General features: G+C 46.0%; 33 protein-coding genes across 33 annotated transcripts; 16 read left to right on the top strand and 17 right to left on the bottom strand.

Annotated features, from left to right (window-relative positions):
• Nucleotides 1-3,695: 3,695 nt before the first annotated feature.
• On the top strand, nucleotides 3,696-5,224 carry ATNIH1004_005231 (FAD-dependent oxidoreductase; the record flags this gene model as incomplete). The annotated part of the gene is made up of 4 exons (XM_033569885.1): nucleotides 3,696-4,003; nucleotides 4,063-4,331; nucleotides 4,395-4,762; nucleotides 4,814-5,224. 4 exons carry the CDS (start codon nucleotides 3,696-3,698, stop codon nucleotides 5,222-5,224), a joined length of 1,356 nt encoding a protein of 451 aa, XP_033428691.1.
• Nucleotides 5,225-8,446: 3,222 nt separating this feature from the next.
• ATNIH1004_005230 (GFA family protein) lies at nucleotides 8,447-8,990 on the top strand (the record flags this gene model as incomplete). Its single annotated transcript, XM_033569884.1, has 3 exons — nucleotides 8,447-8,512; nucleotides 8,576-8,738; nucleotides 8,791-8,990. 3 exons carry the CDS (start codon nucleotides 8,447-8,449, stop codon nucleotides 8,988-8,990), a joined length of 429 nt encoding a protein of 142 aa, XP_033428690.1.
• Nucleotides 8,991-17,904: 8,914 nt separating this feature from the next.
• On the top strand, nucleotides 17,905-19,105 carry ATNIH1004_005229 (uncharacterized protein; the record flags this gene model as incomplete). Its single annotated transcript, XM_033569883.1, has 5 exons — nucleotides 17,905-18,051; nucleotides 18,113-18,446; nucleotides 18,500-18,617; nucleotides 18,668-18,732; nucleotides 18,795-19,105. The coding sequence occupies 5 exons, from the start codon at nucleotides 17,905-17,907 to the stop codon at nucleotides 19,103-19,105; spliced, it is 975 nt and encodes a 324-aa protein (XP_033428689.1).
• Nucleotides 19,106-21,195: 2,090 nt separating this feature from the next.
• On the top strand, nucleotides 21,196-21,687 carry ATNIH1004_005228 (uncharacterized protein; the record flags this gene model as incomplete). Its single annotated transcript, XM_033569882.1, has 2 exons — nucleotides 21,196-21,347; nucleotides 21,564-21,687. 2 exons carry the CDS (start codon nucleotides 21,196-21,198, stop codon nucleotides 21,685-21,687), a joined length of 276 nt encoding a protein of 91 aa, XP_033428688.1.
• An 8,253-nt stretch (nucleotides 21,688-29,940) lies between these two features.
• On the top strand, nucleotides 29,941-31,676 carry ATNIH1004_005227 (uncharacterized protein; the record flags this gene model as incomplete). Its single annotated transcript, XM_033569881.1, has 2 exons — nucleotides 29,941-30,054; nucleotides 30,099-31,676. 2 exons carry the CDS (start codon nucleotides 29,941-29,943, stop codon nucleotides 31,674-31,676), a joined length of 1,692 nt encoding a protein of 563 aa, XP_033428687.1.
• A 1,573-nt stretch (nucleotides 31,677-33,249) lies between these two features.
• ATNIH1004_005226 (uncharacterized protein) lies at nucleotides 33,250-36,211 on the top strand (the record flags this gene model as incomplete). Its single annotated transcript, XM_033569880.1, has 4 exons — nucleotides 33,250-33,330; nucleotides 33,406-34,139; nucleotides 34,256-34,404; nucleotides 34,461-36,211. 4 exons carry the CDS (start codon nucleotides 33,250-33,252, stop codon nucleotides 36,209-36,211), a joined length of 2,715 nt encoding a protein of 904 aa, XP_033428686.1.
• Nucleotides 36,212-36,288: 77 nt separating this feature from the next.
• Nucleotides 36,289-37,163, bottom strand: ATNIH1004_005225 (Fig1 domain-containing protein; the record flags this gene model as incomplete). The annotated part of the gene is made up of 2 exons (XM_033569879.1): nucleotides 36,289-36,667; nucleotides 36,787-37,163. 2 exons carry the CDS (start codon nucleotides 37,161-37,163, stop codon nucleotides 36,289-36,291), a joined length of 756 nt encoding a protein of 251 aa, XP_033428685.1.
• A 2,831-nt stretch (nucleotides 37,164-39,994) lies between these two features.
• On the bottom strand, nucleotides 39,995-43,548 carry ATNIH1004_005224 (uncharacterized protein; the record flags this gene model as incomplete). The annotated part of the gene is made up of 9 exons (XM_033569878.1): nucleotides 39,995-40,234; nucleotides 40,333-40,499; nucleotides 40,576-40,700; nucleotides 40,761-40,807; nucleotides 41,073-41,329; nucleotides 41,397-41,654; nucleotides 41,737-42,003; nucleotides 43,199-43,337; nucleotides 43,540-43,548. 9 exons carry the CDS (start codon nucleotides 43,546-43,548, stop codon nucleotides 39,995-39,997), a joined length of 1,509 nt encoding a protein of 502 aa, XP_033428684.1.
• Nucleotides 43,549-44,612: 1,064 nt separating this feature from the next.
• ATNIH1004_005223 (sugar porter family MFS transporter) lies at nucleotides 44,613-46,334 on the bottom strand (the record flags this gene model as incomplete). The annotated part of the gene is made up of 3 exons (XM_033569877.1): nucleotides 44,613-45,471; nucleotides 45,529-46,177; nucleotides 46,235-46,334. The coding sequence occupies 3 exons, from the start codon at nucleotides 46,332-46,334 to the stop codon at nucleotides 44,613-44,615; spliced, it is 1,608 nt and encodes a 535-aa protein (XP_033428683.1).
• A 2,379-nt stretch (nucleotides 46,335-48,713) lies between these two features.
• On the bottom strand, nucleotides 48,714-50,521 carry ATNIH1004_005222 (uncharacterized protein; the record flags this gene model as incomplete). Its single annotated transcript, XM_033569876.1, has 10 exons — nucleotides 48,714-48,797; nucleotides 48,846-48,961; nucleotides 49,013-49,040; nucleotides 49,089-49,286; nucleotides 49,341-49,555; nucleotides 49,606-49,749; nucleotides 49,795-50,126; nucleotides 50,203-50,275; nucleotides 50,321-50,334; nucleotides 50,421-50,521. The coding sequence occupies 10 exons, from the start codon at nucleotides 50,519-50,521 to the stop codon at nucleotides 48,714-48,716; spliced, it is 1,305 nt and encodes a 434-aa protein (XP_033428682.1).
• Nucleotides 50,522-54,707: 4,186 nt separating this feature from the next.
• On the bottom strand, nucleotides 54,708-55,202 carry ATNIH1004_005221 (uncharacterized protein; the record flags this gene model as incomplete). Its single annotated transcript, XM_033569875.1, has 2 exons — nucleotides 54,708-54,842; nucleotides 54,906-55,202. The coding sequence occupies 2 exons, from the start codon at nucleotides 55,200-55,202 to the stop codon at nucleotides 54,708-54,710; spliced, it is 432 nt and encodes a 143-aa protein (XP_033428681.1).
• Nucleotides 55,203-58,490: 3,288 nt separating this feature from the next.
• ATNIH1004_005220 (uncharacterized protein) lies at nucleotides 58,491-59,093 on the bottom strand (the record flags this gene model as incomplete). The annotated part of the gene is made up of 1 exon (XM_033569874.1): nucleotides 58,491-59,093. The coding sequence occupies one exon, from the start codon at nucleotides 59,091-59,093 to the stop codon at nucleotides 58,491-58,493; it is 603 nt and encodes a 200-aa protein (XP_033428680.1).
• Nucleotides 59,094-60,819: 1,726 nt separating this feature from the next.
• NIK1_1 (histidine kinase osmosensor) lies at nucleotides 60,820-62,126 on the bottom strand (the record flags this gene model as incomplete). The annotated part of the gene is made up of 2 exons (XM_033569873.1): nucleotides 60,820-61,517; nucleotides 62,111-62,126. 2 exons carry the CDS (start codon nucleotides 62,124-62,126, stop codon nucleotides 60,820-60,822), a joined length of 714 nt encoding a protein of 237 aa, XP_033428679.1.
• A 5-nt stretch (nucleotides 62,127-62,131) lies between these two features.
• ATNIH1004_005218 (5'/3'-nucleotidase SurE) lies at nucleotides 62,132-65,191 on the bottom strand (the record flags this gene model as incomplete). The annotated part of the gene is made up of 5 exons (XM_033569872.1): nucleotides 62,132-62,403; nucleotides 62,571-62,751; nucleotides 62,815-62,822; nucleotides 64,280-64,966; nucleotides 65,026-65,191. 5 exons carry the CDS (start codon nucleotides 65,189-65,191, stop codon nucleotides 62,132-62,134), a joined length of 1,314 nt encoding a protein of 437 aa, XP_033428678.1.
• Nucleotides 65,192-65,734: 543 nt separating this feature from the next.
• ATNIH1004_005217 (uncharacterized protein) lies at nucleotides 65,735-66,553 on the top strand (the record flags this gene model as incomplete). Its single annotated transcript, XM_033569871.1, has 1 exon — nucleotides 65,735-66,553. One exon carries the CDS (start codon nucleotides 65,735-65,737, stop codon nucleotides 66,551-66,553), a length of 819 nt encoding a protein of 272 aa, XP_033428677.1.
• Nucleotides 66,554-67,022: 469 nt separating this feature from the next.
• chsC (chitin synthase C) lies at nucleotides 67,023-70,066 on the bottom strand (the record flags this gene model as incomplete). The annotated part of the gene is made up of 7 exons (XM_033569870.1): nucleotides 67,023-67,160; nucleotides 67,215-67,860; nucleotides 67,969-68,095; nucleotides 68,147-68,993; nucleotides 69,093-69,454; nucleotides 69,503-69,929; nucleotides 69,986-70,066. 7 exons carry the CDS (start codon nucleotides 70,064-70,066, stop codon nucleotides 67,023-67,025), a joined length of 2,628 nt encoding a protein of 875 aa, XP_033428676.1.
• A 9,627-nt stretch (nucleotides 70,067-79,693) lies between these two features.
• Nucleotides 79,694-80,972, top strand: ATNIH1004_005215 (uncharacterized protein; the record flags this gene model as incomplete). Its single annotated transcript, XM_033569869.1, has 2 exons — nucleotides 79,694-80,756; nucleotides 80,812-80,972. 2 exons carry the CDS (start codon nucleotides 79,694-79,696, stop codon nucleotides 80,970-80,972), a joined length of 1,224 nt encoding a protein of 407 aa, XP_033428675.1.
• Nucleotides 80,973-81,720: 748 nt separating this feature from the next.
• Nucleotides 81,721-83,702, top strand: ATNIH1004_005214 (GMC family oxidoreductase; the record flags this gene model as incomplete). The annotated part of the gene is made up of 4 exons (XM_033569868.1): nucleotides 81,721-82,103; nucleotides 82,161-82,738; nucleotides 82,785-83,420; nucleotides 83,488-83,702. 4 exons carry the CDS (start codon nucleotides 81,721-81,723, stop codon nucleotides 83,700-83,702), a joined length of 1,812 nt encoding a protein of 603 aa, XP_033428674.1.
• Nucleotides 83,703-84,650: 948 nt separating this feature from the next.
• On the top strand, nucleotides 84,651-86,162 carry ergS (the record flags this gene model as incomplete). The annotated part of the gene is made up of 1 exon (XM_033569867.1): nucleotides 84,651-86,162. The coding sequence occupies one exon, from the start codon at nucleotides 84,651-84,653 to the stop codon at nucleotides 86,160-86,162; it is 1,512 nt and encodes a 503-aa protein (XP_033428673.1).
• Nucleotides 86,163-87,815: 1,653 nt separating this feature from the next.
• Nucleotides 87,816-90,011, bottom strand: ATNIH1004_005212 (fungal specific transcription factor domain-containing protein; the record flags this gene model as incomplete). The annotated part of the gene is made up of 5 exons (XM_033569866.1): nucleotides 87,816-88,359; nucleotides 88,405-88,743; nucleotides 88,794-88,964; nucleotides 89,011-89,162; nucleotides 89,226-90,011. 5 exons carry the CDS (start codon nucleotides 90,009-90,011, stop codon nucleotides 87,816-87,818), a joined length of 1,992 nt encoding a protein of 663 aa, XP_033428672.1.
• A 3,621-nt stretch (nucleotides 90,012-93,632) lies between these two features.
• ATNIH1004_005211 (uncharacterized protein) lies at nucleotides 93,633-94,429 on the bottom strand (the record flags this gene model as incomplete). The annotated part of the gene is made up of 3 exons (XM_033569865.1): nucleotides 93,633-93,825; nucleotides 93,877-94,258; nucleotides 94,309-94,429. The coding sequence occupies 3 exons, from the start codon at nucleotides 94,427-94,429 to the stop codon at nucleotides 93,633-93,635; spliced, it is 696 nt and encodes a 231-aa protein (XP_033428671.1).
• Nucleotides 94,430-95,345: 916 nt separating this feature from the next.
• ATNIH1004_005210 (uncharacterized protein) lies at nucleotides 95,346-96,912 on the top strand (the record flags this gene model as incomplete). Its single annotated transcript, XM_033569864.1, has 4 exons — nucleotides 95,346-95,352; nucleotides 96,104-96,264; nucleotides 96,458-96,477; nucleotides 96,672-96,912. The coding sequence occupies 4 exons, from the start codon at nucleotides 95,346-95,348 to the stop codon at nucleotides 96,910-96,912; spliced, it is 429 nt and encodes a 142-aa protein (XP_033428670.1).
• Nucleotides 96,913-97,723: 811 nt separating this feature from the next.
• Nucleotides 97,724-100,329, top strand: ATNIH1004_005209 (uncharacterized protein; the record flags this gene model as incomplete). Its single annotated transcript, XM_033569863.1, has 10 exons — nucleotides 97,724-97,900; nucleotides 98,369-98,469; nucleotides 98,529-98,715; nucleotides 98,760-99,028; nucleotides 99,078-99,214; nucleotides 99,262-99,514; nucleotides 99,561-99,707; nucleotides 99,881-99,951; nucleotides 100,118-100,152; nucleotides 100,219-100,329. The coding sequence occupies 10 exons, from the start codon at nucleotides 97,724-97,726 to the stop codon at nucleotides 100,327-100,329; spliced, it is 1,488 nt and encodes a 495-aa protein (XP_033428669.1).
• A 4,248-nt stretch (nucleotides 100,330-104,577) lies between these two features.
• ATNIH1004_005208 (uncharacterized protein) lies at nucleotides 104,578-106,992 on the bottom strand (the record flags this gene model as incomplete). The annotated part of the gene is made up of 4 exons (XM_033569862.1): nucleotides 104,578-105,111; nucleotides 105,259-106,257; nucleotides 106,318-106,359; nucleotides 106,546-106,992. 4 exons carry the CDS (start codon nucleotides 106,990-106,992, stop codon nucleotides 104,578-104,580), a joined length of 2,022 nt encoding a protein of 673 aa, XP_033428668.1.
• Nucleotides 106,993-110,738: 3,746 nt separating this feature from the next.
• Nucleotides 110,739-111,143, bottom strand: ATNIH1004_005207 (uncharacterized protein; the record flags this gene model as incomplete). Its single annotated transcript, XM_033569861.1, has 1 exon — nucleotides 110,739-111,143. The coding sequence occupies one exon, from the start codon at nucleotides 111,141-111,143 to the stop codon at nucleotides 110,739-110,741; it is 405 nt and encodes a 134-aa protein (XP_033428667.1).
• Nucleotides 111,144-114,535: 3,392 nt separating this feature from the next.
• ATNIH1004_005206 (Kelch repeat protein) lies at nucleotides 114,536-115,617 on the top strand (the record flags this gene model as incomplete). The annotated part of the gene is made up of 2 exons (XM_033569860.1): nucleotides 114,536-114,695; nucleotides 114,749-115,617. 2 exons carry the CDS (start codon nucleotides 114,536-114,538, stop codon nucleotides 115,615-115,617), a joined length of 1,029 nt encoding a protein of 342 aa, XP_033428666.1.
• Nucleotides 115,618-115,895: 278 nt separating this feature from the next.
• Nucleotides 115,896-117,260, bottom strand: ATNIH1004_005205 (uncharacterized protein; the record flags this gene model as incomplete). Its single annotated transcript, XM_033569859.1, has 1 exon — nucleotides 115,896-117,260. The coding sequence occupies one exon, from the start codon at nucleotides 117,258-117,260 to the stop codon at nucleotides 115,896-115,898; it is 1,365 nt and encodes a 454-aa protein (XP_033428665.1).
• A 1,168-nt stretch (nucleotides 117,261-118,428) lies between these two features.
• ATNIH1004_005204 (uncharacterized protein) lies at nucleotides 118,429-120,704 on the top strand (the record flags this gene model as incomplete). Its single annotated transcript, XM_033569858.1, has 4 exons — nucleotides 118,429-118,566; nucleotides 119,448-120,228; nucleotides 120,286-120,350; nucleotides 120,417-120,704. 4 exons carry the CDS (start codon nucleotides 118,429-118,431, stop codon nucleotides 120,702-120,704), a joined length of 1,272 nt encoding a protein of 423 aa, XP_033428664.1.
• A 1,052-nt stretch (nucleotides 120,705-121,756) lies between these two features.
• On the bottom strand, nucleotides 121,757-122,505 carry ATNIH1004_005203 (carbonic anhydrase; the record flags this gene model as incomplete). Its single annotated transcript, XM_033569857.1, has 3 exons — nucleotides 121,757-121,949; nucleotides 122,045-122,305; nucleotides 122,360-122,505. The coding sequence occupies 3 exons, from the start codon at nucleotides 122,503-122,505 to the stop codon at nucleotides 121,757-121,759; spliced, it is 600 nt and encodes a 199-aa protein (XP_033428663.1).
• A 3,478-nt stretch (nucleotides 122,506-125,983) lies between these two features.
• ATNIH1004_005202 (MFS transporter) lies at nucleotides 125,984-127,660 on the bottom strand (the record flags this gene model as incomplete). Its single annotated transcript, XM_033569856.1, has 2 exons — nucleotides 125,984-127,202; nucleotides 127,317-127,660. 2 exons carry the CDS (start codon nucleotides 127,658-127,660, stop codon nucleotides 125,984-125,986), a joined length of 1,563 nt encoding a protein of 520 aa, XP_033428662.1.
• A 312-nt stretch (nucleotides 127,661-127,972) lies between these two features.
• On the top strand, nucleotides 127,973-130,365 carry ATNIH1004_005201 (putative transcription factor; the record flags this gene model as incomplete). Its single annotated transcript, XM_033569855.1, has 5 exons — nucleotides 127,973-128,113; nucleotides 128,169-128,217; nucleotides 128,308-129,226; nucleotides 129,275-129,646; nucleotides 129,771-130,365. 5 exons carry the CDS (start codon nucleotides 127,973-127,975, stop codon nucleotides 130,363-130,365), a joined length of 2,076 nt encoding a protein of 691 aa, XP_033428661.1.
• Nucleotides 130,366-132,199: 1,834 nt separating this feature from the next.
• On the top strand, nucleotides 132,200-133,983 carry ATNIH1004_005200 (alpha/beta hydrolase; the record flags this gene model as incomplete). The annotated part of the gene is made up of 4 exons (XM_033569854.1): nucleotides 132,200-132,296; nucleotides 132,719-132,999; nucleotides 133,047-133,274; nucleotides 133,333-133,983. 4 exons carry the CDS (start codon nucleotides 132,200-132,202, stop codon nucleotides 133,981-133,983), a joined length of 1,257 nt encoding a protein of 418 aa, XP_033428660.1.
• Nucleotides 133,984-134,196: 213 nt separating this feature from the next.
• On the bottom strand, nucleotides 134,197-136,861 carry ATNIH1004_005199 (uncharacterized protein; the record flags this gene model as incomplete). The annotated part of the gene is made up of 5 exons (XM_033569853.1): nucleotides 134,197-134,291; nucleotides 134,349-134,513; nucleotides 134,589-136,104; nucleotides 136,163-136,281; nucleotides 136,375-136,861. The coding sequence occupies 5 exons, from the start codon at nucleotides 136,859-136,861 to the stop codon at nucleotides 134,197-134,199; spliced, it is 2,382 nt and encodes a 793-aa protein (XP_033428659.1).
• Nucleotides 136,862-139,145: the final 2,284 nt, after the last annotated feature.

Raw genomic sequence — 139,145 nt, 5'->3', positions numbered from 1 at the left:
GCATGCCTCCAAATGCGCATACAAATTTAAATAATACAGATACGAAAGAGAAGAGTGTCCAGCATGGTGAATTAGAATGTATATTGAGTTTTACACATATTACTTATAGTCTACAGTCTAGCTACTCCGCGTCTTGGATTATCCATTAAGTTAGCGGACTGTGATTGCTTCACTTTGGACTGTTATGTCCATAGCTGTAGTAATGTCTATTATAATCTGAGACTAGAAGTAATCCAATTCTAGTAAGAGATAAGATGCCGGTAGATGAGAGTAGATCATTCGGGCTTCGACAATGTTGAACCATTTACTGAGCAGAGGAAGAGCATTTATCATTGGTCATGAAAAAGTGTACCCGCTTCCCAAATCAATATTCATGGGTATCTGTACCAGTCACGGGCATAAAACCGATAATTCCTTCTTCATTCGGCAGTAATTATGCTACATATGTATAGCCCGGTAGCTTGGGAGTCAGTTTCGCGGTCCTGATTCGAAAAAAAGTGTCACCGGCAGTCTGTGAGCGGAAGGGGATGAAATCTAAGTTCTTTAGTTGTCAGGTTGCTTTGGTTCCCTGAAGCGATTGTCACCTAGTTGCTGTTTAGCAAATAATATCGTTTTGGCGACTAGTGCTGCCTCGATATCATCTCTATTGACCGACCTATCAGTGACGTGATTGGACAGAAGAGAGATGTAAGAGACATACAATAGCGGACGTTTGCTCGAATTCTCAAGTAGATCCATATCTCCATTCTTTAAACAGTTCCAGTTCCAGCTTGTATTTTTCTCCGCCGACATTGGTGAGGCTATGCAACTTGGAAATTCCTGGCTGTAGATATTCTTTGAGACATATAGATTGGATTAATATTTTAAAGAAGCAATGGGATACCTCTTATCCAAACTTGCCTAATAAGCTACCTGATCAGCGGCGCAAACGCCTCGTTTGCCAGTGGCTGAATCTTGGGGCAATGGGCAGAGAGGTTAGTTCCTGTCTGCCATCTCAATCGCTCCCTACTCTATTATAGTTCCTTTAATCCCAAATCCTAGCCTTACTATAACCGCACTAGAGAGGAGTTGCAGACTTATGCGCCCTCCCAGCCCACAAGCAACAAATTGATGCTATTCTCCGGGCACTGCGCCTGGAATCCCTTCCCCGCTATGCTGCCGGCTATAAAGCATGGACAGGTGCCGAGGGCATGTGGATCCGCCCGAGCTACAACGCGGACAACGAAGAAGCTCACCAAGCGCTCTGGAATAAATAAGTGGAAACTTCTCAAGTTATCGGTCCCGACTCGCTAGTCCTCGAGGACAAAGGGTGCAAACAGGTTGCCGAGCGGACCAGTGGAAATAGCGATTTTCTCCTAGTGACATGACATTATTACTGTACCCTTCAACAGAACTTTCATATATTATCCTTGTCGATACAAAAGTACTTTGGTATTGCTTATTGGCCATGGTCCATGGAGATGTTTCACTGGCACAATATCTGTAGAGTTATGTAAAACACGTTTGCGTATGCTAATAGTAGGTCCCTACAGGACTACTGTGTTCTTGAGCTATTCCCAGAGCGCGTGACAAATTATTCGGCGCCAGAGGATGTCGAGTGGTGTGAGAAGGAACTTGAAGATGCAGGCGTACGTGAACAGGAATTGTCATTAAGCTCTGAGTATTTGTGTGAGAAGCACTAGATGTATCATGCTGCTTGCGTGGTGACTCATGCATTTATCGAGGACGCGGAGGCTCAGGGTGGTGAAGCGGTTTTACATGTGTTTTTGGACAACTGTGGGAATGTGGTTAGGCAGATGAGGGAGGATTCGACTGAAGCTGATAAATTCGATGGGCTTGGATTGAAGGGATTTGGAAGGCTGGAATAATCCTGGAGCTGGAGAGCTTGGGGCGGCCTATCTCCCTGGGGGGATGAGAGGACCTCCCAATAGGTGAAATCCACACAATTGACTATGCCTAGCTATCTACTATACTATCACAGCTTCTTCACCAAATCTTCAGGAATTAGATAGTCTGGAATCATAATGTCTGAACGGATTGACACCTAGTATTTCTGATGATTGCAGCCGACTGCTTGTGGCGCTACTCTGGTCGTGCACTACTCGGTCAAACTCAACTTGGCTTTTTCGCTCACTGTCCGCTTCAGGTAGCCCCATCTATTTCTCAGGTTTCTGAGCTTCCAAGTATTCTTCTATACTTTTAGCTCTATTTTCCACCTGCGGGATAATGATAAGTATCTTTCAGCTAGTCTACATATCAAGAACGATGTTTTTCTTGGGGTGTTCGGAGCATCACGCAATACGTCGTCTAAAATAGTAATAAGATACAGAGTAGAAGATAGGTCAATGGTAAAGTATGAATAGAAATTAATAATTAAATAATCTATAAGCTTGCACTTAAGTTTTATCCCTTCCTTTCAGATCTCGAGAATAATCATCAGGGTTTATCGCCCCGAATATCGCTGGCTCCTTATCAGACCATAGTTACGCTTTTCAATTGACTGGGCTTTATAATTCCCGGGTACGAATAACCCTTTCAGCGTAGTTTGTTTGGTTCTTGTCAGGAGTTACCATTAAATTTTCCATGTCATCTACTTAGTCCGTTCGCACCATTCTTTTATAGTCTGTATGTCTATATTGTCAAAGGGCTATTAATGAGTCACAGCTGCTGAACACAAACAATATTAGTTTTATCCTTCTCATCCTAGGTTGACATATACTGCATGAACGACTGCAAATATGTTTTGGCAAAGTTTCTACAACACAAGAATTTTATTCAATAATGACAGATAAGCTAAATATAAACATGTATTTAGAAAGCTTGGTAATATTTAAAGTTGGATATCCACTGAATATATTATTCGAAAAACAATACTGGTAAGAAAATCGGGGAAAAAATAGAAAATTTTAGTTATGTAAACTCTACTATACTGGTAACCTGTCGACAATTATGGTAATATTGAATTATTGATTATTCGGCACCTTTCTCGGTCAAATGTTGATTATACAACATCATCAGATCGCTTATATTTCTTATATTAGTTAGTTTACATTCTTCGTTTGTTTACCTCGCCTTAAACGCGAGATGTTTTGGTAGTTGAATCAGAGACCTAATTCTACGGAGGATCGACACTTGCGAATACGCATATTTTTATAGTCGACAATGCCTTAATTAAGTTCCTTTTTTGATCGAATTACAATTAAGCTGCTTGTGTGATGGTTTGGTTGTCTCTGAGCTAGTAGAGATAAAACCACTTGACCATATAAAAAGGTACACGACGACTGATCTTTCGATCAGTCGCATCTAGCTCACTATATAGTAGCGAAGGCTTAGTCTGAGCACCATACTGGGTATAACGCGTGACAGCCTGCCCTGCAATTGCCAGCCTCTAGGGGTAAACATCCCAGGGTTAAATATTTAGACGGGGGGAAGAGCTAGTGAAATACTCTAATACATATACATTAACTGTTTTAATTAGGCCTAGGGCAGATTACTGTAAGTTTAGAACACCAACTGTATTTTCCACTAATGCTAGCTGCTATGCAACAGGACTGAGGCTTGTGTTGGCCCCAAGAAGACCCACTCAAACGGACCCCACGGCCACCATTCTTAACCACTGCCTAAGATATAATAATCTGATGAATCCACTCTCTTCGTCGTATCAACTTTTACCTTCCACCCTCTCCAGTCTGCTCATGGACTCTTTACACCATCCCTTCAAAGTCCTCATTGTCGGAGGTGGTATATGCGGTCTATCTCTAGCACTTATGCTCCAAGAAGCGGGCATTGATTTCCAGCTCTTCGAAGCATACCCTGAAGTCACACCAGCGGTGGGCGCTGGCATCGCGCTGTTACCGAATGGAAATCGCATTCTCGACCAACTTGGTTGCTACGAGGAGATGCTGCGGAACGCAGGTCATGCCATTAACGCTGTGTGTATCCGAGGGCCGGACGGCGGCCCACTGTGGACTTTTGAGAAAGCTGATCAGCGATCGATTGAGAGGTGGGACATTACTACCAATTCCAACTTTATAAGCATAAATGTCGTTGACTGTAATTTAGACATGGATATCCTATGTTTTTTTGCGACCGACAGAGGGTTCTGGATGTTTTGTATAGCCGTCTTCGGGATCTGTCCAAGGTTCTCACTAAGAAGCGAGTGGTGAGAATAGAGCAAACGGAGGATGAAGCTCATATTATAGTAAAAGATGGATCTGTGTATACCGGTGATGTTGTCATTGGGGCAGATGGGGTAAACTCTGTCGTACGACACGAGTTGAGACGACATGCAGTCGAAAAGGGCTTGGGTAGTGACTATGACGATGATAACGGTAAGTACCTATACTCGATATTCTTGCGAGTTTTCGGACAAGCAATACTCATCAAGATTCAAGCCATGCCCGCCAACTACGCATGTATGTTTGGTATATCGACCGGCGTCCCGAGGCTCGCAGTAGGACCGATGCATTTTGTGTGTAACGAAGGGTTCTCCTACGTCATAGGAACTGGTTCGAACCGACAGTATTGGTTTCTCATAGAGAACCTGGGTAAGACTTATCGTGGCCAAGATATACCGAAGTTCGGCTCGGACGATCTGGAGCAAATGGTTCGGAAACACTGGAATGACCGCCTCACCACTGAGGTATGTTTTGGAGAACTGTACGAAAGCAGAAATACTATCGTGTATACTCCACTACGAGAAGGCGTCCTGAAGAATTGGCATTTTGGGAGGGTATTGACAATAGGTGATGCAAGCCATAAGGTATGTAGATGCTACAACCCGGTGATGGTTGTCAAATTAATATGCGGCCAGTTACTACCGCTCCTTGCACAAGGAGGTAACTCAGCTATAGAGTCTGCTGCCTGTCTCACAAACTGCTTGTTCGAAGTCTTGAAATGTTCCAGATCTGATCGACTGCCCCTAGAACAGATCACCGCGGCATTTAGGAAGTTGCAAAACATCCGCATTCCAAGAGTAACCGCCCTTGCCAAATTGGCCAGTGGCCAGCAGAGACTTGATGCAATGATAACACCAGAGATAAAGGCTCTTGTCATGGAGCGAGTCCCAAAATTGGTGCCAGAGAATTTTTACGAAAAATGGCATGGCATCTATGACTCTGCTGTATCACTAAGTATGCTTCCTATGCCGGCACGACCAAGAAAATCTCTCTACTATGACGAGATAAGTCACCCAGGTGTAGATTTGGGGCGCCCCAAACTGTAGAGAGCTTTGTCCTTACATAGCTCCCAATCTAAACTTTGTAATTATCGCTTGAAACTGTATCACATGCGGTGGCGCAGTAAAGAGAAGTCATTAAAAGATCAGCTCACTGGAGTATGCTAGATGAGTGGATGTCTCCATCTATTTTCCGTTATCGTCTTAGTAGTTGAATATCACTGTATAAGTAAGGCTAGTGTTAACGAATAGTATTCTATCTGTAAGTTGTATTTCTAGACATCGCTATAAGAGGATGCCCATATTCCCCTAACTATAAAGCCATCAATTAAATTGCATTAGCTTACTATTGTCCTTATGTTGCAGATCTTGCTACAGGCTTTAATTTCTTTATTAACCAGCCGGCTACAGGAACCACTAGTACAAGCCCATGCTGTTGGGCCCTTTCTTCTGGCTCCTATACATATGCACTATGTTGAATACACTTCTCTCCTTATTTAATAAGTGCGTATCTCACAGCAGTCCCGAAAAGGAACGAAGACCCACCCTTAGGAAGTACAAGGCTACTCAAAAAACAAGATGATTTGTCCGATATCGAATCTACATCATCTACAAGGGACTCCAACATAACATCGTATCCAAACGACAACCTGTCTATAATAAAGCTCATCGCCTCTCGTCTTGAAGAAAGAACCCTTATCTACATATTTGTGAATAGTTTTATTTCCAGGATCGAAGCAAGCATCAATATTAGTATCAGGGCTTTATTGATTTAGAAACTTTTTTTAAGATATTTTGGGCGGCATGGCTGGGAGTCAAGCGGCTTCAATATTTCTAGCACTCAAATTTTGTTGAGGTGATAGGATCGGTCGGGGGTCGCCCAGGAATTACGTTATTATCACCTTAACTAATTAAGTTACATGTCAACAATCAACTAGTTAACGTAACCGGTAAGCGAGCCGGACACGTAAGCGAGCCGGACACCTCTTCCGATCTGTCAAAAGGAAGCCACTCAAAACACTCAAAAATCTGCATTTCTATATAAAGGCTAATTACTACTTCGATTAGGACAATGAGTCCTTTTATGTCCCAGAATATTGCAATCACTGCAGCGTGGTGGCGCCCGTACACGTCGCTCAACCGTAGATAGCCCTTCTTCTACTGGTATTAGTACCTTGTAGCTTCTTGAACCCTATTTCGATGCTGAACATACTCCTGTGCCTCCTTTGTAGAAAATCCTTCTGTAGAATTCATCTGTCCCTTAGGTAGCTTTTTTTTTCGACGCCTCTTTTCATTTCCAGTCCGTAAATCCTGATTCTCTTTAAGAAGAAGAGCTGTTTTATGTAGGTTTTTTGCATATCCTTTTGCAAGCTTGTCCAACCGTATTCTTGTAGCAGAGGTAGGACTTTTAATATGCTCTCCAAGCAGCTGTTTTATTATAGATACCTCTTTATCCAATTGCTTTGTATTGTATGGTGTTTTGGGTGCAGAATTGGTTGATCGACTCCCTGGAGGTGTAGGAGTGCGGAGTTGAATATTAAGATGCTCAAGCACTTTATCTGGATTAAAAGGCACTAAACCAGCTGATAAAAAGCCACTCTTAATATTCTCCTCCTTTAAGGCCTCCGTCCGGGCTTTGGGGTAGGCCTCAAGAAAGTCAAGTTTGTTAATATGGTTAAAACCATGCCGTGCCTTGTCTTCAACCAGCTTTCCATACGCGCGCTTCAACGGCCCAAAACAACCAACATCAAGCGGTTGAAGGAGATGTGATGAGTGTGCTGGCATGCAAATTGGTATAATATTATTTTCACCGCAGATTTGATCAAATTGAGGAGTTAATTGACTTCCATGGCCATCAAGAATTAGCAGCCGATATTGCCCAACAGTACGGCTTGTTGTCGCAGGAATAAATAGTTTTTGAAGCCACCGTAAGCTAATCTGATCTGTAGTCCATCCATTCTCACTAACTTCAATCCTCCAGCTAGCTGGTAAGTCCTTAAACCAGCTTTCTTTATAGACTTTCCCCTTAAAAATAATACAAGGTGGAAGTGCCCATCCAGTAGAGCTAACACATTCAATAGAGGTAACCCATTCTTGATTACCTGGTTGTACAAGAAATGGCTTTCCATGCATACTAGCTCTAGTAACTACTTTAGCAGTAGCTACCAAGCCCATTGCAAAGCCAGTTTCGTCAAAATTATAAATATCTTCTTGTGCAATTCCATGTTGTATTATAGTGATTTGTATGCGCTCAAACCACTCTTTAAGAATCTTAGGATCCTCACACTTGGCACGCTGGTGATTATAGCGCCTAGAATATCTTGATTTAAGCTCATCGCGCCGTTTAATAAAGTTGTATACCCATTTATCACCAACAGTTTGAATAGGTGTGGTACCACGCTTAGCAAGAAGAATATTAGCCATTTCTTGGACATGGGACGGTCGGGGAGCAGCTCCACGTCGGTCCAAGGATAATATCCACTGTACAAGCGATTCCTCTTCATTTTGAGTCATTTTATGACTATTTGCGCGTGATTCATGGCGAAACACGCTGCCTTTGAATCGGTCATGCAATGTTGAGCGTGGAACATTATATACCCGAGCAGCTTCGCGAATATTGCAGATTTCTTTCTTTTTTAAAGCTGATAATGCTAATAAGATCCTACCCTCCTGTTCAACTAAATTTCTTGAATTCTGACGCGCTTTTGGAGGCATGGTAGGTGTTTGAATTAATTGATTATTTTGAAGGCAGCCGAAACGGAAGAGGTGTCCGGCTCGCTTACGTGTCCGGCTCGCTTACCGGTTACGTTAACTAAAGTTATGGTAATATTGATTATTCAGCACCTTTCTCGGTCAACTGTTGTTGATGATACAACATCATCAGATCGCGTATATTTCCTATATGAGTTAGTTTACATTCTTTGATTATTTACCTCGCCTTTATAAACGCGAGACGTTTTGATAGTTTAGTTGAATGGGAGACTAATTCAATGAAGGATCGATACTTGCGAATACGCGTAATTTTATGGTTGACATTACCTAACTATTCTATAATAGTAATAATTAGTGGATAACCCCCAACACGCTGACGTTGGGGCCAATGGTAACAAACTAACTCACGTTGGGATTAGCCTTGTAAGCTGTTCTAAGTTTGGCGTTGCGGTTAAGGTAAATAAATATTTTGCCAGGCCCGAGTAAAGGAGATATGGTTGAATATTCCTCATGAAACCATTGTGCAGCATCATAACATCAGACACTTGCTCTTTAAAAATGGTTGTTGGCGGCTGCTTTTGCGGAAAGATCCGAGTCCAATACAATGGCCAGCCTATCACTTCGGTTAGTATACCTCCTCCAGGAAGTTAATTATTCTTTGAGTTGATACTATTCCTTTTTCAACAGGGCCTATGCCACTGTTCCGATTGTCGTAAACTTTCTGGGACTCTCTACACCTACAATTTTGTCGTCAAGAGTGCAGACCTAAAAATCACTGGGAGCCCGAAGGAAGTTGCAAAAACATCGGACAGTGGAAACCATATCAAGAACTATTTCTGTTCAGATTGTGGTGTGTCATATTATATCTGGGATTCGAAAGGGTAAATTAACAATATCCCTAGGCACACCGCTCTATGGGCTAAGAATGAAGTCCTCCGGAGTTCCTGACGAGATAACAATCGTCCGGGCAGGAATCTTTGATGACATTGGAGTCCTGAATCAATACAAGCCTGAGGCAGAGATATACATTAACGGGCGCGTAAGGTGGATCGATTCTGTCGAAGGGGCTGATCAGTTCATCGGCATGCCCCCGCTACCATAATCCAATGATCGAGCTTATGAGGGTAAAGCTGGGTGGGATACACCTCGGAGGTTAAATAATATACAATACAGATATCCGTGTTTTAGCAATTTGCATACTTATTGGGACAAGATGTATGAGGGGAAAAAAATGAGTACTGGATTGCTGTAAAGGATAACGGCTTATTTCAATTCTTCTCAGTATACTTCAGCACTGCAATGGACGACCCTTCTTCATCTCCACGATCTTCAGGGATGTGGATTACCTAGAACGAGACCCGCGATGCCCAGAGTACGATTTTGACCATTATTCGGAGGACTTGTAGATCCCACCACATATGGATGAGGCACCACAGGATGAAATTTCCCGGCGACCATCGCACTGCGCCATCACCGATTCTAAATACTGCAGCTGCGTATGCTGCTGCGCGACATGCTGAAATTGGAAACAATGTTTCTTGTCGGGCAGGTCCAAGGGAAGGTTGAATGGCCCACTAAGGCATGACATTCTCCAGTGCGAGATAAAGCATGAATTTGACTACAAAAGAGAACAGCTCTGGGTGAGCCGGGTGGGTTCGTCTGAGTTTCCACTTTCCTCAGATACCCGGGAGGCTTGGGATTAACGGCGAACACACATGGTCATTCTGATTTAATTGTTGAAGTAATACAATTCGCTCTGATTTTACTGCTGTGAACTAACAGCTTTATAGAGTATTGTCAAGAACGACTCCATACTCCCTACCATCCAACCAAACAATGAATAAAGTATAGTGTGGCTTTAACTACCTATTCCTGTTACAATGTAGATTCTATCTTGCCCGGAGTACGGCTACTTCCTATGTTAAACAAAACATTCTTGCGATCTTTTAATCATCCTGTCTTCTAGACGTTAGTAGTGATCTTTGAGTTAGAACAACTCCATTAATACTGGAGAGCCCCCTCTGAGAGGGATTTAGATTCATCTCTAGTTCTAGATACTTGGTTTAAGCTTCTACAGCTTCCGGATTGTAGATGTCTTATGTTGGCCTAAAAGCCTGCATTGCTAAATGCAAGAACTCAGTCATATACACTTACAAAAGAGCTACTAAATAGTGAGGTAAATCTTGCTCTATTACTAGCAGTACGAGGCACAGCAAGCTTATTACTCGAAAAATCCGCAGCCACATACCCTGGACCTACTAGTCAAGACACGGTTGGTAAGCAGGAGAAATAAAGTGCTTTATTATGTATTCAATCTTGAAGTCTTTCCAAAGCCTTTTCAAATAGAACACGCTTTGCGGACTTTAACGGAAATAAGGTCAAGGCGGAGATAGGGCCAAAATAAAGAATTTGGAGTCGGTCTTTTCCCCGATGTTTTAATCTGCTGAGTAACTCGCATTCAAAATAGTACGATGCCAGGCGTGGGCTGACCACTGATATCTTTGTTTGTACCTATAATATACCAGAGGAAAAGGAACCCATCGCTGACTGGGATATGAGCTTATTAAGTGTGGGATGTGACCGATCACATCCCACTGTTCTAGGACGGTTCCTGGCATGGGTTAAATGAGGCTTACAAGATGGATACCAGAGCAAGATGCAACTGTCGCCTATGTCTGGACGAAGTGATGAAGATGCGAAAGTCTCTAAGAGGACAAAAACGGCGAACAAACAAAGTTTGCAATACATATAGCGATCTGGCCTGGTCGGGGGACTTGCGGGATGTTCTATAAGGCCAATTCTCCCAACTATATTTGTAAAGAACTAGATAGAGCCCGTTTGACCTCTCGGGACAATTGACTCCGTTGACCCTATTATCCCTTCTGTCCCTACTGCCCCTATTGTCCCTATTGTCCCTGTTGTCCCTACTAGCCCCATTGGCCCTCGAGGACCCACAACACGTGGCTTTTCCCCCTTTTCCTCTTTCTTTCCTTTAATGATTCCTTTTTGTACATAGCGTATTATATAAATTCTACGGGTTCAGCCCCTGGCAGTATTCTTGTTTTCCCGAGTCACCTTCAAGCCAAACTCTGGAGGCACTGTTAGATCGAGTTAAAATAGTTATTCAGTCGCGCAATCTGTTATTCGTTAAGTACACAGGATCTTGGTCTGGTCTCAGCCGCGCATTCAGAGAGATATATCAGGATGGGCTTACCGCATTCTTCCGCGGGCATTCGGCCACAATCATAAGGATTTGCCCATGAATTTTATGCAGACATATAATTATTCCTAGACAGTACAGAATGATGCATAAGGCTACCATGGCAAAAGCTCCTCTTATCAGTTAGGGCCATTTTGTTAGAGTTAGCCATTACGTCTGCTTTTTGTGACGGCGCTGGCAACTATTATATAAGAGAGAGCGACTCTAGGACTGCGCCCGAGAACACTAGTCTTCTGCTCCTGGCGCAGCAGTTTAGCCTCTGGAACGCTCCTATAGATTAGGTCATGAATTTTCCAGTATGTTTTCCAAGTATAAATAATTCCTTGACTAAGCGGCTAGTATTTGGCGGTTGAATTAGCTGGAAGCCATATGATTAAAGTTTTTTGAAGCCGCATTTCAATTTTTTCAACAGCTGATTCACGTGCAGAAAAATTATCAAGTCAAAGAACCACTAGTCTACCAGCCATCCTTGTATCAAACAAGCGAAGAAATTCTTCAAAGATACTGGTAGTCATCCATGCCACTTTATTATGCCTCTAAATACAACCTAAGTTCTCAATTTTTATACCAGATACAGCAAAATATTTAGGCCCTTTTGCGGTGCTAATAATCATAAGAGGAAGCCGTTCAGATTTATTAGACCTGTCCCATGCTAATGCACTTATCCGTACTTTATTCTTTTTCCTTCCTGGAAGACTTCGCGTTGTAAGGCTGGTATCCGGAAGCAATCTCCAATAGAAGCCAGTTTCATCGGCATTGTAGATATCACTTGGAAGTGCTTGCCAAATTTTAACAATTTGTGACTCTGCATCAGTCGAAACGCTGGCCAATTCTTCTTGTTTTTTATTTAAACAATATTACGACAACCTTGAAAGCTATTGACCCAGCTATTACTAACTTAAGGCATTTTTGCTTTGGGATAGAAAAAAGGCTAAACTGGTGAGCTTTATATATATATATATTCCCATATAATCTTTTGTGATATAGCAATCTGGTATTCTGCACGCTTAATCCACTCGTAAAGCTCCTTTCTTAGCTCCGGCCAGTATTCTATTTGAGTCCGTTTATTGTCTCGCCTGTGATCTTCGATTTTGTGGTCAACGAAGGCAAATTTTAGGGAGAGCGTTTAAGAGATACTGGAAGGATTAACCTGGTGTTAATATATCTCTTTAAGTCGCTTTGCAGTGCTAAATTATTTAAACATGGCTTCAATTTCTGTTGACGTAGAGAAGCGCGCTGGCTGTTGGTCATTGATAGCTTTAGCATTGTGGAGAAATGTCTGACGGCAGGCAGATCAGATTAATAAATCATATTGTGCACTATATCAAGAATACTAAAGATAGGGAGGAAAGGAAGAAGGTGGAAGTGCGTTGTCATGGTGAGCGAGAATATGGTGGGTAGCTTCCCAGCCCTAGCCCTGTGCTGTCAGCCGGTCTTCATCCCAATACATTCCGCTTGCAAACCACATAAATATCACGTCACTGCGTTGAGCTGAACGCGATGTCCAAGGTAAGGTCATCACAAAAGGGACGAAGTCGAAATTGATAAAGCCAGTTTTTATTACTAAATTATTCCCAAGCATAAGACTTATGGTTTGAACTACGAGTGTAGATGTTTGTGGCGGTAAGGTAAATCTCTTGTAGATATACCAAGCTCCTGTGACATATCCCTACAGTGGAATGTTTGGGCATCTTAAGTGGTCTGCTTATTCTATGATAATAGGAACCTCTACAGGTAGAACATAGACTGTCAGGGGGCTGAACCTATAGAATCTATAAAAAAAAAAAAAAATAGGCTATATATAAAAAGGAATCGTTGAAGGAAGGAAAGAGAGAATGGGGCAGGTAAACGAGAAGGGAGAGCCACTTATTGTAGGTCATCGATGACCAATAGGGCCAATAGGGACAAGTAGGCTCAAGAAGTTAAATAGGAACCCTCTAGGCTTCCTAATTTAGCTTAAACTGTATTTACTGGTAAATTACCAATTCTCTTATTTCACAGTTCGCATGAACCTATAAAAATACGGTAAATTGCCATCCTTACCTCTACACCTGGTGTTACATAAAAGATATCTCGAAGGCGAACATTGATATGAAGTGAAAGTGTGATTGCAGAGAGACTGTGTATAGTACGTATGTCGGAGCTGGCAATGCGCTCACTAAGAGTTTCTTAACTGTAGGGATTTCTTTGAAAGTCATAGCGTATCTTGTCAATCTTTTAACTATTTGAGAAATAGTTGCCTGGTACCACTCTTGTATCAGCCTTAATACACCTACACGACAACATCAGGGACTTGGATCGACGCCCGTTTCACCTTCATCCTGACAGAGCATACTAATAGCAATATCAAGGACATTTATGAAGTACTCCGAATAAACCCACAACCATGGACGGTTGCCTTATCATCCAATGTCTGCCAAGACGGTATATATCACAGCCAGGAAGCCCCTGCATCAGCTCCTACGCTAGAGACAGCGCCAACGCAAAGGCCTTAGACAGTTCCTTGGCAATCCAATGGCTTCCTTGCCGATGCTCCACTTCTCATAGCAGGCATCCGAGTGGTCCGTCTACAGGTTACAGGTGAAGTGGGAAAATACGTGTCGGGCGGAACCACCCGCCGACATTCTTACTACAGGAATAATTGCCCCACAGTTGTGATGGTAGGCCTCGCCTATCGGTGGCATTTCCGAAGGCCCAGACTTTTTGTACTCAAGCCCAGTACATATTGGTGGTGCGGGTGTTGAGTCTGGCTAGTTTGTGGACGGGAAGTTCTAGCGCCACCAAAATGATATTATTGTACGAACTCTGGGTGACAATGGAAAAGACGCGGTTGTGCGTGGTGTTTGGAGTACGGAGTAGAAACTGTCGCCTTTTCGCCATAGTAATCGCCGCTTTAACAACCCCTTCGCAAAAGGTACTTGACTAGCCCTAATCCGAAGTTTCGGGCGATAAACAGAAGTACAGATATGCGCTGCGGAGCCTGGCGCATACATGATTAGTAGGAGATACCTAAAGTGGTGGCCCTCGTCTACGCTTGTGTCTTTGCTTAAATGTTAGATATCACTCAATTCGAAAAATCTAAGCTTAGGGGGAGAAGAAGCTGAGAAGGAAAGGCACTGATCCTTGTTTCGGCAATAATATTGAGGATTTGTGGGCCGGTCCTGGGTCAATATTTCTCCCTGTAATAAAAACCCACTCCGTCTCAGTTTAGAAAAGCAGAAGGGCCTGCGAACCGGTTGTTCTTATGGTCCAACTGTAGCAGCTTTGAAAAATTGTCTTTAAAAACGGCACACTATAGTTTTGGCTCTGGATGCTCTATAATAATATAAATCAAGGTGTAAAATCAAGCACGGAGCAAGGTTACATGCCAGGCGCTGGGTAAGAAGTTGCACAGTTAATAATGATCCAATCCTCGAGCTTACCAGCTCTAATCCATGAATAATATCTACCACCCTCCTTAAATCGATCAGTTTATCAACTCTCTTGTGATGCCTGAGTAGCTCAATCTCCCACTTTTTTATGGTACCCAGAAGTCAACTCGACCATTACTCGCCCGGGATAATTTACTGGAGATTTGCACAACCCGGCCTGCTACTACGTTAAATGCACTATAAAATTCGTCTTGGTATTGGGCCTCTGTTGGTCGCTGTTGCCCTGAAGTTGACAATTTACTATCTGTGCAATGCTAAAGGTCCTGCTTTAAGAAGTGTTGCAGGATCTCCTGGTACAAGCTTTAAATAGTAGGGAACGTTTTATTAGGGAACTTTCTTTCTCTTTGGCCAACTTGGTACTCCATATACCTAAAACAGTTAGAACAGAATAAATAACGCTGAAGGGAATATTACTTTTATATAAGTGTAATTATATAGAATACTAATACATTGACTACTCCCTCTATCTCCTGAACTACCCTGTGAATCCCGCGGTTTTTATAGCAGAACTTGAGGCCATCTATAGACTCATTATACTTAATATATCCATCCTCTAGTACTTTGCATAGGGTTCTCTTGTGCTTCAGTTGTAAGTCTTTCACAATAAGGAAAAGACCGCCAGACAGGTTCTGGAAGATTCTTAAAGGCTTTATTATTATCTACTAAGGCTTCGACCACAAAGCTTTCTGTTATTTTAGTAGTAGCTTCATTGTATCTCAGAGCGGAGCACCTAAAAATTAGAGTTAGTTATTGAAAGGCACATATAACTGTCAGGATGCAAGCGCTATGCCTATAACAGGTATGTTATATACCTCGAAAAGATAGCCCACTAACAAATCCACAGCCCCGGGGTGGCCGCTTGTCTGCTTAAACAGATAGTTTCGAGCATCTGTATTAATAGTGTACTTTTCAACTTCAGATCTGCTTAGTTTTGTCACGACCATGATAACTCATTTTCGCTGTAGAATAGACCTATTGGTGGTGAATTTGGTTCGTGTGATGGAGTTTATAACATGCGCTACGTGGGAAAGAAGGTAATGGTGTCTGATTGTCCCTTATATTATATAGCAAGCCCACTGACGGGCTTCCATATAAATAGAAGAGACATAGTTTTATCTTTCACCTAAAAGGACCCGAGATATATTTATCAATGTAGTCTCAGAATGCAGTGTTTTTATATAACCATTATGCTTCGTCCACAATAATCACAGTGCCGGCGGTAAAGATATTTTGTTTCTTTCCCAATATTGTGTATTTACGCCTACCAACCTGAGCAAAATTAACGCAAGGATCTTCGGTCGGAAGATTATCATGTCTTTATTCCCAAACCCAAGCCAAAATACTGTCCTTCCTTGCTGGCTTAAATAATCACTTAACAGCTGTGCGAGTGTTGCCTTTCCACTTGCTAGTGTGCCATGTGTATGGACGATACCTTGCAAATTAATAATTTCTTCAAACTTTAATAACGTTCCATCCCGAGTGTATGTCCCTTGTTTGTTGAGTTGTAGAGATCCTGCTGGCATTATTGCAAACTATGGCTATGACATAATAGTTCACGACGCAGGATTTTAACTAGCTCGGGAAAACATAGATTTACTTTCTGTATCAACTATTATCTGGGCCAATGTGCAAGTTCAGAGCTAGGACGAACTGGAACGCCAGCTCTTTCAAAGAATTCCCTCTGACCGGCATTAATTAAAAATTAATTCCCGTTAATCTTAGCATTCAATAATTTCTTAGTATCATCGTCGTCGAGCGGCACATGCAGCTTCTTCTAGATCCACCCAAGAAGTACAGTCGTCTTCAACGATTTGATTTCTTGGCTAGAGGAGTAACCAGAATTCGATGGTTGCCTTGACGACTTGTCTGAGACGGCGATCCAGAGACTGACCATGGCGTTGGAAGTAACTGCGAACACACTGGCAGTCCAAGAAAACCAGGTGCGTGTAGACTGCTGGCAGGCGCCGACTATCGGTCGAGACGGAGGGCTTGGAGCGAATCGTAAAGGAGGGGTATTGGCGGGCGCAGGGGTTAGATGGGGATTTAGGGAATGGGCTGGTCACTGTATTGTCGTGAGGCTCGAGATGGCAAACGGGTGCGGATGCGAGGATGCTGGCCACAACGAGGGTGGGGAATAGGAAGAGGAGGGAAGAGGGAATTTGAAGGTAGATCTGACATGATGTCGCGCATGGCGGCGCCAAGCAGCAAGAAGACGCTTTTCCCATTTTCCGTAACTCAACATCACCTGTGACTACGGAGTGCTTCATAGTGTTAGGATAATTATTGATTTCTGCTCGATGGGCTGATGAAGGAGGATTAATCTGGGAGAACAAGAAAGCCAACCTGATTTCATGGTGGTAATCCCAACAGATGAAAGGAGGGAGGCATCCAGTCTCTCAAGTAGACGGTGTATGACGGAAATACAGACTTCCCGCAGGGCTGAATTGTCCGCATAGATACGAGGAATTTATTGTAGCCTCGTGCGGGACAGATCAGGTTGACTGAGGCGTTGATTGCATTAGTCGAGTGATACATCGATCCTGATCGGTGAGAGATTTCCTGCGGCCAATCTGAAAGAAGATAGAATTTAAGAGATTGAGGTGAATCAGAGATCGATCAAGCAGTGTATACAGTCTTATGTACAGTTGTCAGTCCCAGAAGTAGGTTCATTTCTAACCGATCCGATGTTATCTAGTAAAGCATCGATTTGTCAGATTCGAGGCATGACAGTCAACTTTTTCCGAGCATAACATTGGATAGCGTGGGGATGTCAATTCACTGGTCAACCCGGCGTGTCCCACGGGCGATCCCCGGAGCAAACGTACTTCTTGATGCTGTTTCCAGCATCACCATTGGTGCCAGCAGCTCGGTTCCGTATGATCCGGTCGATACTTAACTGGTTTGGGCAGGACTAATGCAAGACGGACCTAGTCGAAAGCGTCTATATTCTACCAGACATTCTCAGTATCGGACCAGTCCACTAATCTAGGCTACCGATGACCCGGCGAATTTCCTGGCCCAAATATGATCTGTATCCAGGAATCCAAAATTCCGACAAGGCCAAAGCCATAAGTATGACATAATGGAATGATCAGGGGTGCATTTGATGTCGCACAGTCCCTTTTCCGACTTTCACCTGAAACAAGTGATCGATAGCTCACAGGCACGGAACAGCCTGTGGTGCTTTACAAGTGCCGTACAAAGAAACATAACTAAACTATTTCTACTCTCGTAAATGTCCATCCCCCTTTCAATCGCGGAATGGATTTCGGTGAGGATAGTCAATTTCGCCCTTTCCAACCATCGCTGGCTCGCACCGACCGCCAAGCTCTTGTTCCTAGATCCTGTATCTCCGCGTTGTCAACATGGGCGATGACCAGCGTCTGAAGGCCATCGCAGTACTATGGGTGATGACCGGACTATCGTTCATTCTCGTTCCTCTCCGTCTATATACGAGAATCTATCTTCTCAGAGGATTGGGACTCGATGATCATGTTTTCAACTTGGGTTGGGTGCGTCAGTGCTCGTCGATCATCTGCGGCGCCTGAAGGACATGGCTGACGCCGAATACAGGTCTTCATGTTGTTGCATACCATCTTCTACACGGTTGCCGACACCATCCCATCGGACGACCCTCGGGCCATGTACATGGGAATGATCGGACAGACGTTTGCAATTCTCGGTCTGGCGATTGCGAACATTTCGCTGGGGATCTTCTTGCTTCGGATTGTCGTCAAAGCATGGCATCGACTGTCAATTTATATTGCCACGGTGAGCGTCTCACTGGTGTCTGTCTTGATGGTCGTCGTCTTCTGGGTGCAACGCTCGCCCACTGAGAGTATCTACGACCCGACCGTCGCTGGTCGGACGCTCATACCTGTTCGACCGTTTTCCACGCTTCTGGGGTGTATGTTCTGTCAATAGCCGGTTTTCAATTCTGTACTAATATTACTCACCCAGCATGGTGTACCGTGGTGGACTTCTTTTTTGCCATTATTCCGTGGATTTTCATCTGGGAGCTGAACATGAGGTTCAAGGAAAAATTGACCATCACCATGAGTTTCAGCCTCGGCTTTATGTACGTCTGACTATGAGCACGATGCACCAGATGCTAATATTTCCTGATAGAGCAGGTATTTGCGGAATAATTCGAACGGTTGAGTTGAGCAAGCTATCGGAGACCAATTACACCGGTAGGATCCCACATCATAATTCCACAGATACATGGCTGATCATATATCGTTGGCGGATTCAGAGGGAACCGTCACGTTGATTATTTGGTCGGCCATCGAGCTGGCCGTGACGCTCATCTGTGTCGGGATTCCCACCGTCCGACCTCTGTATCTTAAGATCGTCCACCGATCGAACTCAAAATACACGCCAGACTACAACAAAGAGACCGACAATGGCGAGAACCTACCGCGGTTTGAGATGCCGATGAGGAAATTCAACCACATGAGGTATCATGATGGGTCGTTGGACGGGGACGTGACAGACGCGAGCATCGAGAATCAGTATCCGGATTGCATCCAGATTCACCATGAGGTGAAAGTTGAAGCTCACTAACGTACGCCATAAAGCTTCTTATCCAATATCATTATCTCCGAGTTTTTGGTTTTAACGTTTTCCATTCATTGATGAGTTCTTGTCATGTTATATATATATTTCCTGCATCCTCCAAATGTTCCAGCAAGGCAGGGGCGAGGGCTGCAGCATAGCACTAAGTATATTGATTTCCCATGCAGGCTATTTTTTTGGAATTGAATACGATATATATAGCCATTCTTCTCTCTAAATTGTGTATATATAGGACAAATGCTGCCTACTTGCTATCAAGTGTCAATACCAGACACTTCTCGACAGGATGGAGTAGATTGAATTATCAAATTAACCCAGTGGCAAGTATACTTAGTCGTCGAGTTCATTAATCGATAGCTTTCTTAGCCTATAATATAGTCAACGCAGGATCTGTTGATCTATGGATCTGGTTTAGAAACAGAACCGATTCAGATATCTCGCTGTCTAGATGCATTCCTGCCAAATAACCTCCCCGTAGATCGATGATCCTTCCGTTTTCCGCGGTAGATTGGACGACTCTGTCTCAACCGATGATCGTCTTTGTATCTACTAAGTAATTCCCGATCAAAGAGACGGACTCCTTGCATACGTCCGATCATATTATCTGGCCAATGCGATATCCATTTAGCAGCTCAGACAGTGGAATATGTGTTCGAAGGGCTAGAGTATGGTACTTCAGCTAGCGAAATCCTATCCAATTCAGTCTATTCTTATAGCACTATATGTCAGCATAAGCATACTATAACCAGATTTGATAGTGATTTGAGCTCATCTACGGACGGCAGTAACCGGCCGTATCTCAAAAGCTGAGGCTTGCTCATCAATCATCCATAAACATAACAATTTACAGGCCTCATTAATCCGCTCCTCGAAAGATCCTCAATATTTGAATCTACCCACCAGATACCACCGTCCCAAACGATCTCTCGTCCATGTTGACACATCTCCCTCCGTCCTCGAACTAGTCATTTATCTTTTCCTCTAATGACGCGTCCGCCACGACGAACAGCACGTCCGGTCGAACATTCACCACCGTGTAAACATCTCCAGGAGCATTTCAGTCTCGCACCATAGCATCGTCTCAGGGATTGCCAGATGCGTCAGGATAAGATCCGTACTGGCTACGGTATCGCTCTGGAGATCCGGTTCAGCCGGTCAATCACACGGGGATATAATAAACTTGCTCAACTTATTCAGAGCGAGATACATAACGTCCTGCGAAGTGTTGAACGGACGTACGAAGACATGACATCGTCGATATGCGCAGTATCATATCCTCATCCCCTGCCGTCGTATCCAGTCTAGGGCTAGTTCCACTCCTTCGCGATTTGTGATGACTAGTGGGACCACACTACGTGGACGTCGAAGAGGTGAAAACAGAACTCTAGGATTAGATTGTCACTGATATTCAATGGAAGTTGGATTGTTTGCGGGGCTCTTAGCGTGTTAATGAAGAGTCATTTTATGCCACTCGGTGCTCTAATTGGTGTTGCCTACATTCTGATCTTTTCACGTCAGTCCAGGATCTACGGAGTCAGACTCTCGCTCACATTAGTTCAACCGAGATATCGCCATGGGCTCGATCCATCGTCCTAATAGGAGCTAAAGACAGCGGTTCGATCAGGACCACAGCATCTTTTGATCAGCATCAGTTGGCTGATGCTGCGAATTAAATACCGCTCATGATTACATACAGAATAGATGTCTGGTCTGACAACAAAGCCAGAAAAATGCGTAGTCTAGAATATCGAGATAAAATAATTCGACTGCTAAAAGCCCAGGGGCCTTAGTAAGTTGTATTAGTGTGTTATGGAAGCCGGGAGAATTCTATCTTAATAGAATCCGTAGCTGAGTGTAAACTGGAGTGCTAAAGACTTACTGCATGTCAGCGGCCCTTAGTCTGTACTCAGTACTATACTGACCCATTCCTAGATCCATCGTAGCACTTCATAATATCTCCCTTCATCCTCATACAGTCGATTGAACAGCCCGGTGCGCTCTGCCCATCCATTTCCCTCCCTCCATACTTCCTCCATTCTCCATTCATTCCATGCACTACTCTATCGATCCGTCACACAATGGCATATGCACCTAGAATTCTATCGAGACACCACAGAGGATACATGGAATACACTCTGGGCCAAGCCCGTCGCTCCCCTCCTGCACCGACTAAGTTCTGCGTGGGCACCGTTCTCGTCGACGCTGACCGGAATGAGATCCTATCCACGGGGTATTCAATGGAGCTACCTGGCGATTGACTGGGAGACCTAGGAACGCCCATACCGAACAATGCTGCTTGACTAAACTCGCTAACCGGACCGTATACCGGAAGATTAGCTGGGGATAGTGCTACTCAAGCGTAACATTCTCTACACGGCCATGGAACCATGCGCCAAACACTTGAGCGGTAATACAACCTGCGTGGAATGGATCTGAAGACTGGCAGACTCCACCAAAGTCATATGTGGGAAGCACCAGAGACAATCATTGCGGACAACACTGGAAGAAAAACCCTGGAGGCGGGCGCCCAGGACATGGAAGATTGCATCCTTGCCGTGTCGACTGCATGATTTTATTAGAAATAGATCGAAATGCTCCCCGGACGCTTACTAGGCATCACCTCTATGCTATGAACCCCTTCTCTTTCATCCAGTTATAATCAACCAGAAACGTTCCAGATAAACTACTGTTGATAACGTACAGCCGTAATCTTGGAGTATGAAGAGGGACAATCTATAGGCGCAGAAGCGAACATTGTGTTGATGCCAATGTTGTTTGCCAGTAGGTGTCCATCACTGCCAACATTCCCAGCTGATAAGCGTAGAACTGCCCAAAGGGTGCCGTGTTCTATCGACAGAGAACCATGCGTGGCGCATCAAAGTTGAGTCGGCCGACGGAACCCCTCTGTTCTTTAAAAAAGGATTGCCCGGGGAGCGAGGCAAGAATATGGTCCATAGAGAATCCAGAGTCAATGAAGGCGATCCATGTGGTGCCACTCGACTTCGTCTCCAAGCGGATAGCATGGGGAACATACTCCACTACATCAGACAAACACTTTTTCCTATGCTAATATCGAGAAATGAGTGATACCATGCCCGATCCAACAAAGTCTTCCACTCAATTGGCGACGTTCCATCAGAATAGTCAATCACCGATAGAAATTTCGGGTTTCACATGACGACGTATAACGGCAGTCTGCCTCAAGCGACCAATTGGAAAGACAGCTGGGAGTGTTCTTCAAAACGTTTGAGGCAAGCATTGGGCCTTGAATTAAAGGCAAAGTGTCCGAACTCCACGAACGCTGAGCTTCAGAACCCAGTCAATGAGCACTAGGATGACTAGCTAAAGTGTTATGCTTGTGAACTGATTTGTAATCTAGTTACACTGATGGCTATAGACTCTGATAGATTAGCGATGACTACAGATCTCAATTTCTGATAGTTAGCGTATTGTATTCCTGGACTTAAGCCAATAGCATCTGGCCCTAGAACTGTAACATTACTGAATATTATATAAAATATGATCCTGCATCAGTTGTCCCAAATTGTATCCCATGTTGTCTCGACTCTTTTAACAAAGTTGAAAGGGCTGGTCGCTTTTCACCGAGCCAAGAGTGCCGCCAGGTGTCAACATTCACACAAGCACTTCAGAATCTGTACAGTTTTTTTTGGGACTCTCCTAAATCTTCCAAGTGTCGCCGTATATCAAACACATACGACCACAGGGTGTGGAAAACAGGGCTTCCCGTCCGCTCAGCCGTACTTAAGCCACACGCCGGCCGGTTAGTAGTTGGGTGGGTGACCACCAGCGAATCCCGGCTGTTGTATGTTTTTTCGTGAGATTTTTGTGTTTTATGTATGTAGTTGGTTTGCTCTATTTTAGTTCTGGACAACGGAGGGTAGGTAGTTCCATAGCTGAAGTGATCTGCGGAAGGGGGCTTATGTGACATGCGTCATTGGTAAATTCTGATCCTGGTCAGGGCTAGTCCATTAGCGTGTATTTATTCTCTGTTGGTAGAGATAAAATGGCCGTAAATATGCCAGCTGGTATTACTACAAGAGCATAAATGGTTACTTAGGTTCCCTCCGATTTTTATTTACCCATTCTCCCAAATATAAGATTCCCAGGAAGTTGGATACCTGGCTGGGTTAATAGTTATCGTGTCGAGATCTAGTCTAACCAACCGGCCTAGCACATCATGGAATAGTGCAAGAATAACTTCCTTGCCTGAATTATCAAAGCTAAAGCTATACACACCGTGTTGATCCCTGAGCTTGTTAAAGGTGACTAGGGCCCTACATCTTACCTACTGCTCCCTGATCAGGCTATCCAACCACGCCAAAAGCTGAACAGGATCCGACGAATGCCCCCAGCTCGAGATCCTAGAATAGGAAGATTTATAATCCATGAGAATACAGAAGACTTGCCCAGCCGAGTCATAATTTTGGTTGTCAATAGTGAATACATACTCTGCTGTACTATCAACCCGGCCGGGTATCCAACTTTCTGCGAACCTGATGTTTTGGAGAATGAGTAAATAAAAATCGGAGGGAATCTAAGTAACCATTTATGCCCACACAGTAATACCAGTTGGCATGTTTACGGCCACTTCATCTCTACCAACGGAGAATAAATACACGTTAATGAACAAGCCCTGACCAGGATCAACATTTACCAATAAGACGTGTCACGTAAGGCTTTCTATCAAGCCCCCCTTACTTCCGCAGATCATTTCAGCCATGGAATTACCCTCGTTGTCCAGAACTAAAATAGAGCCAGCCAAGTACTAGCCGACCAGTGTGTGGTTTCAGTACAGCTGAGCGGACTAGAAACTTTATTTCCCACATCTTATGGTTGTACAGTCCTCAGCATTAGTTTGAATAATTGGTTGCCGCGAAATCCAGCTATGGAGCTATTGGTCGACGTCCTCCTACCGACAATTCGGAGTCTGTAAGAAGCCATCTCCCATTACGAGTCTTATGGAGGTAACAAGCCCCGGTGAATGGTTTCTTAACCCTTCCCCCTCTCCCTCCCGAGCTAACAAGCTCCGCTACCTTGCCCGGGAAGTGCCACCATCTTTATCAATGATAATCTGCAATAATTCCAAATATCGCGATATATTGCGTAGTTGGTGTGAGAGTGGCTGTTTTTCTTAACTTTGTTATATCACATGACCACATAGCATTGTTATATATAGGCTGCTGATTTCTATATCTTTTATTCTTAAACCACAGTTCTCAAGACATTGTTTTGGTTATAAATGTGTTTTTGCTGAATAACTTAATTCTTTAGCTATTTTCCTAAGCTTAATATGCAACTCTTTTTCTTCAGTTTACTGCTAACTTTTTCAATTACTATTGCTGCTGAACAAGAAAAAGCTACTAGGTTGTTCTCTGTATGTGAAAGTGCCTCTTAATTTAACCTGAATACTTTCTACAAAGCTAAAAAAATGTGGAATACGTAGTTTGGTGCACGCGGAACTGGGGAGTGTATGAAAAAAGAAGAGTGTGATGAAAAAGGTGGACATATGGGGTATTTTATATGCCCCTTTTTTTAGGTAGCAAATTTTGTCTCTTGAGGGTACAGGCCTGAGAAAATATTACATTAGTGTTGTATAAACATGAAAAACTGAACTGTCTGAAAAAAAGGAAAATGTGAATGTGTGGAATGGAGCATCTGGGAATTCTAAACAGCTTAATATGTGTGGCTAGAACTGAGAGTAAGCTTTTATCAACTACGGCGTAGCGCTGATATACCTATATTGTATGTCTAATTAAAAACAATGAATGTCTGATTAAAGGCTATATTTATTAATAGCCCATGTATTCGAGTTGTAATCTTTAAAGTCTGATTAGGCATATTGCCGTAGATAATATACTATGAAGCAAATCAAACCAGTACAAAAAAAGCCTATTGTGTGACGATGCGAAGAGAAAGTTGAAATTCTTTACTAATTTATGGCTCCGAGATACCTTTATGTGGTGTTCCTGTTATATCCACTGTTTTTATACTGCTCGTTCTTGTCATCCCTTAAATGTACCAGGAAATGTTGAATGTAAAGCACGAAAAAATAGCTGCCAGGCAACAGGCGATTATAATGCAGGGATAAACTTGTAGGCTGACCATCGAGACGGGATTCGGGATCCCGGACGAGTTTCAGTCCCGTCCCATAGTCCCATGGGAATTGCATTTTGATTCCCACCCCGTGCCAAGCCTTTCGGGAAGGGATTCCCATTATTAGAAGGGATTCGAGATGGGATATCTGCCGTATTCAAGAATTGGGGCAGTTGATTTAGCGCCAACGCGTAAATTCGCGCAAGTTTGGAACAACTCCCGCCCGAGCTTAAATATTCGAAATTCATACTTCTTGACCATGAAATACGTGTTTTAATTGCCAAATTCGTCGAAATTGAGGCTATTCAAACATCGGAAATGCCTCCTAAATGTTCATACTGACGAGGGGCTGACAACTCGCTCGATGCCGTCTGATCTTCGCCGTACTCGCATTCCTCGCGTCGAGCCACCCCCTGCAGCTGGTTAAAAGCGTCAGGATAATTATACACCCCACAATGCAGCTACAGAGATCGCTCGGATTAGAAATAAAGCCCAGAAAAGGGGCCATCCCATCCAAAGAAGGAAACCAGGAACCCCTCCACGTGATACAAAGCCAGGACCATCAAACCTTATAGTGGGAAACCAATCTCGCTCAGGATCCGGCCCAGTTTCTCGTGGAGGAAAATAAAGCCGCAAATATACTATATATAGGCCACCTGCGCCTAATACTTCAACCGATGCTGATACTACAGAGGATAAGAGAGAACTCTTTGCTCAACGCCTCTTTACCACTAAGGAACGATATAAGCAGCTTGTATCAGCCCGGAAAATTGCTGAAGCGCGGCGAGAGTACGCAGAGGCGAAGGCTCACTATGGCGGTTCTATTACAACCTCGGAGCTAGGAGAGGAGCTTGGTAAGGCTATGGTAAACGGGGATTTTGACATAAAGCTTGGTTTTACAGTCCGTATTAACGGTAAACTTGCACTTAGGAAGGTCCTGCCCGACACTACGTGTAGAACATTTGATATTACAGATTTTAAAGAGCAGTTAATGGAGCAGATCGATAAATCTGTTAATAGCTTGTAATTCGAAGTCCTCACGCGTACGGCCGTTATAAAACACGAGAGTGGCCGCGGAGTGAAACAACATAATCTTAAAGACTTCTCAATTGCAGCTGCAGAGGTGATGATACTGCTAGAAAGGCAACGGTCTTATTTCGCAAGGGTCAGATGGTCCTTTTATTTTGAGATAACTGTTAAAACACTGCCGAGGCAGGTTCTAATGCCGAATTCAACACATACAAGGGGAGAAGGGTTTATACCGTCAAGCCCGCGCAGAGTACGCCTTTAACTACACCAAATGCAGCTGCCCGGGTGCCTCCGAGCGCGTGTACAGTTCGGTTGCAGGAGCAACACAATGCCCGAGTTAAAGCTATTCGCACTGCAGGAGATTTCAACTGCAGCTTATGGAGAGATGGCGGTGCCACGAGGAGAACTATACGAACCGAAATAATTATTGCTGGATTAGCCCAGCGGATAGGACAAAGCATTTTAATATTACTCGCGCTCAACATGAGACCTGGGCCGACGCGATGTCACGAGGAGAGGCAACACTACTAAGCCCCCGCCTTTATTAGTATTATATTTTCACAGCCAGCAAGGCGCGATATCGCGGTTATCTCGACAACCAATTAGACACTCTGCGGCACAGGAGAACCGTATGATTATGGACCGAATGATTAAAATGCAGCAATAGATGCAGGAATATTTAATATAGAGCCGTATGATGGAACAGATGGAGCTAATAAAAAAGAAACAGGAACAACGAGAGCATCGAATTAAGCAGCGGCAATTTCAGCGAGAACAGCAAGAAAAAGAGCGAGATTGAAAACTTATATTAAATTCTCTACGCCATAAAGCTTCCATAAAGCCTTATGCAATGCCTCCGCTTCCCTACAGCCCTGCTGCCTCTATACAGACTGTCCCTGCAGCTCCGGTAACACCTACACCGTTGAATCGAGCCTCTAGCTCGATTGATATAAATAAAGATGATGGTGACATCCTGTACCAATTTTTCGAGTGGAAGATAGTAAATACACGGATTGCTGAGCGGAAAGCTAAGTGGGAGCGTGCTCGCGATATTATACTGGAAAACGACTGGTCGATAAAGGATCTTCAGGCTATGGAAAATGGTGTTAGCGCGATATATAATCGTGCAATGAAAGCAGGCATCTCTCATAGGCTTGCACGAGGATTTAAGGATAAGTTACTGTCCTTTAAAGTTGTGTATAAGCGCCTTAAGGACCTTAAAGATCCAGATATGTTGGCTGCTTATACCCTGGGAGAAATAAGTACTATTCCTAGTTAAATACACCTGTAAGAGATGCCTCTAGGGCCTCCCGCGACTCCAACAACTCTATATAGCGTGTAAATCGAATAAATTACTCCTTTTCTATATAAACACCCCGGGCGCCAGAATGCCTAAAATGCTGCCTCGCGAAGCGATCACAGCGACTCTCCCGAATTGCAACTTCTAGGAACTCTCCGAACGATCCACAGGCTTGCTATAAGAATGCCCAGTTTAGCTTTATCCAGGCCTTTAACACCGATAATATCAGCTGAATTGGGTTATAATCTGGTGAATAGGGAGGTAGAAACTGTATTAAATAACCTGCTACTTCAACTGCTTGTGTAACGCACTCGCTAATCTGTATAGACACATTATTAATTATTATAACCATTAGTCGTTGTTACTCACGTAGTGCAGGGATCAGGCGATCCTAAAGCCATTTAAAAAAGTTGTTGCCATTAAAATAATATTGTTTAATGTCTGTGCAGGATAACTAGCCATTAAGTGTCATCGCGCTGCAGATACTCCATGTATTACCTCGCCGGATATCTGCAGAGTATCTAGCTTCTTCGCCTATCGGTGCGTAGCCGTGATGTCTCCAACCGATTTTCTCATTAAATACTAATTCGTCAAGGAGTACTAAGTCCTCTGCAGTGAAACGGCGGATATCGTCAAGATACGAGCGCCGTAGGGCCTTATTACAGTTTCTAGAGATCCACTTCAGCGCCTCTTTGACCAGTTACGGCGCCGTAGGGTTCTTGAAACCGTGAGCTGGCTTACAATAATACCTCGTTCGTGGTATAACCACCACACCAACTCTGCTTGTTGCCTCCAGCCTTCCTGCAGAAGATACTCAAAAAGTGCATCCTCATCAGCCTTAGATAGCTTCTGCGAGCGACCTAGGGCGCGGAATCCTGGCTTCTTGACACTGCCATATCGGAGGAGATTATGTTGCAGGCGATACACGGTTCTCTCGCCGACCTGTAGCTCTTTTGCAATCTCCGCAGCCCTCCAACCAAGGAGAAGAAGTTAAAATATTGAAGCTATTCAATCCGGAGGAAGTCCACGAGCGTGTGTAACAGCTGCTCGCTCGCCAGAGGAAATATTAATAGTAGAGTCAGTGGCGGGTTCAGGATTAATTTCTGCCCTGTTACACGCTCAGTAAACTAATCTCGCAATCCAACAATTCTATAGCTTACATTACCACTTTAGAAATTACATTAACTTCAAAAAGGGAATTTTTCGACGTGGAAATGCGATATCGCCCTTTTATGGGCTGGGTGTTCCAAACTTGCGCGAATTTACGCGTTGGCGCTAACTCGACTGCCCCAATTTTTGAATACGGCAGATTCCCTTTCCCGAATTTTTCAAAAAAATTGTCCAGATTTTACAGGAAGGGAATCGCGCCCCGATTTCCTATGGGAAGACCTGAACAATAGTCGGTGCAGACGGCGGGAGGCAACATGGGTTCCATTGCAAGTATAAAGACCGAGAAAACAGCATCGCAGGGGTTGGTCTAATAGACCAGTCAAAGTGTATGCGTTTGAGGCCCCGAGATATTTGCCTTGCCTCGACACAAAAGAGATACAATGAGATTCCTTCTTAGACGATCAATCCGTGACCTTAGCAGTTGATGTCCTAGGTTCCTCAAGCCGACCGGCTATATATCATTAAGATACCTTCGTCTACAGAGTAATACAAGTTACTCTGCTGATGTCTAATCTTGCTTACCCCTTCAGACGGTGATATTCAAGTCTTTTCGCCTAGTTTTAGTCAGTCATATGCTATATATAATATGCATATATTATAGGCAATACATATATTCCGTCCGAATGATCTGTCCTGAAAGAAGACAGGATAGGTGCATGCTATCTCTCTGTCCTTTTCTTGTGTACTTTTCATCTTGATTTTTATGTTTTATTTAAGTATTTATTTATTTCATTTCTCCGCTGACATTGAACGAATCTTTGGTGTTCCTTAATGCCTCAGGCCCTCAGGCACCGCCAGGTATGTTCCGAAATTACCTAGTCGGGTAATCTACCTGGGGAGCGCAATTACACTCTCCCGAGTCATGTGCAAGCTGGGGATTGTTTTACCCAGAAGTTCCCCGCTGCCACAAAAGTCCAGCGGGAATGGTGCAAGGTAGTCACACGATTGGAGAATGTGTGTCGATGATGCGTATGTCTGTCAGTGGCTGGATGGGAACCGCGGATATATAATTAGTCAAATGTATTGTGGCTTCGTATCTCCATCGGTCGTTGGCCGGGTTTCTTGTCGAACTGTCCGACGCGCAGGGTCGACCTTACCGATGGTCTAGACGCCCAGCGGAGATGGAGGTCTGGCCTCTCTATTGTCCTGTCGATTAAATGTTATAAAAGGCGGATAGGCCGTACATGTGTTGCTGAGGACACAAACTATCATGCCTGCTCATAGTGACGATCCCCGATCCACCTTAATGTACCACATCCAGGATGCGCCCACTGTACCAGTCGCGTTGGCAATCACGGCTGTGCTGGTCTATGCAATATATCGAGTATGTCGTTTCCTGATAGAAAGACATGACGGCTAATCAGGCAGGCCACCATGGTCACCGACATCCCCCCTATTATAGGCCTGCCTGAAATCCCGGGTGCGGTGCCTCTCTTTGGCCATCTGCTCAAGCTGGGAGACGACCACGCCAGTACCTGCGAGAAATGGTGGCGCCAGTACGGACACTCAGTCTTTCAGATCCGACTGGGCAACACTCGGGCGGTCGTAGTGAATTCCTTTGAGGACTGCCGGAACATGCTGCTCGGACGCCAGAATGCACTAATCGACCGACCCACGCTGTACACCTTCCACGGCCTCATCAGCAGCACGCAGGGATACACCATCGGGTCATCACCCTGGAACGACTCGTGCCGGAGGAAACGCAAGGCTGCAGGCACGGCTCTGGGACGGCCAGCGATTCGCAATTACCATCCAATGTTCGATCTGGAGAGCTACTGCATCATCCGGGACCTGCATCGTGACAGCCAGGACGGCGCCATCGAGGTGGACGTTCGTCCGTATCTCCAGCGGTACGCGCTGAACACGACTCTGACTCTCTGCTACGGCATCCGCATGGACGCGGTGTACGATGAGCTCCTACGCGAGATTCTGCACGTGGGATCGGCCATCTCGTTGCTACGCAGCACGTCAGAGAACCTGCAAGACTACGTGCCGCTCCTGCGGTATGTGCCCCACAACGAAAAGAAAATGCGCTCGAAAGAGCTACGCGAGCGTCGCGACGTGTATCTTAACCTGCTTCTCGACAAGGTGCGTGACATGATCCGGAAGGGGACCGACAAGCCATGCATCTCGGCAGCGATTCTCAAGGATGAGGAGACAAAGCTGACGGGGGTGGAGGTCTCCTCAGTCTGTATATCGCTGGTTTCAGGCGGGTTTGAGACAGTCCCCGCCACGTTGACTTCGGCAATTGGGTCGCTGTCGACGGCGGAGGGACAGGTGTGGCAGGATCGCGCCTACGAGGATATCAGACGGTACTATCCAGACATGAAAGACGCGTGGACGGGCTGTTTTCAGGACGAGAAAGTCCCCTATGTAAATGCGATCGTCAAGGAAGCGGGCCGGTTCTACACCGTCAGCTCTATGAATCTGCCGCGGAAGACCATGACGGAGGTGAACTGGGACAGCGCGGTGATCCCCCCGGGGACAATGGTCCTGATCAATGCACAAGCCGGCAACCACGGTAAACCCCCCATTTTAATTCTACGTTGTGATGATTCTGACCCTGTAGATGTCGACCATTTCGGGCCCAATGCGGCAACCTTCGACCCTGAACGATGGCTGAAAAGCGTCGATCCCCCCGCTGAGAAGGAAGCCGCAGGTTTAGCCCACCTGAGTTTTGGGGCGGGCTCTCGTGCATGCTCGGGACAGTTCATTGCATCGCGACTGCTGTACACGGCGCTCGCGCGACTCATCTTGTCCTACAAGATTGTAGCCAGCGAGACGGAGCCTCCGAACACAGACTATGTGGAGTACAACCAGCTCAAGCCAGCACTGGTGGCGCTTCCGCGGGAGTTCAAGGTGCGGTTGATTCCGAGGGAAGGGACGATGACGAATGAGTGTCTGCGACTGGCGGAGATGCGAACAAGGGAGCATTATCGGGAGTAGCGCAGGCAACTGAGATGGCCTGACAGGTGAAGGCTCTGTCATGGAATTCCTTGGGTCGATATGATGTTATGTCCGATCGTCCGATAGCGAGCCAATAAATATGACCGTTATGCTTTCCCTCCAAACATAGGTAGAAGCCATACCTAGAATGTCCCTTTATATCTCTTCTCTCTTCGATGTTCGTGCAGCGGTGGTGGCGGGCGGCAGCAGCGAATTAGGGCTTAAGATAAGTCGTGTACGCAGATCTCATCCAGTATGACAGTGTCAAATAGACGCAGGGACTGGTTACCAATGGTGCTAAAGTATACATAATTTCTCTAAAGCAGCTATGGGCAGTGAGCGGCATTTGGCGGCAGTAGTGAAATAAGCTGCTATGGGGTGATGTCATCGCAGCTTACCCAAGGTGCTGCAGGTTAGTCGAGCGGAAGACTAAAATGGAGAGCTGGTAAAACTCATAATACTTACACTGAAATGTGCTTCCATGAAGGTGAGGAGATAATACTATGGTACAGTATTGTTTACCATGTGCTGAATTGAATCCCATACTCTAATAGGGCCCACCCGTAACTTGGAACCGTGGAAAAGCCATCATAAGTGACAAATAAGAGTTGGTTTGAACCATGGAAGGTGGGGGAAGGGAGCACGGTGCCAGGGACTAAGGTTCAGATAATAGTGCTGCCAAAATTTAGCCGTAACAGAGAAAGCGTACGGCTCACCTTTAACAGAGTGGATGGGGTGAGCTACTTCACCAGAATGGACTCTGCAGAAGAACCTTGAATCTACATCCCTTTGGAACGTGGCCAATTCCATCTTCAGTTTTCTTGCCCACTCTCAGTTATTCACCTATACAGAACCCAAAAGTTGATGGACGGCTAGATCTGTTAAAAGTGTTCTTTGTTAAGCCAAATATTACCACTATTGTACAGGTAATATGAAGCCCTCCATCCACATAATAATAACCATATAAATCATTCATAGTCTTCAAGTACATAAGCGAGGCATTTAGATGTTATTCAATCTTTATACACACTAAGTTGAGATAGGGCCCTAGGTTAAGATAGGACCACAGTTGCAAACAGGCCTGCGGTCGCAGTCCCCTCCTGAACTGGATACTTTGAACTAATCGATCTCCGATTCAACTTAACTGTGGGGAATATCTTCGGTGTCTTACTCTATTAGAGGACACTTCGATAGCAGACGATTATAGCCAACAGGGCCTTGGTCGTCTACAATGCTTCACTGAGACATGACTTCTTATGATGTTTTAAGCTGATGTATGTGAAAGGAGAAGTGAAATAAGTTGCCACGTCACTAAGAGCTAACTGTTACGGGTAGGTACCGCGAACTTCTCCCAATATTATACACACGAGGAACACTTTCATCGTCGTCCTCTACTAGCTTATTCGAATATCATCATTGTTGATACGCCATTATCATTATTAGTAATTTTGCATGATAATTGGAATTCATTTTTGCTTTTCCCTTCAATGTTTCCCATGATTAACGCGTCTTGACCACTGTCCAATACAAAGCTGAGCACCCCTGCAACTAGCCTCACCATATTACATTAGCCATGCACCTCCACTTCGCGTTCGAATTGTCAGCTCTGACCAAGTCAATGCACCCCGAAAACAGTTTAATAACAGCACATAATGTACGCACTGGGGCTTTAATCTGAGTGAGGGCAAAATAATCACTGCATGCCATAACGCAATCCAATCCTGCTCAGCAACCATCCCGTCGCGTCCTGGAATGGATCAAGCAGCAACACGCCGAAGCGGGGGAAGCTTCACGAAAAGCGCGTAAACCAAGGATAAAACCTCGAAACTCGCTGGAAGACGCCCTGCAAAATGATCCAGCCGCATCCGGCAGAATCCCGGAGCAGATTCCACTGCCTGAATCTCGCGATGGGTTGTCCACGGCCAGTGACCCTGGAGAACGAGATAGAAATGCAACGAAGCCTTCGCTGGAGGTAATTGATCGTGACGACACTTTCGTACTGCCTTCGTCTATTCCATTGCCGCCGTCACCAAAACAACAGCCAGCACAACGGCAGGCGGCCAAAGAACCGAGAAGGGAACCCCCGCCGCGCCAACCCTACAGTCGGATTCTGGACCGCGCAGCGGACGCATTCGACCACATCAAATACGGCAATGTCCGCAAGACTCCTCGCGTGGAGAAAACCTCCATCACGCTCTACGAGTACTACGACGATAGCACGGCGTCGAGGGTGGAGATCGAGAACGCCGAATTGATTTCCCTCTACCGCGACACGCCGGAGGGATTGAACGGGCGTGTTTTTATCGTCGAAGACCTGTCAGAGGGTACTATCCACGCCTTGGGGGAGGCGTTCGGACTCACTCCCGAGTTCTTCGAGGAGCATCTGTTGAACTCTGGGTACGGCGGCGCGCAGTATGATGATCCGCCGAGGCGGTCATGGAAGACAGCTGGTTTGAACAAGTCGTATGTGTCGATCCAGTGGTTTCGGCCCATGTATCGTCGTCCACCATTATTTCAAATCGGGACCGGGAAGACCTGCTTGATTTAGATGCTGATGGGTTGGAATGCATATATGGCAGCTCGAGTATTAGTCTCAAAGCAGAGACGAATATATTTCGCTCCGAGTGGGATCTGCGCGTTGATCCGCGCGGGACGGCGAAGGAGTGTGGGTTAGTGGAACGGGCGTCGATTTGGAGGAAGAATGCTGAGAATATGGACTATGAAAATGGTGAGTGATTACCTCCCATGGAAAATGATTTCTGGAAAGACTGACCGGAATTGTAGTTATCGTGCTGCTTGATCCTCTACCGACGATTAGCATCAGCCATGATTGGACGCTTCAAATCCCAAGGATCGCTGTTGACGCTCATGGTGATCGCGATGATCATGATACTGGAAATAATGACAGAACGGGAACTCAACCGATCCTGGTAATCGAGGGCGATGATGCCGTCGAGGAGTTTGCGATTCCCATCGAGAACCCACGGCGAGAGACGAGAACACGTTCGGTGTTGGACTGGCTGCTCAAGCGACGCAGACCAGAAGTTGATAAGAGGAATGTGAACGTGAAGACAAACTTCCAGGTTTTAGTCAAGCAGATGGCTCCTCGAAAGACCATTACTACCGTTCTCGAGGAGGCTTTTTTGACAGGAGATTCCCTGGACACTTTCCAGGATGAACTCAACGAGACTAGGTGTACCCGTCAGGAAATTCATGATATAGTAGACAGACAGACCACACCCGTCAGTCTACTCGATACGTTGTTTGAGATCATCCGCCAAGACACCTCGACTTTGCTCCGGGTGCTCAACCAGATCTTAAGCGACATGGAGCTCGATATTCTTGACGACACGAAGATGGAAGATCGACTGGCATTGTGGCGTCAACTCATCAGTAAAGCTGAGCGAGAGCTCTTGGAACTCAAAACCTCTATTATGAGCTTTCTGGCTTTTTCTGGTATCACACACCCAGCCGATACATCTCCAGAAACCGCAGACAACATCCCAGATATCATAAGAAACGTATCAGATCTCTTCGAGGAAATCCACCGGATGCTCGCCAGGCTCCGGCGTGCGTCTTCATCCTTGACATCCAATATGGGTCTCCTGGACAGTCGACGCTCCATCGACGAGCCGCGCGCCGTGACGCGACTCACCGAGCTGGTGTTCATCTTCATTCCGCTATCGTTTTCATCATCTGTTTTTGGGATGCAAATCGAGCCATTCAAAGACTCGGCTCCGCTGTGGAATTTTTTCGTTGTCGCAATCACCGTAACGACTTTCGCGTACCTGATGCGGCTCACAATACGCAGCCAATGGCTAGGAAATCTGAACCAGAGTGTGAAGCTGGATGTCAGACGGTACGCGGAGCAACACAGCCTTCCAGTGCAGGTCCGGTCACTGTCGATGTTGCTACTCTTACAATGGTTCGGAAGCACACTCAAACGGAGCATCAAAGCAACCTGGGCATGGATAGACAGGAATGGTCGCAAGGCTGGGACCGAGTTATGGAAGGTGGTCGGATTCCCCATCAGTTTCATCCTGGTTATCGGCATTGTTGCAGTAGCACCTATCGCCGTACTCTGGACTCGGAATATGGACCGAGGTGTGAAGGGCACAGTTACCCTCGTGATCATGCTTGCCCTCCTAGGCCTTGTGGGCATACCATACTGGCGAAATTCCGATCCCGACTTTCGCTATGCATTCCCGAGGCTCGTTATGCGCTTGCCCAAGCGTATTCCCCCAACAACCCGCTTGTTACTTCTTTTGGCCCTTGGGATAGTGGCCTTCGTTGCAATTCCGCTAGCGTTGATATGGACACGTCCACTGGCGTCGGGTATTAAAGCCGGCTTGACTGCGGCCATCCTGGTGATTTTGGTCACCGGTGTCGTGTTTCTTGGGATGATGGGGCTCTTTTATTCTAGGGTTATAGATTTTTCGCGGAGAAGTGTCCCTTCGGAGGGGACACCCGTCTCTGCAGAGGCGGTCGTACAGCCTACGAGCATGCGCCCTTTGCGTGCTTATAATCTTCGATAACTTGGGAAACATCTCGTATTATATAGTGCTCTTGTCCTAAATCCCCTCAAATCAAACACATATCAAAGTATACACTATCAAAAAAAACCCAACTCTTCATCCATCAACTGACGAATAAGGCTAACACTCATGACCATAACCAGCAACGCCAGAGCAACAATCGCCATGCAGACCACCGCAGCCCATCCGAGAACCATCGCCGCCATCCCAACATGGCTCTCGATGGCCCCATACGTGAGTCTCTCAGACATGGTTCCTGCAGCACTGCTATTGACATGCTGCCAGAGAATTGAGTCCAATCCGAATATGAACCCCAGTGCACCCAACCCCAGTGCAGCCCGGAAAAGGAAGGGCTTGACTTCGCGCTCTGACCCGTCCTCCCCGATTTCTTCATGCCATCCAGGAAAAGTTGATAATAGAATAAAGCAAAGGAAGGTCAGGACGACAGCTATAAATCTAGTTCCTCATGTTAGGATTATCCTCCCGCTTCTCGTCATACTGTCTAGCTCTATAAAATATATGTACGTGTATATAAGGCGATGGGGATAAAATAATACGAAATCCTAGGAACTTACATCAAACCATCAAAAACAATCGTGTCTTTGAAATTCTTCGCAATCCAAATCAGATTCAGTGGATTGGCAGTGTCATTGCTGCCCTGTATTCTCTCTGCCTTGACCATGCTGGCCAGCGCCGCAGCACTGCTGGAACAGAATCGCGCACCGTCACTCCGGGTCAGACAGAGACCCATGTACCCCGCCCGCACTTCCAGAATTGTGTCATTGCGGGGCTGCGATACATTATAGACTTTTTCTACAATGCCGGGGTTTACCAACACGGGGTCGCTTGGGCTCGAAGTGCTGGCATTCCTGTATTGAAGGGAGACCAGATAGACATTGCTCAGGCCGTTGGAGGAGGTGCATCCGGCGAGAAGAACAGCTGGTGGATTCATTAGCGCTTCGCGTACGGAAAGGGGAAAATAAAATAGAATAAAAATCAAGATCAAGCACACTGTCTACGATATCTTATATAAAAGGATAATCGCAATTGAACTGACAATCATTATAACATGGTGGTACCCGATCATGGGAATAAACCCTGTGGACGCCAACTGTCAACTGAACCCCGCTCGGCAGGATAACATTGAAGGGGGGGAATCAGTCTCATACTGGCGAGGCCGCTTTGAATTCTCATATTGTCGGGGAACGTTCAATTGACTGGGTACAGCAGATAAGTATATATATACTTAACCAATGGGCGACTCATAGACACGAGTTAGGGCTCATTTGATCATTTGCAGAATACAAGATAAAGGGACAAAGTGGAAGGGCGAGGTAGGAACGCGTGAATTCTTAATCTGGGTATATTTGCTCTTTACTTTTGGTACACGATATTTCTTCTTCTTCTTCTTAATTCATTCTCGCCGACCCGGCCGCCCCCAACGGCGAACATGCGGCACGGATCTGTTGGGGCCACTGCCCGGCTCAGCAGCCTCTAACTAGCTATCTATTCTCTATTTCCTTCCGGGTGATGTCTGTTGTTATGTTGCTAGTATACATAATTCCACGAATGTGGATATGACCAGTTACGTGACTAAAGGCAGTCACGGACCATCTGGCTAGGTTACTGGCAGCCAAGTTAAACGGTTTATGTGCGTGGTATGGGAATGAACCCAGGGTGTATCTATCCTCACTTTCTCCCTTTTTCCCTTAGTTATTACAGGAATGAGAAAGCCATGGACTCGGAGATATCTTTCCAAGGCAGCAGAGTTACCACCGCTAACCACGGGTGAGAGGGCCCTTAACTCCTTCGGGGCGATTTCTGGATACCACAGCCGGAAAATTTGCCTTTCGGCCAATTTTTTTGGCTGTAAGTCGGATGCCAGAGAGTGCGTCGGCTGTTGGACTACTGAAACACCATCCATACAATGTGAACAAGGCTTTTCAGTATTAGTTCCAGCTTCTTTGTACTGCTGAACGCCCGGAAACCAGTCTGTTCGCGGTCGAGAGTTTCTGGTTTCCAGCATCCAGGCATTCAGGCATCCAGGATTGTTTCCATTGCTCGATTTTCCTTTTTTCGCTAAGTGTATTCTGGATATTGTATATAAACGACTTTAGATCATGGAGTAGAACCTGGAGAAAAGCAGACTTCAGAGCTCCATATAGTCTATTGCCTATTCAGCAAAGTTCCACTTGATACCTAGTAACTATTTACCATGCCTCGAGGAGACAACTTCATTATCTTTTTCCAACCGCGAATCTCCAATGCCTATTTTACCTGAAGCTTTTGACAACGTGTTGTGCAAGCTTACACCAGGCATCTGTTGAAAGAAGAGAGAGTAATAATCTAGGATAAACCTGCAAGTGACGTGTATTATTGAGCGCCAGTCCCAACGGTTGAAAAGGCCATGGCACCTCAGGATAATTACATCCAGCCGATCTCCGCGCTATTTTTGTTTCGATAATTTTCTGGACCAGCCAGAACTTCGATTCCTGAAGTTTACGAAACTTAATATAGTGAAGATGCTAGTTAATTTCCTTGAGAATCATCTGGTGGTTTTTAAAAGGGCACTCTTTTCAATCTGTGCTCGCTGTGCGGCGGCTTATTAGGGCAAATTTGGGGATGGCCAAATAGGCAGCGGGGATGGCCATCTAGGTTGTTCCCCACCTTATGGGGGAAGAATTACGACTTTTGGCTGCGCTTTTTATTATACCTTTGTACGCAATATAACTTTCTTGGCACTAAATTCATTGTAGATTTACACCGAAAGTCACCGATTGCAGGTACCCGAACCGCAGACCTAGTTTATAATGCCTTCCGGGAATTCTTCTTTCGACCATTTACTAGTCGCCATTCGATTAGCCATTACTCCCGAAAATGTTAGTTATTTCCTAAGGTATTTCATTTGGAACATTCGTATATGCCGGCGGCAAAGAGATGACTGAATATGGTGCTAGCAATCTACTGTATGAACATGCATGCCATTTGGGTCTGCTAAGCGCCAACGCCACGTAGTTCCCTGAAAAGCCGGATTTGCACGTGCGAAATAGAAAACGTCTTTCTACCCACCAAATCCGAAAGTATGTCATCTGAAAGAAGAATCGTGGCCCTCAACGCTAATATAATGGATCTTTGGTCTTTTGCACATATGTAGGCTTCTCAACTTTTTCCAATATAAATACCGATATCCTATTATGTTCTGATAGTCTCCTAACGTCGAGATTTTGAGAGTTAGTATACCTAGATCCGACGACGTCACCACTTGCTAAATCAACTCTGCGACTACTGGCGATTCACCCGTCTCTATCATCAGCTATCATGTCATTAATGGAATGAAGAACAGATCCTATTGTCAAGAAGAATACATTGATCTCGCGGGACGAGGATCGTATATAGCACAAATAGGGATGGAGCGCCTGTAGCCTTGCCTCACGGTAGAATACCAGCTCTGTATCAATGCTGAGATTCGGCACCCTTCCAGGGGTTGCACTTTCTACCAGGAAATCAAAGGTTCGTTGCGGAGCCCCACATTCTGCAGGGCCATTTCCCCCGACTCTTGTACGAGACATGGAGAAAATAATAGGTGGGGGGAAATGACAAGTGTAGTAACTTCCTGTCTGCTCCAAATTTCAGCGTCATTTGTGGCCGAAAATGGCATGCCGCTTGGAACCAAATGGAAATACACAAACCAGTAAATATTGGGTTCGTGGAGTCCAGAATTCCCCATTATAGATGGAATTGGTTGAAATGGGAAAAGAGACTTACGGTAGCAAATTGAGCTGCCTAGTGTTGGGCGGCGCTAGGAAGGCAGTCTAACCTCCGCTGTCGTCTGAACATTTTTGCCTTTAATTTCACTAGCAGTCTCACTACCACCTCATGCCCGTTCTCAATTGCCAATAAGATCTGTCTGGTTGGTATTGCTTTAGATTCAATATTGGCATTATTGGCAAGCAACAGCTTTACCACTTTACGGCCCTCCCAAGCTGCCCACGAGAGTGGTGTAAAGCCATTTTTGCTTTTAGCCTAACTCTAGTAAAATCCAAGGTGCTAGGGGGCCAAAAAAAAAAAAAAAAAAAAAAAAAAAAATTCATGGATAGAATATATTTGACTTTACTACACACCCAATTGCCCGCGACGGCGCCCGGCCGTAGGCGAACCAATGAGCCGACACTTTGTCCATATCGCGTGTCCGGAACGGAGAGGACATACACCTCGGAGACGTAGGGGAGTTCACAGATCTGTGATTCGACTTCGTATGCTGGGATCCTCAACCCGCTGAAACGCACGACTGTGCAACTAGTTATTAGTGAACCATCCGACGAAGGTACGGGGCAGGAAACACGCCTTGTGACGTGTGAACCTACAATCGGCGGATGCGCGGCCATCAATGACATACGTGCCATCACGGTCCCGGTGAGCTAGGTCCCCCGTTTTGAAGTATCCGTCGTCGTCGAAGGCATCCCGGGTTCGCTCTGCATCGTCGATGTACCTGGAGACGAATGAGACGGAAGGATGACTTCAAAATCTGCTGGGCTGGAGACGGACATACCCTAGCATCATAGTTGGGGCTTTCACAAGCAGCTCCCCGGGGTCACCCTCTAATTAATCTCCACACCCGGTAACGGATTGCCGATAAATGGCTGTTGTCGAAACGCAGGTTAGGATGACCCGCCGCGACAGACGTTAGGGGCAAGAAGGGGGGAAGGGATCCCGACCTGAGAACCATCCGTACTTTTGGTGAAGCTAAATGCCATCACCTCTCGTCCCAGCTCCGAAGAACCATACTTTACGATCCACGGCCGGTTACGTAGTTTTAACCAGAACCGCTTCGCAGCAAAGGCATCCCACCCCCAAACCATACCACCCGGAGATTGTGCACCCCTTCGTCATATTTCGAGAGCTCTGAAGTTGGCAATGAACGGAGGGACTCCTCGTAGTACGACCGCAAAACACTCCAGAATCGAGTTGCCCCGGCCAACACTGTCACCCCGCCTTGTCCCAGTCGTTCCCAGATTGGCTGAGCTTGGATGCCGCCGGGGAAGAGCTCTGCCCGGGCCCCGACGTAAATAAGGTCCATGAGATTAAGGACTCCTGAGAGGCCATTCACCGGGCGGTAGACTATTGCGACGTCACTTGAAGTACAGTCGGGCGGAACATGTAAAAAAGCGTCGGGGCAGAACGACACCCTTGGGAGGCCCGGTGGTCCCAGACGTGAAAAGCAGAAGGCCCGGCTGTGCAGGCGGAAACGAAATCTCATCTGTGATATAAGGGACGGCCGTGAAACTTTCGTCGAGCGCGTAGTGGATGGGAATCAGACAACAGCGGGCCGGGGTGGCTCCCAGTATCTGGGACGCTAGTTTGGTCTGATCCGATGCGACCAACAAACCAGCCGCGCGACATTTCGCTAAAAGCCACTCGCCCTCTCCAGGGAGAATGTTCGTCGCTGGACACGCACCACCAGAGTTAGGCATGGCCGGGTTGTTTCCTGGCCGCGGGGGAAGCGCCCATGCACTCTGACTACCTACATAATGGCACTGCGGCGGCGCCTATAGCAATGGTTGCATAGAATGCCACCAGAAATTCATAACTCAGAGTCGCGAGGATTCCAATGTAGACTCCGTCATTCTCCCTTAACACTCCCTGGGCATTGAAAAGACTGGGGGGTAACTGAGCCTGGATTCTGGCTCGGAATGCCACCACATCGCGCAGGAATTGGGCCGAAGTGGCAGCGATGTGTTTGGCGGCGTCGTGTATTAGGATGCTGGGGTTATCCTGGGCATTTGGACGAGCTTCTGGGAAAGGGGGTCATTGGGAAGACCAAGGATCTTGTTTGAAGCCATGAGCAGCGGAACAAAATCAACTAAAAATCAGAGCAGCCGAAGGAGACGGGGAAACAACGAGAAGACAACAAAGGGGGTTCCGGCGGTGGTGGTGTGCGAGGAGATGCCCCTAACTGTAGAGACGAAACGGAAGTGAAAGCGTATTTTATCCTGGCATGTTTGTCCTCAACAATGGGACAATTTCCTGGCAGGCTGAAATTAAAAAAAAGAAAGAAAGAAAAAAGAAAAAGCAACATGTTATCTGTTTCTGCGGGTCAGGGAGAAGTAAACTACGTAATAAAGCGGTTCGACTAGGCTGATGAATATGCAGGATGGAAACTCAGAAGTCAGCCTCGGCGTTCAGACATTTCATGGCAAACTCGCCATGGTCAATAAGAGGCGGCAGTTGTCTATTTGGCGCGTTTCCTGCCCACAATATATTCTGTGTCAACTTCACACGACGCTATATACTGAGACGATACTTTGATGCTGACAGCAACAACACTATACACTATGAATCCTACCCCGAGCTTCCCTGATGATCCATTCTTCCATCGCATGGTCCAATTCGCAAACGGGCCATCCCGGGTCGCCATAAACGATGCAATAATTCCCTAGGTAGTTCGAGAAGCGGCGTTCTTTGTCAGGGGCTGAACCAGTAGAACTTATAGGATAGGCTATATACAGAAAGGAATCTTTGGAGAAAGGAAAAAGAAACAAAAAAAAGAAATACGAAATGAGAGTCACGTGTTGTGGGTTATCGAAGGCCAATAGGCCAGAGAAATAAACGGGCATCTCGACCCAACGCTTGGAGCACCTGTCGGCTCGAGTCATACATTATCAGAAAAGATTTATGAAGTTACTACGTATGTAGTGCGTTAAAGCGCCAAAGAAGGGGTGTTTAATATCTCCAGCTTCTACCAGAGGTTAAGAGACTAGCTGCGCTTGGGGACTCGGAGTCGCCATATTAGCTCTAGTGTTAACAAGGTATTAAGAAATCCCCATCGCGGAAGGCTAGTGAAATAATTTGGTTATCGGACAGTATACCAGTTGGTAATCTCCGTGCATAAAGAATTTAGTTCTAAGATTAATAATTAGAATCGGAGCACATAGGTGTTTAAAAGGTGCATGAAAAGATGCTCTTACCTATTAGCATCTTCTGGCCAACCTTTAAGATTGCGAAACTCGATGGTGGCACAAAGAGCATCGCGTTTGCTATTTGGGTCTTCAAGGTAAAATAGCTCGATATCGCGGTAGCAGACTGAGTCTGGAAGGTCGTCCACCGAAATGTGTTTGTAAAGGTCGCTCTGGAAGGTCTAGCTATGTTCGCGTTTGCCCAGAGACGACCTGTCAGTTAGGGAGGTTTTCTGTGGAAGTAGGACGCCTGGCCGAGTCCTGGTAATGCGGACTGGAGCTGGATTGTGGTAAACTAAATAATCATAGGTAATACATGCTTGAGAAACTGTTTGTTATATTCGCCTTGCACCTGGGTCTAAGAAGGTCGCGTACTCGTTGCATCTGTTCATGGATTTGGTTATTCACGCGATGCCAGCCGAATAGGACGAAGTATTAATAAAGGCGATGCTAGTACTTATTATATAACTAAAGCGCCTTTTCTCACGAGGTCTTGTACATCCAATCGAAAAAGTTTATGTCAATTGCTTGGTCCTCCGAGAGTTGGTATTCTACGTAGTCCTCTTTCGACTGTATTTAATATCTGTTGGTCGTGGGTTATTTCTAAACCAGCTCTTGAGAGTTATGAGTAAACTATGCTTACTTTCTCCAGTACCTTTCGACCATAGCAAGGCCTTCAAGCGCCCTGGGTTTATAATTTGGAGGAAGCTATCCGAAGCGTCGGAACCATTCCAGTCTGGCTCTTGTTTCTTCGCAGAGAATTGGGTCGGTCCAGTACTGATGCTCATCAGGATTCACTGGGGGGAGGGGAGGGGGCGCCATAGAAATAACAAGACCCAAATATTATGGAAATGGGACTCTATTCTGCAAGTTATTCCCAGCACGATCGAACTTGGGGGTTTGGAGACTAAGGTATTGAGGTGGGAGGAGGATGGGAGGGTGAAAAGAGGAAACCAAGGGAGAGGAGAAAAGGTATCATTTTGTATAACACCGGACACGGCTAGGGGAAATTAGAGGAGAGCCGAATTTAACGGCAGAGAAAGCCACTTTTGGCGTCGCTTTGGTCGTGAGTCGAAACGAACAGAAACGCTTTGCTGAGTTTAAGCGCAGCGCCAACATCATCACATCAGGATGGTGACTAAACATGCTTGGCGGGTACAGAATAATGGTGTGAGGCACGTAGTGGGACGTAATGAAGCGGCGGCTCGCCGATGAATTTACTGGTGGAAATGCCACCGTTTATAGCCTCGTTAGCGGTCATTTTCGGCATCAATTTCACAAGTCCTCAGATCCTATGTGTAATTACCATGTTGATTGGATAGTAGGTTACAAGCTGGATGGTCCCAAGTCATATTGTATCGAATTGATACTGAGTATTGATCTAGATCCTATTATCTATCATCGCAATCATATCTATCATATCCGTCTATTATATCCTTATAACCGAGCTAGTTCTTCTCCGGATCAGTGGAGCCCACCACATTCGATTCGGTACTATCACTCTCGACATTCTTAGTCACAGAGTCCTGGTCGGCACCGCCGAAACCATACTGCATGGCTACGCGTTCCACCTCCTCGTCGGACAGCTTGGGCAGCTCCTTGGCGGCGCGCACGTAGCTCATCTTCTCCACATAACCCTTGGCGAAGATCAGATCGATTTCCTCGAGGGACCGGCCCGAAGTCTCAGGGTAGAAGATGTAGATGACAGGGATGAACAGGGCGTTGATAACAGCGAAGAAGAGATAGGTACCCCATTTGATATTCCGGACCATAATCGGGGTGACCATGACGATCAAGAAGTTGAATAGCCAGTTGGTGCAGGTGGAGATGGCGTTGGCTTTGGCGCGAGTCTTAATAGGCGAGATCTCTGCCGGATACAGCCACGGCAACGGTAACCAAGTAGCACCGAAGGTAGCGATGAAGGTGAACAGACCGACTGCGGCGCCCTTGGCGGCCTCGGTGGTATTAGGGATCAAACAGGCAAAGGTAATAACCATGGACAGACTCTGGCCCACGGAACCCCACAGGAACAGCTTGCGACGGCCGACGGTCTGGATCAGGAACCACGAGCTGCAGGCGAAAATGGAGTAAACGACCATGTTGACACCGCCCAGAATCATGGACATCAGATGATCCTGACCCAGGGACTGGTTGAAGAGCACGGGGAGATAGTAGATGACGGCGTTGCAGCCTCCGACCTGCTGGAAGAACTGCGACGAAGAACCCAGCAACATGCGACGGAAGTGCTGCGTCTTGCCGCCGGTGAAGACGGCGGACATGGGGGTGGACTTGCCGGCCATACCAGACCTGCAACCGTTAGCATCAGGATGCACTGTTCAAAGAAGAAAGATGTGCAAAACATACGCGCGCAAAGAATCTAAGATGATGGTCTTCTGAAGCTGAACATCGTGGTGGGAGACAGCCTTGCCCATCAGGGCGGCGATGACGCGCTCACCCTCCTCGTAGCGCTCTTGGGTGAACAGCCAACGCGGTGACTCAGGCAGCACGAGCAGGCCGAAGATGATGATCAGACCGAACAAGCACTGGAAGGCAATGGGAAATCGCCAGGTCAGGTCGTCGGGACCGTACGAGGCACCGAAGTCAACCCAATAGGAGATCAGGGTACCAATGGCGACGGTGCTGCCCTCGATACAGATAAGCAGACCACGGTTGGAAGTGCGCGAACATTCAGCTTGGTAGGTGGGGATGGTCGAGGTGTTCATGCCGTTGCCGACGCCGGTGATGACACGACCGATGCAGAACTGCGCCAGCGGAATGTGGCCAGTGAATGAGGTGACCTGCAGAATGACACCGACGATCATGACGGCAGCACCCAACATGATGGAATAACGACGGCCCAGCCAGTCACCACAGGCGAGGATGAATAGTGCTCCACCCAGACAGCCCAGCTCGTAGATGGCAGTGACGACACCCTGCATGGTGGAGTTGTTGCGCGTGGCGGTAAAGACATCGTTAAAGGGATCCGCGTCGATGATACCACTCATGACGCCCTCTGTGCGGGATTAGCAAGACGTCACGGAAACCCTCCTGCAGCGAACTGAAGACATACGGTCATAACCGAAAAGCAAGAAACCCATGGTGGCGCAGAAGGTCACCGACACCATCAGCTTCTGGCCGCTGAGGCCGGCGAACGTGGGAACGTCCGACATGGTGATATTCAGATGCTAAACAAGGAAGATCTGGAACCGACACAGAGTCTTTTCCATGAGAGGGACGGGCTCTTTATAATTGCTTCCCTGGGGAAATACCCCTGCGGAGAAGGCAGTTCTGACCCAGTCGTTGCAGAACAAGATACTCCACTGGTGACGACAGAACCAATGCCATTGCGAGATTTGACATGGATAAAAAAACTCTGCAATCCAACCCCAAGTTATGAACCTTCGTGCGGCCGAAGCCAAGAAGTGGGAGAGATGCCGAGATGCAACCCCGTGAACGGAGAAGGGTAGCCGAGGCAGATGGAGGAATACGTACTGCTGACTTCCAGTGCCGATTCTGACGAAAGAATAAGGCTCGGAGTTTGGAAGTCGCTGGTTTGAGCGACAGTTAGTCTTATCCCGGGCTTGGCATCTTGGGGAGCGGAGGTTCACTGGGTGTTGGATCTTTCTCCTTTCTCTTTCTTACTTACTCTGCCTGTCTCTTTCTTTTCCCTGTCATGTTTTATCTCTCTGCTGTTCTCTCGTCTATTTTTTCTCTGTCCCTAATTTTTGTTTCTGCCTTTTTCTTCACATTCTAAAATTTTCTCTCTTGGCGGCTTGGCGTTCCGTAGCGAGCCTCTCAGCGTGCGTCCAAGCCCTTGGCGCCCAGCGGTGGCGTCCCTCAGAGTGCTTGAAATCTCTTACTCTTAGTACTTTGGGGTGACATCGTCGCTGCCACAAAAGTCATCATGACAATACTAACGATTTTTAAGATAAATGGCCGATACATGTGCCCGTTGTGCCGGCTTTCCCCGGACCGAGAGTGTCTCGTGGGAGGCAGATTTCCCCGTGTTTGATCCCCACAGTCTCTCCGGCCTGCCGACCCTATTCCCCAGGGGCAGACTGTCACATTCACGGGCTGACTTAAATTCCGACCCTCGTTATATGGCCTGATCGCGATTTCCTCTGGTTCAGATTGATCATAAAGCCGAGCTGTGTGACACATTGTCGATCACATGGAATTCGTCATTCGACATCTGGAGAACCACCAGAAAATATCCCTCCATAGTCTTCGTATTCTTAGTAATACTCCGTGCTTTTGAGCAACTTCCATTTCACAGTAGAATCTCTAACGGCAGAACCTTGGCGCCAAGTCATGGCGTACTTAGCAGCGAGAAACGCCAAGACCATGGAGTGCCAAAGAGTGGCCTTTACGGGATATTAATATTGACGTGGTTGGTTGAGTTGAAGTGAAGTGTTCCTGTGGTTCCGGAGAAGTAAGACGATGGTCAGATTGGTGGGGAGTGGAAGAAGCATGGAAGATGGGTACACCCGATGTCTGGCATAGCGCGTATACATCTGGCTGATAATGACAAGATCGTCGTCCAAGAGTCTTGGGTCTTGCTGAGAGAGGATACTAAGGCTCTGACTATAATGGAGGTCGGATTTCCTACTTTTCTGGTCAATCTTGTTTCTCTTCAATTGTATGTAATTGCTGGTCAGAGTAGGTGTGGCTGTATTTGATACCTAGTATCACAACGAAGATGAAGCCTAGCTTACTGGTGCCTATTCAGAAACAGACCCAGTGCACTCTGATATTATATTTATCGTTTTGCTCGTCTTGAAATATCTGGCACCAAGTGTTCTTGATCCTATCTAGACTGCAGATTAATATGTCCTGGAAGACATAAGCACAAAATGAATAGCGCAGACCATCAAATTATATTTCCATCATTGGTTCTTGTGGGGAATTAACATAATACTAATAAAGTAAAAGATAAGTAACAGAAACGTTGTTCGACCCCGCATCAGCACCAGCGTACCATGGATTAAACATGATGCTTTCTGAAACAACCTGTTTCGCGTCACTACTCGATTTATGTTATATAGTTGTCTTGGCAAAACACCTCGCGTAAGTTGTTCTGATCACTGACCGACCAGTATAATATACCATATCGAAATAATAATGAAAGATGATAGAATATTTGACACTGGACAAGAGGTCTCAGTCTCGAAGATGATGTTGATGTTGACGTTGAATGTAGAGAACAAATATGGACAGCCTTGACATATTAGCCATCAAGTGCAACCAAATTCTATCAATACTGTCGGTCAGCTGAATACGCGTATGAGCTATATCACCGATCATAGACTATGGATCTGGATTGAAAAGGATAACGTCACTTGAGGTCTCTAACTGTCTGAATCTATCTGGGAGAGCCGGATAAAAGGTGAAAAACAAAGGAAGGAACAAAGTCGGACCGAGCAGTAGCTGAAGAGTGGGTAATATTGGCCCACTTTGGTCGACAGTTATCAACATACAACTAGCAATGGTATATACATCTATTGTACATTCTGAATACAAACAACTATCTATGTATATAGATTAAACTATCATGCATTATTCGCACACGAGAAGCTCGCGCTGCTTGGATCATCATGCAATGCTTTTCCGGAAACATACAGCCCAAGACCACACTACACATATTAGTATTTGAAGACACAAAGGAAGGAGTCAAGACATACAATGCATGCTGCAATACCAATGATGATCACGTTGAGAATAGTAAGGGTAGTTTTCATAGCTGTCGAAAAGTACCGTCCCTTATTGAGATACAACCAGAACATGGCAGGGAATCCGACTACATTAATCAGCATCAGTCTGTATGACACGAAGGGAGGGGGTTATATACAGGTGAACCAGCTTGCGAATAGCGACGCCTGGAATCGTCAGTCGAGCAATTCAAACAGAAGAGGAGACAAACGTACGATCAAACTGAGTAGGTTATTGAAAACAGGAATCGCCTCGGCGATAACCCACGCAATCACCCAAGATGCCACCGTAAGGCCTATCCAGGACCCCGTTGCAATAAAGTTCTTGCTGTGCATGTGTTCGGTATTGCGTAACAGACGCACATAGACATACTTGCAGGCAACGTGACCGACTACCACACCGCCGATGATAATCTAGGAATTTACATCAGTGCCAGAACAGACGTTACGCGATGCAAGACTCCTCACCGTCGGCAGGGCAATACCATAGGCAACCTTACGCACGACAGGACTAGCCGACCCCAAAGCAGGTGAGGTCACTTCGTCACCGGCGTACACATAGATCACAACAGCAACAACAATGTATAGAATGGTATCGGTCCCTTGGAGAAGAGCCAGAGCTTTGGGGTACTCCTTTGGATCCTTCAATTCGGAGATGAACCCGAAAAAGGCGACATTTCCAGCTGCATTGGTCAGACGGCAATGAGGAGAACAGATGGCAATGGCAACATACAGAAAGAAAACACAATGTTGCAGACAGCCAGGAAGGCTTTGTACAGACTGGTATCGACAGTGGCATGGATCTCGCCTTGCCAGGGTTTCTTCACGCCGACACCAACCATGGTAATCATGACGGCTGAAAAGATACTGATGAAGGCTGTGAAAGTTAGCAGTGCAGATGTTAGGGGACAAAGACACCTACAAGCTACTGAAAGATAAGACACGTTGGTCATCGTGCGAGGCAAGGATAGAATGCATGAGACAGCCATGCTGATGACACCGAAGACAATGGAACAGGTACCATGATTCGTAATGGAGTTCATTGCCACCGTGAAGGTGAGAATGTGACTAGCCATGATAAACAGCAGCAGCAGTAGCTGGCCGGTGCCCATGAACTCACGGCCCACTTTGCCGAGCAGTACCTCTCCAGCGTCCGCCATGCTCTGAATATGCGGGAAACGCCAGCGGAACTGGCCAATGACGTAGCCGGTGTAGGTGGCCAGCAGGCCGATTCCGAGCAGGAGAATCACGGCCCTGGGTATGTCAGTTATACGGTCATTGGATTACAAAAAAAAAAAAAAAAAAAAATGAATGAACGAAAATAGCTTACGGAACAAGGCCTAAGACAGCAACCACAGCGGGCAGGGAGAGAATTCCTAGAGAGACCGTCTCGGCCACCATCACTGCAAGATTAGTACGGAACAGACAGCAAAATCCAGGATGCTCACAGAAGCCGCATTGCCTGCGTCAGGTCAGCAGAAGCACAATATCGAATGAAAATCGGGTACTTGCCACCAACTCAAGACTTTGTACTTCACCTCAGCATACTCTTCATCTCCGAAGGTATCCTGATACTCAGCGGGCTGCTTCTCGTACTGCTTCTCCTCGTCCGAGGCGGGATCGGACTCGCGCTGATTGGAGACCTGCATCTGGCAGGAATTGATCTCTGAATTCATGAGAGGCTAGAGATGCAAGTAACGAGAGGAATCTTGATGGATTATGACTTGTTGGCCTTCCGACTTCGGGAAGACGAGGTGAGATCCCCGCAAAAAGGTAGAGAAAAAAGAGACGGGCTCCAACCCACACTAGTCACTGAAACCGGAGGAATATAAACTAACTTAAGCTATCCTACCGTCCATCCAGAAATCCAGAACTAAGTCAAGTGGACACACGATAATAGGGGATAAAGATGAACCAACTCCAGAATGGTTCCCAGCACCCCGTTGAATGCAGGCCAGAATGTTCTGAGTCACCATCTCCAGAGTAAATTTCTGCTTCTTGTGCGCTCCATTTGCTTTTCTCTTAGGTAATTGGCCACCCCCGACACCTCTTCACGTGGGGTTCCGACAGGGGCCGACTCCCATTGGCCAATAGGCCGGCAGATGAGACACCTCCAGGTACCACACTAACCATATGCGGAAAGTGTATAGCCTGCAGATTCCGCTCACGACAGATCCCGTGACTTCCGGGGGATCTTCTTCTGCTTACTAAATTGGGAATTCAGATCAGGTGATACTGCTGATCATTGTTCTCTTGCCCAATAAACCAACGATAAAGCCAATGAAGCTAATCTATTTTGAATGCATATATGCACTTATACGAAACGGAATTTCTAGCACAACTACAACTTTCCTCTTCTGGACGCCGCCAGGGACTTGCTTAGTGAGTATATCCCAACACGGGCCAGAGTTCAGTGCACACTTAGTGAGAGTAGTCATCTCTTTCCTTCTCTTCACGCGCCCTCTATTTTGACCGACTAGTTTGACTACCAAAATTTATTATTAACCGGCCGTCGAAATTACCCATGCCCATCCATTTATCTTACACGGATGACGTAGTTAATAGAAATGTATCGGACTTGTACGAGCGGCAAAATAACCAAAGAGGTGTGGAGAAGCCAAAAACAAATATATTCGCAGTCGTTGCGAATGTATCCCGCGAAGGTATAAATTTCTCTCCGTCTTCGAGGCAAACCTGTTGTATGGATGTACATGAGCCATTTTAACGCCTGATAGCCTACGCCGAATCCTTCTATTCAAATTCCCTTTCCCTTGAAATCCCGTCTCTTTTTCTCTTCTTTGGAAACTAGATTTATCACTTGTTGACCCCTGGGCAAATGAGCTTACTTTCAAGGTGAAGATACCCAGAGAGAAAAGCGCCGCGTGCGACGTGCGAGAAGTGGCTATAATCCAGACGCCCAAGAAGAAGAAGAAGATGCTATACGTGGGAAACATAAACGCATCGACGAAGATCAACAGTTACAATACAAATATGTGACCCTTTACATGGAGTAAATTGTACCTGAGGTATCAGAACCCTGCAGACCTGCAAAATTCCCTTCGAAGATATGAGCCACAAGGTTATCAGTTGAGCAAGGGCTGCAAAGCTCCGGCAATGGAGAATATCAAACGATTTATCTGCTGGTACATCTACTTACAAAAAGACACAGAAATGCTCATTAAATACCGACCTTGCGGTCAACTTTAGTATGTTCTAAATATATTATCGGTGGTTTCGAGGAAACAACGGACAGTAGGATCATAAAGGATGATCACAATAAAATATACTGTGCATGTAGACACACTTAACAAACCACCCTCTCACTAACAGCTCTTAGTGGATCAAAAGACATTGACAGCAGAAGGATTCATTGAGGACATAAGAAGAACAAGTTTAATTTCTCGAAAACGGACTTCGTGAACACGGTTTTGTCACTGTAGGTACGTGACTGCCGCGTGTTTCTCCATGGGCATTTCGCAGCTCACCTGGCCCACAGGTTCATTTGGCCGGGCTTTGCTCTGGCTATTGGCTGTTCTATTCGCCTGCTGAGTGCAAGTATGAGACATGGACGCAAGTGCAGACAATAAAGGGCAAGAATAAGAAAATCTACTCTCTCATAGTCTTTCTCATCGTTGCTTAGATATCTGTCTCGAGCTGCTTTTCCCCAACCACTGGATTGTTGGATTTAGGAGCGACCAAGCTCAGTTGTCACTATCTATATGCATATATGGAAATCCTAAGCTACCCTGTCGTTCCGATGGCAAGTGATTTGGTTAACAGTCAACTTAGGTATTGTATCACACGAGATTGCACTGGTACACATGAATGCACTAGTCGTAAATCGGGTGATTATTTCATGGTGAACTCTGGCATCTTGCGACCAACCTGTTTACTTTTGATGCCCCTCTGCAATCTAGCAGAGAGTAGATAACCACTGTCTTGGAGAGAAAAGGTAGGTAGACCTACCTCCTCAATTATCTTGGAATATAACCATTTATCTTGGAATATAACCATTTATCTTGGAATATTGCCTCTTGAAAAACACGTCAGGTACATCATCTTCTCTCCTGGTAAGGCTTGCTACTACGGAATAATATACTCATAATAAAAAGCAAGTCAAATTGAGGTTCTAGTCGATATAACTGGCCCATTTCTGTGCTGATCGTTTCGGAAAACTCATTCATCTATGCCTTCGAAATTGCTTCCGAGCGCACCGGCTCAAGTAGCTTAGATGCTGCTCGAACTTTAGTGCATTTCCGTCCAATAGATGCATTTTATGAGAGACAACGTCAGTCAGTTGAGGTGTCATGCGTTTCCCACATATGACGTCTAGTGTGATATTGTCAAACTCCTGATAAAAGGCCAAATTGGGTGAGAAGTTACTCATGTATTACCGTAGAGAAGTCATTCCTATGCTAGATATGAGCCATATACAGGCAGTGACGGGCGAGGATAAAAGTCTACAAGTCTTGACTTATCGTCTCTCTAGATGCAAAAAGACAGCAGGACCCATGGTACCTGCCAAAATCAACCATCGTGAAGCCTGCTCTTGGAGTTGACGGAATTTATTACGATGCTTTTGCAGAGTTTCCACAACCTGTGCTTTCGGAAACCGAAGTCCAAGCAAAAAACATCCATCATTGCTATGGCGGCTTCAGCGCCTCCAACCCAATCAATGATTCCAGCGTGGAAGGTTCTTGGCATCTTTCTCAGGAGCGAATTCACTGCAGGTGCTATCGTAGCCGTTATGTTTGGGAGAACACATTTGCGGCAATTTCTAAAATTAGTAGCGGACCCAATTGTTGATTGGGGTACTAGGGGACAAGTAGCTGGCTAGTATTTGTGGCGCTGCTGTTAGCATTAGTCCTGTCGTACTTCTTTGGAAAGGGAAGAAGATCCAAGGAATGCGGTATTCATTATTAGTTAAAGTACTCCATATGCAAGTAGGTAAAGAGCGGGTTATGGAGCTCTTAGGAACGTATAACGCCGCAGCTGCAGATGGAAATGGCAAACAGAAATCGAGAACAGTGCAGAGGCTGCTACTCAGGATACCAAAAACGACGATACAGGCCTAAGGAAGTGAGTGATCTATTGCTGTGGCTGTGTAGCAATCACAGAGTGAGGTATTCGCTGGACTTGAATAGAATAGCAGGCCGTTGAACTATCCGCGTAATATTTGTAAAAATATTGTATCTGGGATTAACACACCGATTCAAGTCTGCCTGTCGAGAGCTATGGCCTTGCTTGAATGCCAGAACTGGGGTCTCGTCTTTATACGTATGCAGCTAGTTTTCTAGTGGTCTTACCGCTCAACAGATCATTACCGGCTAGGATGTCTAGAATTTTTGTCTGAAAGCCAGACAATAGAGAAATGTCCCTATTCTAAACGTGAGCAGTCGGACTGTATGCAACACATTAAGAATTCCCATGAATACATCTCGCGAAACAGAAGGGCAGAATAGCAGGCTCGACAAAGTCTTGAACTAGCGCCTCATTTTATTCGGTCTCTATGCAAGGCTCAAAGTTAAAAATATCTTAACTCCCTTTCCGCACAAATAATCCTTAGATATTTCAAGACCCTCCAATTAATGCAATTCTCGCCGTGAAGGGACATATGCGACACCAACCTAGATATCGTTCTCTCGCTATTGCAGGGAACCTCATTGTCGAGTATTAAAGCCTGTACTCCCCAGCGGAATGGCTCAAGTATCAGCTGCCATTCGCCCATCGTATTATTTTGGAACGAAAAGAACAAAAGTGGCGCCTGTAAAAAGCTCTTGAGGACCTTTTCAAGGGGATAATAGATATTTCGGAAAGGGTCCCATCTGGAGCCGTTCACTCAGTCTTGATAACAGGACTGTCCGATTCCTGATTCGAACTGGGAACCGGAGGGGTGCGCGGGATTTGGAGCTTCAGCCAGCGAAACTTGAGATGTTCAATCGCCCCCAAAGTTTGGTCAACCGACTGGTACTAGTACGGGAAAGTAGTAGTCACTAAGTGGAAAGCATTTGGTTTGCTGAAAGGGGCGCCAACCTGTGCCACCACTTTTGCATCTTCTAAAGTGAAAGTTATTAGGCGATTAACAGCTTCATGGTCTCGCAGATAATCATCGATCCACTGGTCCACAGCATCCACATCCCAATTTCCTCGGGAAGGACGAAGTGAAGGAACACTGCCGACGATATTCTTAACCTTGCGTTCAATAGCCGAAGGCGTACGTTTGTATCCCCGACGTGATAGTAGACAGGACAGTGTTATGGGGTTGATATATCTGGACGTAAAATAAACTGCAATGATGATTTCACTGCCTGACCAAGGCTCTGGGCGCATTGTTTCATCTAACATGCAATACTTAATGGCACGAAATGCCCTTCAATTCTCCGCTTCCCCAAAGGTACACTTTAATTTAATGAATTGGGAAGTAACAACCGGTCACATGCGTTTAAGCTAATCTTAGGGCATGAAAACCCTTCAAAGCATATTCATCAAAAAAAAAAAGGGGGGGGGGGGGGGGGGGGACTGGGGATTTGCCCCACTGCGAAGGAATGGGAAGAGACATGCACCGTGAGCCATCACGGGTGAAAGACCGGGATGATGGTGACTTTATATTATGAGAACTTGGCGACAGTCCGGCCAGTGTCACATGGGAAAATGTGTATTCTCAGGTCTACTTGCAGCAGTGCCTTAGACCCACACGGCAATCGAAGCTGTCAAAAGCACTGACATTACTTATTAGGTAACATGCCCAGGAGAGAAAAAGTGACGCGTTTGGTGTGGGGTGTCAAATTCACTCAATACTATCCCAGGTCTTCGTATTCATTTTCTCCCCATATTTAGCACCCAAACACACTCAAGAATTGCATTCTCGGCATGTCTTCAAGCACTGGAAGGCAAGATTTCCAATCCTACTTCAACTGATACAATGAATACAGTACCCGAGACTCATCGTCAACGTGTCACCTTCTCTACCCCTATCTGACAATCACGCTCGGCTCAAGCCTCTCCTGCGTCCCTCTGCCCTCTACACTTCAGTTCATTATCGCTTAAAACCGGCGAAAAATATCAATATGCTTGTTTATGACCAGGGATCAGGATCTCTCGTACATATTCCGCATTGCAGTCATGTCTGAGGACTCTATTAGGTTCCGCTTGGTGATGGCCAAATACGGTACAGATGACTGAAGTCTCTTGCCTCCCAAAACTGCGGCTATTGGTCATGGCCACTACCGCGCTGCGTGTCGAGAAACGCCCGCACCGTTCCTATGGTACAGGGAATGCCGCCATCCACTCCCAATATGTGTTTCACATGCGTCTGGTGGGCTTTCTCTCGAGGATGACGATTGCCACTGAAGGCGCCCAATATTGAAGAAGGGAGATCCTGCGTAGCCATCCCATGCGATAAACAGCTTCCTTGCTAACTGATGGATCATCGGCTGGCCGACTAAAGTGGCCGTGGCGGATGCGATGTATGTGCTTTTAGCGCATTGTTCTGCGCCTTGGTTTGTGTCGACCAAGGATGTGTCTGACATGCGCTGGGACTGCATTTCTTTTGTTTCTGCAGAAAGCAACGCAATGCTCCGGTTTAGCTAGTCATTGGTACTGCTCCGCATTCCTGTCGCAGGGCAGTAATGGCGTATGATCCTCACACAGCCAGGACTCGGTGTCCAGCTGAACGAAGATTCCATTATCAAAGTTTCGCGCATGGGACAGCGGTATTGCCATCATCCGTGATGTCCGCCCTTGCTAGAGCCGTCCGTGTCATCCCAAGTGGATGTAAAATGCGTTCTCAGACAAGTCCAATAAATGGTTGGCCGTAACTCCGTGCGAAATTGTTATATTCCCAATGGCGGTTAAATCTCCGACCCTCCTTGTTTGCCATGGGAATTGCGTTTAGGGGCTTAATGACATCTTCTTCGTCAGTGAGAATTGATCCGCGTGGCCCGAAGAAGAGTGTTGCCGGGAGCTTACAGCTGCCGAGTGGCGGAGAACATCAGTAGGGTCTGCATTCTAGCCTGTCTGAAGATCGCCCACTGGATTAAACTCTGGGAGATTTCTTGGGATTGGATTCTGCCACTGTAGTTTTCCTTCGCTGACCAGGATGGTAGAGGTGAAGATGTTGTAATATGAATAGACCATGTAGATCGTGTCGCATCGGACTTGAACCTCTGCTTGGCGACCCGGTATCCCACACTCTCGCAGTACCACCCACCTTGCCTTCATGGACCACTCTGGAGACAAACGCAACCTGACATAGCCCCCTAACTTGAAGGGATAAAGCGACATCACCGGGATTCCGAGACTGATAGGTATTTGGAATGGATTCCTGTAAACACCTACAAGGGGAATTTGTCATGTCCACGCTTTTATAATAGATGTCTAGTTCTGATGGGTGCTCCAAGTAACCGTGGATGGCCGTATTGGCTCCAAATTGCAGCCAGTTTCCCAGCCATCCGTAGACCCCTTACAGGTGTACAGGGGCCTCTGTCTGGCAATGTCTTGGAAAGGGACTGTACGCCGTACAGCTATGCTGTACTCAGCCGAAACATTGGAGTGATATTAGGATTAAGTACAATGACTTCTTGCTGATGGTTCTGAGGCTCTCTAATAATAAAGCCATTGTTATCTTGGTTCTGCCGTCTATTTGTTTACATTATAAATGTTACACCCCTTGCGTCCCTCCATTCCACACTAAGCTCTTCTATTAAAGACTATTGGAATTCGGCCGACAGAGACTTAAGAAATCTCAGCAGCATGCATCCCTAACGCGAGTCAAACAGATTAAATGAGATCTCCACATTTGAATCCATATGTATTGTTTCGAGCCAGAAACTCCAGAGGAAAAGTTGCACTTCCAGATGCACAGCTAGAGATCTGGTGGTACAAGGCAGAAAGCCCTTTATGTCTTAGTTGCCCTTAAGTCTGTTCCCATACGATGCTTTGCACGCTCAGAGCATACATTCAGATGCCTAGCAAGCAGATCAAACAACTATTCGACTAATAGTACGGTGCTGAGTCTGGGCAAATTGGGCAAAATCCATTGTCGAAATAGCGAAACTGGGCAGTCTAACCAAGATGAGCTTTAATGGTGCTTACACAGTCTACCTAGATGATTATGGGTGTTAACTTGTCAAAATTCCCTAAAAATCTTGTGGATATTGCCGAAGCATGTTTGTTTATGCACGATGTATGCCACATAATATGGAGAGAATGTGACAGAGGATTCTGCAAGTCAGAAGAATTGATGGTCACCCAGAATGCAGGCATGCCTTCACGAACAAGCAGGCCCCGGATTTCGCCACGCATCTGAAGTTTCTGAAAGAAGGATCCGGGTACTTGGACGCCAATGGCAGTGATATTCCTTAGTAACCGACGAATAGTCTGGTCGCTGGAGATTTGGCTAGCCGTAAGTTCTTTGGCGGCATTCTGTAATAGTAGAGTACTGAGGGAGTTAATATCACGGGTTACTGAACTCAATTGGGATCGTTTAATGAGGAGACTATTGCCAAGAGGTGAGTTGCGCAACTGAATCATATCATACATCAGGTACATAAATGTTTTATGCCGCAAACCTAGATTGATCAGCCTATATTTCATGTATATATATTGGGAGGCAATCCTTCAGCTGTGGTGGCGTAAAGCCCAGTCTGCATATGCAGTAGGGGAAACAGGAATTGAACGCTTGTCCAGATGACCTCCCACACCTGTTGGAAAAAGTGTAGGGAAGGCGGTAAGGAAATAATGAGTGCCCTGCCAGTGGTTGGGCAAGGTTGCATGGGTTCGAATCGTGTATTTAATCACGGGCATGGCCTGAGAGACACGAGGTTGATCTATTTGTTCTATACTGGGAGGACCAGCAGTTGCATGGCTAGTAGTATGAGATCGGCTATTCAGAAGGTGATAGACACCATTGAGCATTCGCATATCCGGGCTTTGGCGTTCGGCATTGATGTCCGTAGAAACAGAACCAGTCAGCAGAGGAGCACTTCCAGTAGGATCAGAAACATCATCTTCTGCAGCCTGCCAGTCATTCTCGTAGTTGTGGTCTTTCAGGTCAACTGTGTAACCGGCTCGTTCATGATGATCTGTGTCACCTGTGAAAATGACATGATCTTGTAGCTCAGAGGGGATGAAATCCTCAGCCCAATTGTTCACAGCTGAATGGTTGATGGTTACATCTCGATAGAGAGGATTGTGCTCTACGAGGTACTGCAAAGCGGCCATCACTTTATATTTACGGACAACAAAAAGCGGCTCCAAGTCAGAGTTAGTCGGTGGTCGGCTGCCCAGCCAAACCACTTTAATCAACTAAGTGAATTGTAACTCAGGGCTTGGTAGTATGAGAAGAAGTGGAGTGGGGTCCTGGGGTATAACTATAAATGGCCCCGTATTGCACGGTAGTTGAGAGGGGATGATCGGCCACCAGGCCGGAGTTTTAGGACCACTCCAACTGGGTGTGATTTGGCAGTAAGATACTCTTCAGGCAGAGTGAGATCATCCAGGACCGCGGGGTAATGCTGGCAGAGTACCACATTGACATGGTTTTGAGAGGAAAATTTAGGGTCTGTCGCCGAAAGCGCGCAGAATAGCACAAAGAACACACAGTCCAGAAACCGTCTTGTAGCCCACAATTATCAAGATATTCTTTCCATGAGTGAAGGAGGGGATCTTCGTCAAGGAGCTGATGTGCATCATGCAGAGGAATAAGTCTGCCGCATATGCAGCAAGTCGTCTCTCGGCCCGCAGCTGCAATACCGATCTCATACCGGGCAATAGACGACCGCACACGTGATGGAGAAATTTCCGGTGGAAATATGGCGGAAGCTTGTACCCGGGATTCAAATTCTTGTTGTAGTAAGTGAAGTCCTTGATGGACAAGAGAGAGGAGCCTTTCAGTATCCGCTGTCTTAGGTCTGAGTAGAGTTGGCGGAAGAGGAATAGGTGGATCCTTTCGTTTACGAGAACTTGGTGGCTGAGTGCTTAGCTGCGGGAATGAATTGATAAGCGGATTAAAAGAAGCCGCATTAAAAACACTGGGAGCCTGCGCAGCAGCTCCTCTTTTATGCCTGCAGTGGAAGCAACGGACCACACCAGGCCGAGCAGCAAAAGGGCCGGCGCAGTCACGACAGAGGAGTATGTTCTGGGGGGTTGAGTGAGAGCTAGAAGCACGCGAGGATTGACAGCGCCCGCAGAGAAGCTCAGACGAATCTGCACGAATAGGAATCTGGCAGTTTAAGCATTGCCGTGTTTCGATAGGAGGGGGTAAACGTGATAATCGGCAAGCCGGGCAAAGGGCAGGTTGAATAGCTGCGGATAGACGAACCTGTCGACCACAATCTTGACACAGTCGACGGGAAAGCATTATTTAGCGCCAAACGCCCTAGTGTTTGGATATGCGGGGTAATAATAGGAAAGGGATGGAGTGACATTTTGAAAGACCCTATAGAGCATTTCAAATAGTAGATTTATTGGCGGCGGAAGGGAGGAATCAAAATTTTGAAGAAGCGGACATGGAAGTGTACTCGATGCATGAGATATATAGAATGAGACACATAGAAACTTAAAAGTAAGCATATATACCTGTGGGACTTATTGTATGAAGTAGAAGTGCATGGGATCACATTTAGATACCCCGACCTTCCATATAATAATAACTCTATATAAGCACTAGCACTCATAATCTAGTGCTATATTAAAGGAGAACATAAAAAGATTCAAAACCTGATTATCTGCATGCAAGATTACGCGGCAAATCTAAAGTGCACTAAGTACTAGTAGTGCATCTCAGCTGGCTCCCGGGCATCCATTCTATTAGAAGACAAATTGATATTGCCGCGATAAGAGAGTAAAAATGGCCTGCAGCTGATGTAATTTCTGTATACATGGATGTATAATATAAGCCTATGGGTTTTATTTGCTACATCCCGCTATGACCTTTGCAAACGCTTAACTATATAAGGCAAAAGCTTCTTTCACTACATGCAGCCACAAGAGTTTTCAGGGCCTTAAATATAGCTTGCCCCAGGCTAAATGGAACAGCCTCGATCTCTATGTGATTAGCTTCGATTTTAGAGACATCGAGGATATCATTAATGATCACTAAGAGACTATTTCCCAGGTTGCGGACCACATTTAACATGTCCCAGGTGTGCGGAGCCAGATCATCTGTATCAAGGGTAAGTTGAGTCATGCCAATAATACTGTTCATGGGTGTTCGTATCTCATGACTCATATTCGCAAGGAAATCCGATTTGCTCTTGTTTGCCAGCTCAGCAGCCTCCATAGCTGCAATATTGTGCTGAATTCTATCACGCAAGTCGGAGGCTATCTTGTTTATTTTTTGTTTCAGCTCGTCTATCTCGCCAGAGGTGCTCACTGTAATTATTTTACTAAAGTCACCATCAGTGGCGGCATTTGTGATTTGGCCAAAGGCTCGAACTTGTGACGTCAGGTTGTCCGCCATTATATTGACATTGTCTGCCAGCACCTTCCACTCTCCTTCAACATTGGGAACCGCAGCCTGTCCACCAAGGGTACCATCGACACCAACTTCACGAGCCACTTTACAAACTTCAGATGCAAACTGGTTTAATCGAGTAATCATCCTATTCATCGCTTCCTTGAGATCCAAAGTCTCTCCACTCAAATCTGACTTATCCATTCAGATTAGCTCAACCCAGCTCCTTCACAGTATGGGCATCAACAAAGAGGATTATAACCTCTACTCCTAAATCCCTCTAGAATCACGCTTACAATGAGAAGCCGTCTTCCTTAGCCAACTGGTCCGGCACGAAGATCAGTTTGGGGATCGGGCATGACAAATTTCAGGAGGGTTTCCATGGCCTTGCTATCGATTTTTATAATGTCATCGAAGAAAGCCGACTTCGTCGTGGGCAGTTACAGCGCAGGAATATCAGTGTCTTTTTTTGTGTCCAGTTCGGATCCATGGTTGGCCATTCAGGTGAAAAAGATTTGCACAACTTCCAATCAACTAATACAGTACTGGGTTCGTCCTGAGGGCTGACGGATGACGGGGAGGCGGAAACGTGCGAAAGTCCGTGCGGTACATGCCATGTCCCCTCTTTTCCTGAGCGAAGAGGAAGCGAGGCCCTCATTGTGTAAACAGTGAAGAATACCCTCGTTGTTGAATTTCGCGCACAATGCTACAGCATCTATTTGTTGAGTTTATCGGTGGAGTGTTCGTCCCACGTGTTGATCATGTGGATGTAGAAGAATCATACCTAGCGATGAGATCATGGCTTCTAGAAAACCCAAAGTGCCCAGCCATCGCCATCACACATGCAGAGCTCATCCTGATCTGGTTTGTCAGCAATCTCTTCTAAAGCCTGACCATTATCCCGGTTAGCCACATATTGGGATACTTGGCTGGCTCTATCGCGTGTTCTAAAGGGAAGAACCAGGCCCTTGTGGTTAATTGCAAGATGCACCACCCATCCCTCCTCACAGGCCTTCCGATCCGCAACGAGAATAAGAAGGCTCTGTAGCATGTCTTCCTCTGCTTCCGCTGCCTCGGCTTCTCTTGGTGAATAATGGCGCTACTCATCATCTCCAGCCCCGTCAAGCTGATCCGGGCAGTGCATTAGCTCGGTTACAACGTAGCAGGGCGCGGATCCGGGGTTCCGAGCGCGATCCCGTCCGCGATATCAGGGTTTTAAGAAGCGCTGCATAATTCATCCTCACTATGAATAATGAACTCTGGATCCACGCCGTAGCTGTCGTAATCGGGGTTACCCTCCTGTATGGCATGGATCAGGAATCGCCGGTATGCGGCATCGGCAGCTTTTTTGCCGGCCGTGTCGTCCTTCTGGCCGAACCAGGTACGGATAAAAAGCGTGCAGGAGAGCTGGCAGTTCACGACACACTCGGCGTCCGTTAGATTGGGGTATGATCAGGGATGTCCTCGGGATCAGGGATATTATCGTACATGTATGACTGAATAGCTGGTTAGTGACTATTAGGGGAGGAAAGGGTCTAGAAACAAACTACATTTCGACCAAATTACCCGGCAGAATCCACTTCTCCACCAGCGCTTTTTTCTGTTCTTGCTTAGAGAGCGGGGAGTTGGGATCCCAAAGTTCCTGGTGCGAGTCAGCAAGGGAGCTAGTAATACAGAGAAGGTGGGAGTTCTGGCTCTCACCGTAACAATCTTGTCAGAGGGGAAGAGCCCAAACTCAACGATGACGCTCTAATCAAAATTTTGCACCATTTTCCTTCCTTCTCCTCGGGGCTTGAGTTTGAGTTTAAAAAGTGGGGGGTAGGCAGTGCGAGGGTGATCCATAGCATCTGAAAGGCCGAAACAGTAAGTAGTCAGGGCTGGACACGAATAAAGATTTTGCTCAGTCGTATTCACAAAGGTTTTTGCAACTGATATTCGTATTCGGATCTTACTTTATTCGCATTATTCGTAGCTCTTGAACCATTCAGTCTGGCCCTGCCAAGACCAGAGTTTAGCCAATGGCACGACGGGTCTCGCCATAGTTTACTACATGTCCATGTACACAGCTGCGATGAGTAAAGCTACTACCGCGTTCTACTATTTATACCAAGGATGAACCCCCTGGATCGGTACGCAGAACTTCTCAGCGTGCCCAAAGGTTCAACTATCGCCGTCTTACTGATGGCAGTGACGAGGAAGCACCACATCGAAGACGTTTACGAGGTGGACTGAATTCTGTATGACAGACAATTGCCCTTTAGATGCGTGAACCAGCAAAAACTCCAAGGCTATCTTAGGAGTGATCGGCTACTACTTCCAGATATAGTCAGCACTAAGATATACGGCATATAACGGACATAAGATTCGTCTCTAGGCTCGAATGGTTGAGTAGGTTTAAATGCAGGGGATCCGGATTATATTATGCTTTCCCGACAATCCTTTTGGTCACGGCCGTATGGAATCATTATACAGGTGCTACCATTCTTGCTACCTTCTGACTTATAGTCTCCGCCCTGCACACTATCTATGTGGGCACTAACAGCTAGTCTTATATATTACCATCAGGCTATTTCTTCACTAGCTACAAACGAACAGGTATTGGAGGGAAATATATCAATTCGCCCCTCTGAACATCCGCGGAAGTACATCAGATCAACTAAATATAGGGCCATATAGATACTTTGTTGACTGAGCATCTAATCTTCACGATTAATACATGCCGAAATTCCATTCAGGATGTACGTTTCAGGCTACGAAAGAACATTCTGCTCCGAAGAATTCAGCCAAGAAACTGAGTCTTATCGTCTATAGATCTGTGCAGCGAGACCTGAGTGCTAACAGAAGGGCTTTAGCATATCCAAAGAATCCAATACTATGTACTATAGATATATCTCCACTTATATATATATACCTCCGGCAGAGACAATCCACTAATCCAAACAATCCAACCCACCCAACTGCTTCAACACCACCTCCTGCATGGTAGCATTAGCATCACGTTTATTACTCGCCTGTCCCACAGAGACGCTAGCGTAACAACCCGAGAACACGACCTTCGTCTCGGTAGGCAACCTATCACTCCCGCACACATGTACATTATCTGGACTAATGAGCGGAACATGAGGAAAGATCCGCGACAGAACGAACTTGACATCGTCGACGGAGTCGCATCCATCCGACATCTTGGGAAAGTTCACATTAATCCAAATACCCTCTGGAAGAAATGGTGGTCCCTTTGCCGTTAGTCTGTCAGTGAAATTCGTCGCCAGAGCGGCGTACAGCAGACTAGAGGCCGGGGTAGGTTCGTTCCACGCTGTGCGTCGGCCTGAGACACCGGAGAAGGCAATGGCAGGGAGACCTTCATGCACGGCGGCGACGGTGGCGCCGACAGTACCGGAGAAGAAGACCTCGACACCGAGGTTCACGCCGACGTTGGGGCCGGCGATAGCCAGGTCGGGAGGGTCGTGGAAGAGCTGTTCCGAGAGGGTGTTGATACCGTATTTCATCGACGTGGCCGGGTAGGAATTGACGTAGTTCAAGTGCGAGTTAGAGGCATTGAATCCGGTGGCGGGACTGTCGGCTGGACAGCTATCGTACTCACATGGCTCTATCAGGGGGATGGGAGGTTCGTCCCTGGAGCCTGGGAGTTAGTTAGTTGGTGACTTGCATATGCATGGGGGCATGGGAAATGGGACCAACCGGAGCCGCTTTTGTTCTCCGCTGGTGCGGAGAGGATCACGGAGTGGCCGGCGGAGGTGAGAGAATTATAGGAGGCGCGGAGGTTACTCTCAGCCCAGCCATCGTCATTGGAGGTGACGATGTTCAGGGCGAGAGTCAGCGGGAGTGAGAGGAGGAGGAGCTGCATAGTGAGGGTGAGGATCCGCCATCTTCAGGACTGGCATGTTTATTTATACTACAGGACCGTTGAAAGCCTCGCCTGAGAGACTCGGAAGTTCGGCTCCTAAGTTTAGGCCGTTGAATGTCGATCAGTGGAATAGCTTATAGACTAACGTATGATGACTAGAGGGACATGACACAGTGTTGCCAATCATCTGTGGGTTACTTATCAGCATGTTTTGAGCTCTATTAAGCATTCGCCCCTGAACTTGAGAAGAATAACTGGACTTACCAGTAAACATAAACCGATGGATAAGAAAGACTGTCAAAAGTTAAAAGAAGCATAATTGTCCACGTGCTTCTGACTAAGGATATCCTGATTAACTATTCATTTCTATCACGTGGAATCCATCACGTGCATGATATCTGACCACCGCCTTCTTAATCCACCGCTAATGACGCCACCCCCGCGGCGACCCATGGAAGCGACAAATCGGAAAAGAAGAAAAGGAGAAAAGCAGCACGACATCCTCTAGAACACACTAAGGAGTACAATGCATCTTCCAGCCCCATGCCCCGCTTTATACATGACGAAGGCGCGGGCACAGGCACGGGCCTCGAATCACACCTGGCCCGGGAAAGCGCACAATACGTGTATGCGACGCTGATAGCGCTGGCCTGGTGCAATGCGCTAGAGCTGATGGTGCTGTGTCTGAATACTTTCAAGCGGTACCACGGCTGTTATTTCTGGAGTCTCCTCATCGCATCATTTGCCATCATCCCATTCGGACTGGGCTACATCCTGCGTCTGTGGAACATCTCCTTCTCCAATGGATTCGTGGAGCTGGCCATCATCGACATCAGCTGGGCCGCCATGGTAACCGGTCACTCGTTGGTGCTGTGGTCGCGACTGCATCTCGTCCTCCATCATCCCAGAGTGCTGCGCGCACTCCTCTACCTGATTATCATCGACGGAGTCCTCGTCCATTCCGCCGCCGGCACGCTCGAAATCGTCCGCGACGCCTTGCCGGATTCGCATACCGCCACGTTAGCCTTCGGCGTCATCGAACGCATCCAGCTGGTCTGGTTCTGCTTGCAAGAATTGCTCCTCTCCGCTCTCTATATCCGCGAGACAGCCCGGATGCTGCGTCTCGACCAAAGCAGCATCTCGCGCTCGGTACTAGCACAGCTGCTGGGAATCAATGTGGTTATTATGGTGCTGGACTTGTCCGTCGTGGCTGTTCAGTATGCGGGTTATTTCACCCTGCAGGTCACCATGAAGTCGCTCGTGTATAGCGTCAAGTTGAAATTGGAATATGTCATTCTGGGACGGCTGGTTGATGTGGCGCATATTCGTACGCAAGGGGAGGCGCCCCGGTTTCGATTTTAGATATAGAGGAGTAATAATAGACTCTAAAATCAAGATATACCTGCGCTAGCCATCGTCATCAATATATGGGCGATACATGTAAACTCTACATCTCTGTCATATCCGGAGTCAATACTCCGGGGATATGCCCACTGTAAACAATCAGAACATCGCGATCAAGATCAGATTATAAACGGACTAACTCACATTAGCCTCACCAAACCGCATCAACTTCCTCTTGCCTACATTTTCTCTCCTGGAATAAATGATAAAGAGGGTTCATTTATATGGACCCCCTTATCAGTTAAGAAGCGGACACTGTAAACATGAATCACCCTGGGGTGAAGGTCATAAGGTATATTTCCTCATGTATTATTAGGACGCAATCTCTACTAGAACCATATCAAGTCCGATAATTCTATTAGCCAGTCATAAAGATCATGCTTCATATCAACAGAGGCCTCAGAACCCCAGGTAATGTACAATACAATCAGCGTCGGTTTATGCAGCACTTAACGCCCGACTTGGCCAAGAAGAACATCGACCCTAAGAATCGGAAGAACGACAGCCCCGCCGTACCCCACAAGATGATCTGGAAAAACATCGCCGTTCGGCCGGTTGAGGTGTTCTGCGCGCGTTAGCAGGGGTTTCACATTAGAAGACATGTCAGGGAAAAACATACCGTCAAGCACATCCGCGACACCGAAGTACTAGTGATCAGCAACGACATGATCAGATTACTAAACACCCACAGCAACACAAGGGCAGTGCGGAAATTCCGGTACGAATCGTCCAGGGTAGGCGACGTGTCCTCCTCCGGCTCGATGAACGGCGCCAATGCCCGCTTGACTGTCGCCTCGAACTGGCTGTCGATATCCGCCTGCGGTTTATCCACTTCCTCGATGAAGTTGTTCTTCTCACCATCGTCTTTCTTCGTCTGTGCAGAAGGCAGTGCCTCTGCCTTGTCTGATCCCTTGGTTCCCCAAGACACATCGTGCCAGTTGCAGAACGCGTACACCATTAGGATGTTGATGGACGTCGTCATGGTAACAAAGTACGCCCACGAACTCGTAAAAATGTGCCATGGGTCCATATAACAAAAACTGGCGAACGCGTAGATCCCGTACGTCGACACCAACGCGATCAGCACGATACCTCCGCTTTGGGAGCTGAAGAACGACTTCAGGAACTCTCCGACTCCGTGATTCATGTTGAAGTCCAGCATGCCTCCCGTAAAGGCGTTGGCCACCAGGTAGAAGGAGTCGACCAGAACGTATATCTGCACCAGCGAGAAGTACAGGAAAGATAGAGTGTAGTGGATTCGAGTTCTAGGTATGTTAGTGAATGGAGCTCAGAGAGCAATAGACGTGAGTGCTCACCCCTTCGGTCGGTTACCCAGCGCCAGAATGAACTGCAACATCAGGAAAAACAGGTACAGAAATTTTACGAAATTGTTCAGAATAGGCGTGACCTCATTGCCAAACGGCCATCCCTTGTGTTTGTTTCCTTCACTCGGGGTTCCCACCAGATCGAGAATGACCGAACTCGTCAGCCAGTAGGATGCTGTTTACGTTAGTCTCGTCTATACCCATGAATATCGCGCGTCTAACATACCGAGTGAAAACCATGTCATGATCAACTGGCAGAAGTTGTATAACATCTGCACATGCAGGAACGCCATTCGAATCATGCTATGTCCGCTCCGGTAGATCCGCCCGAAATGCATCATAGCATACAAACCGGCCGCAAAAGATCCATTCAGCCATCGTCGTCGCTGACCGATAAACTCAGCCGTACCCTCCGGCACATCGGTTTCACCCTTCGATGCCTTGACGTAGCTCAGATGCCATTTGAACCCCGCCTTGGCCACCAGCTCGAAGCACAGGATACGATCCTCGGCCAAGAACATGTTTTTCTTAAAAATATTCATACCCTCGATACCCTTCTTGCCGAGTCGCTTCGACAAGGTGTGGTCTCCGTGAAAGTACTGCTCCAGGGGCCGGCCCATGATGGCACGGTAGCGATACGCGGAGAAGGCACCGGGCAACACACTGACATACCCGAAGGAGCTCTCCAGCGGCTTATCTAGAATGTTGGAGATTTTATATTCAAAGTTCTGCGAGGCTACTAGCGGGTTGAGCACCTTGGCCCAGCCTTTGCCTAACATGGCGTGAATCTCGCCGCAGGCTCCGCCCAGGGTTTTATCGTTGTAGAACGCCTCCCAGAGGGCTAGCAGCGATTTGCGACCGGGCTTGGTTCCTGCGTCCAGGAGGATGGCAACTTCGGGGTTAAGGATTCGACTGAACGCGTTGAATAGCCAGCGATGAGAGTTGATTTTCTTAGTATTCTTCTGCTTCAGGCAAAAGATCATCTGGACTGGAGGTAAGTTGGAGGAGTCATTAGGACGCGGTCGGATAAGCTGCTGGTTTGCCGTAACCGAGAGCTGCGTGGTATATTCGAACTACGATCGTGAGTACAGATTTCCACGTCGATGAGAAAAAGAAAAAAAAAAAAAAAAAAAAACAAAAAGGCTGGGGCAAGGGATGAGCCAGTCACTTACAATATGAGCGACGGTTTCGCGTCCGTCAACATCCTTTTTCATCACCCCGTCCTGGTAGATACCGACAGTTGCCAACACATCCAGGGTGTTTTTATCGCAGGGCTCGATCCCGTCAAAGACCAGACAAACGACGATTTTCTGCCAGGCCGGGCCTCCCTTATTCCAGAATTCCGATTTCTTCAAGTTGACGATATCACGGACGTTCTGCATGACACCATGCAGGGTTCGGGCGGTCAAAACTTTGTCCTCATTGTAATACGTGATGGCGATCAGCAACTCTGTGTGTCGGTTGTAGATGGCCGGGCGCAGGTTATACCCGTTGCGCAGGGTGAACTCGTCGGGGTCACAGGTGGCGGCAGTATCTAGGGAGATTAGTCGGATATGTCCATGCCATGCGTCTTGCTACCTACACCGCATATGCGTGAATTCCTCCGAGAACGCCTCTTCGGCTTCCCGATATTCAGGCTGGATGGCATTCTGGATGGCGCTCGGCACAGGATAATCGATGCTCAGCACGGAGCCCTGAACTAGGTTGATCTTCCTCGTACCGTAACGACGCAGGGCTCCGGTCGACCGACTCCCGGGGCCGGGAGGATATGTGTCCATTTTGATCCCGCCTCGCTCGGAGAGGTGGGCATCGTAGATATCGGAGGCTTCGGATTCGTAAGGTGGGGTGGCAAAAACGGTCACTCCAGGGTCGTGTAGGGTGTACCGACGCATGGAGTCGGACGAGACACTGGGTTCATCATAGGGTGCGCCATAGGGACTGGGCTGGTTGCGATACAACAACGACTGTTCCTGATCACTGGTTTCAGAGACAGAGACACCAGGCGTTCCCTAGCAGATGGATTAGCCGGCTGGGGAGACTGTCAACAGGGATATGGCACACTCACAGTTCCCGATGGAGCATGGGAGTAATAGCTACTCCGACTGTGTTGCGAAGAATGCGACTTGAAAGGCCCTGGGGTACCCATCTCGACGGCTGATGAGATGGGTGAAACGAAGGACTGGGTGAGGTAACGAGCGACGGGAGATGAGCGATGCTAAATAAAATGGAAATTGAAACTAATAAAATGGGCAATAAATACAAAAGGCCCAAAGGGGGGGGTAACCGAGGGATAGAGAATGAAAGAAGGGAGGGAAAGAAAGAGGAAAAAAAGTGCCCGAAACACAAGGTCTTGGATAGTCAGTCAGTTTGCTGCGGTGGAACCATAAAACTAAATATAGCGAGACTAAGCCTTGATTCCGTTGTCCACCTGGGATATATTACTTCCCATAATTCTGGACGTTCTAATACGATGCGAAAGAGATCTTAATTCCCGCCGGGCCAATCCTCAAGGGGAGATGGCTGAACCGGGGGGGGACGATCAATAACGTGGTGACAGCTCCGCGCAAAAACTGAATCGGGAGGTTAAAATGTCCATTTTCTTGTTTTTTACTTTTTTTTACACTATTTGAATGAGAGACCTCGGGAGAGACTGAGAGAGGTATTAGTAGTCCATAGAATATGTGCTCAATCGTCATCGGATCCACCATTATATCCGCTCATTCATCATCATCAAATCGGTTGTCGAGTCTCCTGGACAACAACCCTCTCTGGTCGGACCATCTGGCCATGCATGCGCCCTGCATCGAACAACCAGACATGTCAGGTTGGGGTGGGCCATTCTGGAAGGGAAAATGTCAATAATCAATCATCCACAATAGGCAGTGGGATGGTCATGCTCTCCATGGTGGAGGGTCAAAAAAATCTGTTGTACCAACCACGGAGGCGGCGGATACTTTCGATCCATGGGAAACCGAATCAGTTTTAGTAGACGGGTAAACATCATTGGTCCTGGGGGGTCTGCTGGGGACCACAGAGTTTCACGACTGCAGTGGGTGTTGTTCGCCTGTTGCCCTGTTGGTCGGGCGACGCGCAGTCAGTGGAACCGATACAACCAGTTTTGTTTCATTGTGGCGCAGATCCCTGTGGAGGGGGCCATACGCTCAGACATACAGACTACTCAAGCTACTATGAACTCTTAACGGGGTACTGCTCCATACGGAGGACACCTGAAACTATCAGCTGGGATAGTCAGTCGGGGTACGGATAGGCAGGAGGCCAGGAGACCGCCTATAAAGGAGAGACATCACGCGTATGGGATATGCGATGCCTGAGGACAAAATAGGATTAATGGATCAGGTCCCAATCTGGGTTAGAGCACCATCGGATATCCAGCTGAGTCAACATTCACTAAGTTAGTTAGTTTAGTAATTAACTTTTACCCTGCTAACTATTTTTAGCCATATGGGATACCTTAGTCATCTTTTGTTTATTTGCCTCAGGCTGGATAGCCAGAGGAGGTACAGGCATGCAGACTCGACACTTTCATGCATTCCATCAACTCATTCCAACCAATATCACACCACCATGCATCTCCTCTGCCAAACTCTCTACTCCGTTCTGACAAGCTAATCCAGCTGGGACCGGCAGAGCCCTTCATGCGGCATGCAAGGAATCATCGGCATGACCTATCCAATGGGTGGGCCGGCCCAGAACGGAAGTGCTGCCAGATCAGAACCCGGTGGCCTATCTACGAAGTACAACGTAGTATTACGCCGGAGGACGCTGGTGCGTGATTAGACTGATCTCAGTAGAGATGTCGATAATACTAGTTAATAATGCATAACTTGGATTATGTTCATGTCCTATATTTTTAGTTAACATGGACTAGTCCATGTTGGCTTAGGCAACTATATGTCCACTACTATAGTATATCTTGTAGTGTCCACACTCACTGCTCTGAGGCAGTATCAGTGTAGTCTTGGCAAGCAAGACACTTCGACTGAGTAATAATCCCCTGTACACCAGGACAGTTGGATTTATCTTAGCCAAATTGGCTAATATTGGAAGCCAACTCTGCAACTGGCAAGGGTTTTGATTAGAGGTTAGAAGTCACGAGCATTCGGTCCAAGTAAATAGGAGCATTCCAGGCTCCCAAATATTTCCTGAGGCTGTGCATGGTATTGGGAGAGGTCCACTTCTAAGATCTTGAAGTCCAGCATTCCGCCATTCACATTCTCATCAGTGGGGTCCAATCCATAATTCTTCCAAATCAACCAGAGACTCTAGATCAAAGACTACTCTAAATTTGACGTGGGTCAAGAGATTGAGACAGTGCCTACGTATATTGAAATTCGAGCACTATGGATACATTAATCTAGGTACTATAGACTGACATTCCAAACATGTGTTTCACACTGCGGCCGTTCAGCCTCCTCCCCTGCGGAGCTATTTTCCGCCCGATATCAGGAGTTTTGGTTCTGCATAGATTGGCTAATAGGTTCAAGATCTGAAGCATAATATAGCATAATATTTCTCCAGTCTAAGTGTTTACCTGCGTAATATTTGCCCCGAGCAAATTGTGCAGCAGCATACGCTCCCTGGCAGAGTATTCAAAGAAGAGAGGGTTGATATCTACTTTATTTGCCCGGAAATCCTGGGCAGAACAGAATTGTGCAGGGCACTTTCGGGCTCTAGCACTGTATGCAGGTGTCAGAGTTCTCAGTAACGTACTTTACCGCCCGACGATCCACACCGCCCGACGATCCACCTACATCTACACCGACATTTACTCAACATCTTCAAACCACCACAACACCACCAATATGGATTCTATCGAGGCAGCGATAGCAGAGATCGAATCTAGGAAGCCTGGAGAATCGTTCTCTTACCGCAATATTGCCAAAAAGTTTGGTGTTGACCGCATAACTCTCGCAAGAAGACACCAAGGGATTCAAGGCACAAAAGCGGACCAATATAAAAGCCAGCGACTGCTCTCCAACAAGCAGGCCAAAGAGCTTATAAAATATATCAATAAACTGTCAGAACGTGGCCTTTATCTTACGCATGAGATGCTTCGCAATTTTACCCAGGAGATCTGTGGAACGAGGCCAGGATACCAGTGGCCTGGCCGCTTTATTCGCGCTCATGAGAAAGAGCTTACCTGTCGCTATACAACCGGTATCGACCGCGACCGCAAGGCAGCAGATTCAGCATGGAAATACACGCTGTACTTCCAAAAATTGGCCAGAAAGATGGAGGAATACAAGATCCAACCAGAAAATATGTATAATATGGATGAGAAAGGATTTCTTATTAGAATTGTTTCTAAAAGCAAGAGAATCTTTTCAAAGCTAAAATATAAAAGAGATCGCTCCGTACAACGTATCCAGGATGGGAACAGGGACTGGATTACCGTGATCGCCTGTATTTGCGCTGATCAGACCTCACTGCCTCCAGGTCTATATATCAAGCCGTTTCGGGAGATTTACAGGACTCATGGCTTCAAGATTATAATCCTCGCAAACAGGATTGTTTTTTTACCTCTTCACCAACCGGTTGGACCAACAACGACGTGGGTTTTGCATGGCTTCGAGATATTTTTAATCCTAAAACCAAGGCCAAAGCAGGGAGATCTTGGAGGCTTCTCCTGCTTGATGGCCACGGATCTCATGTCACAAGGAGGTTTCTTAATTTTTGTGAAGCTAATAAAATCCTTGTGGTAATATATCCTCCTCATTCAACGCATTCTCTACAGCCGCTTGACGTTAGTATCTTTGGACCGTTGGCCAAGGCATATAGCAACAAACTAGACGAGTATTTGTTTGCCGCGCAGGGCCTGACCTCTATTACAAAGAGGGATTTCTTCCGCTTTTTTTGGAATGCCTGGGGGACCACTTTATCCAAGCAAAATATCGAATCGGCATGGAGGAGCGTTGGTATATGGCCATAGAATCTAGCACAGGTTTTAAAGCGCTTTACATGCGGGGTTAGCTCTAGGCCTTTATCTAGTGGCTCTACGCACTCTATACTGGCGCCTAGAGATTGGCAACGGATAGAGAGGCTTTTTAAAACTGTAGTTGCTGATATTTATGACAGGAGAACCAGAATTATTCTTGGATACCTTCAGCAGCTCACCACGGAGAACTCCTTGCTTAAAATCCATGCCCAGGGCCTTGAAGATACCTTGGTAAATGAGAAAAAGAAGCGCCAGCGTGGAAAAGGCATGCAATTAAACGACTTATTCTCTTTAAAGGATGGTGGTGCTATATTCTACTCTCCAACAAAAATCCAGAGGTCTCGAGACCTCCAGGCAGAGAAGGAGGCAGCTGAGGCAGCTAATAAAGCTTCAAAAGAGCAGGCAAAACTTCTTTGACAACAGGTCAAAGAAGAGAAACAGCGCCAGAAGGAAGAGAACAAGAGAATAAAGGTATTCGAGAGGCAATAGCGCCTGGAGAAGGAGGAGCGGGAAAAGCGTGAGAAAAAAAAGGCTTGCCTGGCTAAGAAGGCGGAGCAGCGGCTTCAAAATGATATTAAAAAGGTTAAGAAGGGTCGGAAGAAGCGAAATACCGCTTTAAATCCTCAAATCCAGGAAGATACTAGTGGTGAGGCTGCTAAAGTTGTTAAAGAGGCCTCTACAGTAACAAGCCGTAGTGGGAGGTTGGTACGCCTCCCACACCGCTTCCGGGATGCTTAAATTTTGTATATAGCTTTACCAGGACCTCACCTTTAATACACCAAAAAAACTAAGTATAATTTTATTTGTATGTGGTGTTGTGGCTTCGTTTCTGTGGTGGATTTCGATCGAAAACTGGATCGTCAGGCGGTGTGGATCGTCGGGCGGTAAAGTACGTTATGGCTCCCGCTGCGGAGAATTTCTTATCTACTCCTATTATTGGCCATAATATCAGACACTCCTAGGTACAGCACTAGGTATTTTAACCAGTGTTTTACTGGTCTAGATAACTTGCTGTTTCTCTACACGTTACGAAAGAAATCAGAACTATAAATATCCGCTTTAGCTATAGTATCCATAGAAGAGCAACTAACGAGGTTATGATCCATCTAATATCATATGCTACGGACAGCCTTCATGTATAAACAAACTGCGTTCCCTTAACGACCCGGATTACTCTTGGATGCTCCGCTGATATGAAGGCCCTGCTGTCTTCCAGTCCCAGTGTTTGGAAGTAAAATCCAGATGTACTGACCTCAAGGTGCCCGGTACTCACAAGGGTAAACCAGTGGAGCACTCAAACACTGTACTTTTCTGCGACATACTGAGAATTCCCACTTTCGTGAGACAGTGACAGCAACATTGTAGCCGAAGTTGTGGCTTCTAGTTGGCTAGTCTTTTATGACCGAAGCGGTCTTGTGAGAAGGGTTCTTTCTCGTTACTATCCGGGGATGAGGTATCCGGTAGCCGGTCCTAAATCCGACTGGGCTATTGTCGATAGCATTTTACGCGTCCTCGCACTTATCCATTTGGTTCTGAAATTGGTATTGTGAGGCAACTTAGGATATGTGTCGATAACATAATCACAGGGTCTGTTGCCTAGAGATAAAGCATGACATACCAAGTCACCGTTTCCCTTGTGGTGACTTACGTACAGTGTAAGAACAAGTACAGCTATGCTTATGGGGAGTGTGCATACGCATAAAGAATATGTCCTAACTGTATTGTCTAACCTCAAACTACAGTGGTTATTCCATTTTGCCTGGAGTTGACATTCTTTCAGATCTGTGATAGATTCTCATGTAAATGCTAAAGCCATCGATTCCGGACTTCTACGGACCTAGAAATAATCTAATATACGTGTATATTTCGAGTTGTACTGCTCGCGGAGGAGAATTATTATTGGGATATCCGCCTAAGCTAGCCAACAAGCCCAGTTGTATTCGATTCAATGTGGGATCATTAAACGGTGCGCTTTTTCATGTTTGAGATGCTATGGGAAAGCCTCTTATTCTCTGGATCCGTAGCAGAGATTCATGTGACCGTTTAGAAGAGCATATTTCCACTGATGCCATCTATTCGTCATTGACTCCTGAATCAAATTGGTTCTTGCTAAGGGGGTCGCCTTGTGATTGTTAAACAACCACTAGCATGATAGATCATAGCCACAACAGTAGAGCTATCAATGCTCCACCATGCTGTCTAAATGGGTAAGACTGGCATCGAATCCTCGCATAAACACTAGAAAGCATGGACCACTGATATTCTGCGGGGACATAATATTAAGAAGCTCTTTCGTATATGCCAATTTTTGCAGAGGTTCTTGACTGCCAAGCCCGCATAACTTCAAAGGATCTTGGCTTCGTTACAGCTTGGTCTGAGCGATTGGAATTGTTGACTAAGAATAAAAAGCTGCGACCGATGGAGATCTATAACTTTGACGAATCTGGCCTTAAAATTGACGAAGGCAAGCCACAGAAGGGGTTTTCAATCCAGAAAACTTCTTATATTGCTACAAGTGACCTGCTGAGTTTATTACAGCTATTAAAAGCATTGCAGTTGATAGTTGGTTAATAACCATGGATTTTGGTGTACGGTTAAGTCTACATGGTATCGAACTACTAATTTACCTGACGATTACTATATCATGCCTACCACCAATGGCTGGACTGATGATACTATTATTTTTCTTTATTATTTCCATGAATGCACAAAAAAGCGCGTGTTAGGGGGTGGATTCCGGCTTTTTTTAACATATAATCATTGTTCCCATCTCATGCAAGAAATTCTATAATTTTGCGAAGACCATTGCATCGTTGCTCAATGCTTCATTACATATACAACCCATATATATCAACCACTTGATAGCATATTATTTCAGGTCCTTAAGCTTTTTTTTTTAAAAAAAAAAAAAATAATAATGTAGTAGTGCGGTGAGATGGCTTTGTTAGTCAAAAGACTAAAATTTTTTTCACTAGATTATGTCAAGGGCTAAACCTCTATAACCTAATAACTAGGGTGGATACAAAAGGAATCGTCGAAGAGGAAAGAGAAGAGGAAACAGCGATGAGACGATTGCGAAGTAAGGGGGGGGAAGTCACATGATAGAGTGTACTAATCAATATACTAATCATGTGGCAGGCGAGGAGAAAGGAAACACGAGGGCTGAGGGCCCGAGTAGGCTGAGGGGCTCTAGCCCCTTACAGATTAAGGGTATACAAACATAGGGATTTACTAGTCAGATTAGGATCTGCACAGCGTGGCATCTATCCTTTTAATCTATAAGGGTTCTAGATCCACTACAGGAAGCACTTTCTCCTGTGCCAGGTCTTCTAAAATTTAATGGTAATAACTAGACCACTCCGCCAGTACTAAGCTTACATGCTTCTACCCCAAAGACTGTTAAAAAAATTAGGGGCGCTTGCTAGCAAGCTCCAGGATGGCCTACAAGAGTCCCAAGTTTAATTTTTAATCTTATTAGTCCAAAGATTAAGAAGCTTGTTTGGTTATTTTGTCGCAGTGGTCTTATACAGGCTAAGCTCGCTGCTCAATATGCCGATGATAACAAGCGCATATTCCACAAAACTTAGATGTCAGAGGACAAGACTAAGTGACAAATCTCTGTAAAGAGTCTTCTCACTGTACGAGATGCCAATCAAAGGATTAAGAGCTGTGATGATAAAGAATCGAGGAAGAAACTGTGGCAAAGTAAAAAGTAAGCTACTCGTGCAGCAGCAACAACATCTGCCAGCTGCACACCCGGTGTTAATGCAGATATTACTATGAAAAGAATGCTTTTGCTATCCAGGAAGGGATATAAAGCCTATTTTGTTTTGATAATGTTACAGAAACACTATAATCCGCCCGACTTGGCGGTGCGGAGTATCTGACGATCGATTTAACCCCTGAATCCTTTAGATAGTCGAGCACCTAGATAGGAATGCAAGAGACTCAGTTGGTTAAGATACTGTGATTCCTGGTGTTTCCACTAAATAACATCTACTTCCTAATTAGGCTAGTTGGCCTGTAGTTGATAGAATAGCTCCCTACGCCCCATTTCCCCCTGAGTTCACAACAATAATATTGGTGACCGTTGAATAATTGAAGTTAAATATGTTGTCATTCGTAGCAAGCCAGACATAATTGCTGTGGGTGGTGCTGAGCGGCGACGGCCCAAGGAGGGTGGTGGGTCACTTCTTGGGCCGAGTAATCCACCTTCGAGGCCTGGGTCTGGAAGGAATCGAATTAGAAGCTACGGGATAGCTTCACTGCCGCTCATAACTCTACGTACCAATTCCCCCGGCACGCCGTAAGTACCCCTACCCTCTTATAGAGAACCTGCTCTAACTTACCTTATAAATTTCTATACTAATTAAGGAGACAGCCCTAAGGAATGCTATATAAGGATTTTATATTTATAGGCCTTGTTAGAAATATAGTAAGCTATACCGTGTTAACTAATGTAAAATAAGATTTCTTATTAGTCTTATATAATATCTGTGTCGGTAATGTTATATTTATGAAAAGGTGTTTTGAATTATCACTAGTAGGCTATATATTTGTCCCCTGGACTCCAGGAGGTCGTGGGAATAAAACGTTTGTTAATTGGTACGATAACTATCATGCGGTGTTCCCAGCGCGGGAATCAAAACCCGGAATCATACTGACGAATCTTGGGAGTGGACCGTCTCGACCAGGTGACAGACTACGTTTCATAAAACCTTATTTGGCCTCCTACGGACCGTTGAAGATATTATTCCTTACGGGGCAGCGCTAATAATCCTTCAAATTCCTTAATACTCAGTTCCAATGGCTCTAAATCTCTTCAAGAAATACGGAGCCGGGTTCTATCCTGTCTATCGACAAGTTTCTATTGCAGGCGCACTTGGCGTCACCCTGGGGCTGATCTTCATTCAGCATCCCGATGACTGCGAGTAGGCTAGCCATAGGTTCTCTAGCTACTGGGTGTGTGGCATTGAATTTCAGAGCGGGTCCGCAGCGGGCCATGGGCGGTTCTGACGATGTTAATGTAACCTTATATACTGTCTAATATAATGACATGTACTTAGGCATTGGACCTAGATCCTTCTTATATTCCTAGTTCTTTATATTATAGTAGCAGGGCTTTAAAATACAGTAGCATTAAAGTGTTTTTGTATTGTACTACTATGTATTAAAAGAAACATAGGCAAAGGCGTGCTTTAAAACTAGGCTGATGCCCAGCCTGATGAGCTGATTTCTTGATTGAGTTTCGTCAACATCTCCGATTTCGGAATAGATACGCTGCTCGGCTGAGACATTTGATATGGGAAGCTCAACCTTATGAAACATTTTATAAAAGCTGTACCACGAGCGACCCGCTGCAGGTTGGGGATGAGCAAATAGTAAGCAGGAAGAAGAATGACTGCTGAATATCTGCGTAGAACTTTTCTCTGTGAGTAGATTCTTGAGTGAGAAAGATGCTGTTATAGTGGTCTCTTCTTGACTATACGTTACATGCCCAATACTTGGGGCTAGACATATCTTGGCTCGACTTTGAGCGACACTACATTCCGCTTCACAAGCTTAGACACTTCCTGCTTGGTCATATTACAGGAACAGAGTGGAGTATTGGGCAGCATTTGAGGTAGCAGCGGCATGTTTAATTCAAAACCAGGAGTTAGCCGACGGTTCTGTGATATTCTAGAACCTCACAACTTAAGTATAAAGAGTGGTCAATAACCCTCCTCCCATTGTTTCTTTCCTTAATCAGCTTTGTCTTTTGATCAACTCATCTTTAAACTCTAAGAATTCACGTCCCATTCAAGGGGAACGTGCATCATGTCAAACACGAATGCCGGCCTCTTCCTCACGGCTGTGCTGGCTTGGTTTAGCCGAGATGTCGAGAGGGTGATCAACCGTCTTGACGCCGTTAACAATGGCCGGCCAATTGAATGGAGGACGGATACTGTGACGGACTTTCGTGGTCATCCTATTCCTGCAGGCGCTGAACGACTGATCCGCTGGGATGACCGGCACCCTGATCAAATTTTCCAACATGGATTTGTGCCCCAGTATGCGCCTCCAGAAGGGGACGCTCTCCCTGACCAGTATCTCAATCTGGAGACATATGTTGGACAGAACACGCAGTCCATTTTTGTCAGCACCGCCCGCTACTACAACCAAGACGGCCGCAACCAACGATGGACGCCTCGCAACATAGCCAATCGTTTTGAGTACGAGGTCTTCGCCTACGGTGGCATTGATATTAATCTTAGCTTGGGCCACGCTCATCAATACAGTAACCAAAGGGAGGTAGCATTCCCCGGCGGTATCAGACCGGAATTCATTCGAACCGCTCGTGAATATAATGCAGAGGGGCGAATCACTCGCATATGGGCCAACGGAGGCTTCAATACACAGGCTAATGGTGCCGGCAACTCACCTGAGCTCCGTCAGCTCCCGGACCCAGTATGTGGTCCAAATGTCCCCGTAGTGTATTGGACTGGTCCCAATCCCAATCAACATGACGAGCTCAAACGAGACACGACTTCTACGAATCCCATGCGTGAAAGTGGCGGCCCTCAGGTCGATGACTTGTCTAAAGATGAATGTCCTGCCCTTCTTCAGCCAAACGAGGAGATTGATTCTGTGAAACTTGAAGTCCAGCTCTCTAACGACCTCTCGTCCGGAACTGATGATAAGATTCTAGCAAAGATCGGGACCGGTGAGAAATTGATTACACTCTTCAATGGCCCCAGTCGGGGTGATTCCAACACGATCGAGGTAAATCTGCAAGACGTTTTTGGAAAGAGCAAAATCCGTATCACCGATCTGGAAAACTTGGTCATATTCCAGGCTCCAGTGCCTCACCCTATTGCCTCTGATGACTTCAAATTGAAAGGTGGGTTATCTGCGAAGTCTTTTATTGACGCCAGTAACTGATAAGTTGAGAATAGGTTTTACACTGTATATTCGCGCCGCCCAGTCGGGCCGACGCCTTGCAAACAGCCAATACAGCTCAGTGGACAAGTGGCTGGGAACCAACAGACCTGATCTCACGACTGTGTGGTCCGGAAAGCTTGATATTCGCCAGTGGCTTGATGACAACAATGTCTAAGAAAGTTAAATCTAGATATGTAACGTGACTTCATGTCTCCTATTTTGATAGTGCAACCGTATGGCTGTGTCTCGTTCTGCTATGTTAGTTATATATATTTCTCATTTCTGTTCAGCTTTCTTGGTCCTCCATGTCACTCATTTTTCTTACGGCGGATCCAATGCTATCCTGTATTCTTGTTTGCGCCAAGTATTTCCAGAGGGAACCATTAAGGTCTTATAATCATAATCCATGCCATGCGTTGCTTCTCGCGATTTAAATAGCTAAGATGCTTGTTTAGACGGGTTATATTCAACGAGCATTGCTTTGCAGAATTACCTCGACCTTAGCGATGCGTATGCAGCTGATCGTGTAACTATCGAGACAATTGTAAAATACACAGAAGACACTTTAGTCAGTATGCAGATCGAATTACAATAGTTAATATTAGTAATTTGCCATAGGAAAGAGTGAGTGTAGTCTTAAGATTCTTCTTGGCTCAATATATATTCATTTCAATATAGCACACGATAAGAACTGGTGAATTGACCATGCGAACAGTAAATAGAAGGAATATAGGATATCAATGCACTTCATAGTGTTAGTTAGAACAGGACAAAGTATATGATGAAGGAATTCCATGAGTGGATGTGCTATTCCAGGATCTTCCTTCGTCCAGCCAAGAAGACTAGCTGCAGATCGACCAGCACTGCCCCGCGAGAACCACGAACGATAACTAGTTTGTACAACATCCATCTGACCTTTCAGTATGACTCGACTTCAAGACTTCACGAAACACCACTTCGACTACCTAATCATTGGCGGTGGTACAGCCGGCCTGGTTGTTGCGCGTCGTCTTTCCGACCGATCGGACGTGAGCGTCGGCGTCGTCGAGGCAGGGCCCACTGCGCTGGATGAGCCTGCGATCAACACCCCCGGTCTCTACGGCGAGACTCTGGGCGGTCGATTCGACTGGAAGTTTGAGACAGAGGCGCAATCGGGGCTGGAAGGTCGGACAATCCCATGTCCACGGGGAAGGGTGCTGGGAGGCACGAGCGCGCTGAACTACATGGCGTGGACGCGTGGGAACCGAGAAGACTACGATGCATGGGCGGAGTTGGGGAATGAGGGATGGGGATGGGATGATCTTCTGTTCGTATACTGATTCTGCGCATCCCATGCGGAATACAGTTATGCTGAATCAGGTAGTCCCTTCTTCCAACGCAGTGAGACCTTTCATGTACCAGACGCTTCGCACCAGGAACAATACCGCTCCTACTACCAGGCCGAGGCCCACGGCACGACCGGACCCGTTCACACGACGCACATCCGAGAATACGGCCCGTCTCATCGGTTCTGGCATGACACACTGCATCGATTCGGGGTGGAGGTCAGTGCGGATAGTCTGGCGGGATCGAATGTTGGCGCATGGAACATGGTGTGCTCGATCGATCCGGAAAAGCAGGCGCGCAGCTACTCGGCCAATGCGTACTACCTGCCGGTGAAGGAGAGGCCAAATCTGGCTCTCTTGACCGAGGCGATTGTCACGGAGGTGTTGATGAAAGACACGGGCGAGACATGGACGGCGTCCGGGGTCCGCGTTCGCTGTGATGGGGAGATGTCGGATATCGTAGTTTCACGGGAGGTGATTGTCTGCGCCGGCAGTATCCAGTCACCGCAGATTCTCGAGCTTTCAGGAATTGGGAATTGCGAGGTTCTTTCGGCAGCTGGGATTCCGGTGAAAATCCACAATCCCAACGTGGGAGAGAACTTGCAGGACCACCTGAGTAAGTAGACCACAGCTGAATGATGCCTGCCTGACAAAAGGATCAGTGACGGTCTCGATCTTCGAGGTTCAGCCTTCGCTGACTACGCGTGACGACGTGCTCAGCGACACGGAGCTGTACGAGGCTGCGACTCAAGAGTATGAAGCATCTCGCACGGGGCCGTGGACGGTCCTCCCTTGTTCGATAGCGTACTGTCCACTATCAACGTTCATTACGCCCGATCAACTAGCCGATCTGCATAGACAAGCAAAGGAAATAGCGCAAGAGACGGGTCGACACAGCGATGAGATCCTAGCGCGCCGGTTTAAGGCCAATACCTCCCTCGGACACATAGAGTTCCTCTTCGATCTCGGGAATTGGAGTCCCTTTTTTGCGTCGGAGCCCGGGAAGAAATACGGGACTATGCTTCAGATGTTGCAGTATCCGTTCTCGCGGGGGTCCGTTCATATACCACCACAGTCATCGGATTTTCGGACGACAGTGGCCGAAGATCCATTGATAGATCCACGTATTTATCTCGGACCTGGAGAGATCGACCGCAACGTGATGAGCCTGGCGCAGGAATTCGGGACTCGGATCTGCCAAACGGAGCCTTTGTGCAGCATCATCCGATTCCGGAGCCACCCGGCTACGGAGGAACATGACAAATTTGTTGTGCAGAACACTATCACAGATTGGCACCGTAGGTATTTTTTTTTTTTTTTCTTCTTTTGTCTCTTTTTTTTTGGCCCCGTGCTAATCCGCTGCAGCCATCGGAACGTGTGGGATGGGAGGCAAAGCAGGCGATCGGCAAGGCGTGGTGGACCATCGTCTGCAGGTTTACGGGACGCGCGGGCTCCGGGTCGTCGATGCAAGTATCATGCCGCTGCAAATTAGCGCCCACATTCAGGCAACTGTGTATGCCATCGCCGAGAAAGCAGCGGTTATGATTCTGGAAGATAGGGCGGAGTCCGCGGGTCTATAGGGCGTGGAACGAGCCAGACCTCCACTTTTGATTTGCTGATGCCTAAATCATAAAAAAAAAAACGAGACAATGAAAAGAAAAAAACAGTGAAAGGACAATGATCGTCAGGAGGTACCAACAGAATCAACAAAGGCCTTTTAGGGCAAGGACTACTTCAGACAAAGGATTGATGAACAACACAGTCATCTACTCTACAAGGCTACCGTTACGGAAGATTTACTAAGGTAGGGCGTCTGCCCCACTTATCCTCAAATGCATTCCATGGTGCGTCGCACCCTACTGACTTCATTCTCCACCGACGAGTAGCCATCCGAGGAGTCGGCGAACCCTGAAGCGCCGAAGAAGGCTTGGTGGGTGAGCTTAACTGTGCTGCCTGAATGATCGTTCGAATACGGGTTAAACGAATGCGAGGTCGTTTAGTCTCAAGGGCTAGAAAAAGGGGTTTTTATTAACAAAGACAAAAAAAAAAAAAAAAAAAAAAAAAATTGTTAATTAAAAGAAACTAAATTAGAAAGAGAAAGGAAACGTGGAACCACGCTCATCGGAGACCAGATCAATCCATTCTCCAACTGGCGTATCGAGTCACAATGACATGAGAAACTAGTACCATTCATAGGAGTTACAGCGCCACCCGATAGTCATGGCCCAAGCCTACTTAAGACGAAACTCAAAGGATGGTCTGCTATTTGAGGACCAATCCTGACCTGCTGAATGCGACTGCCTAAGACCTGCATTTCTTCTGCATTGACTCCTCCTAGCTCAGCTGGTGAGACCGTTACAGTGCAATATATAGGGGTTGGCCCACTCGTTTTGCGCGCCCTCCATCGTCGCGACTGCGTCATTCTGCTCAGAGACGCGAGCTGATTCTTAATACTTGCTTCTTCATCGGCTATTCATCCCATCGTAAATTCTCTTCCAGATTTATACTACCACTCTTGCATCATCCTCATGGCAAATCCTCCGGGATGTGACGAAATTCGGCCTCGTCGGGGGTCGACCAAAGGCAGGGTGAAACCGCCCAAACAACCCAAAGCAGCGAAGAAGGAGCTTCTCCTCGACACTGTCGGTCCATTTCTAATGCAACAGCTGGATGAACATCCTAAACCAGACCACCCCCATCTCTATTCTCTGCCGTGGTTTTCCCAGCCCAACGGACAACTATTTCCTCATCATACTCCTCACCATGTCCGACTCAGCCGCAGCAACAGCAGCGATCGTAGCAGCAGCAACAGCAGTCACACCCTGGTGGACGCCAGCTCCTTGTCGGACACCCCGTCTGACCGTCACTCGGGACGGTCGAGCTCCCCGGCGTTGAGGGAGCCGCGAACATTCTCTTTTCTCAAGCGCCGGCGACGACCCGTCACCATGGACGAGAACCCAGACACACAACGACAGATCGTCGAGTCGCTGGCGGCCCGCTACGGCAGTGTCTCACACATGGGCATGCTCGACCGTAGCTACCGGTTCTTCGTGAACAAGGACCAGACGGGCGCGCTCTGCTATAAGGTACTGAATCATGTGGCCATCGTCAGCGGCGATCCGCTCTGTGAACCGGACCAATTTGACGCCATCCTCGACGAGTTCGCCCGCTACCGCAAACGTCACTCCTGGGAGCTGGCGTTCATGGGCGCCAGCGAAGTCTTCGCCAAATACGCACGGAAACAGCGGTGGAACACGATGCAATTCGGCGTGGAACGGGTATTGAATCCACGCACCAACGACGTCCTCCTCGAGCGCAGCAGCAAGCGAGTCCTCGTCCAGAACCGCCAACTGCTGCACCCGGATAAGGGGGGAATAACCCTCGGAGTCTACGTACCAGCCTACAGCGAAGACCTTGCGTTTCAATCCGAGTTGATGGCCATCTACGACGCATGGCGCGAACAACGCAACCAAAGCGCGACGTCGACCTCTCAAGCTTTCATCACTGTCTACAACCCGTTTGACTTCCCGAACCTCATGACCTTCCTATACACGCGGGGACCTGACGGAACCATTAACGGATTTGCAGCTTTGCGGCGCGTCGGTGCCAACAACGGCTACCATATCGATCCGTGTATCGCGGCACCGGGAGCCCCCAAGGGGATCACGGATCTACTGACCTACGCGGCGATGGCGCTGCTGCATCGGGCAGATGTATCGCATTTGAGTCTGGGGTACGAGCCGTTAACCGAGCTGGGAGAGATCAGCGGCATGTCACTGACATTGGAGCGAATCACACGGTCAATGTACCATCACACGTACCAGCGATTACCAATCCGAGGCAAGAAAGCGTATCATGATAAATTCCGACCCGACGCAAGTCAGGAGTCTGGGTTATACGTCGTGTTCCCGGCGGGGGCACCGGGCATTCGTCAGATGTTGGCGATTGCACATATGGCGAATATTAGTATTCGGAAACTCATGCGGACTAAGATCGAATCCAATCCGACGAAGGGTAGTAAGAAGGAGGAATCACGATAGTACTAGCTGCTGGTTGGCTAGTATCCATTCTTTTCTTATTTTTCCTGGGAACGACAGTCCAGTTATAGCTGTATATTACCTCATCTCTCTCATTTGATTTCTTTTGTTGTACTATAGACTACTTCGGCTTTCTTTGTTGCTTTCGCTCCATTTATTTTCATTTCTTTGTACTCATTGAACTTCTTCATACTCATTTTCTATGTGAATACTGTATGTATTAGTCGAGCATTTAATATACATCATACCTTATCTCCACCATCATCATCCCAGACCTAATCAATAAGACAGATATCTACATTCAGAGTACATAAAACTCCAAATCTAGTCACATAAACTCATCGTAGGCATCATCTTTCTGCTCTATTTCCTCAGCTTCCTTGATATACTCCTTGAATCGCTCGGCAGTAGTTTCGTGAGGCTTCTGCTGTCCCTGACTTTGACCTTGTTCCTGGTTTTATTCTGAGGTTGAGTCTGACTCTGTTAGGATTGATTCCTACCCCGTTCCTTAAGTCCATCTTTCTTGTAGTGGCGATCTAAGTCAATTGATTAGATTAGATATATTATATTGGAATATAGTTATTGCTAGACATGGGCCGTCCGACACGGCTGTTAGTAATTTGTACAGAGGATTAGAATAACAGGCAATAGTAGACAAGGTTAATAACGCTATCTTACTACCACGCAGAGCTTATTAGTGAAGAGAGGAAACGGACCAACAATATAAGCGTCATTGACCGAAGATATCAGGAGTCCGGATCTTCCCTAATAGAGTACGTCATCCATGGATGAGGTCTGGGTATTCCTTATCCGGAAGTATATTTGCTGTTAGGTTTGGTTGGGATTCTTTGTGTCTGAAGATAAATATAAGATCTATGTATGTATATATTTAGCTATACGGAGTATATATGTATTTACTCTGTAGTCTCGAGTCTCGTTGGTAATGTTCTTCAATTAATCTCTGGACTAAAGCTCAAAGTCATTAATACCAGGTTGTCCGAATACCTTACCCATAGACAGAATACGGAGAACATTTCAATCTAATGCATCAGCTATCTAGTCAGTACAGTACAGGTCTAAAAATCACTCTATGAATGACATTCATCAAACACGGTCCGTTTCAGCTGCCCTTTTGGTAATCTCCATCACCGATAAGAATGTTGATCCAGCGGGCCATTGAAAAAAGAGGTCATCGGGGCCAATAGCTAGCTCTGGCTGGGCGGCAAATGGAGAACAGACTTTCTACCAAGAAAACTAAGCTTAATCGGGCCTGCGGGGTTCACCGTTTCTCGTTTTTCTCGCATTTCGTTTTCCTCGCGAGAATACGGATTACCGTATCGGGGACTCATACTAAGCGATCTGCAGGATTGTGTTTAGTCCAGAGCATTACTTGGCTCGGACAAATTGCCTACTCTTGGTGCTACTGTTGGGCCCTATGAGTCTATAACTACTCTGTATGGTATGGTGAACTGCAGTTGATTGCCTTCTATAATCAGTATAAGTTAGAGTTCTTTAGTGTAGTCCACGTAGATACAGATTTGTGGGAGAGGAGTACAACAGACTAGGTAAGAAGAATAAATATATTAAGCCAGACTAGTTATACCCAATAGTTATTATCAATATCAATAATTACCTAAGTTAGGTAGTCCTGATTAGTCACCTGCCTCTTGATTCAAAACTCAAGGTATCCCACTTCTCCAAAACCTCATCCAGTTCTGCCTCGCCTTCCCCCCCCTGAACGGTGACAGCGAAATTCGGGTACAAACTGCTGAACCGCGCACGATCATCGGCAGTCCAGAGTTCGGATTCGAAATCCCGGAACAGATTGTGCATTTCCAGGGGAAGACCAGTCTTCTGCTGAGCGGTGAGCTGTACAAGACGCAGCAGCCCTTTCGGGAGAAGCGCACGACACGCCAACGCATGAAGCACACTACACAGATCGACAAGGGCAGCATGATTCTCTGCCGCCCGCGGGTCCTCCAGCAGTGTGAACAATGCGACGGTGACGTACTGCATGTAGCTCATCGGCATGCAGTCCATCGGCCACTGTGACCGGTACGAATGGATGATATCGTGGATGTGTCGTGCAGAGGAGTTACGCAGATATCGAGCACGCTCCATTGAGATGACTGGCTCAGACATGTCTGGTTGGTTACGGAGAAAACCAAAGATTGTCAGGACGATGGCGTGGTATCTCATGCTGTAGGTGTCAGCGCCATGCTGGGAGAATGATTCTCGTTCTTACTGCATATCCATCGCTGCGGGGGTCGTCTCGTGGCCAACACTGATACATTGGGGGATTCGCGAGGACCACCGCTCTAAGCGATCATGGAAACTATCAACCATCGCCTCCACGTCTGCATACGGATGCGGCTCGTCAAACAAATAATTTGATATGTCCCACGCTATCAGCTGCAGTTCGAATAGCGCATTGGTGACGCAGTTCGTGTGTGCCGGGACCGGCCCCGTCCGCATCGGATAGGAAACCCAGGTATCACCGGGATCGTGGTCTCCAGGAGAGTGTTTGCGATCAAGGCTCGGTTTCTTCATCACCGGTGGTTTTTGTAGAGTCAGCGCTGCGGTCCTGCCACCAGTCAGACAGACCCAGACATTTTTCTTAACAGGCCGACGGACGGAGTAAGACTGAACAGGCCAAAGACCGCAGTATTCAGTGCTCGATCCATCTGCATTTTGTCTCTAGCCTCTGCGACGAGACGCGACCGTCGAGCTGCGAGTTGCCGGGCGCAGTCCCCAATTTCCACCAAATACTTCCAACCCAGCCGGTCTTTACCGATGATGCAGGTGCTGTTTTGTCAAACACGGAAAGCAGACGCAGGGTGAAGCAGCATACCTGGTATATATGCAGCCTAGACCCTGCAAGGTCGGTAGACTGACTCGGCCCTCTTCCCGGGCCAACAGGTCTTTTGCTTCTGCAAGAAAATGGAAACCTCTGGAGGTTGGATCGCCGTCGATGGTGAATGCTTCAGGCCAGTCCGAGTAGAACTATGCAGGTCTCGAATCAGTATCGTGACTTGAACAATAGTTTTAGCACACTATCTATCATACACAAGCAACTGCCAGAACGCTGTTGACTAGGAGAGGAGAACAAAATTGAGAATTCAGCATTCCGGACTGCATGTCCCTGATGAAAAGATCGCGATCAATCCAATTCAGAACCAGATGATCCCAGGAGAAATACAATGAGACGAGATGTGACACGAAGTCATTATCATGGGTGACGGACGTCCATGGATGGGCCGAAACACGGTACAGTGGGCTGTCCGTCAACCGCTTGATATCCATTATCTTTCGACGGGTGCTCGGCACTGACTCCTGTCGACTGATTCCGTCTCCGTCAATCTGTTCGCACATCGACGGACTTCCAGAAGAACCGGTGGAAGGGTGCGTCACTGCCAGCCGCAGACGGATCTCTTCCAACGACGCCGCATCACTACGAATCAGACTGATGATGTTGGAGCTGTTGGTTCGATCCCTATCTTGTAATATTTCCACGAGTCTTAGGAAACATTTCCGGTCGTGCTCCAGGGACTCGAGTCGACGTTTCAGGACGATCTTTCGACGTTCGTCGGCCTCTTCATCCACGATACAAATGTCGTTATTTTCGCGACATCTCTGACACGGGACACCGCCGGTGCACTGGTCGGGATTAATCGCCAATGCTAGCGAGGAGATATCACGGAGGGGAGCTGAGGCACTCCGCACCTTGGTTTTCTTGGTCTGACATTTCCTGCACGCCCTGGATACGTTCCTCCGCCTGGGCGGTATCGCCAGAGACCCAGTGCTGTGACCAGCGAGAGCTGGGGCGATCACTCTCTCGCGACGGTTAGTCATCACCACCGAGTTGTTGGTTAACTAACAAAACCAAAAAGACCCCAAAAACCAAAAATAAAATAAAATAAAACAAAATAAAGTGAAAAGGAACAGAAACCTTGCCGAAATAACACGACCATCAGCGGGATATAAGTACCGACTACTCCATATGTCAGAAGGTCTCGCACAGGGAGCTGGAGAGTAGAGACAGCCAGCCCATGAGATGTCGACAGCAAAAGATCGGCACCCCACACGGGGAATGAACGGGGATTGCTCGGATGCGGGCGCATTACAGCGTACCTACTGGCTAGGATTTGATTCCCGGGCGTTGTCCACTTGACGCAGGGAGGGAATGTGCTACCGCCTACGGGAGGACGCGTTGCAACATTGCAAACCGGTTTGAGGATGATACCTATTGTGGTGGTGGTATGTATGTACTTTTGCACTACCTTACCTTTCCTTCCTGGGACAGAAACCTTAGCAGAAGGGGGTGCTGGAGACGCTCGTCGATTAGCGAGTGCTAGGTACCCCGGCCGGCCGGCCAGCAGTAAACAAGGTAAAATTACTTAATGTTCCGGTAACTTTTCGGACGGGGGAAATCTAGCCTAGGCTGGCTGAATATACTCCGGGCTAGTAGTTATACGTAGACGAAAGAAAGAGCCGCAAGAAAGGAGTGTTGTACTAGCCACTAGTCTATTCCCAACAGAATAAAGGAAAAGAAGACACGGGAAAAAGAAAAAGTGAAAAGTGAACAAGTTCTATCACCGTTACAGCCTTCCTTACGTATTGAAAGACCAAGGCTCTAAAGGGAAGGATGTACATCCTATTACTGCAGTAGGATAATACAGGTAATATGAGAGCTGACTTTCGTTTACAGGTCTTATCAATTTCTGGTATAAGGAGTACTCCGTAGAATACTAGTTACTTTGTATTGTTATATTTCGAGACTATAGATTATCTATTATATATGCGCGCAGCTCGGATATATTGTCTAGGAATATGGCCCTATAGTAACACGAGTTAAGCATAAGTACTGATACATTCGGTATGGCCCATGCAGTCATCGAGTCATGCAATTATATTTTATTGTATTACAAGTATTAACGTGCGTCATCCATCGTATCCATCATCTTAAATGTGATACATGGATCCAGAAACTATCAAACTCTATATATTTTATTGCGCTCCTTTCAATATTGTGTACCTCCTTCTTCTATTTCGGTTAGCATAGGATCCAGTATGCAACTCCGTCTCTGGCTCAGGCACTCCACAAGCGCCCAGCGTAATCCCGGAGGAGTGTAAGGAATCTCAGATTCACTAGTCTCTCGATATTGACTGCTTATGATCGAGTTAAATTTGTCTTGACTGGGGCTAGTTGTTCAAACTGTCTGCGCTTGTTCAATCTTCACAAGTTAACTGTCGCGACTCCTGAAGCCCGCTATGGGGCATCGATTGTCGAGGAATCAGTTTGTTCCTCGGAAAACATGTCTCCCGAGCAAAATCCACTCGGTGCAGATTAACGGTCCTGTTGTCGAAATCGAACATTCGCATAATGAAAAATAAGGTAAAATCCAAAGAAATGGTCTTTCTCTGACTGCACATGGAGCAGGACAGCAGCCTGCGTTTCCATGACGCAGCTGATCACAAATTCTTCTCCATTGGGTCGTACTAATTGAAGTTCTTAAGCAATGCATACAACAAAGGAACTTGGCATGCAAAGGGGCCTGCACAACGGCACGATTTTCGTTAAATACTTCATATGCCTCGGATCATGCCTCAACACGGAATTCTGCTATCTCCGACATCTTAGTCGACCGTCTCACACTCTGGAGTGTTGCCCAGCAGCTGGAGTATTTGTTCGCGATTTTTAGAATATATATAGCGTTGTTGAATTGGACTAGTAACAGACATAGTTTAACAAGGCAGTGGCCAGACTGGGAGGTAGCCGGGAGTTTGTTATTTTGTTGGTCCATTCAGAAGGGTAGTATCTCATCAGGTCTAGACCTAGCACTAGTGACTCTGAAGGTCGCTTGATTGTGTCTCGGCATGATCGCATGACAACTTAATATATAACTCGATTCAGTACTCCCACGGAGGAGAAACTGCAGACTGTAGACCGCAACTCCAGCGTGCCATGTCAAGGTCTACATCGTAGTTCTGTTGTGAAGGTTTGTCAGGAACTCCATACACTTGACCCAGGACAATGTTGCTTGAAACACATGGTCTGTATTGTTTCATAGTTGAGGCACGGTATCTCCAATTGGATAATTCTTATCAGAGCACTCGGCCATATCCACAACGTCATGACTTGACACGCAGCCCGCTGAAGCTCGATGGTCGGCTGGAGCAGGCGACAGAGATGCTGCGACAAGTTGTTAAGAAGGAGGTTGAAGGATCTGGGTGATCGCAAACTTATGGGTTATTGTGCTTGTCAAGCTAGAGATATATAAAATTGTACGAGAAGAACCTTGCAGCAGTAGGCATAGTGACTAGCAGGTAGTGATTAAACCTTGTTGAATTGAATGTATCAGATGTGAGAGTCATGTTGATATGGTTATCCACGTCCCAATACTTGAATTTTCGAAGTCGGATAAATAGATCTTGGAAGTGAATTACCCGTAGAGACATGCAAGTATTATAATTCACTAAACACATTGACGGGAGAGGACTTCGAGACTTCAAAGCCATTAACACCAGATTCGAGTGCCAAGGAAACTGCGACCTAGTCTTGATATGATAATGCCTATAGACAGAAGTAGCAATGCTATGTCAACACTCAAACAACATTGAGACAAGAGAATTAGGCATAGAGATTATTCTAGCCGCCTCTGGCCAGTGTCCACAGATGTGACTGTATCCAAGCTTTTGTTTAATCCGTATAGCCTCTTAGATAATATTTCCCTATATTGATGTTCAAGATTTCAACTTCGTTTTACTCCTTTAACAAATTATGGTGCTTGAGTATTAATTTTTAATAGCATATCAACTGTCAGGGTATGCGTAAAGGCTGTTTCTACCTATCCTAATTGATCTAGTACCCAAACAAGGTACTAGCACACATAAAGGTCCAATTTAAACCAAATATAATTACATGGTGGACAGGAAATGTCAGAAGCACAAGTTCATGCAAATAGAAGGACCTTAATGTGGGGGGTGCTTGTACAACACATCCCGCTACAAGTAGGAGTAAATAACTACAGTAGGATGGCTGCATGTCGACCTATTCCTAATTCAAATAATGCATACTAAGCTAGTGCCTTTTTAACTCCAGCTCTGCAGCTCAGTACGCATTTACTTAGCATGCAGAAACCTTCTGAGTCACATTTTAAAGGATCCAATTCTCCCCTGGTGGAATTATTAATTACAATATGGTTCTATGCATTGGTGCTTGACAGGATAACTCATATGCTCTCTATTCCCTACAACTACTGTTATAATCTCCAGGGAATTGGGATTAATAGATGGTTACGCTATAGTGGCTGAACTCAAAGAAGTAACGGGCCGAGAGTAATAATATACCAAAATCGCAGACCTCTCTCCTACCAGGTTATGTAGGCAGTCGGATATTTGGATTCAACCACCGGTACAATGCCATTGACATCAGATATATTCCCAATTACAAACTAGAGAAACTATGGTACATCATTCACTCGCAGCTGCAAAAGGACATCCACCGGTGGTAGATCCCTTCTTATCAATCTGACGGAACATATCCAACGGATCGAACCAGACATCGATTTTCTCGAGCTGCAATTTATCATTGACCTTTGCGATGACAATACCCTGAATATCAATCGCGCCACCATGTGCGGGGACAGTGACTTTTTCACCGGCACTACACATCGTCAGTACGGTCTCATAGAGCATTATATAGTAAGGTACTCACTCATTAACCCCAACATAATCATTCGTCATAACACCCCAATGCCTCCACTTGAATACCACGACGGGCGGCCCACTATACACCTCGGTAACCTCCCACGCAAACGTGGGCATCATGCGCTTGAACGACTTGTGACTTTTTTCGAAGTCGTTCTGCTCGGGATCGTAATACTTGCTCGGTGTCAAGAGGGCATTGTACGTGCCGACTTTAAGCATATGTTCCCCGGTTTGCGGGGGTCCTCCGTTCAGCGAAAAGGAATACACGTTCGGGTCGATAGTGCGCCAGTCCGACAGGGAGGTCTTGAACGAGGCTTCGATTTCCCAGTTTTTCACGAGGTTTTCGACCAGGAATGGGAGACTACCGGATTCGTGGGACATTGTGCGTGCTATATTATTAGAACACTGTACACGCTGCAAAGGAAATGTAGGGAGGTACTTTTCTCGTAGAATGCACGCGTCTTGCTATAATCGGGAGGCTGACCATAACGCCAGGCGGCGTCTGCATCGTTGAGAACGGCATTGGGATCGAGGACGTAGTCGGGTAATTTGTCTGACATTTTTAAGTCTGTGTAGGAGTAGGAAGGGGGTGAGATGCTGAGATGGTAAAACAGAAAATGCAGGAGGCGGCGGTATTTCTACTACGCTACACTACCCCGCTGCGGTCGGAAATGAAGACTAGACCGACTGCCACTAGAGAGATACCAGGGTGACACGGTGCAGCGCTACGGTGTGGTAATTAAGGACGCTAGTGATGGCATCGTAGATTGCAGTCTATGGTGTGTTATATTGAAGGAAGTAGTTCAATGATACGCATTATGCATATATGATCTGGGTAGTGGTTCGTTACCTGGAATTTCTTAATTGCATGTACCTATGAGTTGATTCCATGGATGAAGGTGGGCTGGATCGTCAGGAGCCTATCACCAGCAGGTTATTATCAATGTTCCTAGGGCTGGAACGGTCTTGGAATTAGGTATCTCTCTACTCCGTACTTTTAGGCTGAAACACGGACCATGCATCAGCAAAAACGGTTTCACCTACTTTCGCAAACCTATACGGATTGAGAATATGTGTTCAAAAAAGATACGGAGTAGAAGTGATATAATTAAAAGACCTTAATATCAATCCAGCTATTAACCATCTATCCAGGAGCTGGTTACTCTGTATGTCTTGAAGTCAGCAAGTGAGTCTTGGCAACAAATCTGACCTGAATCTCGACCATCCAGACGGCTCGCGTGTAGCCTAGCGTCAACATAAATTCATCTAATCGTCCGAAGTAGCGGACCATGTGGGTATGGTCACTTGGTGGTTGGTTCGCTGTGTATACTAAAATAGTGCGAGTTATTCTGTGTAATACATGACTTATTTATTGTTAGTCATAACTATGGCTAACTAGTTACCTAGGTCAGCCCGTCAGTTAACTAAATTAGTTTTTGGTGCACTGATTGTAAATATCCCTCAGATTCCATCCACATGGACGGTCCGTAGCGTCAGACCTGTGTAGGTCAACTCCGTGCGTAATCCTGTCCAAAGCCTCGGTGGATCTCACGTTCCGGTACCTCTCACTCAGTTCAGATTTAGGAAGCTGGAAGATCTTGTGGTCTAATCTGGATGATTAAATCTGTTTAATTGTCTTTGTTACAATATTTGTCTCGAACCCAGAGGATCAACTTGTGCCTCAACGAAAGAATGGTGTAGATTACAAATTCGACGCATACAATATTACCGAATACGGCCCCAACGGCGAAGGGATTATAGAAAAACATGTGTTTAATCAGTGCACCAAGCCTAGTGCTGTGATAAGAACAGTATTCTGTGCATTATTAAAAAGCCTTTATGGAAACAATTCTTAGATAAAGAACCGTTGAATCTTCTCCCTCTAAGAGCTAGTTCGAAGAGGAATTGTGCGTTGGAAATGTAGATCGAAGACAGGATGCATAATTAATCAGCACATCTAAACCAATGGATAATGAAAATAATGAACGCATAGCACAATGCGGATAATCGATCGATGAAGCACAATGTCGATCGATCATGATATAATAGATCGGAGAGACAAGACCTGTGCATAATATAAGATGGATATATAGTCTTCAACTTTTCTTGTTCTCTCTTCATCCTCTCATATTCCTTTCCGAACAAGACACAAAATATATGAAGTTCTTGACTTTTGAAAGATAATAATATCACCTACCTCGATACCGCAGGCAGATATCCCCCGACCTGTCCAGGGCGCTCCGAGGAGTTACTCGGTGAGACTGGAGCCGAGTCTCAGGGATTCGCGATTGATACGAAGATTCTGACGCAGGCTGGTGATCACCATGGGGAGATGGAGCGAAGTGCTGTTGAGAAGTCTGTTGATACTAGTTTACAGCGTATGGGTGTTAAACAGGTCAGTAGATATATCTCCGTGGGAAATAAATAATAACCGGGACAAGTATATACACTTCACATTCATTGGCTGGACACACAGACACCGCTGGTAGGGCAATCACAGACTCTGAATGAATATACCAGGCAGGAAAGTTCAAGCTAGTAGGTATTCCTACAGGACAACAGTTCCGGACACCGCTAATCTGATCCAGCTTGGAGTTTCAAACTTTCAGTATGAGACACTTCAAGAGATTAAGGTAATCGCCATGGATATATCAAACCTACCATGTTCCAGAGCGACTATAGCGCAGCCAATCGAGGAATGGAAAAAAAGCTACTGCCGATTCTACGCCAACACGGTATTGCCTATAATGCTTTTCGGTATGCTACTACATCATACCATACTTGTATATTCTAACAGTCTAGTACACTCGCTTCCGGCTTTCTCGCCGGTAAACTTACCCATGGAACGGCAGAAGGCACACGGTTCGGACACGAGAGCTCTTTGAAAGAGTATATGCAGAGTCTCTATGACCAAGAAGCATTACCTAATGCGCTCAAGGCGCTTGAGGCCACCACCCAGTTCCTAGGAATCACGACGATTGATGCGGCATGGCGGTGGGCATATTACCATTCTGTGCTGGGAGGAAAGAATGGGATTATTTAGGGGCTAGCTCGATCGGCCAGCTCAGATCGAATATTAAGAGTATAACTCTGGGGCCTTTGCCAGACGAATGTGTCGTTACCTCAGTAGGATCTGGGAAGAACTGGAGCCGAGGAGAAGATATTCTTTAGACGTAAACTGCTGGACTTATACATTGGATATTTAATTATTGCACAAATAACGGCCATTAACTCAGTGACAAGGGTAAGAAATGACAACAATTATAATAGCCGTAGTCGACATTAAAAATCGAATGATTTGTCTGGTGTCTTCATCTGCACGGTCCCACGCTAGTTGTCGGAATTTATAGGTGTAATTCTATGAGAGCCTAAATATTCTCTGTATTCAGGATTGTGTTGTGTGTTATGTTGACCCCTCATCTTCAGGATCAATCACGTCATGGTTATTTCACACGAGGTCTCGATACTATTCTGCCACTAGTCGATGAGATCATCCAGACTGGTTATGGCAATACCCATGGTCTCAGAAGGCTTGTCTAGACAGCCTAGGTATCTAGAATAAGAATACATTCGATTAAAGAAGCAAGTTAAGAGGAATCGGATCTTATGATGATATTATTGCGGAGACATGTGTCACCATTGCTTACTCGATCTTAGTGTATCTGACATACAGACAAGTAATATCCAATAGAGAATCAAGAGACAGAGATATATCGCCATTTCTTCCGAGTTGAGCATTCCATGGCGTGCCCTCGCACTGTGAGGGGTGTTATTTATAACCTGTTCGCCTTATCCTGCAATAATCCTCTGGACAGCCAACTGAATATTTCTTCGTCACATCAAATCTATTTACTATGGAGAAAGACGAGGAAACCCAGGTGACTGTGACAGTTCATGCGAACAAATCCGAACCCATCCTCCAAAGAGGAGGTGCAAACTACACGGCCGAGACAGGCATCAACTCGACCAGCGTTACCTATCAAGATGCCTCTGGTGCACCGGTTGAGGTCGACTCGCCGTTAGGATACTCCGTTAGTTTCTGGACAAGTTTATGTCTGAACATTAACCAGATGGTTGGAACTGGAATCTTCTCAACTCGTGAGACCCTCATCCCGTACTACTTACTAGTCGATTAATTCAAGCAGCTGCCACCATCCTCGCCGGCGTCGGCTCCGTCGGCCTGTCTATGATCTACTGGTTTATCGGATATCTGCTTTCCCAGAGTACATTAGCACTGTATCTAGAGCTGGCATCCTACTTTCCCAGCCGGTCGGGGAGCGAGGTTGTATATCTCGAACAAGCATATCCGAAACCGCAATACTTCTTTCCAACGACGTTCGCAGTCAAACATGTTGTGTTCTCCTTTGGGAGTAGCAATGCTGTTGTCCTGGCGCAGTATCTATTCGGTATTTCTGGGAAAGAATACACAAATTGGCAGTTGAAAGGGGTAGCAGTGGCGGTGTATACATTGGCTTTGATAGGTTCGTATGACGATATAGTGTTGGCAACAGCTAACAGAAAAAGTTGTCGGCGCGAATACCAAATGGTCGTTACGGGTTGTAGTCTGGTTTGGCGTTGTTAAAATCGCCACTTTAGTGATGTCCGTATCTACTTGAACCCTGACCCAACTTCCTGAGCAAAGAAGCTAATGATGGACAGGATATCAATCGCCGGACTAGTTGTCCTCGGGGGACATACCAAAGTTCCAGATCCCCAGTTAAACTGGAGAAATGCCTGGGAAGGCACATCAGAGGCATCCGCCTATGGAGCCACGAATGCCATGATGAAGTTGATATTCTCATATGCAGGCTACACCAATGCATTTAGTGTTGCCAACGAGATCAAGGTACGCCAAATGGTATAACACGACTATCCGACTGACCAGTCCAGAACCCAGTCAAAACGCTACGCTGGAGCGCCCCATTCTCACTGATCCTAGTTACCAGTCTATATATCCTAGTCAACGTGGCGTATTTCTCCGCCGCGTCGAGGGAAGAAATCCTGAGCTCGAAACAGATCGCGGCGGGGATTTTCTTCGAGAAAGTATTTGGTACGAATGGCGCCGCGCGTGCATTGAATGTCCTGATCTGCATCAATGCGTTTGGGAACCTTATAGCTGTGATGATTAACTATTCACGAATGCTTCGGGAGACGGGACGGTGAGATTCTTTCTTATATTATACATCCAATACTGACATAGAAATTCAGACAAGGAGTCCTCCCTTGGTCTAAATTCTGGACCTCAACAAGACCATTCGGGACTCCTCTGGGACCGTACACTGTTCAATGGGCTATTACCGTCATCATGATCCTGGCACCACCGGCTGGCGATGCATTCAACTTCGGTTTGTCGTGCTGTCATACCGCTATCTACTCCTGCTTACAGCAACAGTGGTCGATCTATCCGTCTATCCAACCAGTATCTTCAACTTCCTCCTAGTGGTAGGACTCTTGGTGATCCGTCGACGACGTCGTAAATTCCACCTCCCTCGACCGGAGTATCGCGCCTGGAGCATTGCCATTGTCTTTGCCCTGCTCACGAACCTCTATCTACTGGTTGCACCGTGGTACCCACCATCCGACGGGGCCAATGGGGGAGATGTCAGTTTCTGGTACGGAACGTATCTGGTTGTGGGGATTGGGCTGTAAGTATCTCTGATGTTGTTATTAGCCTGTTTCTAATTTGGATAGGCTTCTCCTCTGTGGAATTTATTATTATGTCTGGATAGAAGCGCTGCCGAAGTATAAAGGATATCAGTATCGACAGTCGCTGCTGGAGTTTGACGACGGGTCGGTGGTTCATAAGCTGGTTAAAGTGTCGAATACGGATCTGGACAAGTGGGATGAGCATCATGACGCTGTTGGGAGATTGCGGTACCCTGGGATTAGTAACTAGATATAGAGGATGTGTTTGAGTGGTTTCTTATGCAAATTGATATTTTTTATGTATAGCGGAATATATCTATTGGTAGTAGTGTCTGCTTAATGACCGCAGTACTGATGGTGTCCAGCACCAGTTCTCCAGCATCTGGCTCGGGGCTTCGCCAAAGTCTACTTCTGTCTCTGTACCGTGGAAATGCGAGTAAGTAGTCTTCGACATAAGATCATGGATCCCGTGGCCCAGTTCGTGAAACAAGGTAACAACTTCGTCGTGTTTTAAAAAACAGGGGGTTTTAGAACTAGGCTTGGAGATGTTGCACACCAACGCTGTGGCAGGATGTCGACGTGTGCTGTTTTCTTGGATAAAGCCCTACGGGAAGTCAGTCTTGATCTATACGAAGATGTAAGGATTTTAACAAACAGGTATTAGGTTAAAATTGGCTGCATTGGCATATTTACTTTCCCGAAGGAAAAGATCCATATAAAGATACCCGACGAAGCCATCGTCGTCGTCGGCGTTCCAGACACTAAAGACCTGCACGTCTTCATGCCAGACAAGGGCATCTCCAGGACTAGCTAGCTTGGTCCCCTCGTCTCTGCTAAACTCACTAAAAAAAAAATACTAAATAAAGTCTCGCAGATCCTTAGCATACCTGTAATAGTGCTTTGAAGAGGGAAATATTCCGCAAATTTTCTGTTGGTGCACTAAGTACTGCTTCTCCAACATTATTCGAGTATTGATAATCCCACAGAAAATACCAGCCATCGAATAATTCTCCACGGGACTCAAGGTCGGCTTTCTTAAGCTGCTTTAGCTTCTCAACTTCTCTCTTACCATTATCTCTTAATCGAGCTTGTAAATCACTAAGAAAAGAATTCACAGTTTCTGGACACTTTGCTAACTTATCTTCAATTCGCAAAGCAGCATGACTAGGATACCCAAGCAGACGAGCGCTTTATCACGAAGCAGTATAGACTCCCTAAACAGGGACATATTCTGTTCACACTTATTCTTGTTAGTAATATAAATGCGTCTCCGCGTTTCACTGTCCCTCACATATCTAAGCGTTTGAAAAAGGTCTGTATCATTAAACGCCACTCGGACCTTATCCTCATTGACCTCCCCTACTTCCCCTCCCATTAACTTAGATAGAAATTCACCCGGTAATCCATTAAACTCCCCAGCCGTAAACCAGATATCCGTACTATTCGCTCGACCAAATTTCTCTGAAACTCAGCCTTAATCCAACTAAGACGCGACTGAATCTCCCGAAACCGATCCCTCTGGCAACCAGCCGACAATCTCAACCCATGCCGAATATAACCCATATATATCTTCTTTAACAGGCGATAGTATTCTAGATCCAGGTCTTTTATTCTTGTGGAAGACAGCCTCAACCAGCGCAAATAAACCGTAGTTATCCAACAGATTCTGGGCCTCGGTGGAGGCATTCCGCAGTTCGGGGTTGGTCGACAGGGCTCTATGGAAAACAAGAATATGGGACTTGGAAGCCAGAGCATTGTCGATGTGAGCAAGGGGTAGAATGACGTTGATATATGTTGCGGTGTTGGCTGCACGTTCATTTTAATCTGGTTTTGGCCTTCGCGTGCACGCTCGATTAAATATTTGGTATCTTGGGTGACTGAGACTGGGGTTGCTGTGAAGGCTGGGGGTTGTTGGGGTGGGTTTCGTTGCTTTGGGGAGAGCATTTTTGATGAGTCGAAGGGTTTCACTTTTTTGCTCTGTATGGGGAATTGGAATGATTGGCATTGGATTGTAGGGACTCCTGACTTGGTTCAGACTGAGGAAGAGGGTTGCCGGATGGTCATCAGGAAGGATAGAGAAGTCTGATTTAATCTATATCGTCTGCTTACTGGATAGGTAAGGTATATTAGATCATACTTTTGCACTATTACGTGATATACTATTAACAGCGGTATTAAGGAACTGCAAGTAGTGGAATAGTGTGCTACGGCGCCATAGATTTATAGTATAAGTAGGTCAGAATTCTATATTATCAAACTATTTAATAGATTCGACAGATTTAATAGATTTAATGAATTTAAATTTCAACTTGATTTTTAACTTTAATATCACTATTGAAGAGCTAACAGAAATATGGCCAATGACTTTAAATCCACTTAATATGTTCATTAATAACATTGCTTTTGAGTGAGCTAATAAATAAATAGATAGAAAATCTATCTAATTAATAGTTTAACTCCCACTATTTATTATTTCTTGCACTTTTTGACCATAAAATCGCTTTAAAGGTGCAAAACAGCTAACATCGAGTGGTAGGAAATGGTGAGATGAATAAGGAGGCATATATAGCAGTAAAAATAATCTAAAGGGGGGGGGGGAAACCCAACCACTTGCTCCAACAGCCAAAATTAATGTAATCCATTCTCTATCGCCTGGTTGGATTAATTTAATATTAAATTTGCGTATTTCCGCGCTGTAAAAAACTTTAGCTGTTGATATTATATCTATATGGAAGCCAGTTTCATCTATGTTGTAGATATCTTGTTCTAAAATATCTTATTTTGTTATAGTATTTTGAACTAAAACTAGCCCTAAATAATATATGGATCTTTACACTTCGCCCGCTGATACTCATATCGGTGATTATGCCTTGACTTAATATCATCATGGCGTGAAATAAATCGATTGACTCATTTATTACTAACTAGATCTAAGATAGATGCCTGGGATGACAACGAAGACTTTTGGCGTGCAGATATTAAAAGTCCAGCAAGATATCAAACTTGGAAGATCTGCGGTGATAGACCACGCTCAGCCATATCAGCAATCCATCTCTTTAAGGTGTCCTCTTCACGAATAGATAATTTTCAGCCATTAGCAAGTATATCTTTGCGCGCAGTTATTCCTTGAACTCGATAATAGAAAGTCTGTGGAGGCATATCAAATGCCTTAGCACAGGCATTTTTTGACTGAAAATAATTATTATTCCATGCTTCGATAGCCATATTCATTCTTTCATCCTTTGAGATAGAAGTCATTTTAATAATGATACTAATATCGATTAAAAAAGGCTTCGAAAATTTAGATAATGGAGTTTATAGGAAAGCGGTTAAAAAGTTTCGACATTCGGTGTCCGGTTGCGTTAGGGCTTGATGGTTCGTTGACTAACCTCTGAGCCCGCTCGACCCGCCGATTGAAATGCATGTTTAATATAAAGGGCACCAAAGGCTGCACTGGTATCTATCTACTATGGGCAGACTTTCGTCAGCAGCCAGCGTTATTGGTGTCCTTCAACTCACGGGGGGTGTTGCGAAAATATGTAGGACGTTATCTTTCAGCGGTCGGTTGCAGGACTTGAAGAGACTGTCAAAAAACTCAAAGAATTTCTCCAAGGCCCTCACGGTACCAACCTTCCCGCCTCCTCGTTGCTGGCCAATACTATAGCCGATTGTCTTTCGGACCTCGCATCCCTGGAAAAGAAGATCAATCCAGGGAGCAAGAAGCGAGCTTCATCTTCAAGAGGGGGAAGGGGACAGAGAAACTGCAATCAAGTTCTTTTCAACAATCGCAAGGCAGCTAATGGTTCGCGTCCCTCGACTTATTCTAGGTGTCCAGAAATCACTTGACGATGAGCCTGATCTCACAAGCAAATCATTGAAGGAGCAGTTTGATAAATTACTCTTCCAGCTGCTGCTGAGTTTAGAGTCTACTAACGGCCAAATGCCGACCATGGTAATAGTGATTGACGTATTGGACGAATGTGGACGGGATAAGGACATGCGGATAATTCTTCAATTACTACCACAGCTACGGAACTTAAAAGCCCTACGCTTACGTGTCTTTTTGACGAGCCGGCCAGAATTGCCAATTCGCCTGGGATTTTCAAACATCCAAGCCATGAATTGAAGACCTGGTTTTCATAAAACTCTCGAGCCTGTGATAGAGCATGATATAGCCTTATTCTTAAAGCACCGACTTTCAACAATTGTGGCGAAGCGCTCCCTCCTATTGGCAGGCCTGGAGATACTGATATTCATAACCTTGTGAGATTATTGGTTCCATTGTTCATTTTGCCGCTATCGCATGCCTGTATTCGAGGACCCTCGGTGGGACCCGGTGGAAAGTCTAGCTGAGATCCTTGCGTATCGGGATAATGGGTCACAATTTTCGACGGGACGTATCTTCCTGTGCTGAATTGGCTGCTTCAAGGACAGAGTAAGAGACAGGAAAGGCAGCTGATTCAAGAATTTCGGGAAACTGTTGGTGCTGTTGTGATGTTTGAGAACTCACTTTGGATAGTCTCGGCGCCTCTGAGGGCTAAATTGACCGAAGGTTGAACCCGATGCCCTCGGTTCTAAGTATACATGATGATCGGATCCAGCCGGTGCGGCTGTTTCATCTATCGTGACTTTCTTCTTGATTCGCAGACACGTTGGAGTACTCGATTCTGGGTCGATGCGAGGAAGGTGCACGGTAGATTGACCACGTGATGCCTCTTTGTGTGTAATGGTCTGAGAAAGAATAAGTGTGGAATAAGTGATGGCACAGAGCATGCGGAGATTGATCTCAAAATATGGATCACTATATCTCTCCAGAGCTACAATACTCCTACCATTACTGGGCACATCATCTGACACAAAGCGAAGACCCTAACGCTGAAATGAATAATGCCTTTATAATACTTCTGGAGCACATTCGGCATTGGGTGGAAGTAATATGCATTCTAGGGCTTGCATCTAAAGTCGTGGAGTTAATTGCTTTATTGCAGACACATTGATGTAAGTTCCTTCCAACTACTCGTAATTTAACTTCTTCTTCTTCATCTGGTACCTGCTACAGCAATTAATGCTCACAGAGACCAAAATCTCCATCGTTGAATTCATCATTCTGAGCCGTTGAAAACACGCTCCGTTCCTCCATCAGTTCCAGCCGGAGTTCCTTGGCTTCGTCCATCGTTATGGGGAAATTGTCCATTTGCTGGAGGACCATTTTCTGGAGCTCCACAGGAAGCCTCCTGCTAAGCAGATCCTTTCTCACGTCCAGAGTTCCCTCCCACCAGTCTGCTCTCTGCGGAGGAACATTAGCTGTAGAGATAATGCGTATGTGCGGATCGACAAGGAACAGAGCAATTATCTTGCGGTGGCCAGGCCTTGATGGTTCGGCTAGCTGGAAGGGCGAGACGCGGTGTTGTAGAATATTTGGGAACGTTATAATACGACCTTCGCGACAGGACACTTTGCCTAGGTCTTGGGTGACTGGACCTTCATTATCGCAGCCAAATACCTGTTTTAACCAGCTTTTATGATCCTGCTCGTAGCTTATATCTCCATCCAAGTCATCGTTTTCCAGACGTTGGCGAAACTCGAGGGAGCTTGGCTTAATATTTTCATTAGAGTAATAATATATAGCTGTGGCACAGATGTGCTCGTTCTATATTATAATTTTAGCGTACATGGCACTGCAGGCGATAACTGGAAGGGGAAATTGGTTGGAAAAGAGAAAAAGCTGACAATGGAGACTTACTAGTTGTCCTTCAACATGCCATGAACCCCCATTATACTTTGGCTTTTCAGGTGTTAACTCGATATTGGCCAATTTCACAATGACTTGCAGCCCATTTTCACAGAATTTACTTTGCAAGTCAAACGGTTCCTGCCCGGAGAAAAAAGACGGGTCAAAAGCTCCAATTTCAGGGGGGGCAACTGTACGAGTTGCTATCAAATCAAGGTAGCGCTCACGGTAGTCGTCGTAACGATTGTCGAAGTCCTCATCTGTCTCGCCGTCCTCTTGTTCGGGCTCTTGAGGATCCGGAGTAGTCCCTGGTAAGTACTTAACAGATGTAAATTCGACTCTATTCGGTCGCACTTCGTTATGAAATAGAGGTGTGAGAGTCATGTTCCAGAGAGGGATGGCTCGGGAAATTATTTCCTCAATAACTCTATAGAGGTCACGATGCTTGTCAGGACGCAAGTTGTTAATGTAAGATACAATATGGCACTTATTAGAAGACGGATCAAATTTGACGTTGCAAGGCAGCCATTGAAACTTTTGACTATAAAGAGGGATTTTTTCGACTTGCGTCGCGTAGCGTGCATATCTTTTAGATGTGCTGGCGGGAGGGACAGCCAGGACCTCACCATTGCCTGAACGTGCTAAAAAGTCATCAAGCCCTACCACACTATCTTGGAGGATCCGGCTCCGGCCGTAAACAAGAGGAAATAGCGATGGGTGTAACAGATCCACTACCTGCTTATTAGAGCCAGGATGGTAGTCTTTCTGCTCGTCAGGGATGTTCTCCAAGGGCCGCACTGCCATCTTCAGGGCTTTCTTAAGCTCTTCTGAAATTACTGTATCAGACTTCACTATATCTCCGTCAAACGCGGAAATAATTCCCTCTTTTTGGAACAACTCCGATTTGTAGCGCAATTCATCAAGGACCCAATCCATCATTTTTGGCGTGATCTCATTTGAGCTGCCCAGCACTTCCATCCGCCACTTCGCAGTAATCGACTCTTCAAAAATCTAGAAAATTTCTTAGAATATATATTGAGTGGTTTAAGGTTGTATAGGTGAGTAACAGACCTTTCGGTCCCAGTCTGGTTTGTCGGTGATGGCGTTCATGATCTGCATCATTGAAACTTCCCATAGGGTTTTGTGAGCTCTAAAAGTGCGTTAGACAAAGAAGGTATGAAGGGGTTATTCCAAGCATACCCGTGTAGAAACCCACCCATATTAAGTGCACTAGGAAAGGACTCCTTATGTTTGGCTGGTTAGGCAAAGGTTCTGGGGGCTGGCTTTTCAAGGTCTTACTTCTGGCAAGTAGTCCAATGGGAGATTAAACCCAGGGAGACAATTCAAGGTGAGAGGAGGGTCAGGGAGGCGATCCAAGTAAGCCATGGTAGGAGTCAGATCGGCTGTCTTGTCCAGCAGAAGTTGCACCACCTCCCAATGTCCTCTCATCATTGCAGAGTCGACGGCAGTCATTCCTAGGCTGTTTGGAATAGTCCGATCGGCTCCCCTGACCAGTAAAAGTCGCACCACCTCCAAATGGCCCTGGCTTGCAGCAGAATTAACAGGAGTCCAGCCATCACTGGTAGCTATAGTTGGATCGGCTCCCTTATCGAGCAGAAGTCGTACCACTTCCAGATGGCCACTATTAGCTGCAACACCAAGGGGAGTCCAGCCATTTCTAGTGGCCACAGTCAGGTCCGCTCCCCTATCCAGTAGAAGTCGCACCACCTCCAGGTGGCCGTTCATTGCTGCAGAGTGAAGGGTAAGGCCATCTGCTCTAGCACATACTGTATGATCCTGCATTGTTTGAGAGTTGGAGTCAGACACGCTGTCTATTCCTGTGGTAGGAGACGAAGACAAGACTGGGTTAAAAAGGTCTCAAGACCATGCACGCTTTATATGTAGAGCACTGTTAGCCTTAATCTTTTACCAGCTCGGCGGACCGCCATAAACGGCAAGCCAGTTCCTACATTGCTATAGGTTATGATTGGCCGGGCCTGCAAATGTGGCTAGATAAGCTTTGAACTAAGCAATGAGGGTTACATTGGTGGCCTAAATCTCTCCCCTTCTGCCTAGCACAGCAACCGCAATGGGGCCTTAAAATTTGCTGGAAACGTTTTGCCAGATCTTGACTTTGCACATTAGTAAAACACTTCCTTTTGATCCAAAACAAAAAAAAAAAAAAAAAAAAAAAAAAAAAAACGTATATGTTGGACTGTTAATTTAAACAGGAGCTTGTGGATGATATACTGAAAGAGAAGCAAAGAGAAAGAAGCTAGGGGCGTGTCTAGCGGAGCATTGCATGATTAGCAAGGCTCTGCTACGTATGCGATCTGTAAATAAGAATAATAAAAATCTGGCAAGAGATGTGTAACCTCCTATGTCAAGTAATGAGTGGCTCTTGAAGGAACCTTTGGGAGAGCAAAGACCCTGAGACATGCCCAAAATCGGTGCACTTAGATCAGGAGATGTGCGGTCTGGAGTTACAATATAAAAGCAATACATTGGTCGATTTACTGACCATTCTACTTTATCTTTATCTGCCTCCTTTTTTCTTGCCCGGCCTTTTTTATTCTCATAGAATTTAACATATTTTAAGCCGGGTTGAGGCTATAAGATTTGAAATGTTGGTGCTTATTTGTACCTAGAGTTATATGTAAGCCACTTTTATCTGCCCTGGAAACCAAAAAGCAAATTTACTAAATCATAATTTAAAATATTCATCTTCTCTTCCTAGAGGATGGATTATCTTGCCCTTCAGTGCTAATTATAGTTAATTTTCTCTTCCCAGTCCTTATATCATAGTGCGTGATGTCCTCTTGCTGCTTGTCAACAGATTTACTTCCATCCTTATAATCAACTTCACGTAGGGTGGAGTCACGCTTCGCAACCAGGATCAATTAATATTGTAGGCGGCCTCGTAGGCTTGGTTCAAATCTAGGTAGACTATTCTGGAGTCCCTGTAGACAAGAAAGTAGTGCTCTTTGGACAGTTCTTCCAGGCTATTTTGCAGATCGCCGCCTCCAGTGGCGGGAAATTTGTAGTCGTTTCTAGACTTAAAAAGGAATAGGACAATCACATACTCCAGCTCGCATTTGTACCATGTGTGAAGAATCTCCATAGCTTTGTAGTAAAGGGTTATCTCCGCCTTTACTTTTAATGGTGCCTTGGAGATATGTTCCTCAAATCCAGCATATTATTTTCCACCCCCGCTGTCCAATTAGACGTCCCTGGAGGATGTGGTTGGAGAACTAACATATTATCTGGAGAAAGTTCAGGACTTGCTTCCTCCTCTGACTCCGCCGTGGTTGTAGTAGGTATATCAGTGTGTGCTTGGGCCGAATGCTAGGAGAAGACATGTCTCGATGGACTGAATTCTGTCGTACGCTTTACTCTGGACTACTCCTGCACGAACATACTGTATAATAGCTCCTTGCTAAAAAAGCGAAGAAGATTTCTCTTGTAACTGCGAAGGAAGTCGGATACTCAGAGGGCGTTTGATCTGCGCCGTAGACTTTGTTAAAAAAAGGGGCTTGCACGTTTATACAGGTGCTTATTCTGCTAGGGAGAATTAAACCGCCGGCATGCCTTTATATCGAGCTGAGCAGTAAGCGCTGGACAACTAACCGAATTAGCTTTGACACGAGAGAGATGATAAATGCCCTCCTCAGAATTCCGTGCTATTGTTTGTATTCTCCTATTATCAATGTGATAGAACTTCTCTTCGCAAATAGCCCTGAACATCTTCTTAGTAAATAACCTGTTATTCTTCATGTCTAGAAACTCTTTGCTCCGTTTACAAGAAAACTGGGGCTAATTTGCCAACGCAGCCATTCCGCTCAGGGGGAGAAATCCTTTTGGTCATGTATAATTGCAGCTAATTCTTGGGCTTTGTCTTTCCGGGGCCGGGTGAAATATCTTAGGGCATATAACCAAAGTTAGGTAATACCGTCAATAAATAGAGGTTGTCTGACAACTACATCACCCAATCTAATATCGTTGTCTGGGCTTGGACTCCCCCGCAAATTCCCACCATAACACCGAACGTGATATTCAGGAAGCTCGATAGCACCCGCTGCGCGACGGCAGTGGCGGAGCTAGTACCGTAACCTCCAGTGGAGAGACAGGTAATCGCTACATAATGGGATTCAATCTTTCCAAGGGAGTATTCGTTGTTGTCTGATGGATGCAGGTGCGTCGTGTCGGGGTGTTTCCCGCCCAAGATGCTCTCCGCCCGCTCTCTCGATGGGAACAGTGGAGATCCAGACTACAGCTTATCTCAGGTTGAGGTACTTCATCTCGTGATATTGTGTATGGAAAGTGGTCAGTAAATATAGTATATAATCATATTTAAACGTTAACGTCAAGCAATACGAGGTGCCATGTACATTGCCTCCCTTATCTCCCTTGTCGACAACCCAGAACAGACGACTGAACGCGCGTCTCCAGCCTTTCGTCTTGAAGGCTAGATCCAACCATGTTCTAACTATACAGTCATGGTGTTTGCTGGATGTATCGACTGAGAATCAGGATTCAGGGGCCGGATGGATTGCAGATGGGTCCCGTGAGTAGCATTTTTCAGATATCCAGATACTTAGACTTGACAATATTGAGCTATCTTGATCGAACAGGCCAACGATGGCGAACATACTAGTTTGCCTGGGAATGCAAAAGTGTCTTACTATGAGTTCGTCTGCTCTTCAGAAGTAACTTTGGCTGCCTTGAAACTCAGCAGAAAGACTTCGTGGGTATTTGAGAGGCATGTATGCTGATGAGAGCAGAATGAGATGCATAGTCCAAGTGTAGTTAGTTGTTGTATTTCCTTTTTTGAAATCAGATCACTCTTTCTTGTTTTATCCTCTTCTCTTATTGTCCATCCTCTACATTTTTCTCGCCTTTCTTTTGGGCATCTTCGACACTGTTATATTAATTTTTGAGCTTGTCGAGCAAAATTTAAACGTACAGATATCTGATACCAATTTAATGTCTACATTATGACGACCATACAGATGAAATGCATTGATAGTAAGTAGAACGGCCTTGTACTGCCGCCCATAACTAACGCTAGTTCAAAACACTTGAGTAGAGTTGACTATCTACCTAGTAAAGGCGAAGAAAACTCCACAGCCCAGAATAAATTAGATAGAAAAATATTTATTTGCATCATGGGGTCCTTGTCTATTTTCAGCGCCTACTCGAATCCGTACATGGCAATGACTGTAGTTAAACAAAAGATATATAAACTTGTAGATAACTGCTTCCTATATTCGATTTTACAATCATAAACAGATCCTTTTTATTTTTTTTCCCCTCCGGTCACAGAAAACAAGCTATAGTAATATTTTATCTACTACCGAAAGCTACGTATGAGAGATACAGCTCTTAGATAGTCCTTTGCTTTCTTTTTTAATACATATAAAAATAATCGAATACAGACCCGGGCAGAAGGAAACATCAGGATTACCATGTATGACACTCTCTCAACTGTGTTATTAGCCGTAACTCATCTGAGCTGTAAACACTGTGTCATTTCTATCTCCATCTCCATAATCCTCTGTTCTGGCAGTGAAACGTCCACCATGTTGTTCATCATAGAGCCTCTCGTCCCAGACCCGAGCGTCTTGCCAGTTACCGTTTTCTTGAAATTGGAATCGTAACGTACAGTGTCGTGGGTATGGGTCAGGGTCCACCTGAAGCTTATCGGTTCCGCCGTCAACTTTCATGGACATGCCTTCGCCCTGGCCCTCCATGATATGCACCTCAGGCCGGTGCAAGCCCTGACTAATAGTGATCATAACCCGCTGTGGATATTCAGCATTGGTGATCCCATTACACGTCCAGTTTGAGTTTGGAGGAATCTCAAACATATCGGGGTTCATTGCCTCGGTAAGGACCATTGTGTAGTAAAATATAAATATAGAAGACTTAGTCCTAGTAGGTAGTTAACATGTAATGAAGAACTTGCTTTGGTAGAGTACAGAGAGGGGGAGAGATAGGATAGAACGTGCAAACCAGATAGTATAAATAGCCCAGAGTAAGACGACCGCCAGAGCTATGCATGTGTGATAAGTAATGACATCGACCCATCTGCTAAATCACGGTACCAAATAGGTCTATGAATCATTAAGATGGCAGTAAATTATATTGATCTAGGCTGAGCATATATCCTGATATCATCTTGGAAGGTTAATATGACGTACTTGGGCATGATCGCTGACCGCTGATTACAGTCAAGTAAAATAGAAATCATAGCTATATAGGTATAGTATAATTGAAATAAGACTCTAAAATATCTCATGACTAGGTCGATATACGGAATTATCTAGTAGATTAGATGTTTGAGCAGCTAATACTTCCATCAAACAGCAGTCTCGATGAAAGCTTTAGAAGAATGGATTCTTAGCATACTACATACAGACATCAAACTTGCTACTCTACTTCCTTAGCCACGCCACATGTCGCGGTCAGTTTTAATTAGTTTTAAGTTTATAGCTTTGTCTGTATGCAGTAGAGAAGACCGACAGATAATCTACATAGCATTACAGGAATGTGATGTCATGGAGCACTGTCATTCGCGTGGGCAAAAAAAAGCGGGTATTACACTACGGAATTGACATCAGAACTGAGTTAATGTCTAACCGGCCCTTCCGCCTACCGTCTCTATGACCACACTATGCGAACGGGCTGGTTACGTATATAACTCATTGTTTATATAGAATATCTGGATTCGAGATCCAATAACCCCTAGCGCCTTGGTAAGCGCTCAGTATAATCCCCCCTGAATCGCTCTCATTCTTTTAGACAGAGTGTACGTTGGAGAGAGCACGTTGGCTACGGTGGTTGATTCAGTTGATTGTTGTTACGCCCAGCCTCTTTATGACTAAAAAACCTCGCTGAGCACATCGTTGCCAATAATATACTGAACCTGGATCTACGGATATGATTATTTATACTTTTTATTCTGTGCACACTTTCCTGGCTGTCGTAAGCACTTACAGTGTCATTACCGTAATATACTGCGAGAGGAGACCCCGCTCGAGTATAATCTGCTGTGTACTCCCCATCAGTTGCTTTCGTATTTAATTTGATTACTGAAGCCAGTATTATCCTGTATGAAGAACAAGGGTTTCCATCTGTAATTAGCTGTTGCAATCGCAGTTCCTAGGATCTGTCATTGTGAATGACTTGATCAAAACTCAATTGATTTTACATACCTCTACGGATGCCAAGATCGTCCAAGACGATGAAAGCTGTGGTATGGGCTAATGTTGTATTTCTCGTCAACAAACAGGAAGGTGAAATGATAGTCCATGAAAATGAGTTATAAAGGTAAAAGGTGTGTTAATTGATTTATATAGTTTATATGCCTGGGTTTTGTCATGCTGCTTGTCACGATTTGGGGTTTTTATGTTGCATAAGGTTGGTTAGCAATAGTTAATCTAATCTACCACTGAGATGCTAATACCACCGAATAGCGGCTTTACACCGTAAGCATAAAAGTTTAAATCATTTCAAAACTGAGGGTAGGATATCAAAGTTCCTAGGATCGGAGGTTAGATGTGAGATCACCAGCAGCATCAAGGACTGACTTGGTGACATCATGTACGGACACAATGAGCACGAATAGGGCATCGTAGTGCCCGACAGTGGATAGATGAATAGTGCAGGAGTGATCAAGAAGAATCAGAAGTCATACAGCTTGGAATGCCTCTGGGAGTTTAATCCCTAAATATGGAGCTTGGCTTTCATCTCTGTCAGCTGTATTCTACATAGAATAGCCTGTAATTAATTGCTGAGGCAACTAATGAAGGATTGCCATAAATTTCGATATTCTCTGATTCATCAACTAGGTTAGGAAAACTGGATAGATTCTATAGATCTATAAACCAGTTTGCAGTATGCTGCTTATAAACCAGATATATGCGGACGCCCTGTAGGAAGCCAGGTAGGCTGTGCAACAAGGGTGCTTTTGAGGAAACAGTTATTAATAGTTGAGAAAATACCATGGTTCCAGACCCGGAGCACCCAGCTAATTACATCAGATATGGTGATAGTATTCAGTGGCGCAAGATTACTCTCATTGTTCAATTGATGTACTGTAAATATTATTCCTTTAGTCACCGGTCAAATGAGCCGCCTGCTTCGCAAGCTGTTTAATAATGTCATGTTTGGATTTGATCGATAAGAGACCTGCCCACGATGCGCGTTTTAAGCTGGCTCATAATTATGAAACGTTCACGCAGACTGTAGAACATCTCTTCCAGAAAATCAAGGGGGAATTTCCGATGGTGTAATACATAGACCATTATTGACTATACGTGTGTTTACATTTCAAAGCAGACGTTTATCTGCCTCGATCAATCTTAACCGAGATCTTTCTCATATACACCCAACAAGGCCAAATTCCTCTATCTTTCATCCCCATTGTCAAAGAGAAACAGCCTGGATACTTGGTGGGCGGATCCACCCGACAGTGCAGATGTCCAGGCGACCTTTCTGTAAGGTACATGTTCGTGATGTGGAAAGTGTAGAACGGGACAGGAATACTCTATACTCAGTGAAATATCGGCATGTGTAGAGAGACTGTAACGAATCGATAGTGCTTGGTTTATACCGCTATATTAACGGGTAAAAGGCACAATTTTGGTCACCAACCAAACACCAAGCTACTATATAAGATCATATCGTGGCAGAGACATACTCGCGGAATTGATCTCATGGTCAAAATCGTGAAGATGGACCGTGGAGCGATTACGGACAGTAAAATCAATTCCAAAAAGACCGTTTCTATTCACTGGTCACAGGGGATATCTGGAGTTGTTCTGATTCTCTATTCCATCTTTTGGCCCTATTATTAAACATCTGTACTGGTAGACGGTCCGCTAGAATACTCAGTGATCTATCAAGGAAAATGGGAGTTAATAGACGGCAGATACGGACATAATGTGACAGAGCTGCCTGGAGTAATGGGCATCTTTAAAAAAAGAATATAAGGCACATGGGCAAAGCAAAAATATTCGGAGAGATCAACATTTTCACCCACATCTAATTAGAAATAAAAAAAGAAAAAAACAACCGGGTGAAAAGAGAAGTAAAATCAACAATTCATTGCGCTAACCCATTATGGAACTATTTTACGCCCGTATTGAGGATTACGTGGTCACCATTGACCCAGGTCTCCCCAAAGCCTGAGATGATTTACGCAAAACTATTTAACCGCCTCTTAACCCTTCCAAAGGGAAAACAAAACCATTCCAACTCTCTTCTTTAAGAAAAAATCTACATCGAAATGGTACGTGCTGTGTGGACAAATTTACTTTCGGATGTCTCCTTGCGGAGATCGTCCCAAACCTTATCAAGTATCGCTGGCAATGCATATCTCTACGGAGGGGAGCTGCAACCCCGTGCGCCAGTGGACTCAATTATATATTGCATAGCCGTGGACCGTGGTACGTATACCATCGCATGGCTACACGAAAAAGGTGATTTTAATAAAAGACAGATGGAGGTTTGGCCAACAAAATCTCCACGATTACCAGTCCATCCATAGCACCACAACCAAGAGTCGGAGCAGCATCTACCACACTTGATGGCAAGATCTATGTGTTTTCAGGCCGTGGTGGAACCGCCATGGCGCCGATTGAAGAGAACGGTTCATTCTGGGTTTTCGACCCTAGTGCCAGTACCTGGTCCCAGGTTAAGCCCGAAGATCCTGAGCTCCCGTATCCTGCGGGACGCAGCTATCATGCCCTTGCATGCAACGGCAAAGATACAATCTTCCTCCACGCTGGCTGTCCAGAAAAAGGTCGGCTGTGCGACTTGTGGGCATTCAATATTGATACTCTCCGATGGAGCCAATTAGCATCGGCTCCGAAGCCTGAAAGAGGCGGTACTTCGATTGCATATGCAGCGGGGAAACTGTTCCGGATGAATGGCTTCGATGGAAATAAAGAACAAGGCGGTGCATTGGACGTGTTTGATACGATGAAGAATGTCTGGGATACCATTCATTATCCGACGGATGGAATTTCGGGTCCCAGTGCGCGCAGTGTGAGCTGTCTGTTGTCGGTTAAAGTTGCTGGGAAACCATGTCTTGTCACCATGTTTGGTGAGCATGACCCCAGCAGTCTGGGCCATCAGGGAGCAGGTAAGATGCTTACGGACGTGTGGATCTTCGACATTACGTCTCGGAAATGGACAGAACTCCGGCCGGATGGAAAAGACGCGCCTCAAGGGCGTGGGTGGTTCGATGCGGATGTGATTGAAAACGATTCACAGTCAAGTATTGTTATTCATGGCGGTTTAGCGGAGTCAAATGACCGTCTCGGGGATGTGTGGCGGCTTGACTTTGATACGGCTTCTATTCACTAGAAGGACAGAGTTCTCTCTTTTTTCATGTGAGTAAGGCGTTGCTCAAACAAAAGCCAACACCGCGTCTTGAGGCTTTCTAGTTTGTTATATTGTGGTATGTGTACGTAAATTCCTCTTATTCATAACATTATTATCGTTATTATAAATATACATAAAAGCCACAAGAAAGGGAGTGAAATAGTAAATTTACAGTGAACCTGCCGCATAAAAATATCTCGGTAGTTAGGTTTATATATAGATGAAATGTACTGTCACTCGAGCCAGCACGTAGCTGGACATCATGGAAGTGGAACTTTCTCAATAAAATGTCTCCCTCCCTTGTTGTATCCACAGACCACCAGGTCTACCGGATGAGTAATATCTAACAACTTCAATTTCGATATATCCTCTGCAACTGCTGGCAACGCAAGAGTTACGACCCGGTTATTCTCCCAAAATACAGCAATTTGGGCGATGATCCGCTTGACGAGCTGCGTGGGGTAATGCGAGTGCTCATAGCCTCTCCCAGTTTTCTCCAGCTGTGGCCATAGGACATCCAAAATGTAGTGTAAAAGTGCGTCTGATCGCGAAAGAAAAACAAGTTGGAGGAGGACCTCGGCCAAGCTAAGGGTGTATATATCGGACGTATTCGATGCACTGAAGTTCAGGTTGCCGGCAATCTGACACACATTGTACGCCATGTTCTCAATCGGAGTTGCGCTAGACTCATAAATGGCTAGGACTAACCCATCCGATGTGAAACTTTGATTGGCTTCTTCGAAAGCAATCTCGCAGAGCATGCAATACAGGGCGTTCATGGCGTCCCGATGCGTTGGGAAGCTCCGATGCATGGAATGTGAAGGTTTCGAAGTTATTTGATTCCGTGCAAGCGAGTTCGAAAGGCAATCGACAGGCATCTGATCAGCGTGGAGCCTAGAACGCCACACTTTCAGTCGTTCTTTTTGAACCTCTAACATGCCTAGGAGATGATATCCACGGACAAATCCTTCCCGGGCTTCAGCGTACTCATCCGGTGCACATTGTCTCCCAAGCAGTTTGTTCAAGACTTCATGAGTGAGACTGCCTATCCCGCTTGAGAACTCCGATACCTGGAAGCTCCCTGCAACACTACGAAACACCACCAACTTTGTCCGGATTTCTAGCGTCCTGATAAGTATATCGTAGATAAGGTCATCCACACTCATCCCGAGGATACACTTGAGATAAAGATGCTCAGTAGCGTCGGGAAGGAGATTCGGCCCAAACAAACTGGCTCCTTCTCCTTCTAGGAGCAAGGCAGGTGGCTTCGCCGGTCGGTGAGAAGTGCACAGACGGTACCACATTTGCAAAGCATCAGCCCCATGTATGGAGTTCATGATACTTGCTCTATTCTGTAGAACGAAACGGACAGAATCGGCTACTGCTAATCGAAAGTTGACATGATTTGTCGACGCATGGTGGTAGTATGCGAGGAGAACGTGAGCAGTAAGAAGTGCAGATGACCGGTTTTTGACCTCGTCCACCCCCGCGGTCCGACAGTACCAGTGCGCCAAATCCTGATATTTCTGGGCATTTTTGTGGTGTAGATTATTTACCAACGGACTAAAGACAGATCCGCGACTACTGTCGGGTAAAATGCGGCTCTGAACTCGTGCGTTTAGCATCGAGAGATTGGATGCTGAGATGCAAAGCACCGCGAATCGTAAACAAGGAGATTGAAGGGGCCTCTCTATTAACTGTGGAGAAGTTGCAGGGAGAAGATAGCGCACATGACCTTGGAAATGGTTAAAGTAGAATGACTCTATATTATCCTTAGAATTCAGAGTAGCGGGTAGTTTCGCGGTTGAAACTTTGCTGAGGGAGTTGAGTGCATAGATGTTGTGTATCTTGGCTAGCAAATTCTGTGGAGCACTACGGCTTGGATATGTAGCTGCTTGAGATGAACCCATCTGGGCTGTAGAATGCTGCTGGAGCAGGGCCGTGTTAAGGTTTCGGAAAGTATAGTTGGGACCATAACTGCATTCCAGCGACAGCCTTGCGCAGGCCTTGCAAGTGGGCTTCGTCTCGTCGCACTGGGATTGGAGTTCAGAAGACAGCCCATAATGATACTAGATGACATACTCACTCGTTTGCCTCTCCTACGGCATGACCTACAGCCTGAATGGCTACGATGGATTTTGCGTGGTTCCATAGTCTCTGCAAGGTGCAGGCATATTTGTCCTGAAGATTAGAGCTGGTCAACCATACTGGAAGTGGATAAAAAACACTCTGTACACTGCGGTATGCTGGCTTATGTTTAACAAGTTCAGGCTGTGGTGTTTAAGTTTTCCACCTAAGCGAATAAGGTGATTAGTAATCACGGTCCCTTGCCAAACCTGAATAAATAATATTAAACTAATACATGTCCTACCGTATCCAGAACGGTATTTTATCAAGGCGTATAGCAACTTATTAATTCAGGAAAATTATCATTCAGGCACCTAAAAGCCCATGGGCTCTTGGAGAGCTATATTTTGTGGTATTTTTGTATTGACACAACTCTACAGAATTGGAAGTATAGATCATTTCTGGCTGTTCTTTATGACAAAGGTGTCCGAAACAGGAGATTTTACGCAAAGGGAATTCAGTGGCTATTAATTAGCATAGAGTCCGAATACACAAGAATGTATAGGCTAATTAAAGGTTAACAGCGACAATTATATCTAAAAACAGGCTTGGAACCGCATATAACCAGTCAAATTAACCCCCGCTAAAGCCTATAAGTTGCCACAGAGCAACAGGGAAATAAGATGAAATAACCCACTCTTCCAGGGACTGATCGAGAGTACATAAATGAAACTTCAATGGGAAGATCTGCGACTGGAGCTTTCTTCATGGGACGAAGTTGCTCCTTCTTTGTCAAATGTCACTGCATCCGATACCCACCTGTCTACCAGGGGCTACCATGTTACCTCGAGCGCTAATACCATAGTATGTATGTGTAAAGGGCTAGAGCCCGTTTGACCTCTCGGGCCAATGTCCCTATTATTCCTGTTGTCCCTATTGTCCCCGTTGTCCCTATTGTCCCCGTTGTCCCTATTGTCCCCGTTGTCCCTATTGTCCCCGTTGTCCCTATTGTCCCTATTGTCCCTATTGTCCCTGTTGGCCCTGTTGGCACCTTTGGCCCATTGGCCCTCGATCCACATCACGTGACTCATCGCCTTGTTTGTTCACCGCTCATTTTCCTTTTCCCTTTTCCCTTCAACGATTCCTGCTTGTACATAACCTATCGTATAGGTTCTATGGGTTCAGCCCTTGACAGTATGACTATCTCTGAGACCGTTTGTTAGCTCGCCAGACAACATCATAGTTGTTCTGCACACACATGGATTAAATATGGAATACTGTCAGGACATACCGTCCTCACCTTCGATTCCTTACTCTTTATTATGCTTACTTCACTCTAATATGTAAGTATAATCAGCTCGCTTATCCTGTGGGCGCAGCCACTCCGTTTGGCAGTTTATTATATAGTCCCTGTTTTTCGCCGTTAGTTCCATGACACTGGCAGGAGTTAACACTGTAAATCTATCAATTTTTAACACATTTTAACAACTCCTGTTGTTTTTCCTCACTATATTTGGTTCCACGGTGAGCCCATCACGACCACCCTTTGCTTGGCAGTCTATTTTCTAGCCCCATAAATATACCTGTTAGAGCTACCCATCTGTCATTGGACCAAGGACTTGTGGACCTTATACTATTCGCTCCCTACATATGGGAATATCACAGCTTTTGGTATCAGCTGGCTTGTTCAATGAGTGTCAACTCACGAACTTCACAGATTTAGGTGTCAATCGGAATACTTCTAGCGCGCCGACGAGCATTTGAAAAAGGGTTTAACAGCCTCGTTTACAAACAACGAATGCAAAGAAGAAGGAGCAGTAACGGGACCATACGGTCAGGGTCTTTTACAGTCATTTCACCGACGGAAAACAGATCATCCGAACCCTGAGCTAGCTGGAGTGTTGAGTTCAAATCTACCCCATCACGACGATGCTTTGAATGGATCCTCTGATACTCCATTCAGCGAGGGTGCAGAGGGGTTAAATAACCTGTCCAGATTCTGGGTCGCTCAACTTGAACGGGGAGGTCAGTTATCCTGCTCTATCCGGAAAGGAGATAACAGTGAGAAAGAATCTATTGCCCTCGATCAGATATCTCCAGCTGTCGAGGGAATCATTTCGCGGACAGAAACAGGCAATATGGAAGATGAGAACTGTGATTCTTCTGTATCTGATAATAAACATCCTCGCAAAATCTCATCCGATACGTATAATAGGCCGCGCCTTGTAACTCCATATGCCAACTATCGGCATGCATCCGAATCTACCGTCGTCAATCCGACATCAATACGTAATAGCCCTTCTCTCGATAATGAAAATGAAGATTTTTCCCGCTGCTTTGGCCGGAATTCCATTTTTTCCGGTCTTTCCGATCAGGAGTGTAGGAAATTAGGTGGTGTTGAGTATCGGGCCGTTTATCTGTTGACCATCATCGTCCCCATGTACTTCCTGCTTTGGCAGGTTCTGGGAGGCGTTACGATTGCTGCGTATGTGGCCAGCTATAAGAGTCCTATGGCCTCAATCCCTGGTAAGATCACAAGTTTGCTTTGTTTTGACGGTGCTTTATTGACATAACTATCCTTAGGTGGGCCGGGTTCTTTTTGCGGTATCAAAGCAAACTCCGGGTTAAGTCTAGTGGACGCCAACATGGTGAGTATACTACAGACCTTGTTAAGTGACGAAGCTTATATTTATGTGCACAGAGATGCCCTTTAGATCCTCCACATTTATGCTCATACCTATGGTCATTGCAATAGCATATATGATAAGGGTACGAAAGCCATAAGACACATGCCAGGTAAGACGGCGCCGTGGAAAGATACCAAGCCATCTATTGGACCACATTTCACTATGCATTACACAGCCCCTCCAGCACCTGTACAGCTCCTGTTTCAGTCTTTGCTAGTGTCCCCAACACCTCCACGCATCTGTTACAGCCATGCTCCGGAAACTGGGACGAAGCGAAAATGGGCAACTGAAATCATACCCCCATCGGGCCCTTAAACACGCTTTTCAAGGTAATAGAATTAATTACAGCGAGGCCGATCGGATGTTGGTTTATGCTGAGTCGATTATTAGTAGCAGATGCTCGAGCCCCTGACTTCTTGGTGGGATGGGTGTCGGCCACTGTATATTGACGTAGAATACGTCAATCCTGCAAGGATACTCTCAATTGATCATTTCTTGGGGTCAAACGTGTATATGCAAGTTAAGGTGATGGCATCACAGACACAGTAGCTACCATATTATCTATAGTGCCTTGGGTATGCCACGTCATATAAGTGAGTGTCCATGGCACTGTTGGCACCGACAGGATGACATCCTGTCACAATATAATCCAACTTGTAGAGTATTCTTCTCCAGTTCTTGCGGCATTGGTGCTCAGTAATCGATCCAACCTTAAGTATTCCTTACCTGAATTGGTCATCTTTGCGGGTAACTGAACTCCTCGCCCGGGTATACTCTTCTTTCTCAAGCTTCACGCCTACTAGTTTAGGACGGACAGTGTAGCCACAAATGGATGGCTGCCCACTTAGGGTCCTTCCATACCTGAACTAGTGCATCTGAGAAAGAATCAAAGAGTATTTATTATGATGAATATGCCTTCCAGAGTCCCCCTACCAGCTAGCCACAAGCGGCAATGGTCCTAATCCAGTATTTTCTATACAACCCCCGCGCTACCGTCTCTGTAAGGTGATACTGTTGATTGGATATGACCACTACGCATAGTATATGAACAGGATCATGCATGCATGATGCATCCGTGCGTAATTCCGTCGAATCCCATTGCTTATACGGAGATGTGCACTTCCGCCCGGCGGTTCCCCGCGTGACTGAAGTATCCCCTAGCAGTATAACTGGATATCAGAATGGCCATTTGTAGTTTTGTTTTCAATGGCCTAAGAAAATATTAGCTTCTTTCTATAAGATTTAGTCTGGTTTATATTGCCTTATTTATTGTTATCCATTTATCCATATTTAATAGTATTATTTTACTCGATTTGTAGTAATGAACACGATCAATAACTCAGTGAGCTATTGAGTAGGTTCAGTCCTCAATTAGCTCCAGTTGGCGGAGTAGCTTTCGAAGGAAGATTGTAGATCTTCTTAATATCATGCAGCATTTCTTCAAAATTCACATGAAGGTCCTTAAGTAGCCCGTCCCGGAGATCAAAAACCCATCCGTGGACAATCGGATACTGTTTCTCCTGGTAACTCTGTTGAACCGCCGCTGTCTTGACAATATTCCTACAAGACTCGATGACGTTCAGCTCCACCAGTCGATTAAACCTCGCGTCATCATCATTGATATTGTCGAGTTCTTTCTCATGTAGTCGATACACATCACGGATGTTTCGGAGCCAGGGTTCAGAATTCCCAGGTCCGATGGTGTTAGGGCCGCCTGGACCCCGCCGCAACGATAGTGTCCGCAGACAATAATATGTTTCACCTGGAGATGGCGCACAGCGTAGTTGATCACAGACATGACATTGAGGTCGGTATTGGGTACCAGATTGGCGATGTTGCGATGGACAAACACCTCTCCTGCTTCTAGACCCATGATTTCATTTGCCGGTACGCGGCTATCGCTACAACCAATGTACCTCGAACTTTGTTACTATGGCAACTCCAGTGCGGATGATCCCTCTACTACTTACAGGTACTCGGGTGTCTGACCCGCCGCCAGCTTTGTAAAAAATTCGGGATCGTTTTGCTGCTTTGAAGCGACCCATTGCCGATTGTTCTCGAAAATCCGCTCGTGCGATTGCTCCAGAAACCGGCGAACCGACTGTTTAGACTCCATAGTTAGAGGCCCTCGGGTAGGAAATGAACAATAAGTCCGGGACAATGGCAAGAGACGGCGAGACAAGCTTGATGTAGTGGTGCGGCGCAACATGAGTTTACGTTGGGAGTAGTTGCAAGAAGATATGGAGCTAGGAATGGAAGATGGGGAGAACAGTGAATGCCAAGCGTTGAATCGGGCAAAGACGGCTTTGTGGCGCACGTATAGCCACAGCGAGAGTGGCTTGGACAGAGCGGGTGCAAATCCCATTTTGCGCAGGTTACAAGGTGGGCTGGCATCGTTCTAGGGGTGAGACGCCGCGCTAGTCAATCACATGACCTATTTTACAGCTTCCGGCAAATACACTACAGAGTTTTAAATACACGGCAGCTAACCTATACAAAGCCTTAACTACATTTTATTATTTATTTGACGTAATTTTTCCGTCTGTACTATAAGCTCTATCTCTTTCCCTTTATTTTGAGGCTCCTTTGTCTTTTTGTTTTAATCGAAGCTCAATCTCACGGACTTCCAGGGCTTCTCGTCGTTGCGTAATATTTAATATATTTTGCGAGGAGATCCGCTGAAGACTTTATGAGGCACTAAGGATGATTATACAAAACTACTTAGGAACCAGTTAGTAACTGGTTTGCAACTGGTTCGTAACCGCTTTATACCTACCCTGGATTTTGTGACTGGGATTAAGATCGTTGAGGTTGTAATTCTTTGTGCATCTACAAATAAATGAGCTAAAGATGAGCGACAATACTTCCATGGTTCTAAGTAGTTATTAAGTAGTTAGTAAATAGTACTATAAAATAAATATATATATGTAATCTCCTTAGTCCGAAAAGGTAAGACTAGTTACAGGGTACACCCAATTGCCACGCCACTGCAAAAGGTCAACTAGACTTGGTAATACCAAGTCTGGCTCCCAATTCACTTATCTACCGTCTCCGCGGTCACACTAAATTAGCTGTGATTAGATATATATACTGAATGAGAGGGAAATGGTAGAACTCCGAAGGAGTAGGTCAAGGAGACAATCTTAGACAGTTCAGAAGTTGTGGGCCCCGAGCCCACAAGTTCCTGGCAGGAGAAAAGACAACATGCCCTTTACGCAACTGCGTCCCGTGGTCTGTGAGAAGGTTGTTGATTGTCTATTACCTCTTTGAACGAGGACTTAAGATAATAGCTATCCATACAAATGTCACGTGCCAATCTCCCGAATTCCTCCACTACAATACATATCCTTTACTTGCTATATGTCGTAAATAATTAACTTTTATATTTACTGTTTGATATGAATAATAAATACCAAAACGAGTTTAATTATATATTAAAAAACAACTTGTTTATTAAGCTTTGTAGAACTAGAAAAGTATAATTGGCAACTACTTATGTTGCTGCCACTAATAATCGCTTGCCTTCTGCATTAGACTTGTGAAATTTTACTAAAACTTAACTAAGAATCTTCTACATGCATATTAATTTGGTTTGTATAAGCAGTTAATAACTAATTAGCAAGTAGTTAGAGTAGGCTAAAATATTCGATGGTAAGAAATATTATGAGGGAGAATTGAATTTGAATTTCGTTGTCTGTAATTAGTATGGTATTTAAAGGGTGAGGTGCCGCGCCGCTTGTGCCAAGACCAGTGGGGCCGGCTGACGGCTTCTGGGAAGCGGCACCTGACCTGTGTACTCTTTCGTGCCCCATGAGTGCTTACGCAGGATTATTAGTCACCTTGCGTGGTTCCTGTGAATATCGCCGGGAAGTGCTTTAATCTTTCAAAAGGTTAGTTAAGGAACGCAACGATCGTGCGTACTATACTCGGAGTGTATTCTGTTGGGTATAGAATTTCGCTTCATCGACGCTGCGCCTCATTAGCGTAAAGCATGCAAAAGAGCTAGCAATATGGCTCATGGACCAATATAAACACAGCAAATCTTCTTAACGCCAGATTTACAGGGTAAATGACACAGAAGGCTTTGAGGAAGTACTATACATTTAAATGGCTGTTGGACGCGCCATTGGACTTTTTGCCCTGGGATCCGTTAAGGATGTCATCGACTGGTAATGATGACCATTGCGGCATGGCATCGATTCACTTTCCTTCACTGCGCCTAGATCGTCTTGCTGAGTGTGGACTGTGGTGTTAGGGGTGTGAATGGACAGGGTGCCCCTAGGAAGGCAGAATCGAACTACATCAAGATCTGGGTTTCTACGCCATATCAAGCATTGCTATGGTGCGCGAAAACTTGTTCCTGGATTGGGACTGTCGCGAAAGGCGATGGACGGATTAATGCGGAGAGGTTGTATCCACTACTCTATAGGCAAGTAAAAGAAGACAGAGAAATTGGGGTATGCAGTGACGATTCCAGGGCCGTTTTCTATTTGGTGGATATCAGTGAATATGCCTATTCAGGATTAGCCATATGTATGTAATCGTTTTGAAGAAAAGAAGAAAACAGGTAAACTACATTGATCTTCTCCCGCATCCACTGCTCCTAGCCCTCATATTTATTCGCGGGCGATAAGTCCCACAGTTCCATCTCCACAGTACATCCATCCAGAAGCTAGGGCACACAATGACGAGGTAATCGCTGTAGTTCCAGAGCAAACTCACCAGATGATCCCGACCTGTATGATCGGCGGGGATTTTCATGGTATCTTTGCCGAAATAATGCTATAGAAACTTCAACCAGCCGGCGGGTGGCTCGGATCGTGCCATTTTCCAGCTCCTTTGTGGGGTTGGGTACTGAGGTGTATGATGTATAAGCTGATTGGCAATTAGTGATGACATTACGTTGATTTCTTGGGCAGCGTGAGGAGGATCGGTAGAGTTGTTGACGAGGTCCTGGAGTGTATAGATGATTTGGTGATCAGCTTCGGAGCCGTTTGGGTCTCAGAGGTTGAGATCGAAGAGGACATGGTGTGATGATTGTGTGGATTACATGAGACAGGAGAGGTAGGGAATAGCTATACATGGTATGTTGGGAATACTTCCTATGGCATCGAGCTTATACTCAGTTGCAATTCTATATCAATAGCAATATGCAGGACAGGAAGGATAACGGAGCCTTGGATGACATCAATGGGGTTGGGTTGATGTACCTTTGGACTTCGGTATCATCTTATCAAGAGAAAGAGGATACTGAGATTTTGGTGCAGAGGCTGACTTGTTTCTAAGGAGAACACCAAGGAAGTAAGCCAAGCTAAGCTGTGGGTCAGTTAAGTCCGTATATACTGAAGAACTCCAACCATTTCAACTGATATTGAGGGCCCAAAATATTGCGAGCTCTCATTAGCTTGTAATAGCATGGTCTATGACACTCGAAAATGCAGGTCTAGGTACAGTAGTATTAACATCAGTCAACACGGTTAAGATGTCAGTTAATAGTCAACAGCGATTTTCTCTGTACCGGCAGAATAACCCATGCTGTGTTCGGTGCCTCCAGATGATACCTACCTTGTCCTAATATCCTTGTAGCCATGCCCTCACTCTGAAGGAGAATCTTTCTCCTTGTCTAGAACGTGGGCTTGTTGCATTTGCATCTGTTTCATAATCTCAGCAGCCTCGAACGCATACTTGCGCTTCATCCTCGGTGCCCCACCGTAGCGATACATGACAAACGGAAAAGGCATGCAAACCAACGTCAGAAATGCTGGTACTGAGGTTGCCCAGTGAATCCCGAGATTATTATACATCTGGGTGGTGAATAAGGGGAACACGGCACCGACGATCGAGCGGAAGATAGCAGCAGCAGCAAGAACGGAGGCTGCGTAAATGGTGTAGGAATCGATAAGGTAGTTAATTATTGGCAGAATGACAAGCACACAGCCGAAACCAAAAGGTGTCGAGAGAATAATGCTGACAGACCAGTGAATGCTGGGATGGTTCGTCCATGCAAAGGCGAACATGCCAACCGGTAAGGCAATAGCACCAATAATGGCTGGTGGTAAGCGAGATTCCGCAGTTGCAGACTTTGACAGAAACAGTTTCATATATCGCCCGTTGTTGTCGTAGATAACATAGACCAATCCTAGGATAATGCCAACTGCAATACCCATAAACGCCAGTCCTCCGATACCCTCGCTCCATCCACGGTCTTCGTTATAGACGATAGGCATGGCGCCCATAAACATATAGACAGTGCCGTAAATAATTGCCATATAGAGTGAGGCCACTAGCACGATGGGTTCCCGAAAGAGCAAAACCCAGGGCCGTAACAAAGTTCTCTTGAAAACTTCAGACGGCTTCTTTTTACCCTGGCTCTTTTCGACAACACTGATATAAACATTGCCATCAGTTTTGGACAAGTGGCTTGCCTTCCGGATCAGCAACACCGGCCCATATGTCTCAGGGACGAAGATGAAGCCGAGGATGCCTACCACGCCTATAAAGATACAGCATACACCCTGTACCCATCTCCATCGTACATTTTCAGAGACAAACCCGCCAACGACAGGTCCAAGGATGGGGCCAAGAAAGGGCGCAACACAGTAAAGCGTCATAGCGAGGCCTCTCTGGGCCGGGGGGAAGAGATCCGCAATAGCACCACCCGAGTTCACCAATGGTGACCCACCAAAAGTGCCACTGAAGAATCGCAATACTAGGAGTGTAGTAATGTTTTGGCTTCCGGCAGAACCTCCGACGAAGGCCGCCAAGGCGACGTGGGAGGTTATCCAGAGAATTTGTCTTCCGTAAAGTTCGGATCTTTGGGGCGGTTAGCACTGGAATAATATCTGCATATGGCAGAGAAGGTAAACTTACTAAATAAAGGATTGTCAGCTTGTGCACCAGAAGGGTAGCCAAATCAATGGTGGATACATGCTTACCAAGGGACCCCATACTGCAGGGCCAATTGCGAACCCAAGCACAAAGAGGGAAAGGCCGACTATAAAGACCTCGGTGCTAATGTTAAAGTGCTCAATAACCTCGTTAGCGGATACAGAGTATGCCGAAGATGTCAGCGTGACGGCGAAGACAGACAGGGTCACGATGGTCGTGATGAACCATTTCCTGGACTGAGACCAGTTCATTGGGTCTTCAGGGTCGTCTTTATGGAACTCAACCACGAAAGGGTCTTCCTTGCTGCCTTGGCCATTATAGATATTGGTTTTCTCGACCTCACCAGGATTCGCTGCTGCCTTTGATTCGGCCTGCGAAGGCATGTTTTCCGGCTACTTACAGAGGTCAAAGATTTATTTCGGGCTAGATACAAGAAAGGTTGCATGTCGATGGCATAAATCGCGCCTTAAGTACTCTAATGTTCATGCCAGTTCGGAAGAGCGCACCTGGGGAGAGACCAACAAAGGACGGAATTGCGTTTCATTGGCAACCAAGCTGGATGTACTCGATGTGCGGATGGGGATTTAACTGGCTGCTATTGAGGCAAGTGGGTTCTTCCATGTGACGCCTCAGGTGTCAACCCCACGTGCAGGACCTTAAATCATCACCGTCGGCCAATTGTACGCTTTTCCGCAATGGAGCCGGGATGTCGTGGAGCACATCATGATTGGTTCACCTTTACCCCTCGGTCCCCCCCACGGACTCCTATTCCGCTGCATTTGTTGCCCTGTCTACCATTGTTGAAGTTTGTAATAGTGAAACCAGCGGACAACATAGTAAAACTCATCAACACAAGGAATAAGAAGACAGACTGTTGATGCCATTACGCAGGCAGCGACTGAGAATCTCAAACGCTTGTCAAGCTTGTCGATTGAGGAAGGTGAAATGTAACGGCAGTCGCCCAGGTATTCTTGTCCCCCATTCCCAGTGCTGCGCCTACTTGCACGGGACTGACATGTCATATTTGCAGCATGTGCCAGATGCCAGGCAAGAGGAAACATATGCACATATAACCGGGATTCCGTCACTGTCGAGCAACAAACACCAATCCGTAGGAATGTTCCTGTCCCGGCCTCGACTGCAACTCTGCGAGCTCACTCGCTCGAGGTACTATCGTCATCAACGACCGAGACAACATCAACAACTGGGCCATCCTCCAGATCGGAGCATTTAGATGAAGCCCAAGATCCAGGCCCAGATCAGTACCGTGCGTACTACACCGCTCACGGGGTGTTTGCCGGCGAAGTTGCAGCCGCAATAGACCTGAGGGCAGGGTTCGCTCCAGCCTCCACATCGAACCTTGTCCCGTTCGTTGATGCACCCCTATTTGGAGAGTTAGATCTGCATTCTCCATACCGTGTTGTTGACTTCAACACTGAATTGCCTCCTCGTGCACATGCTGATAGGCTTGTCAGCATATACTGGCAATATGTCGACCCCGTGGAGCCCATCTTGGACCGAGAGCGCTTTTTCCATGATTATGAGTCGTCGTACTCCAAACCTGGTGCATTACTCTACGCAGACCGTGGCGTCTGGCTCAGCATACTCAATGTTGTCTTTGCCCTGGCAGTGCAGAGACAAGAATCCACCCCTCAGCAGAAACGGGATGAAGCGGCGAACCGCTATTTTCAGCATGCGTGGGCATTTCTCTCTCCTGAGACCATTCTTTGGAAGCCCGGATCGCTCGAGTTGGTACAGTGCTTGATGCTCCTGAATCGATACCTCCACTGCACCAACAATCAACACAAGACATGGATAACGGCGGGTTTGGCGATGCGAATCGCCCAGAGTATGTGTTGCCACGTCCCAGACGCTTCTTCAGCCAAGGATTCTCGCAACGACATGCAGTTGAAACAACGAGTTTGGGCTAGCTGTGTTGCCTTAGACCGGTAAGCTGTGTAGTAGACAGGAATGGGTTATCGCTGATTCGAGCTTAGATGTGTTTCCTGGTCACTCGGCAGGACATCAGCGCCATCCCTGGTCTCTTTATCGAACAGGACCGATTCCATGACGTCAATTGGCAGCAACCAACACGGCGGTAGCCATACTGAGCATCTTAGACTAGGGTTGGAACTTCATGAAATTGGCAATCAGATTCAGTTGGCCCAGTCACAGACTCGAAATAATCTCTCTGCCAGGTTAGGACTGCCACGTCTGTATCAACAAGACGAATACCACTCCATGGCGGTGCAACTAGACGCTTGTCTCGACAAATGGGAGGAGGGTCTTCCCAATGACTGGAAGTTACAAAACCTTCCAAAAGTTGTTGACAGGACCTCTCGAGCAGAAGGATACTTGCTTCATCTGCGGTAGGAAGCCCGATTCCATCGTTCATTCTCCTTCTGAAGGTTTAGCCAGGGAAGTAGAGAAACCTGACTAGAGCTGCCCTTTCTAATGATCTTGCTCTTGGCCTTGCTGATGCCGGTATATTAGTCTTCTTCACTCTCGAATATATCTGTACAGGCCTATGCTCGCACGGGTCTACTCGATGAGATCCCACTCAGCAACAGCTCAGGCAACATCCAACCCTCCCAGCCTAAGCGATAGGCTTCTCAGAGAATGTGCCCGGATGTGCGTTGAGGCAGCACAAAAAGTCTCATCATTGATTATCCAAACACTTGAGCTAGATGCGTCAATAGGTCTCCTGCCGTGGTGGTACCGAATCTACTATTTACACATAGCGGGGACAAACTTTCTGGCGGCCATGTTTGGATCGGACTTGTTCACTGAGTCGGTGTTGCAATCCTGGCACAGTGTCATGTCGACCCTCCGTGCGCATGAACACTTGAGTGCATATGTTCAGCAGTGTATCCGGATATTTGGAACACTCTCGGAGAGGATCCTAGAGACGCGATATCCCAAACCAGGGGGTAGTGGGAATTTACCTCTCGTGGAGGGGACCTCTAGCCTCTACTTCGACGATATCTTCCAGGGTTCCGGCTTCGATTTTGATGCATTTCTCTTTGGCACGGAGGATATCATTGAGGGCCAGTTCCTAAGTGGTGCAGTCACCTCAGGTCTCGGTTAATTCGTAGCGTGAGAGCTCGGAGGGCGATGCGATAAAGGTGAACTGATGAGAACTAGGGATTTTTCTATAAGTTCATTGATTTTATAACCCCATACAGCTTTTGATTTCTTTGAACTTAAGGGTCGTATCTTGCTTCACGAGATTTGTGGTATAGACGGACCAGGCAAATGGCGTTCCGTTTGAGCTTCAACGTACGAGGGTCGGCATCGATAGTTAGGGGATTAGCAAGTCTTGGGAAAGTGGCATTGTGAGCCTGGGATAAAGGTGAAAGCTGAAAAGTCAAAGGCTGGTAGCTGGAGTTTTGTGATGGCATTCGAACTGATTATGGCTCAAACGCTAGGCTAGGATTGGTTTCCAGGTTATGTGTTTCGATTGATATTGTATCACACGGATTATCCTAATATGATGGATTAAGTGTAAAAGATCGGTATAGTAGAAGAAAATAATATAGCCTAAGTTTGGGATTATTTCTGCGTGTAAGGATTTTGCCATTTCATATCTCACCATAGTCATCAGTAGCTTGAGCGTCATCCTGATGATCAATAATAGTCTTGCTGCCCGTAGCCTTTATACATCAACAGAAGGTTTGCTTATATAAAGGACAATCTTACTGAGGATTTTCCTCGCCTGTTTTAATTAGTTTAAGGGAACAATGCGAATATATTTTTATAACTATTCACGTCCACTTTCTAGAATTTCACCACCTTGCGAAAACTCAAATCTGAAATAAATCTAATTAGTCTCAGCGCATCCAGCTATCTTGTTCGAGTCGTTAGTCGCTGTCCTGACGAACAATCACCCTGTCCGAATGTGGAGCTTTTGTCCACCGTCCATATATTCCAATTGTACGCTGTTTGTGACCAAGATTCCCTCGCTAGATGGCCGTGACCGTGGCGTTTTCTCTTCGGATGCTGGGTAGGAAGCATACAAGGGATATCCCTCCTTGTTCCGCCACCTTAAGCTGTACAAAGTCAGCACATTTGACAGAAAAGCGTCGCAGAACTCCTCGACGGAACCCCAGCTATTACGGTTGACTTGGGAAGTGCTGTGCAAGTAGTAGGGAAAGCGGACAAAGGCCAGGCAATGGGGAGAAGCCCGTGGCAAAGAGGCCGACAAGCTGGTAGATAGGACACAGACAGGTTGTCAATCCCTGGAATTAGAATGAGTTATTTATTTACCATATCCAGGATTTCTGCTTCACTCGAAGCAGCCACCGCATGGGTAATAGAATCAGCATAGCATCAGTTATGGTGTTGCAAACCACGAGAGTGACGAATTGCTCATGAGCTTTGATACATGTCCCTGGGAGTGAGATGTCGCTAATGAATAGTTGTTTTCCACCCTAGCATATCGACGCCACATACATGCCTGGATCGGGGAGAACCTGCCAGTATAGTCGCAAAGGCTGGCACTCGACCAAACAAGTTATTTGGATGGCCATAAAACTGGCAATTAGTACGCCTCAGCAAATGTTCATAGTTCGTTCCGGCCTTCCTGGCCGGTAAGAGTTCTCTGGACGAGAAGTAGAACCACAACTTTCTGGAGCCAGAGACTAGGCGATGTTATTCTTGAGAACAGGTTGTGTTAATGAAAGGGTGCTGGAGTTCATGCACTACATGTTGTCCAGAGTGAGTATGCTTCCCACTTGCCGACGGTAGATCTCCTTGAGCTTACATGTCCATCCCCCTTTAGTTGATGCTAGTTATTTCCCCAGAGGAGGATAACCGTTACAAGCAACAATCGAACCAGAACAAAGGCAATGCAGACCACTATGAGATAGTCGCTCAATACGAATGGCTGAACCTGCATCCTGTACAACACGAGACGGTAGATCATGAGCCACCGTGAGAACGCCAACGACGCCCGCCAGAACGATGGCCCCCTTGGTATCAGTGGCCACATTGCCCGCTGGTGGTCACGCTCCCGATGGAGTGAGTATTCCTGAATTCGTGTTGGAGGGTCGTAGCAAAACGATCATATTATCCTGGGCGAGTCAATTTCCCGAAGGATGCGGCAACGAACCATCGTATGCCATTCCCACTTGGAAGAATTCGATGTTTGATATTGAAATGCTCTACCTTTTAGAAGCCATTCTACAGAGTCATATATGGAGTTTCTCACTTATTAGTTCTGGAGTTAGGTTCGGACCCCACCTCCAATCACTTCTGTTAGATTTGTTGGCCTATACAAGGCCGTTAGCGACTAACTCTACTCCATGCACTAGCAGAGACCGTCTCACGCTAATTCTCGCATACCCGATCGACAATGAGATGTTCCAGCCATGCCCCCAGTCTTACCCAGAGATCGTTTAATTTGACCCATCTCTTGTCCGTGGCATAGCAAACTTGTGAAGCCACGCCCGCCTTCCCCAAGTCCTCTGAAACCGACATGCAGGTCCTCCGTAATGCTTTTAGCTTCGCTTCAATACTCATGCAAGTTAATAGTGGCAATCGAGCCCCGCCCCGAGAGGCTCCTCACATGAGGAATTATTTCTACGTGGGAGGAGAGTACGTCCAGACGAGCCATGGGTCATTTTTCCACAATCAGATGTATGTGGAGAAACTCTCACCAACCTCTGCCTGTGTGCAACCCTATCCGGTCGTCTTCGTCCACGGTGGAGGTCAAAGTGGCACGGTAAGTGTCCGGTCTTCATGGTAAGACTTTATTAACAAATACAACAGAACTTTCTCAATAAACCCGATGGTAGTCCAGGATGGGCAGCGTGGTTTCTCCGCCGTGGATATGTAGTCTATATTCTCGACCGGACGAACACCGCTCGGTCTCCCTTGTTTCCGGCGGATGAATTGAGCCAGACTGCGCTCTCAGCGGAGTTTATCGCTCAGCGATTTACCGCCGTTAAAAAGCATCCGTTGTGGCCGCAAGCAAAATTACACACCCAATGGCCCGGCGTGAGTACACAAACCCAGGCAGTTCCTTTGAAGGAGTCAATTCATTAACAGGACATAGACGGGTGAAAAGGGCGATCCAATCTTCGATGCATATTACTTGAGCAACGTCCAATCGATCTCCGACAGCCAACGACAGGAAGAAACCATGAAAGCCGCCGGAGAGCAATTGCTGGATCGCATCGGGCCCGCGGTGGTCATCACACATTCGCAGGGTGGACTTTACGGCTGGTCATGGGCCGACAGTCGACCGGATCTCGTCAAGGCGCTGATTCAGATAGAGCCGAAAGGTCCACCGTTTCAGGAGGTCATCTTTTCCCACGACTTCAGTCGGCCTTGGGGATTAACCTCTATTCCTCTGACGTATGATCCTCCACCGACAGATATGACCTCTCCTCTATCCATGCAAACGGTTCCGGCCAACTCATCAGATGTACTGCCTTGCATCATACAACAGGAGCCAGCGAGGAAACTAGTCAATCTCGCCAAGGTTCCTATATTGATTGATACAGGGGAGGCATCGTATCATGCGCAGTATGATTATTGTTTCATTCAATTCCTCCGACAGGCAGGGGTTGCCGTCGAGCATCTTGATCTCTGTAAGGTGGGTATCCATGGGAACGCACATTTGCAGTTTCTGGAGAAAAACAGCGACGAAATTGCCCAGGTACTGCATCAATGGATTATGAAGAAGGTGGGAGGTAAGCTTTGATCTGTTTCTGCTTCTATCCACCCATGACTTTCTAATGGTATCTCGCCAATATATCATCTGTATCCAGTCTAGAAGGGCAGCTGGAGTATGTACTGCACATTATCTATTATATGTAGCCATGAAAACAACATAATTGAGTACAAGCGACGCTTGCTGCCATTGACAATATGTCCTCCTACAGAATTCAGGCAATGACTGCCAGTCATAGAGAGGTTATGAAACTACATCTTCGTCCCTGTAAAAGGATATCTGGCTGATCTCGGTTACTATCTGAGCAATTCTGTTGGATACTTGGCTTGTCACAAGCTCTTTAGGATTTTTAGCAGCTTAAATTACCACAATTTGGGAGATGGTGCAAGGCTTACCATAAGCATAGAGCAATCGATAGGCCTCCTGAATGGTCGGCTGAGACTTTTCCTGTTCTTTCCGGTAGAGGAAAATGTGCGCCCGAAGTTGGCCCCTTGCATGGGTCATGCTTGAAATATCGACATCTATCGGCGGGTAGTCCGATTTGATTGATGATGCCATCTCTGGATTCGACAGAATTCAGCGTGTCCAGTTCTTCATATTCCGAAGGCAGTGATAAATAGATGTCCTGAACTTACTCTCTAGGAGATGAGTGATGTGACCAGACAGCGTCTGCCGGTCTGTCATTGTATATCTCAGGATGGATATTTCCTGTTCAGAAACAGGAGTGACACTCAGCAGTTGCAGGTCCAAAGCATGGAGAATGTCTACGATAGCCTGAGTATGTTGTATGATATTGCAATACGCAGCGTCAGGAAAGGGACGTTTCAGTTCAAATTCGTAGCGAGCAGAAGCCCGTAGAGCTTCCAGCTCCGACAAAAGACGCTCCATCTCTAGCCGTTCCTGCGCAGTCATATACAGCATAGGAACACCGGGGTTAGTTATTCGTTTATCCAACGGATCAGATTGCAATATCCGACCCAGTCGAAGCCAGACAAGCCTTAAAGTAGCTTCTAGCTTCTTTCGAGCGCTAATCGGCCAAATACCACGCGTGATGATGATACCCCAAATACAGCCGGATAAAACCGCGCCGACCCGATGGAGAGTGATCTTGGTAATGTCGGGATTCTGACTGGTTCCCTCGTCTACATCATCATCGGTCGTTCTCTGGGATAGCGAATAGGCATATAGCACGGAGAGGTTGTAAGTAAGCATGATGAATCGACCCAACGGTCCTTGGCCTTTCAGAAGACTCATATAAAAAGTCCAATTTGCCATTAGGAATCCGAGAAATGCAAGCGCAGATGCATTGGCGCCCGCAACGTACCAGACGCCGATCGAAAACAGAGCTCCGACACATGTTCCTAGAAATCGAGCGAATCCAATAGTATTCGAGGCGCCAATCGTCATGGAGCACACCAACATGTATGAAACAAGACCCCATTCTCCTTTCCAGTAAAGGTAGAAGGGCCGTGTAAGGGATAGGAATGAGGGCGAGGCATAGAGTGCGGCACCCATTCCAACTTTAATCGCAAATTTGGTCTCGTCCTTACCAAAGAAACTGGCCACTTTCCACAGGCGATAGCTAGCTGAATCTCTCATACGTTGTATCCTGGATTCGTTTTCCAAACTGGAAAGCTCCATCATTTCCATTGGACGCGTGATGTTTGTTTCGATGGGAGAATTTCTTGAGGGGTCTGATTCCGGTCCGTTAATCGACATGTACAAGGCCCTGGGCATATGATCCTCACAATTAGTGGCATTATCTCCGTTGGATCGTCTGCCACGCCCCCATAGCCAACGCCGTACCCAGTTCCATGACTTTCTCCTGGGTTGCCTATGTATTTCGGTTTGGAATTCTTCCAGAATAACCAGTAGCTGTTTCGACTGTTCACTAAATTGTAAAAGTGAGAAACTATAATGCGCACAGCTAGCATAAACCCCTTGGAAGCACTCTTGTTCTTGCACTGTGAGATTCCGCTTTCTGATGTTTTGGTGAAGTAATGCGAAAGCTTCCGCTTGAGCTTCGCGATATTCGTCAACGGACTGGCTGAGAACCACGGGCAACCTGGGATTCACGGAGGATTCGTACTCAGGTGCTAGCCTGAAGGCCACTTCGTTGAAAACATCTGTCAAGGTATCGACAAGAGACCGCTGCGGTGTATTAGCTTGCAAAATCAAAATCTACATGCTGACAGCGAGAGGTTTATACCATGGATGGACCAATTTGCCGGATGAAATTGTCGAATATTTCCGTGGCAAGGAAGCTGGAAGAGGCGATCTGTTCGTCACCTGCCGTATCCTCTGCGGTCGCACTATCTGCACTGTTTTCTGAAATTGACAGGTCGGGTGATCGGAAATAAATCGTATCACTGTATAATCTCGCCCCGTGACCATTATTAGAAGCAGTTGAGGCGCTCATACCTCGAGCATCAGTGCGGCTGTGGAAATAGTCCGGTTCTCGGAGCATCTCGAACGCCAGATGAGCCGACATGTGCAGAGCCGCTAGATCATGAGTGATGCCCTGAGCCCAGCGAACAAGCTTTTCCTCAAAGAGATACTCCCCTTCCGTACCTGCGACATAGTGCTCAAGCCTTGTCTCTTGAAGGAGCTTGCTCAGTTGGCTATTTGCTTTCCTCTGACGCGCAGAAGCGCCAATAAATTTGTGTCCCTGCAGATCTCGTTCATTCCTACTGACAAAACTCTCCGTGATCATGGATTGCATAATCGCCATTGACCTAGTCAGAGCGACCACATTCGAGCGAAGCTTCTTCCGTGCAGAGACCGGAAAAACCAGAAAAGACACTACCACTGATGCACTGGTACCCATCAGGAGCATTTTCAGAACCTGCGACACCTTCGTAAGTGATATATCACCGCGTTGTATTGCTCCTTCCTTCGTCAGAACCATTATCGAAGATAGAGAGGCTAGAGAGCAAGCGACGTTGACTAGTGGATCTCCCTTTTTTTGCTTGATCCAGCCAATCAATCCGAATCCCACACCAACGAAGAGAACTAGCACCAACGCATGACCCATTTCAATCATGTGTAGCTTTTGGAAGAATATGGTGACATACATGCTGGTTAATGAAATGAAAGCTGAATAAAGGAATGCCAGAAAGGCACATAACATAGCCTTGTACATGCTTCCTTGGGATCTGGCAGGGTGAAAATACACAGTAAGTGTGGCCACTATATGTTTTCCCTCTTGAGGGCCAAGGAATGCCGCGAATGCTGGGACAAAAGTTGCCAGGGATCCAAGGAGGTAAGCCAGACTGCATTTGAAAACCCCGATACCTTCCTCTGAGATGATTAATTCCCATGAGTCATGCCATAGACTTGACAAATTTTGTACTACTTGAGCAGCCAGTCTCCGCCTTGGGGGATTGAAATCCTCGAGAAGTGGCTCTCGTCCCTCCCCATCGTGGCTCCCTGTTCTGGCAAGGGACACTTCAGAGTCCGTGAGATGTCCATGATTCGGTCTCTCACCTGTGGACATGAATGTAGCCTGTAATACTTTAGCAATGGATAGTAAGAGACAAAGAGCTATGGCTAGAGGCAGATCCAGCCGAGAATGCGACGCGTAAATTTACAACAGTAGAGAAGCATTTCTCACCTGAGCACTTCCAGGATTGTGGCCAGTGTCAAAAGAGCTTCTTGGCCGTGACATCAGATTCTACTTCGTGCTTTAGAACTGATCATGAAGTCTTCCCGTCGGGGATTCGCCATCTCAACCTGGATAATGATGTTGCAAGGAGCAACCTCCTTTCCATGCATGTTCAGCTTTGTGTTCGCCGCCAATCAGAGAGTGGCTGACTCAACAGAATGAACGAGGCTACGGCAAGCCATTAGGACAAAAGTTTAAAAACTAATTTTTTAGCCGAAGTCCCTTTACCGCTTTCTGTACCGCTTTAACTAATAGTAATAAAGTAGCGGTGAAGATAAAAGAAAATAATAACATCTAACTAAGAGTAATTATTTCTTTATATTAATTACAAGATGCCTCGTCCTTTTATTAAATTAGAGCCTTATAAAGCTGAGATTACTAGTCTATATAAGAATAAGAAGTCTTATAAAGATATTGCGAAATACCTTGAAGCTTAATATAGAATTAATGTTCAAGCGAGTACAATCTATGGCTGTTTAAAGACTTGGGGAGTTAATAAAAAGCATTGTACATTAAGGTCTAAAACAGTTTTTTATTCACAGATAAAGATTCTCTTTTTTTAAGTAGGTCTTAAAGAAAAGGAACTTCTCTGTGTACTAAATCTTAAAGGGTAGGATATAAAGCCTCGGACACTTAAATATATCTATTATTACCTTGGGCTTTACCGTCGTACGAAGAATCCTATGATTTTACAGCAACAGGTTAAGAATGTTATAGAAGAACTGCAAAAACAGATTAAAAAAGGCCAAATTAAAGGCTATGGAAAAGAATTAGCTTTATTATTATATACAAAGCCAAGGGTTTATAGTTACTTGGTAAGCTCTTTGTACGAATATTAGATTCCAAAAATTAATTTTTTTTTTCTTAGGGATCGCCTCTTTTTAATCTATCGTACGCTTAATCCTGCGTCGGTTTAAAGATATTTATATAATTTGCAGCAGCATAGAGAAGCATATATTGTTCCAGGGCCTAATTATATATAGTTAATTAATGGCTACCTGAAACTTGCCCCTTATAAAATTAAGATCTATGCTGCTATTAATGCATATTTAAGATATATTATCTGGGTCTACGTCGGCATTAGTTCTTGTACGGCTGTTAGTATTCTACAGTAGTTTTTAGATATTATACAGGTTACTAAAAAAATACCTTGATTTATACAGTCTGATCGTGGAAATAAGACACCTCTTCTTGCTGAAGCTTAACATAAGCTTTAACAACCAACAAACCCAGACATCTCTATTAGAGATTGCTATATATACGGTACAAGCACAGCGAATTAAAGATTAAGGCCTGGTGGCTATAGTTAAGTAGGGGCTTACTTTGGCACTGGAAGGTAAAATGTTATTCCCTATTTCTTTGTACAAGGAGCTAACTTTAATAGGACTTTTTATATCTCTTCAAGAAGAAGGGCTTTTTTCTTAAGATAATCTGCCTTCTTAGATTGCTCTTTTTACTATTTATATGCCTATCCTTCGAACAGAAATTTTTTCCTTCGTACAAACATGGAATAATTATTCTATTCGGA

Source organism: Aspergillus tanneri, assembly GCF_003426965.1.
Source record: "Aspergillus tanneri strain NIH1004 chromosome Unknown AapTan_3_pilon_pilon_pilon, whole genome shotgun sequence".
NCBI lineage: Eukaryota > Fungi > Ascomycota > Eurotiomycetes > Eurotiales > Aspergillaceae > Aspergillus > Aspergillus tanneri.
The sequence above is the reverse complement of the archived record's forward strand: the minus strand, read 5'-3'. Positions and strand labels throughout refer to the sequence as shown.